The sequence below is a fragment of the Elgaria multicarinata genome, chromosome 2 (assembly GCF_023053635.1).
Source record: "Elgaria multicarinata webbii isolate HBS135686 ecotype San Diego chromosome 2, rElgMul1.1.pri, whole genome shotgun sequence".
Taxonomy (NCBI): domain Eukaryota; kingdom Metazoa; phylum Chordata; class Lepidosauria; order Squamata; family Anguidae; genus Elgaria; species Elgaria multicarinata.
The window spans coordinates 21,113,149-21,257,327 of NC_086172.1; the positions used below are offsets into that span (position 1 = coordinate 21,113,149).

Genomic DNA, 144,179 nt, shown 5'->3' on the forward strand with positions numbered 1-144,179 from the left:
CGTGGCTTCACTAGAGCCTGCAGCTCAACCCGGAAGTGTAGGCCTACAGTTCCTGGTTGAGCCGCGGGCTCTAGTGAAGCTGGCGGCGGGCCGGGACGGAAGCAGGTAAGCTTACCTGGCACCGCCCCCCTGCCGCTGTGGATCTCCAATTCGGAGCCGGAGCTCCGCAGCGGACCCTAGGCGGATCAAGGCGGGGCAGATCGGGAGCAGGGGGTCCATGCATCGCCCTAGCATTCAAGCTGTTCTTTCCAATTCTGCAGCCAGTAATACATTGTATTCAGTGTGAACCTTGACAACTATACGCCTGTCAAGTGTCTTCTCTAACACTAATGTCCTGTCCATCAGCACTCCCTGGGAGCATTACCACTGTGTAATGAAGGCTTGATATATATACAAGGCTACTTCTTACTCTAGAGCAGTCCGCAAATCATATCGTAGTTAATTGCTTATCTTCATCCATACTACGTTTGTCTTGGAGGTGAAAGCTGTTTCTAAAAGTTACCCAGATTAAAAGCACCGGACATTAAAAATAAAAAGAAACTTAAAATAAAAAATAACTACGCTAAACTGAACCTGCCTCTTAGATGACAATTTTACCTGGATCAAATATTGTTTCAAGGACTGCAAACACAATTTTGGCGACAGCAGCCAAGGGGATAGGAGGACAGCTGTAATATTAACAACAGCTTGATCCAGATTATATGCGGCAATGATCTCTGAATTATTGTGTTAGCATTTATTAGCAGCACTCATTGCAATCTTGGCTCTACAGGAGGTGTTTTTTTTAGTTGTTGACCTTCAGTTGAATCCAATACTGTCATTCCAGTACTTTCTACAGAACCTGGAAGGGGCAATTGCCGCCCCTCCCCCCCCCCCCCCCGATAACCCCCTCAAATAATCTGGAGCAGACTTTTGGGCAGTGCAGAGGGCTACAGTGGGGAAGAGAATGTCTCATGGAATTTGCGGTCTGGATCACAGAGGGCCAGGTATAGGGCAGTAGGAGCAAACAAGACAGAGCAGAAAGACTTGTGCCATATTCTAACACAAATTCCATGCCTGCCTGTTGCATATGAACTCTGCCTCACTCACTCCTGTTCTGTTCTAAGCAACCTTTCTTCATCTCTGGTTTCTTAAAGGCAGGCGCCTTTCCTTATATCCTGAGGAAGGTATTTCCCTTTCTTCATCAAGGATTGCAAATAGCAAGTCTGTGCAATGTTGGAGTGTTCGATTGGGGCAATTTAGGTTCACGTTTCCACTCTGCCATGAATCTCATTGGAAGACCTTGCTTCAGTTCCCAAGTCTCAGCCTGATTTACCTCACAGGATTGTTGAGAGGATAAAATTTGGGGCAGATATCTCATCCTGCACTGCTTGGAGGAAGGGCAAGCGAAGTCTACAAGAAAGCAAGTCCATGACTAATTGGTGCCTAGAATCCCCATGAAAATGGAGGCTGAATTTAGTGTATCTCTGTTCCTAGGCTGAACTACATTAACCAAGAAAGGAAGGGAAAGCAACTTGACACCTAGCTGGTTTGTAAAACTTTTTATTAAAAGAGTTGTCTCCCACAGTAGTAAAGCTTTGGCACTTACAGTATAAAAAATATTCACTGATCATAATTATACCAAATTCCTCTGTCAACGGTGTCTTCATTATATTTTCCTGTAGAAAAACACTGAGGCAGGGAGGAAGCAGGGAAGGAAGATCAATGTTGATAAATAACAGTACGAGATACAAACATACCGCTTGGGAAAGAGATTAGGATCATTTAGAAAGATTTAGGACTGTGCATACTTTAAATATCACAGTGACAGGGTATGCAGTTCCTATTGATAACTGCGCAATTTGGTGAAGTTAGAATTTTGGATTTTCATTCATTTTTTTTCCTGTGGTAGGGGGAGCTCTTTCTCCCATCCCATAATGGGCCCCCACGTATGTTTACTTATTGCTGAGCAGTTTGAGTTAGTATGAGTTGTCTTGAGGGGGTCGGGGAATATTGAATGGTATTGAAACACTCTGAGCAAAAAAACAAACAGACAATATACAGCTATCGGTTGTGAAGAGAAGTCTTGGGGCGCTCCAAGAGTGGGTCTCCTTTGGAGAAGCTGTGAAGTGAGCAGAAGCTGAGAAAGGGACTCTGGCAACCCTAAGACAGATCTGCTTTTTTTTCTAGCAGTATTCTAGCATGGATGGTCTTGGCAAGTAGACTCTTCTTGGCTGATATTAAATCTCGATGGGTGTTAATCTCCTCGTCGGGTTTGCGTGTCTGATTGTAGATGTAGAGGATAGAAGCACTCAATTGGACAATGGACATTCTGTTGGGAGGAACATTGAGGAGGAAAATTAGTGCTCCCAACTCTACAAGACAGCAAGTATCTTAATCAGCCAAATAACAGGCAGCTTGCATTTGTTCACAATTCACATCGAGGGCTCTTAATGGATGACCTAAGCATGGAAGAACTGGAGGTGGCAACAGCTATTCCAGCTAGGGATTATGACTCAATGCACTGAGTCTTCAACTGGATCAGTGCAGTTCTACTGCAGAGAACGGAAATTTCCCCATCTCATTCACCAAAGAGACAGTGCAGTCGGCTTACCTTGATGCTACTAAACTTGAAACTAGTTGAATACACATCCTCCCTCAACACAATCCTCGTTTGAACATCTGTCCTTCTCCACAACACTCCCAGACATCTCATGGGAGATTTGTGACAGCCAAGCCAAGAAGGCCTGAGGAGCCTACTCACAAAGCTTCACTTCCCAGAAGTCATTGTAGAAAGCTATAGCAGTCTGATTTAAAACTTCTTTAGGCTGGTCTGGAAGCATTAGAACAAGGCAGGCAAATCTCAAACTTGCGGGATATATTTTGTGTTTTACTAGAACTCCCAAGATCCACCAACTGGAACCGTAACTGTTCACCCACAAGCTTCATTTCAGGAGTCTAATTTTGTTGTTGCTATTGTTCAAACAACTGGAATTCAGAAATCCTCACAGATCAACTGCATCACCCAGGGATCTGCCAGTAGATCTCAAACTGCCTTCTACCTAATCCTGTACTACTTGATGAAGCTAAGCAGCTATGAAACCAATCAGATTCTTAGATGGGAGACCACTAGGAGCCCCATTTAAGAGCAGAACATAAATATGATAAACGGACTCAGTGGAATAAGCTGCCCAACTAGTGAAAAAATTGCATTCTTGGTAGTGTGTACAGTCATGTGTTGTCAGCTGGATCGATATGCTATACTTACAGTATTTATGCTTTCTCTCCGTTTCTCTGAGAACTCTGTATAGGTGTGACCAGGAGAACTTTCAGGTGAAGATGCTGCCCCAGGTCTGCGGCAATTGTCACATCGCCAGCCCTTTATAAAAACAACAACAGCGCACTACATGTCACACAGAAGCCACTAAACAGAAGATGTTGATGATATATTAGTTTAATTTCAACAAGTTTCTACCTGCCATAATGGTACTAAAAGCATACGGTGGGGGCAGCGTGTATCCTAAAGTAGAACAGTCTATTGAACAGAGACGTTGATAGGCTTGATATCACTATATGGTAAATGGCTTGCATGTGTTCTCTAGCCATTCATTATTTCTTCTGATTCAGAGTGGGTCCATGCATACAGGCAGAGTCTGGGCTGATTTAACTCAATGGGAATTGTGCCCAGGGTTGCAATATTATTAGGATACCATTTTAAGGTTGAGATCATTTGAAGTGTATTCAAATGTCGGCTTAAATGAGATGCATGGACAAGTGTGCACAGATCACATAGGACATCATATCATTTCAGGAACTATTTAAGCTGTCCACATGAAGGGCATGTTACTGCTTTTAAATTATTATTATTATTATTATTATTATTATTATTATTCTGCTTTTAAATTATATACTGTTTTTAACTTGATTAATGGTTTAATTTGTTTTTATATTGAATGATTTTATCTGTACGCTGTCCTGAGATCCTAGTGATATAGGGCAGGATACAAATGTTTTAAATAAACAAACAAATAAATAAATAGCTTCGGCTATTGGGTGGTATAAAAATGTAATAAATAAAATAAAATAAATAAATGGTAGGACACTTGGATTTTCGCAGCCAGGACTAACAGCATAATCCTTCAGCACAGTCTCAAAACTGTGGTTACTGTGGATAAATCAAAGGTTATGACCTGAACATGGCTGTAGAACAGGCTAAGAGTGCACAAATGCCACAGATTTTGCTCTTTTCTGACCTCCCCTGTTTAATTGTTTTATTTGACTTGCTGGTTGCCTTTCAGTTCCTTTTAAAATGAACTCTATGAATATAAAAACCACTAAAATCTACATCTTGCCTAAATTCTGTCAGGTTTCTGAAACCATGTTTTATTTTCTCCCCCCTCTCTCTCGGACTGTGCCTCCACCCATACCACCTATTGTACATCACAGCACAGGTATAAAAATGCCTACCTGCTGCCCTCCATAGCAAGTACAAGAGCAGATGGCCCCAAGGTATTCTTTCTGCCACTGCTCTCCTACTCGGTACATCTTGCCCTCATCATAACAAGTTGCTTCATCTGCAAAAAAAAAAAAAGGAAGAAAGAAATAATTGGAGGAACAAACAGTGTTTCGTTAAATGGCATATACTTGGTCATTGTAAGGGCAAGAGATCTCCAATATGAGCTCCACCTTAAAACATTGCCAAACTTGTCTAGCAAGTTCCTAAAAAAATTCCAGGGGTATTGCCAATGCAGTCATGATTTTCTTTAAGCCTCCTTCTACCTGCCACCCTGTGCACAAAAGGTGCAGAGAGAAGGAAAGGAAAACATAAGCCTAGTGCTGTTATCTTATAGCAAGGGTTGGGTAATCTGTGGCCTCCAGATGTTGTTGCTCCAACTCCCATCAGCCCCATCAGGGATGACAGAAGTTGTAGAGAGACAGGTACATGGAGGGGCAGAAGTTCTCTACCCGTGCTTCATGGTTTTCAGCACAGCCATCACTGTTGTATCCAATGTTAAGTCTACTTTAAGTCACATTCATTTCAGTAGGCCTAACATTGAATACAACCCAATGGGCCAATGGTATTATTCTGTAGAGAGAAACACCTGAACGGGGCCAGAAGCTCCATCCTGCTGGCAGCAACAGGTTTTTGTGCCCCTTGCATTTTTGGAGCACAAGCAATGAGCAGCCCTGTATGTACTACTATTCTTGTTCAGCAAAACCCGTGGTAGGGAAAAAAATGTTCTGCGGTTCACAAATCAGACCCCAACTTGTCATACGTATTTGAGACATTTTCAAATGTTTTGAATTCAACAAACAACAATACCGTCTTTCCACTTTAGAAAGTAGACCACCAAAGAAAGAGATCGTTGTGCACAATGAAAGAGAACAGGGTGCGTTTTTATACATCGAAAGGGGTACTATATCTATACGTACGAGGTTCACACTTGAATTCGCCTTTTCCGTTTCCAAGGCAAGTGCAGCTCATCACCTGTCCGTTCTCCCCCTGCCTGTCCCACTTTTCACCAATCTTGTAGTTCACACCGTTGTCATGACACCATTCTGGATGGAAAAAAGGAATGATGGATCAATAGAGGAAAGCTGAATCACCTGGAACTTCAGACACTCTTAAGCACTATTGTACAAGCATGTGATGACTAGTGGAGATCACCTAGAGAAGCCTGTTACCTCTTATTTATTTATTTATTTATTTATTACATTTTTATACCGCCCAATAGCCGAAGCTCTCTGGGCGGTTCACAAAAATTAAAACCACAGTAAAACACCCAACAGGTTAAAACACAATTATGAAATACAATATAAAAAGTGCTGCCAGGAGGTTGTAAATGTCTCCTTGAGAGAGGGAGTGGTGCCGGCCTCTTTAAAAGAGGCGGCAATTAGACCACTCCTGAAGAAGCCTAAACTGGACCCGGAAGATGTAAACAACTACAGGCCGGTAGGTAATATCCCTTTCCTGGGCAAGGTGCTTGAGCGGGTGGTTGCAGGACAACTCCAGGCACTCTTGAATGAAACGGATTATCTAGATCCATTTCAATCGGGTTTCAGGCCTGGTTTTGGAACGGAAACTGCCTTGGTCGCCCTGTGGGATGACCTCTGTCGGGAGAGAGACAGGGGGAGTGCGACCCTGTTGGTTCTCCTAGACCTCTCAGCGTACTTCGATACCATCGACCATGGTATCCTTCTGGATAGGTTGTCTGAGCTGGGAGTTGGAGGTACTGCGTTGCAGTGGTTCTGCTCCTACTTGGATGGCCGATTCCAGAAGGTGGTGCTGGGGGATTATTGCTCTGTGCCGTGGCACCTAAGCTACGGGGTTCCACAGGGCTCTATCTTATCCCCTATGCTGTTTAACATATACATGAAGCCGCTGGGGGAGGTTATCCGGAAATGTGGACTGAGGTGTCATCAATATGCGGATGATACCCAGCTCTACATTTCCTTTTCATCAAACCCAGGTGAGGCAGTGGATGCGCTTACCTCTGTAGATGTGGCTGTTATACAGACCAATATTTTACCAATGACAAAGCAAGAGCTCCTCTCCAGTAACCATGGAAGTGATAGCGAGATAAGGACTGGAGACCAAAAGAGGGCTTCACTACGCATTTGGTATCCAAAAGTTATTATTGCTCTGTTGGACAAGCAAGGATTCTAGTGTGTTTTAGCCACACTAGTATCTGGTTGGGTACCCTGACCTGTACCCAACCCTGAAGCGATTTACACAAACAAGTATCCCAGGGTGAGAGAGCATTTGAACTTGCCAAGGGTTCACTTCAGCCCCTGATTCAGCCATGGTAATGAGGTGACTTATTACCAGAGGATTGTTAACATTGTGTTACAAGCCCTAATAGACCAAATGTTGCTGGGATATATGGAGAGACGAGGTGGACAAGAAATGCAGGCTATAATTCATAGAAAGTTCCAAGAGGAGTTATTTATATTTAAGCCAATTTTCTCAGACTGTCTTCAAGTTATCTGCTTGCGGATTTGGCAGTCGTTGGGCCCATTCAGAAGACACCTTAAACCATGGCTTTAACCATGGTGGTTAAGCCAGAAAGCCGGGCTGTGTTCAGAAGACACCTTAAACCACAGCTTTAACCATAGTAAATAAGCCCTTTTGCTTTATTCACCATGGTTAAAGCCATGGTTTAAGGTGTCTTCTGAACACAGCCCGGCTTTCTGGCTTAACCACCATGGTTAAAGCCATGGTTTGGAGTGTCTTATCTGTCAACTGGAGTGTTTACCTCTAATGCTAAACCATGGTTCAGCACTACATTCATGAGCTGAAAAGAGCCGATAGGAAGATATGGCATTTCACCGCTCCCTTCCTCCCACGTTACTTGGAAGAGGGATAAATCAGAATTCAGTTTCACTTTAGCAGATCCTTGGCTTGTCATTATTTGATAAGCAGAAATTGTAGTTAATTGCTAAACAAGCCATCAACAAACCCTGGGTTGTTTTGACAGCTTGTTTAACAATGAAAGTTTATTTTAAACCACAATTCCTGGTTCTCATGGAATAAAAAAACAGGAATCTGCTAAAGCAAACCTTAATTCAGGCTTATCTTTCCTCCCAGTCACATGGGAGGAGGAGGAGGAGGAGGAGGAGGAGGAGGAGGAGGGGACAGGAAACAAACTAGGCTAGCACTTTCCATTCTGGCTTGTGCAGGTAGTGCTAGATTGTGGTTTAGCATTATGTATGATAGCTGCCAAACACACAGAAGGAGAAAAACACTAGAGGTATCTTATTTCATCTGACAAAAATATGAGAATACAAATCAGAATAATTTACTAAAGTATGAAGCCTTGCAGCAAATAAAACGTACTGATCTGTAAGCCAGAGTTAATGTGTGGGCATTACTTTATTTGGCTTATGCTGGGCTTAAGAATACTGTGCCTGAAATTTCAGAGAAGGAGCCAAATCGACACAGGAAACTACTCACTTGAAGAGTCACATCTGAAGTGTCCACTGCCAAGGCCTAAACACTGGCACCAGAGTTTAAATCCAGTTTCAGACATCCTTTCCCATTCATCCCCAACAGAGTAGAAAGAGCCAGTGAACGTATCATAACATGAGTCGTCTGCAGGTTGGTCCACTCTTTCAGAAACTAGAAAGCCAAGAGAATGAGAACGTGTGTGACAACATGCAGCACCTCTCAGAATACAACTGGTTTCACTCCAAATGTCACCACTAATAATGAAGCATCCTTATGCTAATAAATAGCTCTTTCTGTTACCATAATAACTTGAGATCAGGTTATGGTTTGGATACTTCACTTCCTGTCCCACCCAAGGTTTTTTTTTGAACACCTCCCCAAGTGCTGTTTCTTTCTCCTGATCAGTATTAGAACAAACACCCCCACTATGCCAATTCTAAACATGTTTACTTGGGTGTAAGAGCCAGTAATTTCAAGAAGAGTACAATCCTATATGCCTAATCTGATGCAAGTCCCATTGAGTTCAATGGAAGTTACTCCCAGACAAGTGTGTATAGGATTGCAGCTATTTCCCAAAAGTATGATTGGGGCTGTAGCCTAAGAAAAGAAAAATACATTCCATAGACTAATCTGGAGCCTTATTCTATCCACTGCTGGGAAAGGCTCCCATTGTGTGCAGGAGAAACAAGGAATTCCCTTTTTATGCTGAGCTTGGTGGACGCATACATGGAGTCACTCAACCAGAGCTTTAGGAGGGTAGAAAAGATAACAGGGGAAGGGCAAGAATGAAGGCCATGTGGAGCTCTGCTCCCTTTCAGAAGAAGACAGCCTACAACAAAAGAGGTTGTGTTGTACCCTGCCTCAATCCGGAGGGAGAGGCGGGTAACATATTATTATTATTATTATTATTATTATTATTATTATTATTATTATTATTATTATTATTTCTCAGCTGCTAACAGGCAGTGGAGGGTTGGTGAGGAAGTGATGGATTCCTTGTTTTTCATGCAGAATGTCCCAGGTTTAGCATCTCCAGGTAGGGCTACAAAGACTACTCTTAGCTGAAACCCTGGAGTTCTGCTGCCTGTCAGCGTATACTAAACTAGGCGGCACTTTCTACAAATGACGCTTCATGTATTTCTACTGGGATCATGGAGCTTGACGACAAGTTCCATGAGACCCAACAGGAATGTAAACTTGGAAGAAGTCATTCCCAGCCCCAGGGCCTCCCCTGGCTCACTCTCCTGTGCACTGCTGCCAGTCCCCCCTACCCCTCAGCTTTGATAGGTTGCGTTTTTTACTTGAGAAGGAGGGCTGGCAGGGAGGACAGGGAGAAGTATTGGTGGGGTGCAGGATGAGTTCCAGTTGGGAGCTTCTGGCATTTTGGACACTCTATGGGAATCCTGCGTACTGTACCATTTTGAACTGGGGGGTGGGGGAAGGGCTCATCTGATTTAATTCTTTTAATTCTTTCTCGTTGTAGATCACAAGCTGAATATGAGCCAACAGTGTGATGTGGCTGCAAGAAAGGCAAATGCTATTTTGGGCTGCATTAATAGAAGTATAGCTTCCAAATCACGTGAGGTACTGGTTCCTCTCTATTCGGCCCTGGTTAGGCCTCATCTAGAGTATTGCGTCCAGTTCTGGGCTCCACAATTCAAGAAGGATGCAGAAAAGCTGGAGCGTGTTCAGAGGAGGACAACCAGGATGATCAGGGGTCTGGAAACAAAGCGCTATAAGGAGAGACTGAAAGAACTGGGCATGTTTAGCCTGGAGAAGAGAAGATTGAGGGGAGACATGAGAGCACTCTTCAAATACTTAAAAGGTTGTCACACAGAGGAGGGCCAGGATCTCTTCTCAATCCTCCCAGAGTGCAGAACACGGAATAACGGGCTCAAGTTAAAGGAAGCCAGATTCCAGCTGGACATCAGGAAAAACTTCCTGACTGTTAGAGCAGTATGACAATGGAACCAGTTACCTAGGAGGGTTGTGGGCTCTCCCACACTAGAGGCCTTCAGGAGGCAGCTGGACAAGCATCTGTCAGGGATGCTTTAGGTTGGATTCCTGCATTGAGCAGGGGGTTGGACTCGATGGCCTTATAGGTCCCTTTCAACTCTACTATTCTATGATTCTATATAGAAAACTAACAAGTCAGGGAAATAGTTCCTAGTCTAGCCTTCTCCTGGACTTATTTTTTATGTGGAGAAAGTGTTTGTGTGTGGACAATATTCAGTCCTATGAGCAGTTGCTACCTGCAGTCTGAAGTGGTATGGCCCAGACACAGAATTTAACACCTCAGGCGGAGCAAGGCCGCAGCGATAGACCTAATGCCTGTCAGCAGGTCTAAGGCTGAGGTGGGTGCTGAACCCAGGTTGTTCTATCCAATGGGGACCACTCCATTCCTTATCTTATTTACTATTTTCAATTAAATGTTTTATTTAGTGTTTAGGTAATTATTACGCAGATTATGAAATTAATTAAGGACTGCCACAGCAGTGGAGGAGAGACAGGATTTCTGGGACACTGATGGGTAGGCACAAAAGGTCCGATACATCAGGAGAAGTGTAAGTCCCACAGCTCCTGATCCATTCAGAACAACCATTCAGCTTAATTCCAGTTCAAGATTTACTCTTGACAAACAGCACATAGGTAGTAATCATACATAGGAATGTGCTATGAATCACAGCTTAGGGAAGACAGATCTTTTCATCAATCTGGCTCACAGCCCTAGCCAGGATGAAGCAGAACTTATTGTGAAGATAAACGTGTGTGTGTGTATCTGAGAGAAAGAGAGAGAGGTCTGTGCTACCCAGAGCCCTGTGTAGAAATGGTGGGATTTAAATGTGACAACTAACCCAATAGCCAAACTATTCTCCAATGATTCTAAGATGAAGTTAATACATAAATGAAGAGTGGAGCCTTTCCCCCAGGGTCTCGTTTCCACTCACCAGAATTGCCTACTGTAACCATCCCTTCATGAACTTTATGCCTTCTTCGATTTTTAATTGCTTCTACTATGATGTTGTAGGTGGCACCTCTAGTAAGACCAGTGAGAGTCGCACTAGAAAATCTGCCAGGAACTTTCACCTGCAGATTGAGAAAATGCAAAGCATAAAACTTTCATCATTTGCTTTCTAAAAAAAAAAAAAAAGGAAACCTGTCTCTGAAATGGTTTTCGAGCAAGTAGAATCCCTAGAGCAGGGTTATATTTCTGTGCAATCCAACCTAGGGGTGGCTTCTCTTTATACAAATGAAGTCAAGATAGGAATGGTGTTGATCGGACATGATGAGAGTTTTAGTCCAAGACACTTGGAGAATGCCAGGCAGGGGAAGGCCAGCCAAGTTACTGCTGGGCCCACTTTATTTATTTATTTATTACATTTTTATACCGCCCAATAGCCGAAGCTCTCTGGGCGGTTCACAAAAATTAAAACTTTTAACTAGCTGATGCCCCTTCCTACCACTATTAACTTTTCATTCACTATAGTCTGATTTCATGCGCACCTTTGTTCACATTCATCCTGAAACGGGAGCTTTTCCATGTGGCCTTTGACTTTCCCCTTAGTCCTCATTCCCAACTGTAACTAAAATGCAACTTCAGTTAAATTTAACCATTACATTCACCACCCTCTTGTTTCCTTCAGTGTCTGTTCTTTAGACTGTAAGCTCCTTGAGGAATGGGCCTTTTCAGTTTGCCTATACAACTCTGTGAGTTGCCACTGGCAACGGTAGTGCTGTTTAAATGAAAGCAATAATAATACAAATAGTAACACACTGTTTCATCATTGTCAGTGCTTTTAGAAATGAACTAAAAGAAGTTACCTCTGTCGGTTCTTCTTCAGTGCCAATAGGTTGGCAAGAGATAATGTATTCCGAGCTCTCAGAATAGGGCGTCCATGAGATGGTTGTCTCAGACAGAGCTTCCTGGGGCGTTGTGTAATTATCCTTGGGCAGAAGTGTGTGAGGATAAGAAGGTCCATCCACTTCTGGGATTCGCACTGGTACACGCCATACCGGAGTCTCTGCAGTTGTGGGGGTATGAGACCCAAATACTTCCACAATGACTTGCTGGCCTGGGTTAGTCACTATAGGCTGCTGACCAGAAGTGCCTGGAAGTTGGATACCATTTCCATTGTCAAACGGGTTGCTTGTGAGATAAGGTGTCTGGTCCCCAATGTCCAGGTTCCCACCATGGCCAGGTCGTGGAATTGTAACCGGACGTGGAAGCTCAACTAGCCAAAGAGAGGTTAGAAGCAATAAAGCCAGGCTCTCAAGCTCCAGCAAGCGCCACATTCATTATAGAGTAAACCAAGCAGCTGTACTATAAAACACAGGCTTAATTCCAGCAATTAAACATTAACAGCATTCTCAAGGGTGCAACATACTCCTGAAGAACCTTAATGCCATTACTCTGCAGAGGCTACTTAACCGCACTTGAACTGGAAGGCGAAAGCATGTGGCAGTGCAGCTAAAGCAGAGACAAAGGGATGACAACCGTCGGGCCCTTTCAAGATCCAGCAAAGGCACCTGATTGCCATAAATGTTTATCTTCTGCTAAATTTAAAAATAAATAAATCTATGTTTAGACATCCTTACTGCTGTATTCTATTACTTTGATGCTTTTCAGCTAAAAGGGAGAAATATTATATATGGAATTATTTCTAGGGCCAAGATCAATTCCCTGGAGAAGATACCACCTGAATCTCTCACTACCTTGGCTTCACACTTTAAGGGTGAATCTAAAATTTGAACTTAACTGGGAGTTAGCAACTCATCCATGACTGAGGCTTCTGACTCTCTTTCTTTCCTTTCTGGTTAAGTAATCATATACACTATAAAAGAGTTGTTTTATTTGATGGATTGATTGGGCAGTTTCATAAAGATAGAGTAACCAGTGCATCATCCATGTAAGACGGGGTCTGAGAAAAACAACCTTTGAGTCTTGATCATGCGTAAGCCAGCCACTCAGACCTAAAATTCAGCATGTACCAACTATTATGGACCAGTCAACCCAGATTCCACTTTTTTAATCCATTGAAAACTAGAAGGGGTATGACCCTGATCAAATTTACATTTTTAGGTTCTATTCATTCAATGGAATCAAATTAAACAATGACACTATGGCCATGGCTAGACCAGACCAGACCTATATCCCAGGATTGTCCCGGGATCATCCCTGTGCATCCAGATGACACACAGGGGATCCCGGGAGCAGTCAGGGATGACTCCTCCATTTGCCTGGGATAATCCTTAGGTCTAGCTAAGGCCTATGATCCTATTTGCTTGGGAGTAAGCCCCATTGAACACAGTCAGGCTTCTGAGTAAACTTGCATAGGATTGAATTATAAAAGCATTAATTTGGTTTGGCTTATATTCATATGAAGTATATGAGACCAAAAATAGAAGGAACTTCTGTTAACCCCAGCCAAATGCAGTAAACTGTATCTGTATTTTGCATGTCAGGATCCTTTTATAACTTGCATAAACCAACTTATTTAAATGATGAGTGTGTATCCATTAATATATCTCAAATATACAATTGATAAAAGACAAAAGTAATGTTAAGCAGCGCAGTGCCATAACATTAGTTGTCTGGAAACAGCATTAACAGAAATCGAAAATATAGCTGCATTTGGCTTCTCTTTCATAAGAAACAGTACACATGTCTACTGAGAAGGAAGCCCGACTGAGTTGCAGATTTGCAACCTAAGACAATATTACCTGTTTTCTTCCTTCCGGTCAATGATTCACTCTTCTGATTATTCTTCACAGCAATGATGTGAACTATGTATTCTGTCCCTGGTTCCAGACCTGAAAGAAGATTGGGAAAAGTCCATTTTTTCAAAAGGCACAAGGCTCAACACAATATTCAGGATCAGCATAAATGCTTGTTCACCCTTCTCTCCCACCGCATCGATGTAAGATGTTTCTATTTAGACAGCCATTTAACATGGCAGGGTGGTTGAACTCCTTGTTTTTAGATAGCTTCTCTCTGCTGTAGCAGCCTGTTTTTGAAATTGTATTGTTTTTATGTTATCTAATATTGGTCACTGTCCTATTCTATTATTTTAGACGTATGTAAGCCACTTGAGCACTGTAGTCACAGTGAAAAGCTGGGATAAAAAAGTTTCTAAATAAAATTTTAAAGATGAGGCCTTTTATTTTGATATACTAAAATGCTCCATATTCTGGAACAGTCAAATCAGGCCGTTCCCTGGGACCTACTGCACTCTCCCATGATTAAGAACTGGTGCCAGGTGTGGTTATGCATGTAGGACCACCAGGATCAATTCTCAACAGGTCTTATTCAGGTCTATGGGGCAAGATATACTGGCTACAACGGATGAAATTTTTGGGTCAAATCCTGCTTTGTCCCTCTCAAAAACATACCAACAACCTTGGGGGTGATGGGGGTCAGAGGGCAGATTTATCTCAGCTCCCAGCAGCAACCCTTTACTTTCTCCCTTATTAGAGAAGAGTTATTACACCGCAGCCCTGCCAGTTCCATTTGACTGCTCTTCGGATCCTTCTCCAGAATACTTTGAAGCAAAACTGAGCGACAGAAATTTCTAGAATTTGTGTGGCTGAAAATTACTGTGGCTTCTGAAGGGAGGGACTGTAGCAGAGTGTCAGAGACCCTGGTTTGCGTGCAAAACGTCCCTGGTCCAATCGCTGGCATCTCCAGCTATAGATGGGAAAGTTCCCTGTCTGAAAACCTGGGGCATGGCTAGACGAGGGGGTTGGAGGGGGATAATCTCGCGATTTTATGATCACAAGATTGTCCCCTTGTCTACACGTGGCGCGTGACGTCCCAGGAGGAATAGGATGTTGCGTCCGCCATTTTGTGGGGTTTTTTTAATCAGAGAGGAGCGCTCCTGTGCAAAATGTAAGTGTTGTTTTTTTAAAAAAAGAAAATCTTCTGCTCCCCCCACCCCACCCCCGATGGGCACAGAGCTCCTGAGAAGCTCTGTGCCCTGTACCTGGCTCCTCGCGTTTACTCGCGAGGAGCCAGGACAAAACCGTGACGGCAGGCCACACCTCCCGCGGTCTCGGGATCATCCCGACACCGTGCGAAAAACCGGGATGGAAGGGTAGGGCGATATCCCAGGGAAAGGGAGGAATCATCCCTCCCTGCTCCTGGGATGCCCTGTGCGTCATGTGGAGCGCTGCCGCTAGTCAGAATAGATATTAGTTGTCTATGATCTGACATAAGGCATCTTCATCTGCTCGTATTCTACACACACTATTTAATGGTCTAATATTTACAGGAACACAGCAAAAAGCCTTTCATGTCCAACTGTGGGCCCATCTGGTTCTACATCCTGTTTCCATTATTGGGCACCCAGATACCTCTGGAAAGCCCACAAATCGGGCAAGTCAGTTATTTGTCTTTCCAAAAAGAGAAGCCTGCTGCCTCTAAACAGATTCCATTTGGCTATCAGGTCTGCTGGAACTTTTATAGACTCATAAGATCGCTGCAATACAATCCGTTAGACCAGTGGTTCCCAAACTTTTTCAGGTCACCTCCCCCTTGGTTCCACAAACTCATGCCCAGTGCCCCCCTACCCTACACTATAAAAATCATTATTCAGAATAGCGTTTTTCATTGACCCACTAAGGAAGATAATAACAATAAAATTCAAAACAGTAACAGTTAATTAAATATTTATTCAAAATCCAAAGCACCCGCCGCAGACTTGCCTAGGGAGGGAGGGAAAAGAGAGCGAATGCCTCTGTTTTGCAGCCGGCGTGGCAGGGCACACCAAGCAGTGTATGTCTCTTCATTAGCATTTTGGTGCTTTCGAAACATTGTAATTCACCATTAAAAGGACTCTTCTTAAACTGTATTAATACATGTGTGGATTCTTCCCCTATATGGCTTGGGACTAAACTACCTTCTCCCATAAAAATGTCCCTGGATTTTAAGACCTTCTGGAGAGGCACTTCTCCGAAAAGACCACCTCAAACGCCCCCCTGCCGCCCCTTTGGATCTTAGCCCCCCCCCCCCCCCCCCGCTGCCCCCTTGCCTCTTAACGCCCCCCTATGCAATCCCACCGCCCCCAAGGGGGCAGTACCGCCCACTTTGGGAACCAGTCCGTTAGACTTTAAGATGCCACAAAGTTAGATTTTTAAGATGTCAGTGTTTATTTCACATTAGCTAATTTACCAGAGGTACATACCTGTGATAGTGGCCTCAGTTGTGCCAGGATGGGGACGAGGAAGTAGCTCTCTAGACGGACCCCCAACTTCCTCGTATTTGATGATGTATCCAGTGATTCTGGCCCGAGGTGGCTGCCACGTGAGCAACAGAGAGTTGCTTGTAGTCATGAGGAAGCGTAGGTTGGAAGGCGCGTCAATGGCTAAAAGAGCACAGAAAACCACTTGGATGAATATCAGTCAATATGACATCACATCCCCAGAGGGGAAATTATACAGTTTCCATATATTTCAGCCACCATCTGCCAATGTTTTGCTTCGTTCCCAAAGTGTGAGTGTGTGTGTGTACGTGGGGTTAGGGAGAAATTATGGCTGTAGCATGCCACAAACGAACTACGCGATGAAAGGAAAGGAAACCATCATTTCACTTAATGTGACTTTTTATCAAGTGCCATTACCAGTGGAAGCATCTATCACTGCTGGAGAGCTGCGAGCATTGTCGTTCAGGGTATAGATGTAAATCTTGTAATCAGTGCCAGGTTGCAGGCCTGCAATTCAAAATGAAATATTAAAAAAACATTAGCCTTGCTCATACAAAGTTCTGTTCCGAAGAACCCTGAAGTCTGTAAAAATGTTTTAGTAAAAAAAACATTTAAGGAAATCAGCTCATAAGCCCTAAGGTAGTATCACCATTAATGGAAAAAACAGAGGTGTGTTAAGCTGCTTCTTGTAAGAGATTTCACAGAAATGTTGTAGCATAGGCATTTATATCCAAAATCCCTGCAGTATTCAATAATCATACTGAAAAACAGAGCCATGAGGAAATATTGAATAGTGGGAAGTATGGAATGAAAGAAAGGAAGAGCCAAGAAGATAGTGAAGGTTGGAAAACTCTTACAGGCTATGGAGGAAAGTGGTAATGAGCTCTTGACAGAATTGTAGCAGGCAGGCAGGAGTTCATCAGACACCCAAGCTTGGGAAATCACTGTAGGCTAGGGAGCCAAAGGAGCACAGTGCTATCCTGATGGCCCCTAACCATTTTCAAGTTGCACTGAAGGACAATTCCACCAGGAATGGATTCCCTCCTAACTATGAGAATATGGCGGGAAAAGTGTGCCCTAATAAAATTCTGCACTTAAACATTATCCCCTCCTTGTCTGGACTAAGCAACTCTCAAGGGGCGACAAGCCAAGAAGCAATGGCATGGAGGGGATAAACTGCACATACTGATCGTCTTACAATTTCTAAGCCAAAGCAGGACTTGCGATTTTGGTTATTCCTAAACTGGTCCGAATATGATCATATTTGTTCGTTTCTTTGGAAATTGCCCCTATGTGTTCATACCCTTCTTAGAACCTGATGATAAAAAATGGATGAAATAGTTATTAAGTTAAAGCCTAACCAGTCCTGCTAAGAATGCTACTATAGCTTCCTTGGTCTTGCATGGCGCACACAGAAGTGGTAGCCTTGTCTTCTTCCTTGCAAAGCATTTCAAATGTAGGATAGAACTTTCTAAGACACAACGGTGGTGGGAAGAACCTCTGGTCTGTTTTTTGGCTCATTGTTTTTAAAGTTGTTATAGTGCAGCCTTCCTCAACCTGGGGCGCTCCAGATGTGTTGGACTGCATCTCCTAGAATGCCCCAGCTGGCTGGGGCATTCTGGGAGTTGTAGTCCAACACATCTGGAGCGCCCCAGGTTGAGGAGGGCTGTTATAGTGGGTTTAAATGTATGTGTATTTTGCTTGTTTTTGATCTTCGTATATTGTTTTTAAGTGTTTTTATCTTATGTGAACTTCCCAGAGAGCTTCGGCTATGGGGTGGTATACAAATGCAAATAATAATAATAATAATAATAATAATAATAATAATAATAATAATAATAATAATTTACCAGTGATGGTGTATGTTCTGGCATCAGGGCCAATTGTCCTTTGAACTGGGTTCTGACCATTTGTTGGGACAGCATCAATCTGGAAACCAGTGATTGTCTCGGTCTTGGTACGCCAGGTAATTGTGATGGTTCTCTCTGTGACATCTGTGACACGTGACCTACGGGGAGGGCTGACATCTGAACAGAAAAACAAGGCAATGTCCACTGTTATTATGAAGGGCACATGCAACAATTTGGAAGAGTTCCAGTGTGATCCTAGGTCTCCTGCATGGTGTCTGCGGGACCATAGGATGCTTGGGGAATTCACTCTCCCACACGGTTGACTTTGTTTTCCCCCACCACAAGCTCCTCCCAGCTGTTATGTGAAGCTCCACAGTGACTCCCTTTCCTGAGGCGTGGATTGAGAGACCAGCTCTGGTGCTGATAAAAATGATTAAAATCTTTAATAATTCTTGTCTGTGTCTAGAATGCTCGTTTCAGATTAGAAATAATCCTTCTTCAGGAGCTACAATCAATCAGATTAACACAGTTTTAAAACTTATTTACAAAACCAGACTCACGTGGGATACAACACCCATGGTATTCTTAACATTTCAATAGCGATTTATTGCCTAAACAATCAAATTTATATATATATAGTAATTTAATTAATAGTTTTACAAGAAATTTTGAATTTTTAAAAAAAACATTCTCACAAAGTGCAGCAAATGATTTTTACTAGAGCATTAAACATGAACCACAGTCATTATCACACTAAAATTCTTGCAAAGCCTGCATTGTAAAACGTTTAAATTTCAAAACTTTTAACAGCTTTAACTGTCCTGGGCTGGCAATAGTATAGTAAACTATATGCCTAACACATATTGTACAATTCTTAAACACTGACCCGACGCTGAAAACCTTATTCTTATATTTTAAATATTTTCTGGAGCCTTTTTCCTTTCTGAGCGTTCTGCTGAACTGCCTCTAATCAAAGAGCTCTGGCTCGTAGCTGCAAGTCTGGATCGTGTGCTCTCTGATAAGGGTGATTAAATGGAATTCCTTAACTCTAATGGAGCATTTTTAAGAGATCCTGCTCCTACTTAGCCCGGACTAGAAGGCCAGATCTCAGATGCTTCAATCTAGCAGGCAGCAACCTGGGTTTACACCTTTAAAACGATGTACTGAATTCCTCTAATACAGCCTTCCTCAACCTGGGGCGCTCCAGATGTGTTGGACTACAACTCCCAGAATGCCCCAGCCAGGCTGGGGCATTCTGGGAGATGCAGTCCAACACATCTGGAGCGCCCCAGGTTGAAGAAGGCTGCTCTAATAGGTTATTTCAGACATGCTATATAATTACACCCTGAAACCCAATTTACATGTTTCTCATGGCTACTCTTATGTCCTCCTTATGGGGGTGCCTGGAAAAGTATTCCTAGAATCAGTGGACCAAAGCCTCTTTTCCAAGCACCTGCATACGATCATAGGAAGAGCCTTGCTGGATCACACCAAAGGCCTATGTAGTCCAGCATCCTGTTTCTCACAGTGGCCAAACAGATGCCCAACGGGAAGTCCTCAACAGGACAGGCGGGCAATAGCCCTCTCCCATTGTTGCTCCCTAACAACTACTATTGTGGGGAATATCACCTCTGAACCTGGAGGCAGCAAATAGGCATCAGGACTAGAAGCCTTTGAGAACCTCCACAAATTTGTCCAATCTCCTTTTCAAGCTACCCATGTTGGTGGAAGTCATTACATCTTGTGGTAGCAAATTCTAAGGCATAATTCTACACAAATTATGCCTTGTGTAAAAAGTTCATGTGTCTCCCCGTTTACAAGTAGAGTGGGATGCGAAGTCAAATTTTCATCCGTCCTGAATTTCCCACCATTCAGCTTAGTGGAAAGACCTGGGTTCTAGTATTATGAAAGAAGAAGAAAATGTTTCCCTATCCACTTCCTCCACACGTGCATCGTTTTATAAACCTCTATCATATCCCCCCACTCACCCTTTTATTAAACTAAAGCCCCAAATAATAATAATAATAACAATAATAATAATAATAATAATTTGTATCCTGCCTTTTCCCAACACTAGGACTCAAAGCGGCTTTACAAATTTGAAACATAAACAATTAAAACATATAAATATCCCATCTCTTGGCTCAGTGAATCTATGGTTATTTTGAAATAAAGGGTAGCTTACTCTCTAGTGTAGTGGCTACACCCTGGGCAGGTCTGCTGGTCAGGGAGTCCTTCAGGGCATAGATGCTGACTTCATATTTGGTTGCCACCTAAAAATAACACAGCCATGCATTGCTAAGAGATTTACATCCTTCAGAAACTAACACAAAGCTGACACACACAGTCACCTCAATACAATACACCTGTTAGTTGTTTATATTTTGTTTGCAGACATAATGTGAAGTATTTGGAACTCAGGGCCAAACTAGACATGACAGGAACAGTCACATATGTTCTTCATGGGTCTTCCCCATTTACTTATAGAGTGGAGTGGGGACTCGATTTTATTTTTTGAAAAACAAAAGGTACTCCACCTTATCTCCTCATGCTTCATTAACCCAGATATTTCCTCCCACCCTGGCTCTGATACCAGCAATGAGCTGGGCTGAGGGTAAAAGTGCTTTACGTTTTTACTTATTTAATACATGTTTATCCCACCTTTCTTCCAAGGAGCTCAGTAGCATACATATCTCCTGCCCTCACAGTTTATCCCCACAACAATTCTCTGCAGTAGATTAGGCAGAGAGATGGTGAATGGCTAAGAACACGTAATGAGCTTCATGGCTGAACCATCATTGTTCAACACTCTAACCACTACACCACAGTAGTGATGGAGCATGCGGAGGTAAGGTTTCAGTCCTTCCACTTGAGCAAACTTTTTGATATACTCACTCTCACCCACCTACTCCCATTTTGTATATGAACTGGATACAAATGTGAACAAAGAAATGGACAAACAGTTTTGTTTTGTTTTACTTAACAGTGAGAAAGAATAAAAGCCCAATTTCCCCCAATAGACTGGTGTAACATCCAGAAGAATAAGGCCTTGTGACAGTGTTGTCATGTGTAACTTGTATTTTAGATCTCCTTAAAAATGAATATAGAATATGCGATTTTCCAAAAAGTGCGGGGAAATGTTCCTAACCAAGAAAGACAGGCCACTGGGGAAAAAAATGTTCCTGCTTACTTTGTGTCAACTAAATATTAATCTTTTAGCCCAACGGATTCTCAAAACACTCAATGAAAGTGTTAATTAGATTCAAAAGAACTACATGGCATCCAGTAAAAAAGAAAGAATTACCATTAGTCCCGGGACAACAACAGATGTACTATCAGGAGAGACATTAATTTCTTTCATTGGCCCATTCTTTTCCTTGGGATTCACTCTGACTCGATATCCAGTGAGACGAACGTTAGGTGCAGTCCAGGTAACTGTCAGGCTGGTTGGAGTCACCTGAACAAACTTCAGATTTGTAGGAGGTGGGATTGCTGTTGAATTAGGATTAAAAATTGAAATCACTCTGGTCTCGGGTATGTTACACACTAGCATTGTTGTCAATTCACCATTTATTACAGGAATTGTTGTAGTGGGGGCGCATGTTTTGAATTCTGTACTTATGACAGAATGATGGTATCTTTTAAAAGTTTCTAGCTCTCGAACTTATTGTAAATAAACGCCAAAAGCAAAACAGAGCCACAAAAACAATCGCTTAAAAGAAGTTTTAAAATGCAAGTGCCCTTATCAAGCCAATGACAACTGAGACATAAGCTCAGCCTTCAACAGTGTTGACTAGGTAGTATTATATGCCAGTGTTAAAACACTAGTTATATAATGCATGATGTATACCACGGTTCGATCTAGGTGTACACACACACACACACACACCTGTATAGGTGCTGGCCTCTGATGTCTCTCATTATAGCTCAGGGGCAAGGATCTAAATGAATCACTGGGGGCAAGGATCTAAATGAATCACTGTGGGCAGGCAGCCTTCTGCTTTGCATACTCCAGAAAAGAGCCACGGATTCCGAACACCTTATTCTTTTCAAGCAACAGACCGAAGGCCGAGGGACGGCTGTTTGTTGTTGTTGTTTACTACAGTTTAGACAAGGGGTGGACGGCTTTTTAAAAATAAAAATAAAAATGGGCCTTGTTAGCTCTATAGAGCACTAAACAGGCAACATTTAGCTTCAAAACAAACTAAATTTGTCCTATTTAGCACTCCATAATGATAACGTGGCCATTTTTGGGTTACATTTCTTTTTCAGGTACTTCACAAAGCCCCACTGAGGCCATAGCTAGACCTAAGGTTTATCCCTGGATCATCCAGGGGCCAAACCTATTCATCTAGGTGACACACAAGGGATCCAGTGCTCAGGCAGGGGCGAACCCTTGATGATCCCAGGAATAAACCTTAGGTCTAGCTGTGGCCTGAGTGTTTCCTGTGGGAGAGGGGAAAAGGGCCCACCAGGTTACTCATCTCTGGCTTAGAGTAACCCTATGTCAGTAACAAGTTGTAGCGAATACCAAAGTTTATTGGCTAGGCTGGCAATGGGGATACTTCATACCCTAAGAGGGTTAATGGAATGTGAAACAAAAGGCTATGGGCACCTGGTGGGTTAGCAACAGGAGAAGCAGAAAGGCCAAATTCAAGTATCACGGGTTGAGAGACCTTTGTTGGCTTAAAAGAAATATAAGAGAGAGCTAAGCCCCTTTTTGTTTTGGTTCTTTTAATCGAAAGGCGATTTATTTATTTTTAGGGAAACAATCCCTACACAGGTCCCTTGATTATACAGTGTGTGGTTTAAGCACGAGAAATATGAAGAAACTGGATTTGTAAGGGGTTTACAATGGTCAAGACATTTGAAATACTAAAAAAAAAAAAAACCAAAAAAAGGAATTTAAAAGAGTGAAAGAGACCACGGCCAAAAAGGAGATTCTTAAGATCTGGCCCAGGGGTCTTGTGTATTCAGACAGGCAGTGTGGCCCAATGCATAGAGTAGGGCCTTGTACCTGGGATCTGTGGTCTCAAGTGACTGTTCTTTGGTCTCATACGAAGACTAGTAGCCTCCTGAAGAGCATTCTTATGAAATAGTAAAGAACTTCTCCCTCTTCTAGCATGGCGAGACTGGAAGTTAATAATGGCTCGGAAGCCCCAACCTCACCGCAATTCTGAGAAAGGTGCTCTTAAGGGCAAGGAGATTCTCGGGAATGATGTGTAGGATGCAGGGTGGAAGTTGCATTTGGAAAGGGGCATCCACTGAAGCTGGGGGAGGCACGGTTTGCACTGTCCGCTCCAAGTCCATATTCTGCCACTCTCGGCTCCAATGCCTTTGGGTTTGTGTGTGATTCATCATGCCTTCCATGGGTTACACAGTAACTTCCGATACCATTACTCTTTAACACAAAAGAAACCCACATTTCTGCGACACCAGCCCACAGCATCCCCTGAACTGCGTTCCTCACAGAGGAACCCCCAGCTCAAGCTGGACACCATTCTAGCCCTTCAGGCAAAGAGGGGATAGCTGCCATGGCCACCAGGGGGCATCACTCTGTGTGTACCTGTGGACTGGATCCCAATCAGAGGTAGGCTCTCCAAGTCATCGTGCAAGGCAACGATGTGGACAGTGTACTCAGAACCGGGCCTGAGGCCATACAGCTCCGCAGTGTCGTCTTCACCATCTGGAGCAGGGAATAGCTCGCGGATTCCATCCTCAGGGGTCGAGTAGGTCACCCTGTACTTGGTGACTTGCCCCTGGGGGCTTTCCCAAGCAATTTTGATGGAATCAACATCCACCTCAGTGAATGTCAGTCCTTTAGGGCGGTCAATGTCTGTTAGGCAAATTAATGGTGAAAGGTTAAGTGGAGGGGATGGGGGGGAAAGCAGATTGGGGTGGCACAAAGCATTTTGTTACAATCGTGCAAAGCAGTCTTCTATTTCTGAACATTCAGAAATAGAATTATCATTTTCTAACTGCCTGGGAAGCCTAATGAAGTCATTTACAGGAGCACAATGGTGATGTGGTAAGACTTCTACCATAAGCCCCACTCGTTCGTCATGCTGATGCGGAGCGCCACTGGGTGATGCACATTCTTCTTGGGAATGGAATAGCTGACACAGGCCTTTGCTAGACCTACCTGGTAATCCATGCGGGAGGAGGGCCGAGCCCTTGGTGCAGCTACCGCGGGCTGTTGCTCCAATCCACACATCAGACGCAACGGGCTAAAGGAAAACCCCATCGCGTCCGCCATTTTTTTTTCAGCCCGAGACCGCGGGAAATACTGGGCCAAAAGTGAGCCCAGGATCCCCTGTGCATCATTTGGATGCACAGGGGCTAACCCATGATCTAGCAAAGGCCAAAGTCACAGAAAGCCATCCCTGCAGCCCAGGAACTGGGACATGTCAAAGAAGTAAGGACCTGCGAGTCCAGAACTCAATCTCCTGACAGAGAACAGCCTTAGCTCAAATTAAAATAAATGGCGCTTTATTTGGCACAAATCCTATGCCTGTTGGGTTGCAGCCATTTTTGCTAGCCCAGAACCATAGTCTGAAGGGATGGTGCTTAATATAGCCTCCTTCCCAAAGAGGACGTCTCCGGCACCAGCATGGTCAGAAAATCAGGTTGATGATCATTTTGCAGAGCTGTAATTGACTGCAAAAAGCAAGAGAGCAGCAATTGCCTTTTAACAAATTAACACTGACATATCAATCATTTGATGAAAAACTAATTTTGCAAATTACAGAGTGTGCATAAGATGCTTACCTAGAAAAGAATATTACATATGCAAGCAAAAATTAAAGACAATCTTTTGCAAGCCACAATGTCACTTTTGATGTTACATTTCCAGCACATTAATGAGTCATGTCCATGCCCAGAAACACCCTCTCGGGAGGCTTTATATCAGCTATGGCACAGACATGAACTGGTTCAGGAGTCCTGCAGTTCATGCATCTTTGTCAATTCCTTCAAGAGGTTTGTGAACACAGAAGTGACTTCTATGAGCACTTCCATGGTAACATCAAAAGCAGCTCTTATGCAGTGGAGATCATCAGGAATTCATTTGAAAGATGTCCGCAGCGCTGCAATCCTATGCACACTTACTTGGGAGTAAGCCCCACAGGACAGAGTAGACCTTACTTCTGAGCACACGTGCATGTGATTGGGCTCTAAGCCAATTACCATGAGCCAAGCCAATGTTTTCAAAAAAAAAAGATTCAAAGGATTACTTATTTTTGCCATCACCATTTGCAAAGTGATTTAGTTGTGTGTTTTCTATGCCTTCCAGGTAGAAAAGGTGATTTGTTCTGTACAAGTTTGGTGCTCGAGTGTGTTGCCTTGTTTCCCTTTCAGTTCCTGCTCTTTTTCCTATGCTTTTCTGCTGCAATCCATCTCTGCATGGGCACAGCATCTGTGCATGGCGAGAACCCCCTGGGGTTCATCCGAACCCTGTTTTTCCACTCCCTCCCAAAGCAAGAACTGGAAGGTCTGTGTGCACTTCCCACGCCTTGTTTGTTTATTTATTTATTTATTTATTACATTTTTATACCGCCCAATAGCCGAAGCTCTCTGGGCGGTTCACAAAAAACCCAGTCTATGGGGTTTCCAGAGGCTTCAATCATTTTTGGAAGTGCTGGACCAGATGGACCTTGGACATGATCCAACAGAGCTCTTGTTCTATTCATATCCAGCCCACCTTTCTCTGCTTATGCAAGTAAAGGAGGGAAGGCTGGATGGGGATACGGGAAGTGCAGTTCTACCTTCCATTCTCCCCTGAATGTACCAAAGGAGAAGAGGACTCCCGAAGGGGATTCCACTGTGTACAGTGGCTACATTTGTACATGGAAGGAGCGCAGTGTTACTTTTTAAAATCACTGCAGAACATGCCCATATCAATTGGGAGAGCACAGAATCTATAGCTATGAACAACTCTCATCAGTCTTTGTGCCTTAGGCCCTTTCTACACCATACAGGTGCAGAGGGAGGGAGCCAGGGGCGATCCTGGACTTACCTCCTACTGGGATCGTCCCCCGTGTCCAAATGGCCAGTGCCATTTATCCCTGGGAAAACCAGTGCTCGTCACCCCCCTGCCCCCGGGAGTCCCTGTGCGTCAATTGGATGCACAGGGACTCGGCCGCGATCAGCCCGCATTTTCGGGCTGGTGTAGAAACGGCCTTCATGTGCATCGCTTCAGGATTGCAAATATTGCTGTGATTGTGCTATACAACTCCCACACAGACAGTTACTTCCCATCATTTTGTTTTCCACCAGAATTTGATATTCAGATTATAAACTTTGGATTTCTGCTTTCACATTTTGTTACTCCAATAAATCTCACCTTTATTGTTCCTCCCACAGGCTACGGAGAAGAATAAAGAGGGCTGATGTGCAGCCTCTGAGGAGCTGTATCCTCATTCTGAGATGTCAGATAGCATGTAAAGGGAGGGCACGTTCTCAAATCACCTTTACTATCTTACCATAGAAAAGAGGTACATTCAAAACACTAATTTACCAATTAAGATAATAGTTGAATTGGTCGTTTTTAGTTATACTAAAGGCACAGCTGGTGGAGGGTGAGGGGAGGGGGATGAATTTTGACAGCTTCTCCCAGTTGCATTGGTGTAACGATGCTGTTTTTGGAAATTTCCATAGAATTCTGGCAGTAAACATGCCCAGTGAACTCAGGCATTCGGAGACACCACATTCCTCCTGTGAAACTCAGAATATATAAAATACATACTTGTCACAGCCGTCTCAACCAGAGGCTGGCTTTCTCCATTTTGACCCTGGGCATAGACGCTAACCACGTATTCAATGGTAGGTTGCAATCCCTCAATTGTAGCTTCAGTTTGCTCTGTAACAAAAAGGCCAATAAAACACTAATCATGAATGAAGGTTCCTTATGGACGGCCTTGTTTTGTCTCACCTCTCCTACAAGCAGAAAGGCAATGTGCTCTAGATTAAGTTGATGTGGCAGGATTATTTATGCATACAATTTTTTTTCCAGATCAAAAGATGCTTTGTTAATGAATTCCACATTCACGAATGCCTTCAGAATGCCAAATACAGAAATTCTTTACAGTTTCAATGGTGTTTATTGTGCACTGGAGCTTTTTAAAATAGACTTGCAAGGGGGGAATGAAATGTTCTAATTAAATGTCAATAAAACATTTGCCATATTGGCAACTCTTAGGATGTGGCTTAATGATTTGTGCACCAGCATAACATCTCAAGACCATAATGCCTGCCCAGTGCTATAGGGAAGTTGTTCTGTCATTCTGAAACAGGTCAGCTGACCCAAAGTTTGGTTCTGTTTATATACACTGCCTGAAACATTCTCAAGTGACTATTAGGTGGCTGGTTGCCATGGCTGGTATCGAAAGCTTCAGGCATACTAATGAGGTTTTTTTTACTTTGGCGGGGTGGGGTGGGGGAGCAGATCCCCACACCATAACACAAATTGATTCTGAAAGCTTCCAAAGTTTCAGAAGAGGTTTGTTATGTATTTATTCACTATATTCTTAATCCACCTAATAATAATTTTACTCTGGGTGGATTACAAACAGCAAAAAGGTTAAAATGCAATGCAGTTAAAAAAATATCAATATAATGCAAATATTTAAAAGAATAAAATACAAAACAAAGCAACAAATATCACAGCTATAGATAAGGATATATAAAAACCAAAAGAAAACGATGTAGATACCAGGGAACTTCTTTGGGGAAGACATTGGATAAACAGGGTGCCACAACTAAGAAGGTCCTTTCTCTTGTAGCCCATTCCTAGAGGTGTCTGATCTGGCCACAGTGACACATGCCTTAGTTACATCCCAGTTGGATTACTGTAACACGCTCTACGTGGGGCTGCCTTTGAAGAGTGTTTGGAAACTTCAGCTGGTTCAAAGAGCTTCAGCCAGACTGCTGACCAGGGCTGGTTTCAGGAAGCATACAACTCCCCTGTTAAAACAGCTCCACTGGCTTCCGGTCTGATTATGACCTTTAAAGCCCTATAAGGAATCGTATATTCTGCCAGGTCTTTTTAAGAACAGTTTACTTTTTAATTTCAGTTCTTTGCATGCTGCTGGTCTTTGGCTTTTACAATACAGCTAAATTGATATTAGCTCTTTCTGACATTATAAAACCTAAAACAATTTCCCTGTAAGCCACTCTAAGGGCCTTACAGTGGCCTACACAATAAATATTTTGCAATTTTCACTTCGTTCTGAAAGCAGGCAAAAAGCAGGATCCTCTATATAGTAAGGAACATACACAGCTTTCTGCTCACAGGCTGGGAGCTGGCAAATGCAGGATTTTGCTGCAGCTAAGAATGCCAAAGCTGGTTATACAAGATGGTTCTTACTTTTAATTAACACTAAGATATCCTCCTTCAGCTGGGTTCCATAAATCCATTCACCACTTTGCCATTCCCTGCTCCGGTGAGCCCTCTGCCCCAATCCCACATGCCCAGCACAAAAAAGCCAGTGCAGATGAGAGTATAGAACCTCCTTTCCTCCATGGAGAGTTTGGAGGAGTCCTTTACCTTGCTTGGCTTTTGCAGAAGAAGCCACCTGAAAAAGCCCAGGACAAGGAAGAGAAACCAACCGTTGGGAAGTGGACAGTGGCAATTCCACATTTTTTCTTGCTAGGAAGCCGGACTGAAATTATGGACTCCTTTTCTGCAATTAATACTCTCTGATATTCCCAATCTCCCACCACCCCCACCGCTTCGCAAACTGCGCGCACATCTGAAGTCCTTACCTGCTGAGAGAACTATGGTTTTTGTGGGGCCGTGGCCATTCTTGGGGGCAGCAGTCACTCTGTAACCGGTAACCGGGGAAGAGGAAGGCTGCCACCTCACAGTGAGGCTGCTGTCCTGTACATCAGTTACTTGTAGCTGGGATGGTGTATCAATTTCTGTACATAAAGAATTAAAACCTGCATCAGAATGTCTGTCTCAGCCACTGGCTTCCACTCCCTTAGGTCTTAACGAAATCAATTTAGTATTACCTATTGTAATTATAGTTTTGCTTCTCTTCAGCCTATAAGGCTCCCAGGGTGACTTAAATATAATCAAATAAATGAGACAGTCCCTGCCTGCAGGCTTACAATCTAAAAAAAGAAAAACAAATCCTTCCTTCCTTCCATTTATTGGTCACCCAATAGCAAGAAGTCTCAGTGTGACCAAAAAAAGAAAACAGATTAAACATCACAATTCCAATAAAACAAGAATTAATACAGCAGCACTCTTAAGCTAAACTCCACCTTTGATGTGGATAAGAGGCAACTAAGGGGTTGGCTAGTTTGGATGGTTTCTAGGAGGATCTGCAATTGATTAGGTGTTTTAAATTTTCCCTGTGGTTTCCCCTTTTGAAAACAGAACAAAAGGAAGAGCCATACTGGATCAGACAGCCTAGAACAGCACTCTGTTCACACAGTGGCCGACCAGGAACACCCAAGCAGGATATAGGAGCAACAGCACCCTCCAACCCATGTTCCCCAGCAACTAGTGTATATAGGCTTACTGCCTCAGATAATGGAGGTAGCACATAGCCATCAGGGCTAGTAGCCAGCGATAGCCTTCCCCTTCAGGAATTTATCCAACTCCCTTTTAAAGCCATCCAAATTGGTGGCCATTAGGGATGTGCTCCGCTTCTAATCGGACCGGAGAAGCAGTAGTGGAGCGGGGGGCTTCGCCTGCCCTTAAGGCGGAGGCGAAGAGGATTGGGGGGCCGGCGGAGCGTGGCGAAGAGGATCGAGGCGAAGGCGGATCCTTCGCCTCGATCCAGAGCTCCGCCGGAAAGGTAAGTGGGGTTTACCGGGCCCTGCCGCTGTCGCTGTCGCCCATGCAGCGACAGCAGCAGGGCCCGGTAAGGCCCCCCGCCCTCCTCTCCCTTACCTGTCTCCGTCCGCGGTCCGTCAGCGTCTCCAATTGAGCCCGTGGTTCCAGCAGGAAGTCTGGGCCGCACTTGCGGCCCAGACTTCCTGGTGGAACCGCGGGCTCAATTGAAGACAGTGACAGACCGCGGATGGAGGCAGGTAAGGCCCCCCTCCCCCTTGGTCCCTTATCGGGCTCTGCCGCCGTCGCCGCATGGGCAGCGATGGCGGCAGGGCCCGGTAACCCCCCCTATGGGGGGGACCGGAGCTCCGATCCGGATCCGGAGCTCCGAGCGGAGCGGAGTGGGCACAGGCGGAGTGGGGGCGGGGCGGAGCGGGCCGATCCGAAAATGGCGGATCTTAAAGTGAAGCGGAGTGGGGGGGTCCGTGCACACCCCTAGTGGCCATTACTACGCCTTGTGGTAGTGAATTCCATAGTATGACTATGCGCTGTTTGAAGAAGTGCTTCCTTTGATCTATCCTGAATCTCCCACCAACCAACTTTCTGGGATGACCCTGGGTTCCAGTACTATGGGAGAGGGATAAAAAAAAAAAGTCTCCCTCTCCACATTCTCCACACCATGCATGATTTCGTACACCTCTATCATGTCTCCCCTTCGCCTCCTTTTTTCCAAGCTGAACTGTCCCAGCTATTGTAACCTTCCCTCATATGGGAGATACTCCATCCCCTTAATCATTTTAGTTGCCTGGGAGCCAGCTATTTGTCTAAACTGAGGCCTCCCTTCCCTAAGAAACACTTTTAGCGCGCTTTTGATTTCAAAATATGCCAATTGCAGTTCTGGGTGGATGTTATAACAAGGTGCCATTTGAATGCAGATTATGTATCGGGCCAACATCAAGTGGAAGACACTGTTCATTACATACTAATCTGCCTTCTGTACAGGCATCCAAGAGAGACGTTCTTGAAACCTGTACAGGGACCCAAGAAAGACGTTCTTGATTCTATATCAGTGTTAGGACAAATAAGCATAATGTTGATCTATTCTGTGTTTGAACGATGTGCTGGCAGATGTGTTTCCCTGGGTTTGGGGACACTTTTAGGGATCCTTCATAATGCTTGGGCCCAGGGCTGCTGAAGCCTCCAACACATGGGGGTCCTAGAAATTCCAGCCATTCTGTGAATCCACTCTTAATGTATTTTCCCCTTTACTCCACCCACCCAAAGTTCCTCTCACCTACTTCATTCCATGTGCATCTCCCCTATCAGCTATAATAGCTAAGTGAAACCTCCATGTTCAGAGGCAGCAGAACTTTGTATTACTAAATACCAGATGCTGGGGACAAACCACAAAGGAGCACTGTTGCCCTCATATTCCAGTTATAGATGTCCCATGCATCTGTCTGGACACTGTTGCTGGACAAGATGGAGATGAGTGTCAGTCTCACTCGCCTGCATCATTTGCAACACTTTTTTAATACAAAAAGTTAAAAGCATTGATGTGTTATCATCATGATGTAAATCAAAAAGCCGTAGGGACCAGCGCCATGTTTTTTGCTTAGTGTTCTAAACCATCTCAAACTCATAAAGAAATCCAGAGGCAGCCTAGGATTAAGGAATCCCCCTGCAAAACACTCGACATGTCCAATGGACAGAATCATTCTATGAGAGCAATGGGAGAATTATTTTGTCTGTTCTATCTAGTTAGAATAATAATAATAATAATAAATCCTACCCATTCTATAGTTGACAGTGACCGGTTTGCTGCTGGCAGGACTGTCTCCACGTCCAGTGACTGCAAACACGGTAATGGTGTAGTCAGCTCCAGGTTTAAGTCCAGGGATGGTTGCAGTAGATACATGTCCGGGCACTGTGAACTCTTGAACAGGACTATTGCCACCTACGAGGAATAGTGCAAGGCAATAAAAAATAATAATCACAGAATAATTTTTTGCATTATCATGATCATTATTCACATTTGTAAACTGCCTTTTACCCAAAACAGGGCTTTCAAGGGCTTTATTTCCAGAAAAATAAATTAAAAACATCAAAACAATAGTGTTATGATCCACCCACAATTGGTTTATGAGACTCAGCCTTCAGCCCAAGACAAGATAGATGCCTATTTCTAAGCAAGAATGGTGAGTTTATCATCTCCCTATACACCCGATGTGCTGACCTATCCTCAAACGTATTTGTAATGAATCTGCCTTCCAGTCATTTAAATCCTGATATTATCCTCAGTGGACATGATGAATAACTGTTGCCTTCTATTTTCTGACAACTAAGGGCCATTTCACACATCACACAGAGGAAAAAAATAGTTTTGCTACGGAGTGGGCATCCAACAGGGAGCAGAAGTCAATCCCTGACAAATGTACCTGTACAATATAAGCTTTGAGAAAAGTGCATTTCATAGAATCATAGAATAGAGTTGAAAGGGGCCTATAAGGCCATCGAGTCCAACCCCCTGCTCAATGCAGGAATCCACCCTAAAGCATATCTGACAGATGGCTGTCCAGCTGCTCTTGAATGCCTTTAGTGTGGGAGAGCCCACAACCTCCCTAGGTAACTGGTTCCATTGTCGTACTGCTCTAACAGTCAGGAAGTTTTTCCTGATGTCCAGCCGGAATCTGACTTCCTGTAACTTGAGCCCGTTATTCCGTGTCCTGCACTCTGGGAGGATCGAGAAGAGATCCTGGCCCTCCTCTGTGTGACAACCTTTCAAGTATTTGAAGAGTGCTATCATGTCTCCCCTCAATCTTCTCTTCTCCAGGCTAAACATGCCCAGTTCTTTCAGTCTCTCTTCATAGGGCTTTGTTTCCAGACCCCTGATCATCCTGGTTGCCCTCCTCTGAACATGCTCCAGCTTGTTGCATTTACACTGTATGTATCCCCATTTAGTATTTTGGGGCTGGGGCTGTGTCATAATCAAATTATGCAAACATGTACAAATATAATTGCACGAAGGTTTTCTGTGAATAATAATTGCAGCTTTAGTTTGCAATCAGCTCCATCGCGTTTGGATGACATCCATTTTGTTTTTAACTGAGCAGCTAGAGAGATGGAAGGAAATTCCTGAGATCCACAAGGAGTCAGAGACTATGGTGGCAGCAGGCGTGTGTGTGAACAAACAGGACCCTCTGTGTCCTGCACCTTCTAACTTACACTCAATTGCTAAGTAGCCTTACGCCATCATAGCAAACAGTAAATTTCTCACTGGGCCTGTTCAGATAACATTTCAGGCTCTGTGGTTAGCAAAACTGTGGTTCTCTGGGCTTAGCACTAACCACAAGTCTTGCTGTTGCACACAACACTTTAAGCCAAAGTTAAGAGCCGCTAACCCTGCTGCAGACGGCCCAACTGTAGTTAGTGAGTGACCAGGGTTTAGCAAAATGCATCCCACCTTAAACCCTGCTGCTTACCCAAAAGCCTTAACCAACAGGGTTTAAGGTGTCTTCTGAACAGGCCCACTCCTGAGATTAACCTCTCACAGCTGGGGTTAGTATCATAGAGTGCTAACCTGTTTCACCATACGTGATCCTGTAGTATCTAACTGTAACGGCAGGTGCTTCCCAGGAGATGACCAGGCTTGTGGGGCTAGTGGCAGTGACATGTAGATCTCTTGGAACGTCAGAAACTAGACAAAGCGGTTTAAAAACAAAATGTTAGGAATGTTCACAAAAATGTTCACATCCACTCAGTTAACAATTCACCCAACATATAAAACAGTGCAAGTACCAGCAAGGCATTCAGATCATTTCTGCAGACATCCTAACAGATCACATAGAAGTTTAGATCCATAGCCCACACTAGTCTCCCAGGGCAGATGACATTTCCTTATTCACCCTGATCACAAGATCCCTCTGAGATGGATCACTATCACTTCCATTATATTGATGTGGAAATTATTCTGAGGGCTAGCAACTTGTCTAAGGCCACCCAGTAATTCCATCACAAAGCTGGGATTTGAACCCACATCCAAATCCCTGTATATGCTATGATTCTATGATTGCACCAAGCATCTACAGAATTTGGTACTGGGCACAGTATTCAGCACCTTGAAGATCTAAGGCCAGAAGAACACAAGAAGGGGAACACCTGGTTGCCACTCAAAAGTGCTGCTTCCTTTCTCACCTAGTAATGCTGTCAAACAAAAATTTGAGTTGTGATACCAGTGTGTTGTGAGTTTCCCTGCCCCCATTTGGCTGCAACTTGTAGGGATGGGAAAACTGACAATAAGATGGTGTCCCATGTTTTATCACATGTTGGATAGAGAGAAGGAAGAGATATGAGAGGCGGATCCGAATCAGGTCGGGGGAGCTGCGGATCGAGGTGAAGCGGTTCACCTTCATCCGGAGCTCCAAACACAGGTAAGTGGGTGGGGGCTCACCTGGCACCGCAGGTGCCACAGTCCATGCAGCGACAGAGCCAGGTAAGGGGGCAGGGGGAGGGGGGCTTACCTGTGTCCGTCGCAGTCCAGCACTGGCTTCAACTGAGGCCCAGGCTTCAAAGTGGAAGCAGGCCACTTTGAGGCCTGGGCCTCAGTTGAAGCCAGCGCCAGACCATGATGGAGGCAGGTAATTGAGAGAGGGGAGGGGGTCTTACCTGGTTCCACCAACGCAGTCCGTGTGGCGACGTAGCCAGTTAAGGGGGAAGGGAGGCTTATTCGGCCTCCATTTTTTTCCCCCTTCCCCACTTACTTGCCTCCGCCATCAGCCATGGAGGCAAGTAAGTAGGGAAGGGGGGGCAAAATCTCAATCCACCCCTCCGGATCTCACTCCGTGGAGCGGGGGAGGGTCAGATCGACCCGAAGCAGCTCAGGCCCAATCCGAAAGTTCCGGACCGGGCCACGAAACGGTTCGGAGGGGGGGGGGTCCGTGCACAGCCCTATTCTCCACATTATTTAGTTGTGGGTTCTGCTTTCATTTTTTAAAGACAACAACAACCACCTTTAAGTGGATAGACAGGACAATCTTGTTCACAAGATAATCCCTACCAAATGTAACTTTTTCACATTTTCAAGTTTAGTCTTCTTTTGCTTTGCTTCCTTTTCCTCCCAGCTGCCTTCTCTATCCCATCTCCAATCCCAGTAGTTGGGGTTCCTGCTGTGATGCTTCTCATTTTGTGGGAGAGAAATTCTGGGAAATAATGCCTCGTACTCTTGTCTCCAAAAGAGCAAGAAATTAAACCTGTATTTTATTTTGCTGGGCCAGGCCTTACCTGTACTTTGATGTCCAATCAAGGGCAAGCTCTCCTCTTTGCCACTGATTACAGAAATGCTAACCACATACTCTGCTCCGGGAACCAAGTCAGTGAGAGTGATGGAATTGCGAGATGGGGCAATACGGACTTCTTTGGGTCGGCTTCCACCTTGTTCAAGGAAATGACGTATTTTGTAGCCACTGATGGCAGCGCGCGGGGCAATCCAATGGACAGTGAAAGAGTGGGCTGTTATTTCTGAGAAGTCCAGTCCAGTTGGGGAATCAAGCCCTGTTTTCACAAGAAAATGAACAATTAGGGAATGCCCTTTTGAAAAGAAAAAGCACGCCTGTAGATTACAATGGTTAGAAGATATCGGGACACTGCAAGGTCCCAGCCGCAGTGCAGCTTTTAATACGTAAGGCCATGCTTGGCCGTTGTGCAAACATTGAACTCCGCCTCCATCTGGGAAAAGAAAAACAATGTGTCTTGTGCGGAGATGGATGGGACTAGGAACGTGAAGTGACTCATGAAGGAATGAACTTGTGGTTGTGTTGAATGTGAATCAACACAACATAGGTAGTATGCCTATTTTAGACAGAGGTGAAATAATTTCGTAAAGCAAAATCTCTTGCCCCCATTTAGCTAACGTTAGTCATGATTAAGTGCTGTTGAAGCTAATGGGACAAGTTAGGAGGTATTTAAGTTGCAATACTTTCAACTGCATCAAGGTAGCAATTTTCGGGGGAATAAATCCCACCAAACTCAGAGAAACTCACTTCTGAGTAAGGATGCATAGGATCAGGATGCTAATCAGGATTAACTTTAGCTGGATCGGAGACAGTTTCCCAATTCAAACAAGAATGCCTGGGAAGTGAAAGGGTCATGGTCTTCAATATTATTTGACACTGAAATGGCAGAATGATCTTTAAAGGGATATGTATAATGAATGTTCCCATGCACAGCAATCTTGTTTCAAAGTAAAACTAAAAAGAAGGGGGAAATATTTTCAATACTTGCTAGGCTACAGACCTGTTTTCTGCTCTCCGCTCAGAGGTTTACTCTCATGTTGTTCATATACGCTGTAGACCCTGATCAAATACACAGTGCCAGGAAGGAGATCTGAAGGATTAAAACAGAAATGAGTTAAGAGGTCTCTGCTATAGAATTTTAGAAACGACTGCAAGTCTCAAGCTACTTAACTGGAGGAGTTTTTTCTACAGTTTACCATTTTTGCTTGACAAGTGTTTTTTAATCATGGATTTTTCAAACCATGAATTTGAAAATGCCTCTCTTTTTCTATTTCTTATCCCCCCCCCTTTTCAAACAAGGGGATGATTTGTGTGGCCTTTCCTTCCAGCCACTTATTCTTCACAAAGATTGTCCAGCTAAAAGAATCCCTCTATTATTTATTGAGAAACTCTGTTGTAACTTGTACATCTTCTGTACTTACCTCCATTAACAAAACTCTCAATTTTTGTACCGAGGTCTAAACCAATTGCATACTTCTCAAAAATGTGCATACCAGCTAAACTAGAAGAGGTATGATTGTTTTTCCAAACCCTGTAGAGCCAAAAGGTCAACAACCCTTTCATTTCGACCTTCATTTTGAATTCTACACTACAGGTCATTGACTGTTAAAATAGACACAGCAATCCAATACTTTTTCCTAATACCTAACCCAAGTTAAAATAATCTTTGACCAAGATCCAAAGAGCTACTTTAGGCTTGCCCAAGGGGAAGGTTTACTTTTTTGGAGGAACACCATGCCACCCCACACATTGCCATAACACAAACTGCTTTTGACATTCCTCCACATTTCCAAAGTGGTTTGTCATGTGGCCTAGGGGCCAGGGCTGTTCCAGAAACAGCATTTGAAAGCCTCCTGGGAATCATGGAACTAGCCATCCTGTTCTTTAGATTCTGGCTGAAGAGGTGCACTTTCTTAGCTGTGACTCCCTGTTTTCCACCCCAGACAATCACCTCTCTCTCTCTCTCTCTCTCTCTCTCTCTCTCTCTCTCTGTATTATTTTCTGAATCTGCCTTCCACACAGTGAAATCTGTTAAACCTTCACATAGATAGTCTTCGTATTTTAAACCACTGGCTAAACCACCACTCTACAGGCACAAATTAATATATTCCAATTTCCCCATGCTATTTCATCTATTACATACGCTGATAACAAAATCAGCAAATCACTGTTGTTCCATCAAGCCAAACGTTACAGAGCTAACATCGTAATGTGAGGTGAATGAACTCTATGCAAATAAAACATAAACGTTCACTATAGTGTGTATTTATAATGCAATGCATCATGTCTCATTCAATCTACTGCATGATGTTACAGATTTTTCTCAAGGAATATTTTTGTACAGACAATTGTGCTGCTTGCTCTAAAAAGTGGAATGAAATAGACGGGCACCATCAAAGTCAGACTTGGTGAAGAGTGGTGAATCCATTAACATGCACGTGAGAGGAAGAATGAGATGACTAGTTGAAATGACTTCAGTTTGCAAACTGGAAAAAATAACTCATAGACAGTTATACAATACAATTAGGCTCTCACTTGTTAAAACCACCGCATTGTCAGAAGGCGAGATAGACAGCTCTGCAACATCCTCCTCATTCTTCACAGGTGAGTAACGAATTAGGAAGCTGGTCAGTTCAATAGATGCTGGTGGAGTCCAGGTTACTCTTATCGAGTCAGGTCCCACATTGGTAAAACGTAGATCAGTGGGTGGAGGAACAGCTAAGTTTGAAGGAGAATGTTTTTAGTATATTTAATGGAAGCAGAATTTGCTTCAATAACGGTTCAATAATATACAAACAACCATGCAAAAAATAATAATCCACTACAGACTCAAACCCATGCAAACAAACCACTAAGCTATGTTTCATTCTACTAAAAGCCGCTTTAATTTTTCATTCCATTATAGGTAAAGCTGTTGCAAAGCATCTTTAACCTCTCAGCTTAGCCTTCATAAATATATTCCACATTACTTTTTTTTTAAAGCACAGATAGTGAGTTCCTGTACTTTGCACATAGATTTTGTAAACCAGAGAGGCTCAATTTACTCTACAGCAGCTCAAAGATGAAAGAACAAAGCTCTTCCATAACATTGACATGCATACAGATAGGAGGATGGTTTGATAGCTGTGCGGTCTCTTGGACCCTATAACTACTTGCATAATAAAAGGCTTTAATGCCTCCACTCAGCTAAGGCGAACATACTAGACTTCCATGCATAACAAATTCTCAGGTCATTTTCTGTACATGCACTACAGAGAATCTTCAGACGGACAGACAGACTGCCATGCCTGTCACTAGCATGTCTTGGAGGATGTATTCTTCCCCTCATTATTTTGAGTAATCACTTGGGCCCTTGGGGAAACAAAATACTTAAAATAAGGATAACGAACTTCAGGAATTGGCATTCATTGTCAGGTTATTCCATCTATCTCAGTTGTGATACAGCAGAGAGAGCCAATGCACAGCCCAATGGATATATTGTACTGAATTCTAAAATTATCCAGTACTGGATTTAAAACTCATTATCTGCATTATACAATCTATAATTGTGGACTGGATTGAAATCACATCTCACTGAGCTGAAGCCCAGCTCGGATATGGGCTGTTAAATGAGATCAACAATGATCTATCTCACTGGAATGCTGTGGGAATGAATGAAAAAAGGGAAATGTTTCTACCATCTAAACATTAGCAACGGAACTTCAAAAGCCAAATAAATTGGGACCTGCTCAGATGCAACGGAGACCGGCAACTGAGATGCAGGCTAAATAACCCAAAGGCAGATTATTGGAAAAACAAAAAGGATAAAGCTGCCTTTCTATTCCCAGCTAGCATCTAAAATAAAAACAGTCTCCTGGCACCCCACCCCAAACATAGCAAGTGGCCCACTTCTTCTTTGAGAAAGTCAAGAGTCATCCAAACATCTAGTGACAGCATGAAACAGTACTCTAGCACAGCAGGTCTTCAACCATATACCAGTTTGTTGAGTCAGCGTAGTAGGGACACTCTCTCCGCCATTAATGAGTGTGATTACGCTGATCTCATAATCAATGCCCGGCTCCAGGCCTGTAACCGTGTAGTATCCTACTGATGAGTCCACAAAATCTTCAAATATGGGGACACTTTCTCCTGCTGCAACTACTGTGATGCGGTAGCCAATAATGGTGGAGGCGTTTAGCGGGGTCCACCTCAGGCCGATGCTTGTATCGGTTATGTCAACAAAGCTTAAGTCAGTGAGTTGGGGAACTTCTATTGAGTTAGAGAGCAAAATTGGGAGGCAAGGACAAACAGTGGCAAAACACATCAACAACAACAACAAACAACAGGGAAGAGAAAAAAAAGCAATGATAATCAGATTACATGAATGAAAATTAGGAATTAAATGAATTAAATTAAAAATGAAGAGGATAGTAAAGCAATTAATGGTGATATGTAATATCTCCCTATCAATAATAAGTCCAGCATTTACAATGCAGAGCTGTTGGCTAGGATCAGCAACCTGGCTGGAGTGCATGAGACCCTATCAGCTGCTAACCCTTTTCGTTTCATGTTCTTAAATATTTATGAGCCTTGTGTGGCGCAGAGCGGTAAAGCAGCAGTTTCTGCAGCTGAAACTCTCCCCACGGCCTGAGTTCGATCCCAGCAGAAGCTGGCTTCAGGCGGCCGGCTCGGGTCGACTCAGCCTTCCATCCTCCCGAGGTCGGTAAAATGAGTACCCAGCTAGTTGGGGGAAAGGTAATAATGGCTGGGGAAGGCAATGGCAAACCACCCCGCTTTAAAGCCTGCCAAGAAAACGTCAGCGAAAGCTGGCGTCCCTCCAAGAGTCAGAAATTACTCAGTGCTTGCACGAGAGGTTCCTTTCCTTTCCTTTTTAAATATTTAATTCTTCAATTGCAGTAGCACATCTACTTGCCAAGTTTTCTTCATAAATACCATTAGCAGTTACTGACAGCATGCCTGAGTTATGCAATTTCCATATGGGACACACAGAATCGTCGGGTCCAGAATGTTTTGCCAGATACAACCACGGCTCAAAAGAATGGGCTTGCTTGGTCAAAAACTCTACTATATTCAAGCCTTTGAATTAGTAACCGCATCATCCATGTGTCTTGAAGTAGTTCCTGACTCATCGCACTAAAGTAAATGGCAGCTTCTATAGCCTATAGTACACAAGGAAGTGATGTTGCTGATACCAACATGTGTATGGATACGGGTGGGATATGTGGCCATTTAATCAGTACAACCACCAACGTAAAGCTGACATAAAGCTGTAAGATTTAGGAATACAGTCAAGCGCCGTAGCCAGTTGGTCACCATCCTTAGCCTTTCTCTTTTTAAAAATCAGCATAACAGAAACAAATATTGCTTTTTTTAAAAAAAAAATGCTTCTGTTTGGTTTACACCATTGACGTAAGTCCTGTGAAGTTCAGTATTCCAGCAAAGCCATTATTTCAAGGACTGCAGCCTTAAATAGCTCATCCCTACAAATTCCTCTTTGCTAAGGAGAATTATAATCATTTGCCTTTATGGCAAATCTGTCCCTCTTGCAAAACATTGTTTTAATAAAAAGGAACCCTTTTCGTTCTGTTATGGAAATCCAATCAGCTATAGTGTACAGAACTGTAGAACATACCTATTTCCCACCAAATAACCTCTTATATCCATGGAATGTACATACCATATCACCTGTAAAAAAGCACTAGAAGACATACAACAGACGCCTTTTTAGTACTTCTTTGCTTTAGAGAGTGGCATTGGATTAAGTCCTTGATTGTTTGAATTAACTCATACCAGTGTGTTAGTTACCCTTAAGAGCAAAGAGAGAGACTCCGTTCAAGCACAGAAATATCAAGCAGTGTTAACAGCAAGCATGTGTCAAACACAGAAGCTGCGAGCCATTTTGTGGTTTAGCAAAATCGCATAATGATAGGTTCTGGGTTTTACACTACTACAAACACAGGGCTAGACTGAGACATCCCAAACCATCTTCTTCTACAACACGAGAAGGGCATGGAATAGATTTTTCACTCTGACATATTTCTGTGCGTTCAAAAGCAGATGTCTGTTATTGGATCTCAGCTGCAATCATATGTACACTTATCTGGGAGCGAGGAGAAAACTCCACTGTTAAACACAGTAGGACTTACTTCTGAGTATGCATGGATATGATATGGTTGAGCATTTTACCATAAATCAATTGGATCACCTTGCTGATTTAATGTTTCATGAACTCTGGAATTTACATGGCAACAGCTCAAAATATCGGTGGTACGTCTGATGATTCTCCAGTGAATTTCTTCAACAGAAGTGAATCATTGGCCGTAGCTAGACCTAAGGTTTATCCCAGGATTGTCCTGGGGTCAAACCTGTTCATCTAAGTGCCACACAGGGCATCCAGCGCTCAGGCAGGGACAAACCCGGGATGATCCTGGGATAAACCTTAGATCTAGCTATGGCCATTGTGAATCTAACAGCTGAGGTCTTGTTCATATGTTACCTTGTGCAGGTTTCACCACATGGTTCCCACCTCTGCCTCTGCTGGAATCTTTCCAAACATCAGACATTGTTTATTTTCAATAGCAATAAATAACAGGAGATAAACCGCTAAGAACCCTTGTTTCAGGGTATTCTCCATGCCACTGGTCTTGACTGACTGGTGCCTGATTTGGCTGATTCCAGTCTGGAACTGATACATTGAAGCCCACACAAAATGTAAGATACAAACAAGCAGTAATGATTAACTATCCATTTCTATTGAATCAGAAGTGCCATCTAAGCATTCTGAATCAAGGCTAATCTATTCATCACTGTTTCATATCCATGCAAGATAAGTATAATTAACACTTATTCGTTTTGTCTTCAGTGTTCAGGGCGGAGATCCTCAGCATAGGATCAAAGAAACCTCTTCAATGAAGATCATACAATTCTCCTATGCACAGTGCTCCATGTGAAATTTGTTAGATCTGTTGCTCATTTTTTAATTTTACCTTGTGTAATGGTTTCAAAAACGGGCAAGCTCTCCTGGTCATCTTTGACTGTGTAAACACTGACATTATACTCGACACCAGGACTCAGATGTTCAAATATGCAGGATGTCTCTTCGGCTTGGACATCTTCCTCCAGAGTATGCCCTTGCTGCCCATTCGTAGGGACAGTAGTAATTCTGTATCCAGTAATATCTAAAACAAAGTGATAAAAATTAAGTTGACCCACGAACTATACTTTCCTAAAGTTTGAAATCAGCACAATTGTTTAAAGATATTAAACTATCAATAGAATCTGACAGCAAGAATTCTCTCTACCAAGCATGCCATAGAAGGTTGCGAATGCTGACGGACTGAAGATTAACCTAGACAAGTTCACTGAAAACATGGATCCCTCTACGTGTGTTAGGTAAGCAAGTGTTAGAATTGCATGTGTGCAAGTGTGCACAAGTATTTGCCCATATTGGAAAGCAAATGTAGCTTCATTCCAGGATACCGTACCTGTCCACATTTCTTAAAATATTTCTTTTGAGGCCCCTATTCTACTCAGCATTAAAGACATGAGATCAAGGGCCTTGCTAGACTACCTTTAAATCCTGGCGTGTGGAGGGACCAGCCCGCACTAGAAGCAGCGCGGGCTGTCGCTCTTGTCCACACGTGACACGCAACGGGGTAAAGGAAAGCCCCGTCGCGTCAGCCTTTTTTTTTTAGCTTAAAGGGGCCATGTGCGCAGGAGCACACAAACGAGAAGGTAGGGGCTTTTTTGGGGTTTTTTAAAGGGTTCCCCGCTCCCCCCTGCGCCCGATTTCCCCCCTGCCATGTCTGATGCCCCCCCTGCCCGCCCGCCATGCCCGATCCCCCCCATCGCCCCTGGGCCGCGATCCCCCCCAATGTCCCCTGGTTCCGCTCTTCCCCCCATCTCTCCCGCTGGGTCCGCTCTTCCCCCCATCTCTCCTACAAGGTCCGCTCTCCCCCCCAGCCCCCATCTCTCCCCTCCCATGATCCCCCCCCCGGCATGATGGGCACCGCTGAGGGGAGAGATGGGGGCTGGGGGGGAGAGCAGACCCGGCGGGAGAGATGGGGGGAAGAGCGGAGCCAGGGGACATTGGGGGGGGATCCTGTGGAGTGCTGTGCCCAGTGCCCGGCTTCTCCCGGCTACTTGTGAGTAAGCCGCGTAGCCGGGAAAAGCCGCGGAACCGGCTAGATCTTCCGCAGCCCCAGCCTCAGCCCGGGGCTGCGGAAATAACGGGCCACAACCGGTGCCGGTTATCCCGGGCCAAGGGAGGGTTTAGCCCGGGCTGACCCTGGAATCTCCTGTGCGCCATCTGGACACACAGGGGTAAGCCCGGGTATCAGCCCGGGCTAAACCCTCGTCTAACAACAGCCCAAGTTAGTGGACCATTGGTTATTAGGTTATTTTTGGATTTGAATCTGACAACTATTCTCACTGGCAAACACTAATTTATTTTTACCCCACCACAAATTCTGTTATTGTTTTTAATTTATTTTTGTTATAAATGCCTGAAACTCAAGGTCACTTCTAAAAGCCTATAAGACATCATTGTTTTCATGAACTGTAGAATATTAAGTATTCTGATGGTTCATTTGTCTTGGTGGAAATCATAGGAATATGTTTCAATATAATCCAAAAGACATGTACAGTAACTTTCAGGAGACACAGATCTATGCTAATTTTCCATTGTCCTGAACTCCGCCACCACCAAATAAAGTTTATGTAAGACAGAGATTTTTAAGCCATTTGAAGTCTTTATGTGTGGGAAGAAATTAAGGAGAATGGTTTAGGCAGCAATCACTTGTACCAGAGGAACCAAACATTCCATTCCATTTTGTAAATACTGGGTCAATTTTCACATCACAGTGACAAATTGTGAGTTAATTAACACACAATTTGCAGGGATGCATGGACTACATGAGCCATTTCTGGCTGAACAAACAACCAGAGCCAACCCATCAACAAACCATTGGTTAATTCTTGGTTGTTCAACCCATAAACAATCCAGACTGTCTGGGTTCAGACATCCCACTAACAACCAACGAAAAGGGCATTCATATGTTGTTTATTCAAACCAAAAATAGCTCCAATGTCCCTGCAAATCTTGGGTTAATTAACCCACAGTTTGCCAACCTCATGTGGGAACCCATGTCATAATGGTTCCCACATGAGGATTGTACTGTTTTGTTTCAAAACTGAGATGTCTACAAAGAGGTATATCCTCTGGTGAGGTAACTACCATACCACATTGCAACATATATCCAAAACGTTGTTAGCAACAACACCTGAAATGTCAACTAAGCAATGAGCAAGCAGAGGTACTGGGAACTGGAGTTCTGAACAGTCAAAAGAGTGATTCCTGATCATGTGTGAATACCTGGAGTTGTGCTTCTATCCCAAGAGACAGTGAGGATTCCCGTGTCAGGGTTAGAATCAAGATGCAAGTTGGTTGGTGGTGATAATGCTATAGGAAATAAAATCAATGGTTTAAGGTTTCTCTAGAAACACAATAGTAACTTTCTGTCTTTTAAAAATATAGGAAGGTTCAAAAGCTACTCCTGCAAGGTTTCCCTGTGTCAGTGACACAGTTAAATGAATCTGTCCTCCAAACTTGCTGCATGCTATATCCTTTGAGCTGCCTAAGCAATGCTCCCCTTCATCGGCACCTCATGACAGTCTGTTCCTTGTAGGCTGGTCCAGGGGATGCACCAGCCTGAGTCAGCAAGAAACATGGTCATGAGGTCACATGATTTGTCGGTGGCCAGAGAACACCTCACCCCCACTCCTCCTGGCTTAAATAAGGCATTTGCCTGACTTGTCTCACTAAGACATGTTACTCCCCAAAACATCCCCTTACTCCATTGGAGATGTACTCCGGGAATAAATGACGTTGGGGTCTTTGGTCTCAGAATATTATTGACCATAATATGATAGTTAAACAAGCCATACATGTAACTACTTTCTTGACAATAGGAGTGCCACTTTCTTGACCATCTGTGATGACTGTGATGCTGTAGATATATTCCACACCAGGGGTCAGGCCAGATATAACAATGCTCCCAGATTCAGAGATGACCTCCCTTGGAGCTTCTCCACCTTGGCTTGGACGCACACCCAACTATAGTAGGACAAAAAAGAAGATTGGTCACTGCTAGCTGTAACTTATAGAGGGTGTATCCAATGTTAATCTTACTTAGAGTAGATGCATTGTAATGAATGGGACCTAGGGTAGACTTATTCTGGATACAACACATTGGATACAACTGAGCGTACATACTCCTGAGAAGAACACTGCTGTAGCTTCCTGTAGCTAATGCTAGCAATCTAGAGTGATATTCCGCACAAGCACATGCAAAGCGAAGCTCAGCTTTCTGAGAAACTCAGACTTTTATTTGACAAAAGCAGATATTCTAATCCTATGACTGCAGAGGAAAGTTTGGAAATGTTCAAGGAATTAAAATCAACAGAGCTAGAGGTGAGACACACAAACAGAGAGGAAGGGGGAAATGTCCTGTGGCTTAAACAGTAGCTACTCCTAAATTAATGCAGCTACTCCTAAAACTGAAGCATTGAGTTGGGAGAAGCTGCCCCATTGAGACAGTGGCCTTAGCTAGACCTACTGTTTAGCCCAGAACAGAGGAGGGAAGATCCCACAATGTGTTTATTGCGAGATCCCTCCTCTGTCTACACATGACACGCAACGACCTCAGCAGAAGAGGCATCGCGTCCGCCATTTTAATTTTTTTTTTAAAGAGGTAGCAGCACACGAATGCTCGTGCGCACAAGGTAAGTGGTTTTTTTTTAATTTAACTTATTTTCCCCACTCCCCCACCCTACCTCTGATGGGTGGAGTGTTGCACCCCTTGCGCGGAGCTGGGTCAACCCATGGCACCTGGCCACATGTTCCGCGGTCTCGGGCTCAGCCCAGGACTGCGGAAAAACCGAGGCCAAAGGTGAGGGCTCTATCCCAGAGCAAGGGAGGGATGATCCCTCCTGGATCCAGGGATCCCCTGTGCATCATGTGGACACACAGGGACGATCCCAGGGTTCGCCCCGGGATAAACCCCTGTCTAGCTATGGCCACTATCTTACTAAACAGGGATGAAAAGTACCGATGCTACCTTTGGCTAAGTTGGAAATCCTCATATGGAGTTATGTGCTAAAAGGGGGACCAAAGGCTTAGATGGGGTTTCTCTGCGCTCTCATATTCTAAATTATTGCCTCTCCTGCCTTTCATTCCATATCTCCCTCACCTTCCTAACCACAGAAATACCGATCAGTATATTCCAAAGCCTGGGAAATACCAAGCATTGGATTTTTTTAATTATTTAGATGAAACAGTTTTATGCACTTTAAAAATTCTTCATTCTGTGCCCAAAATTAAAAGTTTTCTTGGAAAAGAGTCTGGGTCGTTCTCTCTCTCTCTCTCTCTTTTTGGCTCAAGGACAGCGAGGTCTACAAATGATTTAACAGCAGCACTAGGAACAAGAAGGAAATCTTAGGCATGCTGGAACGAAGTCCTCTCTCAGACACTGCACCAAATGCAACTGCAGGTTGCCAGACAAGCACGAACTAGGTAGCTGTGAAAAAGTGACACATGAAATGCTAGTGCAGCAATGAGGAGAGGCTCTTTCCCCACCTTAAAACCAATTCTCGGCGCAGGTGTCCAGGTAATAACAATAGATGTCTCTGTCACTTCAGTGTTATAGTGAGGAACGGAGCCTGTGGGTTGCACTGTGAAATGAAATGGTAAACAGAGCACCCATTTAACAATATCAAGACACTTAGCGATACCAGCTTATCACAGATTGCATTTTATATTTGAAGTCAGTCATAACAACAGAGTTTGTATCTAGTGTTTCTCTCTGCGGCTTTTACGTTAATATTTATTTTTATTGGGTATATAGAATTTTCTTGGAATCTCATGATGCTGTCCGACCCTCTTTCCTAGCTTCTTCCATTTTGAAATGAAAGCGAACTCACCCATTAGCATCAGGCTGACTCCCCTTCATCCTCATTCTACACCCCCCACAATTTATATTTCCACTGAAAAGTAAAATAAAGCAGCATGAGGTGAAATGTGAAAGTTCTGAAGTAGGGAGGCGTTCCAACCAGTCAACAAACCCTTTGAGCCAAATTCCCCTGCAGGGTTTTGCATCCTCCGGATGGTTTGGAGGATTATTATTGAGGCGGCATGCCCAGAAAATTTCAACAGAATGCAGCAGCATGGCAGCTTGCCTGAAGACAATCCTGTGGGCAGGATCCTGAACTCCTCTTTGACAAGCTTCCCCAGAAGCAGCAAGATTTCTCTTCCTTAGGCTTCCTTTCCCTGCTTCATTATGGTCACATTCTTCTGGTCTGCTCCCAACCTCCCTTCCTTCCCATGAGAACAAGAGTTCTTGTGGCAGCACAGAGAGGCATTCTGGCCATAGCTAGACCGAAGGTTTATCCCTGGATCGTCCAGGGGCCAAACCTGTTCATCTAGGTGACACGCAGGGGATCCAGTACTCAGGCAGGGGTGAACCCTGGATGATCCCAGGATAAACTTTAGGTCTAGCTGTGGCCTCTGTCACCATGGCCAGGTGGAACCCTCTGTTGCTAGGATAGGGGTGCTGACGCTCAGGATTTAGCTCCAACTCTTGCTTGCCAGAGCAGGTTCTTTCACTGCCATGGTAACTGGGCTACCCTTCTTTCTGCTGCCTTGCATCACTGGGTGGCTTCCTGGCCTTTGCAGTGGGCTAACCACGGCAGCTCATCCGTTCCAATGGAACATTTTTACGTGTATAAATTCATGAGAATCCCAAGCGAGCCCTTGAATGCAAAATTGGAAGTGGCCCAGTAACTCTCTCACTTTGTGGAAACAACAGGGCGGTGCCATTTTGTTTGCAAATTAGAGTGGATCTCATTATTTACTTAAACCTCAAAGAGACTTCAAAGCGCTAACCCACAGAGTGATCAACACCATCAGCAACCGAGTCAAGAATTGCCTGCCTCTTTAATCAAATAAAATGTTGCCAATTTGGGATTATTAAAATCCTTAATTAAGTGCCTCTAAAGGACTGTCTGCTTAGAACGCCTACCTGCTATGCACAGCAGCTGTAAGTAAACACCCAGATGCACCTAATGATATAAGCCCAAAAGTTTGGTGAGCGAGCTGAGAGACTAGAAAAATGTAGGTATTTGTTTACAACAACAAAAACCAATAACCCAGAAATCTATCCTTCTACACAGATGACAGTGACACTTCCTCATATAAAGATTTGACATGTCCCTGAAAGTTCAATACCACCTCTGAGTCACAGCCTGCCATCACTTCCACCAGAGCAGAATGACTCCATTGGGGGGAAAAACCCACTGAAAACAATGCTGGAATATTAATAGGTATGTTACTCGGATCCTAGTCATCAGTCACATTTGGCTTGGAGCAGATACAATCCCAGACACAGCCAGTAAAAAGCCAAGGCAAGCTTGCTATGAACCAGAGTGTTTCTAAGTCTGTGAACCAAATATGGCTCTTTTATGCAAGTGCTAATGCAGTTTTGGTCTCAGTCCAAAACAAGCACAGAAGAGGGCTTTGTCTATGCTGTGGATGAACAGTGTGCAGCTAACCAGCATTGTCTACTCAGGGTCTACATAACGTGTGGCCCACCAGCCAAGTATCATGGCAAGTCACACCGGAAACCCTTATCCTGTTGTGTTGTTTTTGCAATAACAGGAAAATAGGCAAATCAGATTTACTTAAGCCCTGGCAGCCCTTGTGGGCTACCACAAATGACCAGTGTGCTGTGTTCAGCTTGGTGGGTCATAGCATGTGAACCACTGTTGTTCAGATTGCACCACCTCAGAGATAATGACTTCTCTAAAAACAAAAACACACAAATTGTATAATGCATAGAGGAGAGAAATGCAACCTATCCTTGTACGTTAACCAACAAAACTACGATTGAGGAGATTGGCAGTAAGGCTCGGCGGACCTTAAAGAACAACAGAATCACAGCCAATCAGAACACCAGTTTCCCACTTTAAGATGGCTTTTGGATTAGTGGCCTTGTGCTAGAAATCTACATTTCAACATACAAGCTGGCAGCATGTATCTGGCAAGATCTTTCTTGCGGAGAATGTAGTCATTGGACTGCAAGGTATTCATGAAACCAAAACGTGAACCAGAGAGCTTTGGCTACAGGGTTTTATAGAAATGTAATAAATGAATAAAATAAATAAATAAATAGTTTTACCTGTCAGTTACTTCTCTTTAGAAAGCTAGGGCCAGGGGTGTCTAAAATTAAGGGAAGTTGGGGATAAAGTCTGTGGATTTCATTAAGGCCCCCCACAATTGGAGCACTGGAGGGGAACCAGAAACAGGTGGACATTTCTGTATTTGACTGTCGGCAGAAGAAGTTTGGCACTGGTACATATAAAGGGACTTTTAAAATATAGGATGGAAATGGCAGAAATTCCCACATTTTTTTTAACCAACTTCATTGATGGAAGCTTACTGCTCAGCACGTACAATCTCCAAACCTCTCTAGCTGAAACCTCATATAGCTTCATATTACAGTCCACGGTGATGATTTAAATAAGAACTCATCACAACCCTGACTTTTGAGAGAATGCAGAATCACGCAAAACAATAACCAAGGCTTTCTCATGCTTACAAGTTGTGAAGATTCCTGTTTCTGGGTTGCTCTGCTGGTTTCCCTTGACAGCCACTAGAGACACGGTGTACTCAGAGCCGGGCAGTAGGTTCCGCAGCAGGTACTTGGTGGCAGAAGGCCCCACAGTGTACTGTTTGGGTCCTCCTGTTGTGAGGCCCACAGTAAGGTAGTAACCTGTAATACGGGCACGAGGTGGCCTCCATGTCACCAGCACGGTTGAATCAGTCTCATTGACAAACCGCAAGTTGGATGGGCTATCAAGTCCTAGAAGAGAAAGCCAAACAACCCTTTTACAACTTTTTAGGAAACTTTCTTTCAGAATGTATGGACCAGGGGCTTCAGACCATTACTTCTGCTGTTACTACGACTACGACGACGACGACTTAGTGTTTATTTAGTATCAACAGCCTATTTGGAGCTATTATACAGACAAAGCGCAGGCCTTGCCTCAAGACCTGTAGATATGTGGCATCTTGCTGGCAAGTTATGCCAAGACTTAAGTACCCAAGTTCAACTGAAAATCATTTTCTGGTTGAGTCCAACTGGAGAAGTTGATACCATTTTCCTCAATGTCTTTTCAAGTTCCATAGTAGCTACTGAAATCTATAGGACTCGGAGGACACATAAAGACCAACCCTATCTATGTTTATGCAGCTATTTCAGCGGTTTACTCCATTGTAAGTGTGCATAGGATTCCAACTATAGATTTCATCTGTCTTCTTAGTAATGGGGTTGTAGATTTTGATACCAGTTACTGGGTGTGTGTTTTTAACTGCTACATTTTGAAACTTCAATGGGCTTCAGCAAAAACATTTGCATTCCCCATGGAATAACGGGCTCAAGTTACAGGAAGTCAGATTCCGTCTGGACATCAGGAAAAACTTCCTGACTGTTAGAGCAGTATGACAATGGAACCAGTTACCTAGGGAGGTTGTGGGCTCTCCCACACTAGAGGACTTCAAGAGGCAGCTGGACAACCATCTGTCAAGTATGTTGTAGGGTGGATTCCTGCACTGAGCAGGGGGTTGGACTCGATGGCCTTTTAGGCTCCTTCCAACTCTACTATTCTATGATTCTATGGTCTTTTCATGCAACCTGCTTCTTTATATTACCCTTGCCCCAAATGCTGGCACTGTGTAAGGTAGAACTGCCCGTCTTGCAACTGTTTCCTTAAGCCTGAGTCTAGGAAAGAGGCAAAAGAAGGGGATCACAAAACCACACTGGTTCTCAATCTGCGTCAGTCTGTATATTGCAGTTTCTCCACTTCTACTTCTAGTGTGGCAAAATTACACCTCTCAGAGAGGTGTAAACCTGTGCCTGGAGTATATCACTTCATACTACAGGCTGGGATTTATGATCAAATGTTTCTCAATACAAATAAATAAATAACAACCCCTGCACGCAGAAAACTGATATGTCCAGGAAAAAGACTAGCTCTCTCTCACTTCCTCTGACATGCTAGTTTTCTATGTGCATGGATATTTTCTTTTTGTTTGTGCATGTGTGTGTGTTGTTCTTACATTCATCTGATCTCCCACCTACAGTATGAAGTAGGACAGCCTATAGTTAGATGACTTTATATTGTTCACTTAACGCACAATGGACAATATCCAATACTGCCGCTGTGCCCATTCTGTTGCACCACAGTGATTCCGCTAGCACAGCAAGGAGTTAGCAGTTCCTAAAGCAACCCAAAAAAACTAGCAGAACCACTTATTTCTGGATCAGCTAAGGTCCCTTCTGCAAGCTCCACTGACCTGCCTAGTTCTGGAAATTAGCAGAAAGGCTTGTTTCCAATTTCTTTAAGAACCACTAAACCACACATACACACACACCCATTGCAGTAGCTGTGGATCCCACTGGCACACAGGCAGCAGTTAATACAACCTACTATCTTGACTCATCATAATTAAAAAACTCTTAAAATCTACAGATTTTTCATTCTATCACATAAAAGACACAATCCTTGTTTGTTTCTAAGACCACTAGTATTACTGAAAATAATCTGATTATATCTGTTTGTTTTGTAGGTAAATGGAAATATCTGTAGATTTCATAAGGAAGCTTTATCATTGTGGCTGAAGGATGCCTAAGGTCCCTTCCAATTCTTCAATTTTATGATGTTTTCTGCAGGCCAAAAATCTGAGCAAGGCTGCCACCGTGGGAAGAAAATTATTAAAGAATTGTTCTTTGAAAACTCTCGTCTAATCATTTCCCCCCAGAAATTTCAATTGCAGTACAGGATTTATGTGCGCGCTTCTCAAAATGTGGTTTAGAGAAAGCAATTATGGTCATGATCATAACGTATGGAAAGCACAGTTCCTGACATCTGTTACTAGTTCTAGCCAGGCATATGAAGAAGAACTATACTCAGCACTACATTTTTAAAGTAGATTTGGGATCTGATTCATCACTGCCTGGTGATTTGGCCATCAAGTATACAATTTAAAAATGGTACCGTACCGCAATGGTATACTCAGCACAGAGGACTGATAAAATGGCTTTACTCTTAAGCAGATCATGTTGGCATTCTGGATTAATGAGCATTTTACAAGTTTATAGATAGCAGCTGTGACCAGGAAACCTCCACTAAAGGGAATGCCAACACACACACACACACACAATTTGATTCAAAAGCCCAGTCTACTAAAGCAAGAAATTCAATGTATCTGAAATGAACATTCATTTTTAGTTGCTGTACAAAAGTCAGGAAATGCCCCAGCAAACAGGCATAAGTTGTCAGATGAAACTCTCCACGTTGGGACCCTGCCTAATCCCAATGTGGAGAGGAGGCCTCTCAGTGGATGCCACAGTGGAGAAGGCCCTTCTCTGCATTGCTGTCTGATGAACATTGGATAAAACGTGGTGTGGGTTTCTCCCACAGAACGTAAGACCTATGAGGAAGAGGTCTCTTAAATATCATAGAACCATAGAATAGCAGAGTTGGAAGGGGCCTACAAGGCCATCGAGTCCAACCCCCTGCTCAGTGCAGGAATCCACCCTAAATAACCAGGTCCTGAGCTGTTTAGGGCCTTAGAAACCAACAGTGCTACCTTGAATATGGCTTGAACTCTCGACTGAGCAATCTAGCCACTGTATAGTACACAAACTGCAGCTTCTGAACAAACCTCAAGGGCAGGCCACATACATTACAAAACAGTAGTCCAGAAACACTATTCTTCCAGGGACGTTGACATTTTCTAACTTCAGCTGGCTCAAAACTTCTAGTGCATCATATGAGAAGACAGAGCACATTGTTGTGGTTATTTTTTATTAGTATTATTGTATTATTATTATTGTTTATTATTGTAAACTGCGCAGAGAGCTTCGGCTATGGAGCAGTATATAAACGTAATAAAATAAATAAATAAATAAAATCTAATGATCCGAAAAAGCAATTTTAAGTTCAATAGGAGGCACTCCTGAACCCGAAAGAGAACAAATGCCTTACACAAGGTGCACAAATTCTTTCACTGGCTCATCTTACCCATTAACTTCCAATTTTCTATTTATAAATAAAATATATTTGTGAAATGATGGAATTACTGGCAGGGTGAATTTGGAGTAAAGGTCTAAACTGAGATCAAGGAGATATACTCACTGGTTGTTTGTTCTCCAGTCAATGGTTCACTCTCTGTGCCTTGTCCTAGGGCATAGATCTTGAAAAGATAGGTTGTTCCGGGCAAAAGATCCATGACCTCAGTAAAGGAATACCTAGTAACAGGCAACTTCTGCCCATGGTGTCCAGGGCGGTTAACTGGAATCACTTCTACGCGATAGCCGGTCACTGCGCTGTCTGGGGGCGTCCACATAACGGTGATTTTGACATCACTGACATCCAGAAACTGCAACTCACTGGGGGAAGGTACCTCACCTAACAAAAAAAATGTAGACAGCAAATTCCTTACTGAATTGCAACAGTGAATGCATAAACTGTGAGCTGAGCAAGGAAAAGGATAATCTCATCACCGTATTATCACAACTGTCCTCTTCTTAGGAACCATTTCAAAATTAGCTTCCAGATGGGAACAGTTAAAATGTAAGTTAAAAAAATATGCTATGTAAACCCAACACACATTACATAACACTATATCAAACAGAAATCCCAGTGTTCCCTTTTTTTTTTCAATGTTCCTGGAAACTCTGGAGATGAATTCTCTCATTGGAAACGAAATTGTGAAGGGTACAGTGAGGGCAAGGCTGAAGCTGTATCATTTTCATCATCTCTGCCCACCCCACCCTGAAACTAGTAGAGAAATGAAATGCTGATTCAGTGGCATATGGGTTCCGGGTCCCCAACGCTGCACTGTTTCACAAGAAGGGTAAAACACACACACACACACAATAGAAAAATAACTAGAAAACAAAAATCTTTCTTTTTCTGAAATGAGGCATATAAATCTATACAACCTCGAAAGGCAGCAGCTCGTTTTTAAAATATTTAACAAAAAGCCAAAACTCAAGAGTAGATGCATGCTCATAGTCCAGAATTAAGGGCATTAATCCATGCTCCCTCTGATGGATGGGCCATAAATATAATGACTAAATAATATGCTTATGAATACAATTTTGGGGCACATGCATGAAAAGGAAAAAACCAGTTAGCTTCAGTTGCCAAAATTACAGGAAACGTGGCCTAGAAACAATGCAGATAGACAGACAGACAGAGAGATAGATATGGGTCATACCTGCCCGTGGGACTCCTGTGGTCTGCTGCTGAATGAAGATGGGAGTGCTCTCCTGATTGTCTTCCACAGAATAAATGCTGATGTTGTATTTAACACCAGGCATCAACTCACTGAGCGTCACCGAGGTAGCAGACTCAGGTAGATTGAGTTCTGTACTGCTACCTTCTACAGATGGAGTATAGATAATTCGGTAACCTAGTACAGACAGAAATGCATAGTCAACCCAGGGCACAAACAATGGAACAGAATGGGAGATCTGTTCATCCCTGTCCCTATCATTATTCCCAACATCCTTATTTGGTTTTGCCTATGTTTTCAGAATGGAGGACCAATAAGCCTAAATCTAGTACAATTTAGGGGAGTGGGGAGGAACATGAATCAAACGCTACATAATCCTCAGCTTCAATTACACCGGCCACAAAATTAATCGTCACCTCCTCTTTTCTGGGAAATATACTTTTGTGTGTGGATAAAGTTTAGTCCTCAGCTCTTACAGATGTAAAATAAAAAACCTCACCAAAATTTTAAAATCAATACAGGCAAATGAGGCAGACCTGTAATTGGAGCTTCTGGTCTGTTCCAGCGCACAAGGATTGAAGTGTCATCAACGTTTTCTACAATGTGATCAGGAGGGGCATCAGGTGCTGTTCAAGGAAACGACAAATAAGAAAGTCAAATGAGAAACCAGGAAATGTTGAACTTTGAAGAGGGGGAACTGCAGCATGCAGTCTATCCTTGCCAATATTGTGTGATCAAGCATACCGGTTGTCTGTGAAGTTGACAGGATTAGATTTTCTCCACCCTCTTCTGAAATCTGATAGACTTTGATAATGTAGTTGCGGCCAGGGAGCAAGTCGGGGATGTTAATTGAATTGACGTTCTTTGGAAGTTCTTGAATAATAAGAAGAGAAAAATTAAAAAAGGGTTGTGATGTTCTTTGGAAGTACAAATCTCATTCACTTCATAAAGTGATTGTAATAGCAATCAGTAATTGTAGTAGTTGCAGTAGTTATAATAGTTGGAGTATTGTTAGAGATCATTCTGTTTACTTAACCAAAATCCAAATCAGATCTGAGTGGTAGTCATTTCTGCCAAACTATTCATTGGCTTCAGCTTATTTTTCTAATTTGGAGCAGGATTTTTTCTTGTCTGGATCATAGAATCATAGAATAGTAGAGTTGGAAGGGTCCTATAAGGCCATCAAGTCCAACCCCCTGCTCAATGCAAGAATTCACCCTAAAGCATAGTTGACAGATGGTTGTCCAGCTGCCTCTTGAATGTGGGAGAGCCCACAACCTCCCTAGGTAACTGGTTCCATTGTTGTACTACTCTAACAGTCAGGAAGTTTTTCCTGATGTCCAACCGGAATCTGGCTTCCTGTAACTTCAGCCCATTATTCCGTGTCTCACGTCAGTGGGTGACAAGGCTCTGTCACATCTCCACTGACATGTCGCCTGGATTTGTACCTGCTAACTTAGATTTGTGTGAACATTTGATGCACCCAACAAACATATTCGAACTAAACTCCGAATGCAAGCAACCAAGTCACTGGGATTCTGAGACGCTGATCTTATACACACTTACTTGAGTGTAAATCCCAATGACTTCAGCAGGAATTATTTCTGAGTAAACAGTCATATGATTCAACTGCACAATGCAATTCTCACCATTAGTCAGAACTCTGGAGTGAAATTGTTGCCTGGCAAAAAAAAACTAGTGGTCTACTTTGCCTGGTTGCAGCCAACAGACACAATTACGCTGCCCTGAGACCTTAGTGATATAGGGCGGGATATAAATATTTTAAATAAATAAATAATAAATAAATTATATGTAGGTTCATAATGCTCTGTATAATCCCACTATCTCTGCTGATGAGACCTGGATTTTGATTAGCAGTTGTTATGCAACTGAGGCTGTTGCTAGACGAGGAGTTAGCGCGGTGTGAGGCCTGGTCTCCCTCCTGTGCATCCAAATGACACACAGGGGATCCTGGGGTCAGGCCGGGCTAAGTCCTCCCTTGAACCGGGATAAGCGGATCCACTTATGTCCTGGCTTTTCCACAGCCCCGGCCTCAGGTCTAGCAGGGTCCGTGGCTTTTCCCGGCTGCTCGCTTACTCACGAGTAGCCAGGAGAAGCCACGGACTAGGCACAGCATTCCATAGGAGTGCTGTGCCCATCGGGCCGGGGGGGGAGCACGGGGGGGGGGGGAGATGGGGGCCGGGGGAAAGAACGGACCCGGCAGGAGAGATTGGGGGGGGGAAGAAGAACGGGGACAGCCATGGCAGACGGGGGCGGGGGAAGAAGAACGAGGACGGGGGACAGGGCCTGGTGGACAGGGGCGGAAGAAGGATGGGGACAGGTCTGGCGGACAGGGCCTGGCGGATGAGGGGGGGAAGAAGGACGGGGACAGGCATGGCGGACAGGGGGGAGAAGGACGGGGACAGGGCCTGGCGGATGGGGGGGGAAGAAGGACGGGGACAGGCATGGCGGACAGGGGGGAGAAGGACGGGGACACGGCCTGGTGGATGAGGGGGGGAAGAAGGACGGGGACAGGCATGGCGGACAGGGGGGAGAAGGACGGGGACAGGGCCTGGTGGATGAGGGGGGGAAGAAGGACGGGGACAGGCATGGCGGACAGGGGGGAGAAGGATGGGGACAGGGCCTGGCAGATGAGGGGGGGAAGAAGGACGGGGACAGGCATGGCGGACAGGGGGGAGAAGGACGGGGACAGGGCCTGGTGGATGGGGGGGAAGAAGGACGGGGACAGGCATGGAGGACAGGGGGGAGAAGGACGGGGACAGGGCCTGGTGGATGAGGGGGGGAAGAAGGACGGGGACAGGCATGGCAGACAGGGGGGAGAAGGACGGGGATAGGGCCTGGCAGATGAGGGGGGGAAGAAGGACGGGGACAGGCATGGCGGACAGGGGGCAGAAGGATGGGGACAGGGCCTGGCGGATGAGGGGGGGAAGGACGGGGACAGGCATGGCGGACAGGGGGGAGAAGGACGGGGACAGGGCCTGGTGGATGGGGGGGGAAGGACAGGGACAGGCATGGCGGACGGGGGGGACGAAGGACGGGGACAGGCATGGCGGACGGGTGAGCGAGTGGGCAGGGGGGGCATCCGACATTGGGGGGAAATCAGGGGCAGGGGGAGCGGGGAACCCTTTATTTTTTTAAAAAAAAGTCCTTACTTTTACATTGGTGCGCTCCTGCACACATGGCCCTTTAAGTTGGGAAAAACCGGAACACGCGACGGGGCTTTCCCTTGCCCCGTCGCGTGTTTTCGTATAGCTAGGGGCGACGGCGCGCACCAGCTGCAGCGCGGTGTCACCCCTACTCCTGACCAGATTATCTGGTAGGTCTAGCAAGGCCCTGAGTCATATTTGACAAGCTTTATAAGCTATAAGGGAATTAACTGTATTAACTGTATTTAACAAATTAACTGTATTTATACTGTTTGAGAATGTGGCTCACGAGATCAGGCCAGACACCTTACCCAGATGTTTGGGCTCATCACCATCTTCACTCAGTTCATATTCCACACGGAAGCCTGAGACTGTGTCTGAAGCAGAAACCCAGGAGACTACAAAGCTATTGGCTGTAATTTCTGTGACAGATTCAGAGATAGACACCACAGAAGGAAGTGCTGTTGTTTCACCTGTTTGAGGACGGGCTGCGAAGCAAAATAATCAAGGTATAAGACAAAGATATTTTCACAGAAGGAAAGCTGCCAGAAATCAAGAGCTAGTTCCTTAGAGTTACTTTCTGACTTTATTGTTTTAGCATCCATTTCTTAGATTTATTTTTGTAAATTAAATTATCCAGTTAAAAACTGATACCAAAAAAGAATGCATGTTCAGTAGATACAATTCAAAACACAAAAGTACTCAGGGGAAAACACAATCAATATCAAAAATAAATGATGGATGGATGGAGAGAAAAGGGCAGTAGCTATGTTTGAAGACAGGGCAAACCTTCTAGCTCTCAATCTTTTTTTTTTAAAGAATACGGTAGTATAAGGGTTATTCCTCGAAATCTACCAGAACAATTTTACTCATTTGTTTTAAACTTGAGCAGTAAAGACATGCAGAAAATGCTGAAAGTTCAAACAAATGTCAAAGCTCAAGATTTACTAGCCAAACAGTATTTTCCATGTCCTGGTTAGGAGCCTGAGGCAGTCAGAGAACTACAGCTCCCACATATCTCAGGTACATAAGGAGAAAAACACTTAGGCAGGGATGGAAGAAAGCCCTTGGGTTTTGCAAGAAGCCTGCTCTCGGAACAGCCATATTGGCAGCAGGGATGGTGGTGGAGGCAGTGGCAAAAGCTTTGAAGCTTCAGCAGAAGAAGAAAAGAAATGGCCCTAGGAAAAGCCAGGTGTTAAAATGTGAGGGAAGTTGGGGAGCTTGAGGCCTGAGGGGAAGAAGTGAACATCATTGACAGATGTGACGAAGTGAGGGCCAAGAGTCCTCAGTCGCATTGAAGGAAAGTAACCTCCATACAGCTTCTGAAGGACAGTTATAGTGGGAGTCAAGGAATAGTATGCTTTGCCCTCAGGCTACTGGCGCCCATGGCAACATGGGCTTTAGACTAGTCACATAATAGTTAAAATTTGCATGTATAGAGACAGATATATTCTTATATTAAATGCTTTTAATCTGCCATCAATACATTCAGACAAAAACTGGATTCTTCCAAGCAAGGCTTTTATTGTGCAATTGGACTGCCTCATTCACCAAAAATAAAAATAAAAATGGGCGGGGGGGATTTCAATTTGTAGCCTTCCCATGTTTTCACCACTATTTATTCATTATTATTATTATATTAGAAAAATTCCATTACGGAAGAAAAGCTGGTATAGCTGCTCAACACTTTTTGGCTGACAGTATTATCCCACCATGTGGAAACGCTCTTTGATTTTGGATGGTGCAAAATAAATAATATAACTCCTGCATAAGAAGCTTAATTATAGACTTATCCTTATCATGTGAATACATGCTAGCAACACAGCAATAACATAGCAACTACTAGAAGTTCTAAAATACGCCATATATCTGCTTCAGGGACCAGAACAGAAGCAGAATGAACACAAGTAAAAGGTGAAGGTCACAGAGGCCCACTACATTGTAGACTGAATTCCGCTTTCACAATAGTACTTACTTGAAATATCTGTAGTACTAGAGGTGGTAAATTCAAAACGGGTGACTTCTCTCTGGCCATAATGCTGTACGCTAATAAGCTGCCCCTCATAAAGTACACCAGGTTTGAGGCCTGAGATAGTATAGGAATTCAAATAGCCTGGGATGCTGGCCTCTTTCCACTTCACTCTAGAATTTTTCTAAAGGAAAAAAACCACAGTGGCTATCAGGACAGGAACAAACCAACAGCAGAAGTCTGCATTTATCCTTGACTTGGGACTTCAGAGCAGGTGAAGACTGAACCAGATTCCTGCTCCTGCTCAGGTTGGACTGTCCGCTTCTCCCCTGACATGGGGCCATTCAATACCAGCTGCCCTGTGGGGCAAGAAATCCAGCAGGGACAGGGTGGCAGGTGGAGAGAATACTAGCCATTTGCTCCTGTTCCAGCTGGGCTGGCTTGGGTTTGTTATTCTAAATGTATGGATTGCGAGTGGTCCTCTGCTGTTTATAAGTTTTGTTAGCTGCTTCCAGGAGTGTGGTTACAAATGTGCAACAGTTTTGCAGCGGTCTTCTAAATTCTACGACTGGGAAAATGTTGCTCTATGGAAGTCGGAACTACTTACTTGTCTCCATCGGAGTATGTAACTGGCAATGTGAGAGGATTCAGGTGCAACCCACTGGACGGGATGAGAATCAGGATGAATCGGGACATCTGTGATAATCACCTGGACTGGACCAGTAGAACCTAAAATATAAAATTTCCCCATTAGTTTACTTAGGACTTCTTTTATGATTTCTTTTCTATCCATTTTTTTCTAATACTGACTGTTGCACAGGGTACGATTTTTTGTCAGGACTACAGCTGAGGAGAGAAGGTTTAAACCTTCCATGCTGCAATCCAAAATAACCTCCCCCCACCCAAGTTACTATTAATTTTGTGGAAAATCCAGATTTAGCTGCTAGTTATACAATTAATATAATGTGTAGTTTGCCCTTACTGACTGGCTGAGGTCACCCATCAGCAGTCAAAAATCACTAAACTAGCAGCACTTGCTTTTAGTTTGATTGATGCAATGCTCTTTCTGACCTTCGTTTTCTTAAACATCTGTATAAATCTAGCTATTGAATGAGCCGAAGGTGCTTTCGGAGCAAGGCTAAAATTCCCACAGCACATCAGTGAACAACTGTCTGACTCTGTAGAAACCTCTGCTATTTCAGCAATTAAATTCTTCCTTTTTAAAAAGTTTCCTTTTGCAAACTTGTTTGGACAACTGTATAACATACATACCTGTGGAAACTTTAAAAAGCTTTCATTAGCGCAAAGTCCCTCCCCAAACTGAGACCATTTCAAAGGCAGCCCAACTCCCGAAGAGAGACTCAGGAACTCTGTTGTTTGATTTACTTACATATTTACCATCAGTCTTGTATCTAAGAGAGGTCTTGGCTATCACTCTGAAGGTACACATAGTTCACATAACTCCATGAGACGTTTGTTTTAACAGCCGGATAAGAGTCACAGGGGCTCAACACATTTCAAAAGCTAACCAAAGGAACCTGAGAGTTTGGCTCCCTTTCCACCAGAATGTGCTATTTCTTTTGGACTAATATTTTATACTTTAGAGCAGAGGAACTCATTACAGAGGATCCGGGGCAAAATTCCAGCTAACAAACCAACTGAGGCATCCCCTTGCTGTAGGTGAACCATCCCAAAAATAGCATTTACTATTTCTAGGGTGACCCTATGAAAAGGAGGACAGGGCTCCTGTATCTTTAACAGTTGTATTGAAAAGGGAATTTCAGCAGGTGTCGTTTGTATATATGGAGAACCTGGTGAAATTCCCTCTTCATCACAACAGTTAAAGCTGCCCTCTTTTAAATCTGGCCACTCTAGTATAGCTCCTGCAGCTTTAACTGTGGTGATGAAGAGGGAATTTCACCAGGTGCTGCAGGCATACAAATGACACCTGCTTAAATTCCCTTTTCTATGCAACTGTTAAAGATACAGGAGCCCTGTCCTCCTTTTCATATGGTCACCCTAACTATTTCCAAGTTCCTACCCCAGAGTTGTTAACCTGAGGTAATCCTCCTGCCTACGGAAGCAAAGAATCCCAGCGAGTTTTAGCACGATACCCTTGCCAACTCTCCAGGGTTATCAGTGTGCTTCTCTACTGAACTATGAACCTACCCACCAAGGACAACTATGCTAATGTTTACCTTAACTCCAAGAACACCTAGTTTAATAAAGCCAGCCTTCATTTGCCAGCACTGCTGCTTCCACTGAAAAACCGTTAGCTCAAAGCTAAAGTCATGGAAAGGGCCAAAACCTGCTCACCAGTGTCCCACCGAGAACCATGTTCCATGTGATTATTCTTATGCATTCTATGAGTTTAATCTGTGTAGGAACAGTGATGTGCAATGATGTTATTAGTTGTCCTCAGCATTAGCGTGACCATATGGAAAGAAGGACAGGACTCCTGTATCTTTAACAGTTGTCTAGAAAGGGGAATTTCAGCAGGTGTCATTCGTATGCATGCAGACCCTGGTGAAATCCCCTCTTCATCACAACAGTTAAAGCTTCAGGAGCCCTGCCCTCTTTTGTATCTGGTCACTCTAGCATAGACCAGTTACAAAAGAGGACAGGGCTCCTGCAGCTTTACCTGTTGCGATGAGGAGGGAATTTCACCAGGTGCTGCATGCATACAAATGATACCTTCTCTACACAACTGTTAAAAGATACAGGAGCCCTGCCCTCCATTTCATATGGTCACCCTATGTAGCATGCCAATGGAAAGTCCGGATATTAACCTTACAAATAAGGAAGTAAACTTATTGCAGTATATGTGGCAGCTTTAGGCTGTTTCTCCCTCTGCATTTTGTAGTCCCATATGAACATCTCCGTATATAAACACACACACACACACCTTGCATCAATTTAAAATGGTGCATGTGTGTTTAAATTCTCACTTTTCTCCTGTGAAATTCATAAGAATGAAACCCAGTCCTTGCTGATCACTACTTCCATGCACTTCACAACAAAAAGCTTACATTTATTTCTTTGTTTTATATTTTTATAGTGCCTTTCTGGAAAGTCATCAAGGCAATGTACAACAAATGAAACAAAACAAGAATAGCATAGAAACATAAAAAATCAACAAGAAAACCATATCAAAGCATTTAAACAACAACATTAAAACCATTAATAGCAATTTAAAAGCCAAACTGAAAAAGCACCAAAAAGGTGTTCATGGCATTCTGAGCTGATACAAGATATTAGGGCAAGACATGTCAAGAGCAGATAAGTCTCTAAAAATATACCACTTGATATTTTTACAGTTCCTGGAAGCAAAAATAAATTGAGAGGTTGGATACATGCAATCGAGAATAATCAGGACTTATAGTTGATCAAATTCTTAATTTTCCCCAAGATGGTACTGTTTGCTTAAAACAGAAAATGAAAGAGCCCAGTATCTACAAATTGCATTTAGAGAGTTATGCTTTCTAACCATGTCTAAAATATTCTTAAATGGAAGATACAGGCACTTTTAAGAAACCATACAAACTTTGTATGTGCAGGCTGAAATGAGGAGAGGATATCAAAACATATAAAAGTTTAAAAACACCAAAATAAACCAGCTCAGGAAAAGCCTGTGAAAGGATGTGTTTGCAGAGGCATTTAAGGGATGTTTATTTATTTATTTGCAATGGCTAGTAGTCAAATTCAATGGATGTTTGACTCATAGTTATCTACACCCAAGTACAAAACGCACAGAGAGAAGTAGCTCACTCCCACTCAGTTCATCCTCTTGAAATATGTTAATCCCCTCAGAATACATAAACAAATTAAAGGCTAAAATGAGATCAAGGGCTATTATGCTAGAAGAGCAGATATAAACCTAGCGTAAATCCCAATGGATTATTGGGCAGGAAGGCAAAGTGGTAAAGAGTCTGTAGACCTGGGAGCCCTGCCTCCACAACACCCGAGGCAGAAGCTTCACCACAGAAGAGGCAGCAAAGCGCAGAAGTCCGGAACGGCTCCAGGGTTTGCGTTATCTTGGTAGCACCCAAGGGACAGCAGGTACTGCCACAACATGACATTATGATACTCATTTATTTTATTTCATTCTAAGGCCATGGCTAGACCTACCCAGTCTAGCGCGATGGAGGGGGTATGATATGGTTATCGCGGGATCTCCCCCTCTGTCTACACACAGTGTGTGACATCCTAGGAGGAAGAGGACGTCACACCCGCCATTTTGTTTTTTGTTTTTAAAGGAGACAGTGCACATGAGCGCTCGTGTGCAAAAGCTCAGTTTTTTAAATTAAAAAAAAAATCCCCGCCCCTGCGATGGGCACGGAGCCCATGCCCGGTTACTCGCGAGGAGCCAGGACAAACCACGATGTCCACCCACAAGTTCTGCGGTCTCAGGATCATCCCGAGAGTGCGGAAAAAGTGGGATTAAAGGGTAGGCGGTCATCCCTCCCTGCTCCCAGGATGCCCTGTGAGTCATGTGGACGCACAGGGGCGATCCCAGGGCGATCCCCGGGATATCGCTCCTAGCTATGCCCTGAGAGTTGGATTGCTACATTTCATGTTGATGTTGGGAATTTGATCCAAGGCAGACAAGTGAGTGACCCAGTTCTTTTATTGTTTGGTCAATGGATTTTGCTTTCCCTTGGGGCATGGGATTTAGTTCCGTATCACTCAAGCAAGTGAGCCTTGGCAGACAACCTGGAGGAGCACAGATTGCTCATTCCTGCTGACTTTTACTTGTGGCTCTTTCTAGCTCTGGACTATATGGCCCAGCATGTAAAAAAAAACTGATAAACAGATTTGCCTTCCAATGGAGTGAATGGAATTAACTACCTTTCTGAACTTTCTGGCCACACAATACCCAGATTCACTAACAAAATTATTTACAGTAATCATTGATTCAATTGGTCTTTTATTGCATCATCTTAATTGCTGTAAGGATATGCAAGCATTTGAACCACACACAGATCTCCAGGCAAAGTTCAATTTAACCTCAAATCCTGCCTTATATCACATCAGCAAAAAGTTGTATGAAATGTTCACCCACCGCCTACCTAACCAAAAAAGCATTTGTTATTTCAGAGTGGCTATTTCAAAGTTGTTATCCTGAAGCAATAAGCCCATTTACTCATAACTCATTTATTTAGTGGAACCAATATCCCATGATCATTAAAGGTATGAGTATATGTGAAGCCTAAAACCTACAAATGCAGTTTCCACACACAAAGATTAACCCCATAGCTTTCCTATCAATGTATGTACCTCAGACCGAAACAGAACAACCACGCTCATATCAACCATGTCTATGAAGAGTTCCTGGAACTCAATCATCAAGACAGCTCAAACATTTTTCTTTAGAGATCAGATCATGTCAGGTACTATATACCAACAAGGTTAATAGCAATAATTCTAGGTTCAAGATTTGCAATGAAATTATGTATCATGCTTTAAGGTAGATTCCTGCACTGAGCAGGGGGTTGGACTTGATGGCCTTATAGACCCCTTCCAACTCTACTATTCTATGATTCTAATGAAACAGACTGAAAGCTAGTATATCACTGAGGTTAAAAGATAGAGCTATGAATTAGGAAGCCCTGGTTTGAATTTCCCAGTGGCTATTACCTTATTAGGTGGCCATAGGCAAGTCACTTTTCTCACTGGCTCAAGTTCTTCTCTGGAATATGAGAGTAATGCCAGTCTTTCTTACAGGACTTTTTGTATCAATTATAACAATTTATATGTAGCATTTTGAACACTCAAAAAGCCCTATTTAAATGGTAACTGCAAGAACAAAATTAATCCCCAGCAAACCAAATTCTTAAGTGAATACAAAACATTTCCATGGGGTTTCTGTAAAGGGTGTCCAAATGTACAGAACCGTGATCTGAAACTTCAATGATGCTTTAGGTGCCCATTAAACATAGTTTGCAGCACATTTAACTGAGCAAAGTAGTGACAGTCTAGTCAGCAGAACAGTCAACTTTTTGAGACTTTCACTGTTGTATGAAAGGAGAAATTCAGCAGGTGAAGTTTTATCCATCATTACCTGTCCATGCCAAAGTATCACCAGCTAAATTTTTCCTTGCCATGAAGCTTTAAAAAGCACAGGAACTCTGCCAGGGAAAAGGGTGAGCTATAATAACAACAAGAATAGCCATCACCATCACTCAAAGCAGAAACCTAAAAGAAAGCAACATGCAATTCACATTGTTTCTACCTAATTGTGCTTTTGGGTTCCCCGGTTTTGGTCATAGTGCTGTCCTTTCACACCAATGTTAGCGTTATCAATTTCCAGGGCAATTCTCAAGCTTTACCTGAGCTAGGGTGACCATGTGAAAAAGAGGACAGGGCTCCTGTGTCTTTAACAGTTGCATAGAAAAGTGTCATTCAGCAGGTGTCATTTGTATATATGGAGAACCTCTTGATCACCACAGTTAAAGCTGCAGGAGCTATACTAGAGTGACCAAATTTAAAAGAGGGCAGGGCACCTGCAGCTTTAACTGTGGTGAGGAAGAGGAAATTTCACCAGGTTCCCCATATATACAAATGACACCTGCTGAAATTTCCTTTTCAATACAACTGTTAAAGGTGAAGGAGTCCTGTCCTCCTTTTCACATGGTCACCCTAGCTCAGGTAAAGCTTGAGAATTGCCCTGGAAATTGATAACGCTAACATTGGTGTGAAAGGACAGCACTATGACCAAAACCGGGGAACCCAAAAGCACAATTAGGTAGAAACAATGTGAATTGCATGTAGGTTGATTCATGCAAAGGCTCTCATTGGACATGTGTTTACCTTTAAGTTTCTCCTTCTCTCTCGGGTTAAAATGTAATTAAAACTATAAGATAAGATTCTCAGGAAACAGGATTCTGTGCCAGAGACAAAGGTCTGTACGTAATTCTGCACACACAGAATCACAGAAAACAAGCACACCTGCTCACCAGATACGTGTCGGGTATTTTTTTAAAAAAGGATTCTTACTTGGGTATGTACTCAAAGGCTGGCAGTGCCATTCTCCAATCCCACGTCCATAACAGTAGCACTGATACCTGACACCATGAACGTGCTTCTCCCATGAATCCCCAATCTGGTAAAAGGTCTGGCTCTCTGAATCCTGGCACTGGTCTAAACACAGGAAAAGAAGAGAGAAGGGTGTGGTTATTTCAAGGTCATTTCAAGCATGGGATTCCTCAAGCTTGCAGACTAAACTAGCCCTCCTCCACATTTCCATGTAGCCCCTTGAAATTCCTGAATGAATTTGACCCCAACCTGCTTTTGACTCTATCTTAACCTGAGATGGATTTATTTATTTATTACATTTTTATACCGCCCAATAGCTGAAGCTCTCTGGGCGGTTCACAAAAATTAAAACCATGAAAAGCACAACAAAACAACCAACAGTCTAAAAACACAAACACAACATACAATATAATAAGCACAACCAGGATAAAACCACACAGCAGAAATTGATATAGGTTAAAATACAGAATTAAATTTAAATTTAAGTTAAAATTAAGTGTTAAAATACTGAGAGAATAAAAAGGTCTTCAGCTGGCGACGAAAGGAGTACAGTGTAGGCGCCAGGCGGACCTCTCTGGGGAGCTCATTCCACAACCGGGGTGCCACAGCGGAGAAAGCCCTCCTCCTAGTAGCCACCTGCCTCACTTCCTTTGGCAGGGGCTCATGGAAAAGGAGCCCTGTGGGTGATCTTAAGGTCCGGGCAGGTACATATGGGAGGAGGCTTTCCTTCAAATAACCTGGCCCCAAGCTGTTTAGGTAGGGTGACCATATGAAAAGGAGGACAGGGCTCCAGTATCTTTAACAGTTGTATTGAAAAGGGAATTTCTGCGGGTGTCATTTGTATATACGGAGAACCTGCTGAAATTCCCTCTTCATCACAACAGTTAAAGCTGCAGGTGCCCTGCCCTCTTTTAAATCTGGTCACTCTAGTAGAGCTCCTGCACTTTAACTGTTGTGATGAAGAGGAAATTTCACCAGGTTTTCCATATACACAAATGACACCTGCTGTTAAAGATACAGGAGCCCTGTCCTCCTTTTCATATGGTCACCCTACCACAGGGTAATGAGAAGGGCTCAGCTACACAACTGGACTCAAAGGCTTCTGGACGGGCACTTCTGTTGGGCTGCAGCCAATCAGAACCCACTTCTCACTTGGGAAGCTGGTTCAAGGTTGTACATCTGTGCGCTGCAGCCTGACTCTAGGTGAGAAGAGGAAAGGGCCACGCCCTGCTTTGTTTCACTTTGCCTACATAGAATAGAAAGTCTGTGTACATGTATGTTTAAGAGCTGGACTCCATATAAACCGCCCAGAGAGCTTTGGCTATGGGGCGGTATATAACTGTAAATCATCATCATCATCCAGCATAAACATGTGATATGCTATTAGATCTGTGCTGTGTCAGGCTGGAGGCAGAAGTCTCAATGGTTAAATGCTCCCCTGTTTAAATACTCCCTGCATCCAGAAAGCTGCCCAGCTAAGAGAAGCCTAGTTTTGTTTTGCTTTAATGTGCAAGAATGTTTTATATTTTTATTAACAGGGGTGGGAAATGCAAACAAGCATTTCCCTCACCCTTTCTCCGGCAGTGAGTAGTGCCCCCAAATGCTCCAAGGTGCAGTCCGACCTCTCCTGTACTCACTCCACCTCTTCCCGCCTATCCTATGTGTGCTCAAATTGTCCGGCATCCTTTGCGTTTAATTGAAAGTTTAAGAGAAAGTGACTTGTCTAAAGCCAGATAGCAAGTCTCTGGCAGAGAAAGCCTTCAAACACAAATCATTCCATGACTTTCTGTTAATTCCATTACGCAGATGGGAACTAAAACGGAGAGGAAAAGATACAGCTAAGGCCAGACAAATGAGTGGCTGTCTGACGCACTGTCAAAAAGGACACCTGCGTCGTAGTTTTAGTCAGAGCAGATTTACTTGTCGTAAGATAGGATTCATTTTTGTAAATGTGAATACGTCAAAATGTATCTCTAGGGAGATGCACAAAATACTTCCTTTACCACTAAGAGCATGTCTACACAGTGCCTTTTTACCGGGATTTGTCCCTGGATCGTCCCTGTGCATCCACACGATACACAGGGGATCCCGGGAGCAGGCAGGGATGATCTCTCCATTTCCCCAGGATTTCTGGGACCACCTTCCCCCCAGTTTTTCCTGCGATCCTGGGATGATCCTGAGGACCGTGGGCAGTGTTGGTGCCCATCTCAGCTTCTTTCCCTCCTCCCCGTGAGTAGTGGGGGTCAGGCCGGGGCCGGGGGGAGCCAGGCCCTGGCCCGTGAGGTCCCGTGAGTACCGTGAGCCGGGCTGGGGGGAGTCCAGGGACATGGGGGGGGTGAGCGGGGTCGGGGCTATATTCTTTCAGACGCCAGGTGAAGCCCTTTTTCTTCTCTCAGCATTTTAAGTCTATAACTTTATCATTTTAACTTTGCTTGTTTTAAATTTGTACTTTAATTTTGTATTTCTGCACTGCTGCTGATTTTATCCTGGTACAGATAGGAATGAACTTACCAATAGGATCGCATTTCCATCTTCCCCGACCTTCGCCAAAGCATGTGCAGTTCAGCATGTGTCCTTCTTCATGACGTTTGTGGAAGGTCTGGTTAACGTCATAGGTGATCCCATCAACTATGCATTGGTCTGTTTTGAGAGACAAACATAATATTTGTCCCATTGATTACTTTGAACAAATATTGGCCGCAAGAGAGCATGTTGTTTTTCCACTCAATTTAGCAATGCACAGGGGTTTTTTCAAAGTATGGCAAAGAGGCAGCAATTTCATGTATTCAACAAAAGAAGGCAGCAGTGTGAATGATCCAATACATATAGAGTGCCCAAGGCACACAACTATATAACACACCTACAGCGATGGACAGTAACAATTAGCCATCAACCTCATTTATTTACAAATATATATAAAATATAAAATAAACTGATGCATAACACTTGCACGGTCATCTGTGGCAAATTAATTGCCTAATAAACTGTGTGTGAAGAGTACTCCAAATACAACAATTCTTTTTTATAATAATTTTTTCAATGTATAATGTACATAGAACACAATCACAGTTTTTTGGCACAATTTAAACACAATTTCTTTGACACAGTGCTGGCTATGATATCAGCATGGAACCTAGACATATATTTACAATGGGAGGTTATATTTATCATTTTCTAGTTCTTATCATATTTATTATTTTCTCATTCTTGTCAGGGTTGTAGATTTTATTTATTGACAGGTCTCCGCGGTTTGTTTTCCTGTTTTCGCTAAGAGCTTCGTCGGAACAAACGTCATGACGAGTCGGCTGAAAACCGTAAATTATTGTATGGTCAACATCTGGGGTAAACACCTCCAAATGAAACAGCCGGTCTGCTTGTAGCCTGAAAAAAACGTGAATGGCAGCTGCGCATGATAAGAACTAAATGGGGTTGATGGTTAATTGTTACTGTCCATCGCTGTAGGTGTGTTATGTAGTTGTGTGCCTTGGGCACTCCATATGTATAGGAATTTCATGTAGACAGGCATTTTTCACTTCACTCAAGTGGTAATATCAGTAGTAACCCATCGGTGGCACAGTGGGCAAGCCCAGCGAGAGATCACTTTACAGCTACCTAACCTTGGGTAATGTGAACACACGGAGCTGGGCAGTTACTGAGCTAAATAAAATTCATGAGAAACATTGGAGGCTGCCTGTGCCAATAAATTATATTCAGATCCGCTAGCAGCGCTGGGGATTTTTCTCCATCCCCTACTTCTTCCAAATGTGGATCCACTGGTGTAAGCCAGATGGAGGATGATCAAATGCCTGCACTCTTCCCCTTTGAAGTTTTATTTACCTTTCATGCTGCTTAAGCACTTCTCTACCCACACTCGAGGAAGTTTTAATAGCGTGTTCTGCCTATTTCTCCTGCAGATTACGGATCCCTCTCTAGGCAGCCTTCAAAATGTCACTAAAAAAGCGCAACATAGCTACGTGATGCTCCACACTTGCTTTTCAGTTTATTAGAAGCCAACAAATGAGGCTTTCTCTATGTTACCAAAAGGATACAAACAAAGGAACTGCCCGGAGAGCTTCGGCTATTGGGCGGTATAAAAATGTAATAAATTAATAAAGGATCCTGCACTAAAGCATCCCAGATTATACGAATACAAATTAGCATGCATTTGCACATTTTATTCCACTTCACAGATTCAAAGGGAGCATATTCTATTTATTTACTGGGCCTCAGGCACCAAGAAATAAGTTGTTGTTTTCAAGAACAGAAGTGGCAGCAGAGAAAAATAGAAAGACAGGCCTGGAAACCAACATCTGAAGGCTATCTGAAGGAACGCCTCCTCCCGTATGTACCTGCCCGGACCATAAGGTCATCCTCATGTGTCCTTCTCCGTGAGCCCTGGCCAAAGGAAGTGAGGCAGGTGGCTACCAGGAGGAGGGCCTTCTCTGCTGTGGCACCCCGGCTGTGGAATGAGCTCCCTAAGGAGGTTCGCTTGGCACCTACATTATATGCTTTTAGACGCCAGGTGAAGACCTTTTTATTCTCCCAGCATTTTAACAGTCTATAAATAAATTTTAACTTGATGTTTTAAATTTGTAATTTTGCATTGCTGCTGTTTTTATCTGGTTGAGCTTTTATATTGTATTTTACATTATGGTTTTATCCTGTTGTTTTATACTTTGAATGTTTTTAATTTTTGTGAACCACCCAGAGAGCTCCGGCTATTGGGCGGTATAGAAATGTAATCAATCAATAAATAATAAATAAATAAACATCAGTCGCCATTCCAAGGGAGGAGGTGGAAGTGCAAAGCACACGTGAGAGGAAAGTCAGGAAAACAACCCGAGAGCTCAAATCGTTTATAGAATCATAGAATCATAGAATAGCAGAGCTGGAAGGGGCCTATAAGGCCATCGAGTCCAACCCCCTGCTCAATGCAGGAATCCACCCTAAAGCATCCCTGACTGATGGTTGTCCAGCTGCCTCTTGAATGCCTCTAGTGTGGGAGAGCCCACAACCTCCCTAGGTAGCTGATTCCACCGTCGCACTGCTCTAACAGTCAGGAAGTTTTTCCTGATGTCCAGCTGGAATCTGGCTTCTTTAACTTGAGCCCGTTATTCCGTGTTCTGCACTCTGGAGGATCGAGAAGAGATCCTGGCCCTCCTCTGTGTGACAACCTTTGAAGTATTTGAAGAGTGCTCTCATGTCTCCCCTCAATCTTCTCTTCTCCAGGCTAAACATGCCCAGTTCTTTCAGTCTCTCTTCATAGGGCTTTGTTTCTAGACCTCTGATCATCCTGGTTGCCCTCTTCTGAACACGCTCCAGCTTGTCTGCGTCCTTCTTGAATTGTGGAGCCCAGAACTGATAATGTCCCGTTTCCTACTCTTGTTTTGACAATGGGTGTAGGAAACAACCAGAACGTGGCTGCATGTTCACTGCAAGTCTTAGACTTGGTTCGCATGCTTGTGTGGCCACCCATGGGATTGATACCCTGCTAGGTATCTCACAGACACACCAGCTCTGGATCGGAAAGGTCAAGGCAGGACATGCACCTGCTGTGATTTTCACAGCCATAGCAGATTGGAAAAGTGACCACTGTCACAAAAATGGCAATGACTACATTCCCTGCCCGCCCCCCCACACCTCATACAGAGCCAAGATATGCAGACAGCGAATGAGAGTTTGAGACATTTCTGGGGGAGATTCTGCCTCAGAAGAGGATTCTCTGAGGTTTTCAAGAACTGCGATTCCCCACCAGATTCTATATTCTTCATGAAATTCTACCTATAGAGCTCCACAGAATATGAAAGGCCTTGGCTATTATTAGTCATACCTGTCCCCCTGGATTGTTGTAGAGATGCTGAGCATAACTGCTGAGCCTGAGGCCTTAGCTAGACCTACGTGGAAGTCCGGAGGGGAAAGGAGGGGAGAGCTCGCGTTGCGATTAACGTGAGATCTCGCCCTCGTTTACATGTAAGGCTTGACGACCTCAGAAAGAGAGGCGTTGTGCCCGCCATTTTCTTTTATTTTCTTAAAGTGACGGCAGCGCACGAATGGTCATGCGCAAAGGTAAGTGGGTTTTTTTTAAATTTTAACTACTTTCCCCGATCCCCCCACCCTACCCCCGATGGGCGCAGCGCTCCCAGCTCCCCGCGAGTAATCGCACGGAGCAGAGTAAACCTGCGGAAATGGGCCACACGCTCTGCGGACTTGGGCTCCCTGATCCCGGGACCCCCTGTGCGTCATCTGGACGCACAGGGACGATCCCGGGGTTCGCCCCGGGATATAGCCTGGTCTAGCTAAGGCCTGACTCATTTCCTTTTAATGCCAATTGGATAGTCCCACTTTACTAATTACACAATAAGACGACTTTATTATATTTGAAGACTGTCTGCTATAACTCCCTTCTCCATGCACCAGCTTGCATCCACACCGTATCTTGATTGGTTTATAGGGTAATCCTTACCACCATACAGACTACAATTGGTCGCATCGAATTGACCACAGAAGCAATATCAAATACCTCTCAGCTGGGAATAAGCAATGCAGGTCCATTCTCCACGACCATTTCCCATACAAGTACATCTCATCATATGGCCCATATCATGCTGCTTGTCCCATTGGTCTCCAACACGGTACATAACACCTTCATTGGTGGTGCAGATTTCCTCATGAGCTGTTCAAGGAACAAAAAGAGTGACGTTTATTTGTTGGGGCTTGTTTTTGTTTTTGCCAGGCTTTATGTTAAGCAAAATAACAAGGCAATTTCCCATGAATATTCATTCTGATTTTTCACCAGGGCTTCGATAGTGATGTGATTGCTGAAGCTGTAATCAACAGCTGTTTTCACCTAAGCATATCAAATGTCAATTTCCATTTATTTCAGGAAGAAAATTCAGTTTGGATTTGCAGCTACTTTGAGTCTTGGGCCACAGCTAGACCTAAGGTTTATCCTGGGATCATCCAGAGTTCACCTCTGCCTGAGCACTGGATGCCCTGTGTGTCACCTAGATGAACAGGTTTGACCCCAGGACGATCCAGGGATAAACCTTAGGTCTAGCTATGGACTTGCACTCTAAATCTGAATTATGGAAAAGCTGAAGGATTTGAATGAAACCTTGACTGACTGATTTAGGTTAATCTTTATAGACAGCACCTAACTTTACAGACAGCTGTTGAGTCTTAATTAATGTTCATACAAACCAAATACCACTTCATAACACACCCACCCCAAAATTAAAGAGCAACTAGCAAGCCAGATGGCTTTGCATATGACTCTCCCTAAAAACATATTCCACATACCTGCCATGGGACAAAATCCAAACTTCTGATCAGCATCATAATTTGGGGTGGTTCCACACCACTTCATGTTATCTCTCCGCCCCTCAGAAGTACAATCAGTGTAATTCCGGTTGTTGTAGAGGAAAGGAAAATAGCACAGGGCGCCATTGGAGTTACCACCACGCGTCTGAACTAAGACTGCAAGAAAGGAAAAACCATTCAAAGAAAGGGACTCTGGATGCCTATCAAAGCTGCTAATGACACAAATTCATCACATAACACCTTATCTGGGACAACAACACGTTGGATAATGAAGATATAGCTATTCCAATCCAAGACAGAGTGTTACTTTGAATGTTTTTAATTTTTGTGAACCGCCCAGAGAGCTCTGGCTATTGGGCGGTATAGAAATGTAACAAATAAATCTTGACGGGCCTGCTTTTGAATCCCAGCTAAGCAATGTTACTCAGCACAGTCCTATTATCTCAGGGCAACTTCATGCACACACATAGAACAAAGCACCTCCACTCACATGGCCACCTGGCTATGAAGGTGGTGCCGACGCAAGAGTTTTGGATTCTGGGACCCCGGGCTACGCTACTTGGAAGATGGACTGCTGGCAAGGGATGGGTTGCACCTCACAAGGGCTGGAAAGAATGTGTTTTGCCACAGCATGAAGAACTTGATCAAGAGAGCTTTATGCTCCTCATGATTTTAATTTTTGTGAACCGCCCAGAGAGGTACTGCTTCCCCTCTATTCGGCCCTGGTTAGGCCTCATCTGGAGTATTGCGTCCAGTTCTGTCACCACACTTCAAGAAGGATGCAGACAAGCTGGAGCGTGTTCAGAGGAGGGCAACCAGGATGATCAGGGGTCTGGAAACAAAGCCCTATGAAGAGAGACTGAAAGAACTGGGCATGTTTAGTCTTGAGAAGAGGAGATTGAGGGGAGACATGATGGCACTCTTCAAATACTTGAAAGGTTGTCACACAGAGGAGGGCCAGGATCTCTTCTTGATCATCCCAGAGTACAGGACACGGAATCATGGGCTCAAGTTAAAGGAAGCCAGATTCCAGCTGGACATCAGGAAAAACGTCCTGACTGTTAGAGCAGTACGACATTGGAATCAGTTACCTAGGGAGGTTGTGGGCTCTCCCACACTAGAGGCCTTCAAGAGGCAGCTGGACAGCTATCTATCATGGATGCTTTGAGGTGGATTCCTGCATTGAGCAGGGGGTTGGACTCGATGGCCTTATAGGCTCCTTCCAACTCTACTATTCTGTGGTTCTATGATTCAACACAGCTGGAGCTACCTCAGCCAAGCACATGCCCACAATTGTATGGAAACTATAACATGTGACTTGGTGCATCTCCATATAAAGTAACACACAACACAAATTACAACCATGATTTTATACGAGGTTAAAAACTGTCATTCAGGAGTGTTCCTGAAGGAGGATTGATTTCAAAACATGTTTGGCCTAAAAATAAACCTTTTCCAGTACACCTGGACATTTCCACCCTTCCCCTTCCTGAGAGTGGTGCCTTCCTGTTTGTTTTTCCTGCACCTCCAGATAAAGTGTTAGTTATCCTGCAGCTGCTTTTCAAATGTGCCATGCTCACAGGAATTGCTGCTGAAAGTTGTAATTCTATGGGACAGGTTGTACATTCTGTTCTCTGTATTACTGCATCCCCTGGGTTTTTCTGGGGTACACCACATGGAGCCATTTAAACCCACAGCTTCACAACAACTTAAACTATAGGGTTGTTGGGAGGAAACAGTGGAATAAGGTTGTAAAGAATTTTAGAAAAGTAACAAATAGGGTCTACACAGATAATGACTTGCAAAAACCAAAGCAATCCTCCATCTGTATGGTAAAGGCATGAAAGAAATTACTGGCAAATATGGAAAACCAAACTCTGCTTTTGAGTTTAAGCCATCCCGCTCATTCAAGTATTCGGAGTCAAATGGACATTCTTCGCCTCTAACTTTCTCTAACGTTCTAGAGATGCAGCTTCTTATCTTCAATCCAATAGGGAAGAGAAACCCATCTTTGATCTTATCTAAAGAATGGGTGCAAAACAGCTGGACCACTGCAAAACCAGGGCAGCAAATGTCTCTGTTCTTGATCACTTTTTTAAACAAGCAGAACACCAGTCTACTTCAGCTGGGAGGCAGTGCTAACCCCATTCCACATGACCCCTTTAAAGGGAGCACTTTGCTGACCGGTCGTATGTCTTCTTCAACGCAGTGCAAATGTAAATGAAGGGCAGGGCAGCAGCAAATTTACCCATATGCTTATAATTGATAGAAGTTAAATGAAAAATCAGTGGGGGTAGTGGGCAGACTGCCTGAGAACAGAAGTGCTCTGTTAGATTTTAAGTCAGCCTTCCTCAACCTGGGGCGCTCCAGATGTGTTGGACTACAACTCCCAGAATGCCCCAGCCAGCTGGCTGGGGCATTCTGGGAGATGCAGTCCAACACATCTGGAGCGCCCCAGGTTGAGGAAGGCCGCTTTAAGTCCTTAACTTACATCCCTAATTACAACCTAATGGTTTTAAATAGTCAGAAAGAATGAGACGTTTGCTTTTGTGGTTCTATTTAAAGGATTCCTTGGGCCTCCTTCATGAGGCCCTTTACATTGCAAGGTTATAATCAATGCCACTCCCCGCTGCTAAAGGAAGCGTATTCTTTAAAAAGATCAAAGTGGGATAAAAGCAGGTGCAGCATACAAGCAAGGGGCCTGGATCTTCACCTGAGGTGGCCGAAAGCAAAAGAAACGGGATCTTTAACAGAAGCAAAGTGAAAAACTACCGCACAGCAAGATCAGATAATTCAGAACTCGAAAATCGGAAGTGAAATTCACAAGCATCCCTGATTTGAGCCACCAGAGCACTGCTGGGTGTGTTCCTTTCATATAATTTATTTGTTTATTTTTATTTTATTTTATTACATTTTTATACCACCCAATAGCCGAAGCTCTCTGGGCGGTTCACAAAAATTAAAACCATGAAGAGCATAAAAACAACCAACAAATTTAAAACACAAATACAAAATTATCATTCAGGTGGGCAGTTTCTGCTTTGGTAAGGTATTAGGAGAGAACAGTTCCATTCCTTCTCAGACCATTTAGCTACACAGAGAGAGCCCTGTTTTAATGCAAATCTCTCTCCCCATCTCCAACGGAGACAAAATTCTTTGGGTGGAAAGGTCACACAAGTAGTAGGTTCTGATTGCTGCTATATATGGCAACCTGGCTGGAGATTCAGGATGTAGAGAGTGACATCAGAACATTGCACTGATCAGGCTCAGGAGGCATCTTTCCCAAGGCCTAATATGGACATTGGTCTTACTGGACTAAAAAGAAAAGAAAAAATCCCAGCCAGACACATTCAGAAAAAAAGTGCTCTGGATAATGATGCTTTGTCTGGGCTACCAACTCTTTTTCGAAGTAATCCCTCCCACCCACTCATCTACAACTCTACGAGAGGCACGCTAGATTTTTATTTCAGTTGGTAGCATTTTTCCACATGCATTTCCTAGGATCGTCTGACGAGACCCAGTAAAGAAACACGGAAGAAAAATTGGTGAGTAATGCCCTAGCTTTCCAATTCCTGATGAACAACGCATGTCTTTCCTATGGAACAATTGCAAAATCGGCCCCTGAAAGTGCTTTTTCCCCAGGGCTTTGGACCAATTTGGAACAAGCAGCAGCCAAGGAACAACATTTTTAGACTTTAAAATGGAGATAGGGGAGAAGGCTCACCGAGGCTGCGATCCTGTACACAGTTGCCTAGGGGTAAATGCTATTTAACTCAGTGGCACTTACTTCTAAGAAGACATGCATAGGATTGCACTGGTAGATTTATATCCTACCTTACTCATGGTCTGAGTACTGAGAAAGTGGCATCTTGTGTTACTGCCACTTTGTAAAAGCAGAACCTAGCATGTGGACTGAATAGCTTGCCCGTGGCTATCTGGTAAGGCTATGGCTGAGCTTAGATTGGACTAAACTGGCTCTCTGTTGGGGCTACCTACTCCTTCCATCATTGCCAGGCCTTCTGGGTATCTTTTATTTCTTACAGTTCATCCCCACCACACCCCACATAAGAAAAGTGTCAGCTACTGAGTTCAGTGCAGCAATGACAAATTGCAAGTAATATAGGGTGACCCTATGAAAAGAAGGACAGGGCTCCTGTATCTTTAACAGTTGCATAGAAAAGGGAATTTCAGCAGGTGTCATTTGTATGCATGCAGCCCCTGGTGAAATTTCTTCTTCATCACAACAGTTAAAGCTGCAGGAGCTATACTGCAGCTATACTGTGACCAGATTTAAAAGAGGGCAGGGCACCTGCAGCTTTAACTGTGGTGATGAAGAGGGAATTTTCCATATATACAAATGACACCTACTGAAATTCTCTTTTCTATGCAACTGTTAAAGATATAGGAGCCCTGTCCTCCTTTCCATAGGGTCACCCTAAGTAATAGTTCTGTGCCTCCATTGTCAGTAGTTTTTCCTAGCCTGCTTAAACCTTGCATCGTATTTCTCCCCCAAATAGGCATTAATTTTGAAAAGTTTACCATTTTGGTCTGTACAGAAGGAGTATCTCCGTTCCTGATCAAAGTTTGAGGTTGTGCTGCACCACAGCGTCCCATCGGTTCGGCCTTCAGAGGTACATGAGTAGAAAGTCCTGCCGTTGTAAGTGAATGGGAAGGCACAGGCTTCCCCATTGGCATTGCCACCATAGGTCTGGGTCACCGCTGCAAAACCAGAAAACAGAACGTTGTACCAAGATCCTGTCATCTCCTCACAAGTACAAGACAACATTTTCCTTATCACTACAGCTTTGAGCTACAGTAACCTCCTCCAGAGCAGAATTTAACGTGTGTGTGTGTGTGTGTATATATATATATAATTTATATAGCCCAGAATATTATATGCTGCCAGAGTGCTGGCTGTAGTACCTGGGCTGGCCTTGGAGGGATGAGAGAAGACTCAAGACCAGTCCCACCAAGACCTAGGCCATAGCTAGATGGAGCTTTATCTCGGGGCGAACCCCGGGATAGTCCCTGTGTGTCCACATGATGCACAGGGGATCGTGGAATCAGGGAGGGATGATCCCTGCCTTGCCCCAGGATATAGTCCTCCACTTTGGACCTGTTTTTTCCATGGTCTCGGGCTCCGCGGAATGCGTGGCCCGTTACCGCGGGTTGACCCGGCTCCGTGCGAGGGAGCCATGCATGGGGCGCAGCGCTCCTCAGGAGCGCTGCGCCCATCGGGGGTAGGGTGGGGGGAGCGGGGAAATTAATTTAATTTTAAAAGCCACTTAACTTTTGCGCTCAAGCGTTCATGCTCTCCCGTCGCTTTAAGAAAATTTTAAAAATGGTGGTCGTGACGCCTTTCCTCCTGAGGTCGTTGCGTGTAAACGGAGGAGGGTTCTCGCATTAAACACAACACGAGATCTTCCCTCCTCCGTCGTGTGATAAAAGGTAGGTCTAACTAAGGCCCTAATCTACACCAAGCAGGATATTCCACTATGAAAGTGGTATATAAAAGGCAGGAGCCACACTGCTGCTTTATAGCGGCACTGACAACTGTTGGGGCCCATGGACACCTACCATATACCGCTTTCATACCGCTCTATCCTGCTTGGTGTGGTTCCTGCCTTTTATATACCACTTTCATAGTGCAATATCCTGCTTGGTGTAGATGAGGCCCAAGCCACCTTCAACTCCACTGCATTGAGCTCAAGAGCACCAAAGCTCCAGGGAGGCAGGTACTGGCAGCAGCTTCACAGAAGGGTTCCTTGGGGTTCCCTATGCTGGGACAGGGAGCCTTTTCAGCTCCTCTAACATCTGGCCACATCAGAAGTTCTATTCCCACAGCAGTGTCACAAACGGCCTTTTAGATATTCAGTGAGCCTTATGGAGGCCAGATTGCCCATCTAGCTTAGCGTATTTTCCTTGTAGGGATGTCGTAGGAATCCGCAACGCAACCAATTGAGTTTGGATTTTTATGAACTCGACCAAAGGATCCTGTAGCAGACCAGCTTTCCCCCCTTGTCAGGCAGAGTCTGTGGACTTGCAGACCGTTTTCCTACCCTTCAGGAATTTTGAAGATTTCATCACACAAAAAATATGCAAAAATAAATAATCCTGGCCAAAAATGTGCCTCTAAATGGCTTAATACATTTGTAGCTGTGCAAATTATTTATGTTTCTATTGTTCTGGTTTCATCTGTACGCCGCCCTGAGATCCCAGTGATAATAGGGCAGGATACAAATGTTTTAATAAATAAATAAATAATTTCCCCCATAAGCTAAAGCATGAAAATGCACATTTGGGGGGGATTTGTGCATTGGGGAGGGGGGAATTTGCACAATCGTGCATGTGTGCAAATTCGGAAATGGGGGAAAAAATCCAATTCTGTCTATGGGTCCGTGACGGAACAAAAGGCATCTGACAACCTGCAAAACACAGACAGAATTGGACTTTTACACAGCCCGTACATCCCTATCTCCTCGACGCCAGCCGGGTCAGTTCTACTGCACTGTGGCAACGGGGCAAATGAAACGTGATGTGCCCTCCTGAGGTATATTTCCCCGATGGTCTTGAAAAACTATCTGTGAAGATCGACCTCAGTCAACTCTATGCCCGTCAAGTAATATGCTTGTACATACGTATGTACGTATGTTTAGCCCATGATCATATCTTTTCCTATCTGAGGATCTTTTATGTACCAAGGATCAAATGCCTCCTACCTGTTTCCTGGCAACTGACTCCATTGCCCAGACACGTACAAAGCATGTGCTGACTTCCCTGTGTCTTGAGCCACTGCATGCCCAGAGAATACACCATCCCATTGTCGGTAACACAGTGCCCATATGGAGGAGGCTGGGGCTGAGGTTTGTAGATGGCAGTCTGTACATCTGTGATGGTTCCAGATGCCGTTCCTGTAGCAGAAAACATGAGACCAATGACACGCTGCAGCAGTGAACGTGGAAATACTCTGGGCGTGAAGAGCTGTTAATCGTCCGCTCAGTGCGGTTTAATGAATCAATTCAATTTGCAAGATTGGTAATGAGAAAATAACATTCTAAAACTATTCCAAAAGCAAAGTATGCCAAACCATAGGCTACATTATCACGCAGCCAAATTACATTTCACTTAGTGGAATTCTACGGGCAGTTTCAGATGCCGGATTCTCTCCTCCGCCCTCCCTGCCCCATTACAATGACTGCCTACAGCAGGCTGAAAGAGGTTCATTTGGGGGAAGCTCTCGGCGGCCGAGTTCAAGTGGGAGGCGTGGCCAAAATGGGCGGGGCCAAAGTGGAAATGGGCGGGGCAAAAACACCAGCACATTGTAGCTTAAAAGTTCATTTTTCTAAGGGGTTGAAACACTTCTCCTCCAGCTTAACTTACTGGCAGTCAAGAATTTAAGCTACAATATGCTGGTGTTTGGGGGAGGGGGTGTATTTTGGCCCCACCCCCTTTCCCCTCGGCCCCACCCACCACTGGAATGCGCCACCCCCATTGCTTTTCTGAAGCTAAATTCAGCCCTCAGGCTGAAAGAGATTCTCCACCCCTGCCCTAAAAAGCATATTCCAATCAGACAAGAGCAAATACATTTTGGTGAATAGGAGCAGGAATCAGCTCTGGCCCTTCAGACCCAAAGTTAAGCTTCCATAACTCCAAGGGTGGAACTCTATGGCAAGCCAGGGAAGAGGCAGGGCGGAGGCAAAGACAACAAACCACTCAGCTGGAGCATCAAAGTGACGCCTTCCAATTCATGGTCACATCCGGGTGTATTGCCTACCTATGCCTCTGGTTTGCAGAGACGAATGCCTCTCGCATTTCCACTCCCCTCTGCCGTTCCCTGTGCAGAGGCACTGAAGCAGGTTCTCTCTGTTGTCTTTCTTACTCCAGGTGTCTCCAATTCTGTAGGATGTCTTGGTGTCCTGATCATTGCAACGGTCTGTAGAGGAAGCAGGGGGAGACCATAAAACAGGGGGACCAAACACAGGCGCTGGAGATGCGTTCATCTACTCAGACTGGTAGAAATACATCACCTTTCATACAGCCACTGATACAGGCCTTAGGTAGACCTACTTGTTAGCCCGCGACGGAGGAGGGAAGATCTCGCGCTGTGTTTAACGCGAGAGCCCTCCTCTGTTTACATGCGACACGCAACGACCTCAGAAGGAGAGGCGTCGCGCCCGCCATTTTTTTTATTAAAGGGCCAGCGGTGCACGAATGATCTTGCACATAAGGTAAGTGGTTTTTTAAATTTAAATTACTTTCCCCGCTCCCCGCCCCCCAGCCCCAATGGGCGCAGCGCTCCTGAGGAGTGCTGCGCCCCACTCGCGGCTCCTGGCGAGGAATCGTGCGGAGCTGGGTCAACCAGCCAAACATTCCGTGGTCTCAGGCTCAGCCCAGGACTGCGGAAAAAATGGGTCCAAAGGGGAGGGCTAGATCCCGGGGCAAGGGAGGGATCATCCCTCCCTGATCACAGGATCCCCTGTGTGTCATGTGGACGCACAGCGACGATCCCGGGGATCACCCTGGGATAAAGCCCCATCTAGCTATGGCCACAGTCTGGTCGAAATAAGTACCATTGGCCTGTTTAAGTTGTCAGAAATCAAACTGAATTTATTTCCCACCATTTGGGGTATGCCCTGTCTTTACTTGCATGCTTTCACAGCACCTGTGTGATACCATGGGCTATTCTGAGTTTTCAGATAGAGAATAAGACCTGTCAGATGAGTCAATTGTCCGATAGCAGAGATGGGATTTAGACTCCAGGTCTCCCAGCTGCACATGAGCTGCTGCAACACCCAACAGATATATGGGCAACACCACCACTAACAGCAAGCATACACAAATGAGGCTATTAAAATGTCTCCGTTGGCTTCTGGAATACATGCCAATTGATGAATTGATTATTTAGGTCTGGAGGCAGCATAATCGCAACATCTATCAAAAATTCAGAACCAACTAGATCAAGGCTGCAGTCATATGCATACGTTGGGTAGACCCAGCAACAACTGAATAGAAACATCCATCTGAGTTGGCATACGTACAACCACCAATCCAAAGTGCTTTCCCCTACTGTACAAAATGCTGCAGCTAGAAAGTTTACTAGTTGAAAGCTGAAACAACGCTCATGGGCCTCTACTCTCTCCACCTTGCAGGGAGCTCCTAGACCTCATGCACACATTATCACCACACCACCCTGTGCTTCTTCATGCAACCAGCCCCTGAGATCCCCCTACACCGTTCACACAGCCTTCCTGGAAAATGAAATAACATGACTAAAGTTCTTCCTGTCCTGTGCCAGACTGAGAAATAAGCCCACACTGAGACACAAAGTTGCATGGCGTGTCCTCTCCCCTAGAGATGTTGGACTTTGGGCATTTCTCTCATCTCTTCTCATAGGCTCTGGTAGAAGGCGACTTCTGAATCACTCGAAATGGTTACTCAGCTGTTGCACTTTGGCCACAAAAGCTAACATGTGGTAAATACTTGAGAAAGCCATGAGATCAAATTGATGGAATACTGTGGGTTTGCCAGGAAACTGGTCTGCGGCTTCGAACAGTGTGTGTGTGTGTGTGTGTGTGTGTGTGTGTGTGTGTGTGTCTGTGAATGGGCACGGTGAGAAAATACTTTTCAAAACATTCAAAGCTGGGAACCAGCTTACATGGGAATAAAACCTAGTGGCTTCTTCTTCTGACTAGCTAAAAGATGTGCCCATCCATACAAGGGGATCTCCATCCTTACGTGCCAGCAACCACACACTTTGTAAAAATGCTAGAAAAACTTAAATGGAACCACCCTGTTTTCTCAGATGTACGTGATACTGAACTTGGCAGGTCTTTCTCCCTCATAAGAGGGCTAAAGACTGCAGCCTTAATCAGAGGGAATTCTCAACTGTGGAAGAAAGAGTACAGAAGAACTGGATGGGAGGACTCCATGAGGTAGACCTAAAGGAATGCACAGGACCCAGGAAGGTTTCTAAGGGGGTGTGTTAAGTAAGTGTGCCCTCAATCAGCCTGAGGCATTGTGGGTGGTGGATCAACTCTGTAATAATGTAGACAAGATCTAGTACACAAATAAGGTGATGGGCATAGACAATCCACCCATGAGCAAATAAATGCCATCAGCAAGTGACTATCACCCCCAGGGAACAATATGTTTAAGTTAGTACTTCCCAGGGCAGTTGGAATAATTTATGGGGCAACACTATAAAACTTGTGCACTCTTAAAGAGCCACATCATTAATCATTACCCATTCTTTGGCTACATATAGACCTAAGGTTTATCCTGGGATCATCCAGGGTTCGCCCCTGCCTGAGCGCTGGATCCCCTGTGTGCCACCTAGATGAACAGGTTTAACCCCTGGACGATCCAGGGATAAAACTTAGGTCTAGCTATGGCCTTTATCTACCATTGGTTGTATTACATCCACAATTTTCATTTTAGATTCGCAGGATACAGTTCATTAACATTTAGGAAATTATGGGAATATCCGTCAGTTGACTTCTGAACCATGTGATGAAACACATGATCAGTATCAAATCTTCTCATCCTGCCCTTCCCCGAGCACTTGAAAACATTGTGAGTATATATCTCTCCCATTTGACGCTAATCTCTATTTTTCCACTACACGTTTCAGGTCAGAGTGAAATTATAAACAAAATGTTGCCTTTTTGGCTTTAAAGTTTAATTTCAAACCTACTTTGAGGGTTTAGGCTATATAAACCTATTGAGTATGTTACAAAAATAGCCAGCAACTTGGTATCTCAAGGCAGAAATATCAATTAAAAGCTAAAGAACTTGATTTCTACTGCTTTCTAAAGGTTTAAAATCTACTTAAAGGGTTAAAAGGCCAGATGTTTCTCAAGTCAGATAAAACAATTTTCAGCGATCTCACTTTTACGGTTAGGAAGCTTTTCCTGTAAGGTTTTGTTGGTTCAAATTCCAGAATAAAAATGCTTTATATCTACATACATGGTTCTGTTATCTATATCTGTGGTTCACTCCAACACACAAGAAGACTAGAAAGCAACAGTGAACATCTCAAATCAACATGGATGGAAAGTTTCATAGAATTGTAGAGTTGGAAGGGGGCTATAAGGCCATCAAGTCCAACCCCCTGCTCAATGCAGGAATCCACCCTAAAGCATACCTGACAGATGGTTTCCCATCCCCTCCACGTGCCCCTCTGCAGTCACCTGTGACCACTCCCCCAAAAGCCTCTCTGGACGGTCAAGGGGACCACCTGAGGGATGGAGCACAGGGCAACTCACCCAAAATTGGGTTTGGATCCTAGGATAATTAAACTTTAAGAAGGGAAGTATCCCCTCCCCTCCTCCCCACTGTAGCTCCCTGTGCTCTGTCCAAATTGTCTAGGGGGAGCTCCATGCCACCTGGAGAGTATTGGGGGGGGGGAGGGATTTGGTTCACAGGTAACCAACCCAGTGTCTTGAGAGTAAATTCCAATAAAGTCAAATCAATCAACTCTTTTACCACTATTGTTATGCAAGTGCTTTGTTTCTGTTTCTACGTAAAACCAATTTACGTAGCACTACCACTATGTAGCAGTTTACCTGGTGCCCTCCAAATATGTTGGACAACAACTCCCATCATATGGCCAGGGATGATAGAATTTGTAGTCAAACAAATTTGAAGGGCACCAGGTTGGGGAAGGTTGCACTGAATCATCTGCAGATGGTCCTGAGTGACCCCGGGAGCCAGCATTCAGCTGCTTCTGAAGTTCACAGATATATCTCCATCTTCTCAAAGAGAAAACGGCTAGTTACAGCCCGATCAAATGTGACCTTTTTCATATTCCTAGAATAGTTGCTAGAGAATATGGGACACCTGCTCCCAGCATGTAGCGCATGAAGCAGGACAAACCTAGGCCTTTGCTAGACCTACCCGAAAGTCCGGTCGGGAGCAGGGGGAAGCCCACGCTGCAACTAACGCGGGCTGTCGCTCCAGTCTACACGTCAGATGCGACGGACTAAAGAAAAGCCCCGTCACATCCGCCATTTTTTTCCTCCATTTTTAAAGGGCTGGGTGCGCAGGAGCGCACGATCGACAAAGGTGAGTGTTTTTTTTAAAAAAAGGTTTCCCCGCTCTCCCTGCCCCTGATCTCCCCCTTCCAGACATGATTTCTCCCCATGCCCTGTGCGCGGCTTCTCCCAGCTATACGCGAGTAAGCTGCGTAGCTGGGAAAAGCCGCAGAACTGACTAGACCTTCCCCAGTCCCAGGCTGAGCCCAGGACTGCGAAAATACCAGGCTACAAGTGGAGCCCATTACCCCGGGGCAAGTGAGGGTTGACCCCTGCCTAAACCCGGGATCCCCTGTGCATCATCTGGACGCACAGGGGCGATCCTGGGTATCAGCCCAGGCTAAACCCCTCGTCTAGCAAAGCCCCAAGAGACATGACCAAGGAAATAATTACAGCAAGAATGTGTCATAGAACAGCAACAACAACCAAACAATGATCACAAGAATAGGATACCTCAGAAGCATGCTGCAGTCCTATGCACATTAATTTCGGAGTAGGAACCACAGGACACACTCCCAAATAAACATGAACAGTTGGTATAGCACAATCTTTGACTGTTGGTATAGCATTTAGAAGCCCTTCCCAGCATGTTCAATATGGCTTACTCCCAAGTAAGTGTGTGCATAGAATTGCAGCCTTTGTGTGCCATGCTTCATCCTGGGGACAAGAACAGTGACAGAATGCATAATCCATGCATGTGCCAAGCTATTGCTCTGCCGTGATACTCACTTCTGGAGGTGCAGGTAATGCGTCCGCTGCCTTCTCCTAAGCAAGTGCAATCCACCATCATCCAGCCTTGATAGGGCTTCTCCCAGATCTCTCCAACCACATAGGAAGTCCCAGCAGTATTATCATAGCACCTCTCAGCTATAGCAAATTGATTTTGAAAGACAAGATAATCTTACTTTATTGACAGAATTGCATTACGGAAAGATGAAATGAGATTTTTTAATGGTGGGAAGGAAGGGAGGGAAGGAATCGCTTCCATAATTTCCTTTGCAAATGCACTAATAAATGAGATGGGTGAAAAAAAATCATGCGGAAGTCTGCTAGGCACATGTAGTCAGTTTTAAAATCAGTGAGTTTTGTTACTTGTTGATTTTATGGTCTTACTTCCTATTCTCTATCTGAATCGATTTTTTATGCGTACTTTTTGTAAGCCACCCAGAGAATGTTACATTATGGGGTGGCAAACCAATGTTGAAAATAAAAATAATAAAACACCAACGATCAGATCTAGTTCTTACTGAGGTAGTGAACTTGTTTCTGGAACGTACCACTTCAGACAACAAGTGTGGCAATCACATGACTGAATACTTCATACAAAAAGTTCTTGCCCTGAACAAGAAAACGAAATGGCAGGAAGAAGGCTTAGGGCCTTGCTAGACCTACCTGGTAATCCGGTGGGAAGTCGTGGGCCATCGCCCCTAGCTAGACGTAACATGCAACGGGGTAAGGGAAAGTCACGTTGGCCATTTTAAAAAAAATTAAAGGGGCCATGTGCGCAGGAGCACACCAACGAAAAAGTAAGGCTTTTAAAAAAATATTAAAGGAAAAAAAATATATTAAAGGGTTCCCCGCTCCCCCTTCCCCCAATTCCCCCCCACAATGTCTGATGCCCCCACTCCCCCCACTCGCTCGCCCCCCCGGCCCCCATCTCTCCCCCCCCGCAATTCCCTCGCCCCCAGCCCAATGGGCCCAGCTTCTCCCAGCTACTCGCGAGTAAGCTGTGTAGCTGGGAAAACCCACAAAACCTGCTAGACTTTCCGCAGCCCAGGGCTCAGCCAAAACCGGGCCAAAAGTGGATCCGGTTATCCCGGGTCAAGGGAGGGTTTAGCCCGGCCTGACCCTGGGATCCCCTGTGCGTCGTCTGTACGCACAGGGGTGAGCCCAGGTTTCAGCCCGGGCTAAACCCTCGTCTAGCAACAGCCTTAGTTAGAACTCTTGGTCATGCTAGTTTTTTGTTTGTTTTTAATGTGGATGGATTTGTTTCTTGTATGAAGGAGCATTCAGTCAAGTAAAACCGCACCTGTAGTTTTAAGGGGTACATTTCAGACACAGTTTGAGAACTAGACCTAACTGTTATGCCAGCTACTCTTTCCATATAGTTAAGCACATTAGAATCTACTCAAACTAGCAGTCTTCCCCCAAAAAGCAATACTACATATTTGTCTCTGTGTGTGTGTGTGTGTATGAGACTCCAGCGAACCACGTCACAAAGGATCAAAAGCCCAATGTTTACTCCAAGCCATTATCATAAAGAGCTCCATCAATTGAAAATGAACCGCCCAGCATTTCTGATCTCTCAGATACATGAAAGCCAAACCAATACATACCAACTGGCTTGCAAGTCCATTCGCCCTTTCCATTGCCAAGACACACACATTCTAACATGTAGCCACCCGTCTCATGAGGCCTGCGCCAGGTATCGCCAATCTTGTAGGACTGACCTCCTTCATGACAGCGGTCTGTGGAAAATGAACATAGGACACTGCTTTATACCCAGCTACACTATTGGCCCATCTAGCCTAGAATTGTCTATTCTGACTGGCATCAACAGGATTTAAGAAGGTTTTCTCCTGTCTCGCTGCCTGAGATCCTTCTAACAGCAAGCGATTGAATCTGAAGCATCTACATGAGAAGCACATGCTCTGCCTCTGAACTATGGCTGTTCTCCATGTAAAAGAGCATCAGATCAACAACCTCATAGACTCTTTTATCCAATTCAGGTGCCTTCAAGAACAGATACATCTTCACAATGTAAGTGGCTATCTAAAGCAGCCAATCCCTAAAGGACCCTACAAGAAGGTCCCTTCCCAGAGAGAATCTGAGCAGTTTTCACCATGGGCATTGAGAATAAGCATCACTTAATACAACATAACGTCTCATGGCCAAAATGTGGTTTTTTCCTGTAACTGCAGGAGTGCCCTTTGCTTACAACCTATGTCGGCATCAATTAATCTGGCACGCCTTTCATTTGTGGTAGAGTTCACCACAATTATTGCCAGTAAAACTTCTCTGCCTTTGTAGTTACTTTAAGTTTAGGGTTCAAATTCCACTGCATGGAAATGAAACTCAAGAGAAAAAATGCTTATGCACCTTCAGTGGAAAGAAGTCATTACCTCCTGCAGCAGGTGAATCCCTGAAAACAGAGGCTCTTCCACAAATTTAGTCTTCACTTTGAGTTGTTGAGATACACCTTTATGTATAAAATCTAAGTTATTAGAAAGTCCAGTTGCTTCTGTTCATATGGCTTGGGGCCAGGCTATCTGAAAGAACGCCTCCTCCCATATGTACCTGCCTGGATCTTAAGATCATCCACAGGGGTCCTTCTCCGTGAGCCCCTGCCAAAGGAAGTGAGGCAGGTGGCTACCAGGAGGAGGGCCTTCTCTGCTGTAGCACCCCGGCTGTGGAACGAGCTCCCTAAGGAGGTTCACCTGGCACCTACACTATATTCTTTTAGATGCCAGGTGAAGACCTTTTTATTCTCCCAGTATTTTAACAGTCTATAAATTAATTTGTTTTAAATTTGTATTTTAAATTTGTATTTTTGCATTGCTGCTGCTTTTATCTCGGTTGTGCTTTTATGTTGTATTTTACATTATGGCTTTATACTGTTGTTTTATACTTTGAACGGTCTTAATTTTGTGAACCGCTCAGAGAGCTTTGGCTATTGGGCGGTATAGAAATGCAATAAATAAATATAATTATAAATAACACTGTATGTTCAGATATTCTTGTGAAGAGTAAAACAAACGTTATCTACAGAGGCTATATTGTTGCTTCTCTTTAGGGCTCACATGTTCCTGGCTGAACTGTGAACTTTGCCCTTGACAAAATTCCTTATATCCTGTTGCCACCATTCTGTGACAGAAAACCATTGACTTGTGTAATAGGTAAATGGTGAAGCACAAGCATCAACTGTAGCCATTGAGCACCTCCTCTAAGCATCTCTGTAAAGCACTTCTCCAGTACATACTTGCAATAGTGCAGCTAATTCTACCACGGCCAGCTCCAATGCAAGTGCAGTCCCATATCATGGAGTCCTTCGGTCGCTCATACGTTTCCCCTACTCGGTAGTTAGCTCCAGTGTACTTGTCAAAGCAGGTTTCTTCCGCTGAGTGAGGAAGAAAGAGGGTGTCACCATAGTAGAATATGCCGTTTGTAGATTTTTCAATATCCCCATAAGTCATATTGTGATGCACTAACGGTGCCTATGGCAGTGATTGGCTAAACTAGAAGGAAAAGTGGGCAGAAGGATTTCTGGCCCAACACTGGTGTAGCTGCTCAGCTCCTAGAGCACGGACGATAGGAAGAGTAGAAGTATGGCAAAGGAAAGCAGAAGTGGGGAGGCTGAGAAGACAGCAGGCCAACGGAAGCAGGGAGCAGGGAGCAGGGCAAGGAAAACAGTCTGGAATTGTATAAAGGAGTGAAAAGAAGAGTGGAGAGTCTTGAGGAGGGAGGAAAACAGGAAAAATGGCAGACAGTAGAGCTGCATATGACCAAGCAATACAGAACTAAGGGTGAGGAAAGCTGAAGGTCACATATTTATTTGAATCAAATAGTAAGCCCCAGACCTCTCTTAGCATTAAACCAGATCATATTATGATCAGCTTCGAAATGCATTGAGACCAAGGGCTGCCTGCACCTGTACAAACCTGCCTGAGCGTTAGGTTCGGCATCTGAGGCCCTACTCTCTGGCCCAACAGTAACAGCCGTAAGATTGGCAAGGACCAGGGACAGGGCCTTTTCTGTGGTGGCCCAACATGTCTGAAACATTCTCCCCAGGAGGTGTATATGTTCTTTAGGAACATATACACCTGCTGCCCTTTAGGAAGATTTTAAAATACTTCTTTATTCCAGACTGAATTTAGTTAATTTTAGTATTCTGTGCTAGCTTTCTAAGTATGGGGCTATATGAAGAGGGTTTGAGAAAACTTGGAAGAGAAAGGAATAGGGAGGAAGGTAGAAGAAATTCATGGTTTGTATTGTACAATTTTTTAAAAAAAACCAACAAAAACCAATTAACCATTTTTCTTTAAAAAAATGAGGCTTTATTAGCAGTTCCTATCTGATTTTAATTATATACACACAGAATATTGTTTTATGGTTTATTTTGTATTTTAAAGTATGTTGTAATCTGCTTTATGAAGTTTTAATACTAAAAAGCAGGGTAGATGTCTACTTATTATTATTATTAATAATAATAATAAATCTAGTCATACTTTAAAAGTAACTTTTGCTAGGTATCTTGCAACAGCAGGAATTCATCCTTCGCATGCATTATTTGTACTGCCCTGTTTCTCTTAAAAATTGCAAAAGAGTTGATATATAACTTCCTTGTGCAACTTTTCTTTTCTATTTCCCAATCAAATGTATAGTTAGGAAGATCTCATGAATGATATCCAACCTATGCTGCAACCACTTACCTAAGAGTAAGTGGCTTACTTCAGAGTAGATCTGAATAGGATTACACTATAAGCCTGCAACCCTATACACACTTTGCCTGGCAGTAGGTCCCATTGAACTCAGTGGGGCTTACTTCTGAGTACACAAATATGGGATTGCACTGTTATAATCTGCTTTATGGCTGGAACCCAGTGTTGCTCATCATCCCTCTATGGCTCTAGGAGACATCCTCCTTCTTGACTGGTTTATTAACGTTATCTCCCCCGCCCCGCTCCACTCTTTTCTCCAAAATAAGCATGCCTGAGATGGTTTGCTTTTACTTTTTTGCCGTATATTCCATATTCTTTTAACACTGCACCACTTTCCCTAAAGTTCCTTCTAGCTTGTTTCTGTCCTTTTGGGGTCCTTCCATACATGGCCAAGGCTGGCTGGGAAAGTCCAACTCATGGGGGGGGCACCAGGTTATGGAAAGCTGAAATATTCGGCCCTGGTTAGGCCTCATCTAGAGTATTGTGTCCTGTTCTGGGCTCCACAATTCAAGAAGGACACAGACAAGCTGGAGCGTGTTCAGAGGAGGGCAACCAGGATGATCAGGGGTCTGGAAACAAAGCCCTATGAAGAGAGACTGAAAGAACTGGGCATGTTTAACCTGGAGAAGAGAAGATTGAGGGGAGACATGATAGCACTCTTCAAATACTTCAAAGGTTGTCACACAGAGGAGGGCCAGGATCTCTTCTCGATCATCCCAGAGTGCAGGACACGGAATCACGGGCTCAAGTTAAAGGAAGCCAGATTCCGGCTGGACATCCGGAAAAACTTCCTAACTGTTAGAGCAGTGCGACGGTGGAATCAGTTACCTAGGGAGGTTGTGGGCTCTCCCACACTAGAGGCCTTCAAGAGGCAGCTGGACAACCATCAGTCGGGGATGCTTTAGGGTGGATTCCTGCATTGAGCAGGGGGTTGGACTCGATGGCCTTGTAGGTCCCTTCCAACTCTGCTATTCTATGATTCTATGAGGGTGTGCTGCTTTTTCTGAGCCCTAGAAACAGGGTAGTACTATGCATCTAAATATCCAACTCACTTTTTTTCTGCCCAGTTGCCTCAGAAGCCAATAAAAAGACATCTTAAACTTACCCTCAGGCTTGCTTTCACAGTTGAAGCCTCTGCTGCCCCCGTAGCAGGTACAGACCAGAGTGTTCCCCAGGTAAATGCGTTCCCACTGCTGGTTGATCTGATAGTGCTGCCCATTGTCATAGCATCCCTCTGAGAAAGAAACAGGAGAGTTGAATTACATTCCTTCCTCTAGACCACAAGCAGCGGTTCTCCAAGCAAGGAAAAGTGGGGGGTGGGGTGGGGGGGAGGAACTGTTAGCTAAGGCATGCATGGAATATACATTAGCGCCACACCCTGCATTCCTTTTGCATCCTGAAATCTCCGTGAGAAAAGGGAGGTTTCAAGGTGCATGAAATTCCGGACTGGGCTTGAATTCAAAACAGTCCTGTCCGTCTCTTTTCCACCATGTTTTAAATGAACAGGGACTGAACCACTGGAGGTTTCAAATTCTAGAGCAACAAGTTAACAGATGGAAAAGATTGTTCAGCTGGGAGGCCTGATCCAAGGTTTAATGCAAGTCAATGGAAAAACTCCAAAGGATCCGAAAGAAAGAAAGACAGGCTGGCGCTCGCTCCTCGGCAGGCCTGTCCTTGCCAAGGAAGTCCTGAGAACGGATTCTCACTTCCAACTTTGGTTTTCCAAGCAAAGTCCTGCCACTTCCCAGTGTGGATGAAAATCAGTGATGTTTTATTAGAAATTAAAAATCAGTTTTAATCCGATTTAAATCAGATTGGTTATTTATCTTAATGTCACTTTTTTTCCCCAAATAACTTGGTATAAAATGAAATATGCATGCGATACAAACATTATAGCCTAACTATAACTTTCTCTTAAAACCTGATTCACGACCTTCTACCAAACACACTACTTTTCCACTCAAATTGAAAACACACACACACACTTGCCTCTGTAGTTATTATTGTGGCAAATTATGAACTTTTAGGACTATGAACAAAACAACATGGCCATAACTCTCCATTTCATGGAGAAATACTGTTTTGGCTGAATAAGTGCCTCCCTGCATGGAGCTGTAGGGCATTTTTCTGTCTAAGCAGGCATAGGATTGCGCCCTTAGTCACAATATGGTTTGTTTGTTATAGCAACCAATTCGTATGCACTGTTGTTCAGGAAATATACGAATTACAAAATGGAAGACGTGATTTAAATCTATGAAGGCCCAGAAGTGGGGCATTCCCAGGACTGGGGCAGCCTGGGAATGGGATTTAACACCCCTTCATTTCTCCAACCGACCCTTGGATCATGGCAGCCTGAAGTGATACAGGCATTTTTCCCTTCCGTTGATTTCAACAGGAGGAGAAATAACAAGATCTACCCAGAAATTAAAAAAAAACACCCATGAAAAAGCCTTTGCCTCCTCCTGCCCTGGCCAGAGCAAGACAGCAGGGCTTGGAACGCAGGCCTCCCCCTCTTCTAGGTAGGATAGCCTTGCCATCCTTAGAGGTAAACAGCATTCAATGAGATTTACACTCTAATAAGATTTCAGCCTTAAGCAGTCTGGCCTTAAGCAGGCCTAACCAGGAGACCGTCTGGAAACCCTATCTATTCCACCTTGAGCTCCATGGCAGATGTAACTGTAATAGATTAATAAGTACCCCCCCCATCACCCCACCCACGCCAGTGAGCAAATCATCAGTTAAATCAGCTCGCCCTATAACTTCCCCAGCGTTTCACACTTTAACGGAGTTGGGTGCTAGAAAAGGTTTCCGTCACTATCCATCTCTTCCACTCCAGCCTAAAGTTTTTCCTCCCACTTTAGAAGGTATTAACTAGAAGTTCTCTAGCAAATGTTCTCCACACAACTCCTTTGGGCAGAAGACAATCTCCCAGGGGATTCCTCGCCTTTAATTTTCCTCTTCCAAGTAAACCAGGACAAGTATTTAGAACTCTCCATATGTTAAGCAGCAAGAAAACAAAGCCATAGAAAAATATGGGGCAGGGGGAGTAGTTGGGCTACTTCTAAATCAATTCACACCTCAACCCAAGCAGCAACAGGGCTGCCAGATGTTCCTTCTTTTAAGGGACCATCCATTATTCCTGAAAATCCCAGCCACAAGCAATATCATAAGAGCTGATCAGAGCTCAATACAATATAAATGCATGTACCTTGCTTACAACACCAGAATTGAGAATTTCTTTAATCACCAAACACCCCCCCCCCCCATTAAAACTTCTTTGGCGGAGTCGGAAGAACAAGTTAAAGAAGACACACTTAGGCACGTTTAAGATATTCTTCTACACCGCTTAAACGTTTTAGGCAGAAATGTATTTAAACAGCGAGATACCGTCTTGAGGGGTGGGGTGGGGTCCCAACACGTTAGAATTCGCTCAAGTGGTTTGAGGATGTTTTTGCCCCGTTTTTTCTCATCTTTTGGACTTTCGATGCGGCCGTTGCGCGTGTTGTCTCCCTTGCAAAAGTTTGACTTCGTCGCGCGTCCATGTTCGGAGCTCCCCCCCACACCTCCATCCCTCCAGCGCCCCCCTCCTCCCCACTCCCACTCCCCTCTCCGGGCAAGCCCTTGTGGAGCCCGGCCCCACTCACGCTTACTCTGGCCGGCGGGCAAGGGGGGTTGAACCATCTGCTGGGCTTGTCTCCTGGTCTTTTCCGTCCGGCGTGGCGTGCCCCAGACCCCTGCCTCCAAGCAAAGGGTCAGCAGCAAGAGGAACAGCCGCCTCGACGGGCTGCTGCTGGGCATCTTTGGAAAGCTGCAGGGGGGAGGGAGGAAGACACGGGGCTTGCAGAAAGCGGCGCTGCGCTCTGCCAGCTCGTCGGGCTGCTCGCGCAAGGTCCGCTTGCCGCGCTTCTGCCTCGGCTGCTGCTCGGCGTGCGCAAACCTCACCGCCTGCGAGAAGGGCCGAGCGCCGGAGCCGAGGGGGCTTATATGGAGGCGCTGGCGCCACGGGACCCCCGCGCCGGCGGCCCAGGCGAAAGCGGAGGAATCGCAGGCGAGGGGAGGGGCTGCCCGGGGACACCCCTTTGGGCAGGGCCAGCGGCTCTCCTATTGGCCCGGGCGGGCCGCTGACGTCACGGGGAGTTGCATTCCACCGCGAACAAAAGATGCTGTTTGCGCGGGACGCGCTCCCCGCACTAGACCCAGCTGCGGGGCTGGCTGGCTGTCGCCTGGAAGAAGCAAAGCATCACAGAACCGCAGAGTTGGAAGGGGCCTACAAGGCCATCGAGTCCAACCCCCTGCTCAATGCAGGAACCCACCCTACAACATCCCTGACTGATGGTTGTTGTGATACCACTAGACCTTCCAGTGCGGTGCAGGGAATGGGGTCCCTTCAGGGACGGCAAGAAAGCTGCGAAGAAAGCTCAAGCTCAACACTTCCTAAAGACTTCATTTATTTATTTGCAACATTTATATACCGCTCCCCATTGAAAATTTTGGGAGCGGTGTACAAGAGAAAATAAAAAAAAGAATAAAAAAACACTTTAAAATAGGTTTTAAAAGAAGCGAAATGTACCGTGAAGCGTGGCTGGTGGTTAAGGAAAGGCTTCCTGGAATAATGATGTTTTCAGGAGGCGCTGAAAGGGATACAAAGTTGGCGCCTGCCTGAGCTCCAGAGGCAGGGAGTTCCATACCAGGGGGGGCTACCACCGTGAAGGCTGTTCCCTTGGTGGCCTCCAATCGGAGGAATCCACCAGGGGAACCACAATCCTGCCAAAGTTAGGCGCTGTTAAGCCCCAATGGGGAAAGAGTGACGTACATGATGAACTTCTCGTTGAGATCCATAGGATATGCAACAAACTCCTCTATACACGTTTACTTACTTGGAAGCCCCACTGCATTCACTAGGAGGTATTACCAAGGACCTTTGTATGGAATTGCAGTCTCAAATGTGCTTAATTGTGACTGGATACTGCTTGCAATGTCACACACACACACACCCCACCCAAGTGTTTATTTACTCCCGACTCACTTAAGGGCCATCTGGTGTCCCTTGTGTCAAGCCCACCCCTCACTGTTCCATATTCCTCTCTCACTCCGTTTCCTTTCCTCCTCCAATGTTTCTCTTTTGCTGGGAATATGGAAGTATGTGTGGTTGAATATAAAAGGTTCGCAAGACTACAGCGAAGTTTTTAAACAAGTTTGAAAAGTTTTAGGGCAGTGTTAAAGGGAAGGTTGGGATTTAAATGGGGATGGGAGAGAAACACATATAAAGCTGGTTTTATTGATCGGCCTATTGGGATTAATAATAATAAATAAAACATTTTAAAAAGCTCTGACAATTTTAGCAATGGGTATGTCAACAGTGGTGGCTCATCGATTAGAGAAATGCCAAAGTCCGAGAACAGATTTTGCTTTTTTCCACCTCCCAATCTGTTTCTGTAACTTTTTGCCTGATAAAGAGAAACGGGGATCTTGAAAACTTGCCCACAATTTGTGCATATTTGGTTGGTCCGAAATAAAGGAACCGACTAACGGTGGATTTTGGAACTGATAAAAAAGAGTTTTTAAAAATCAAAAGAGCAAAGAATCTTACGGCATCTTAAAGGCTATTACATTTATGTCATACTTTTTCGTATACCAGAGTCCACTTCATCAAATTGCATCACACAGTTGGCTGGGTGGGGTGAGGCAGGGCAGGGAAGAATTGTGAAATGAGAGGGAAATTAAACACAAAACTGTCACAATAGACACCCAAGCTCGGCAGGCACAAAATGTGACTCGGATTCCAGTGCTATTTGGGGATATACCCTTTTGAAATCAATTGTGTAAGCGTACAAAGGATCAGGCTGCCCATCATGTGTTATTCTGCATCCAATTCTAAATCTTCTAAATCAAGAAAAGTAGATTATTATTGTTGTTGTTGTTGTTGTTGTTATTATTATTATTATTATTATTATTATTATTATTATTTATTACATTTATATACCACCCCATAGCCGAAGCTCTCTGGGCGGTTTACAACAGTTAAAAATGGTGAACATTAAAAAGTATACAAAATTTAAAACCATCAAAAACATAAAAACAACTATAAAAACAACAGTATCCTTTTGCAGAATTATGATCTTTCCCCTTTGTGAGCATGTAATAAGAATACATTTCCGCCCTCAAAAATACATAATGAAAAAATGCTGCTCCAGGATTACTAGCCTTAACATAATTTTAATTTGGAACCTATGGTTTATGCAAATTACATTTTGACATAGATCTACACAACTTTCTTAATCTCAAATAAACCAACTGGGTTGGTCGGTTAATGTAGTATAAGAACATGATTAATATATATATTACTAGAAACCATGTGTCATTGTCATATACAGTGAAACCCAGTATCCACCAGGCTGTACAAGTTCCTAATTTTTTGTGCCAATTCATCTGGTATGTTATGTATGAACCAAATATAGTCCTTGATATGTGTACTGTCACTGACACCAGAGAAATCTAGTAAAAATACCATCATAATTTCAACATCTCCATGGGAATCCTTATCATGTTTATTTGTTTATTTGTTTATTACATTTTTATACCGCCCAATAGCCAAAGCTCTCTGGGCGGTTCACAAAAATTAAAACCTTAATAAAACAACCAACAGTCTAAAAACACAAATACAAAATACAGTATAAAAAGCACAACCACACAGCAGAAATTGATATAAGATTAAAATACAGAATTAGAGCAGAAAAAATTAAATTTAAGTTCAAATTAAGTGTTAAAATACTGAAAGAATAAAAAGGTCTTCAGCTGGCAACGAAAGGAGTACAGTGTAGGTGCCAGGCGGACCTCTCTGGGGAGCTTGTTACACAGCCGGGGTGCCACAGCGGAGAAAGCCCTCCTCCTGGTAGCCACCTGCCTCACTTCCTTTGGCAGGCTCGCGTTGTTCCTAATGGATAAAAATGAAATGTGTACAGTAGCTTTTAGTGGGCTAGCAGAGTTACACAGAATTCTTTAGCGGGTAGAATTTATTTTATTTGTATTTATTTAGTGTATTTTTATCCCGCACCTCAGCCAAAAGGCTCTCGGCGCAGTTTACAATATATCAGTAAAGAAGACAGTCCCTGCCCTCAGGCTTACATTCTAAAAAAGACATGACACACAAGGAAAAGGGGATGGGGAGGGAAGAGGGAGAAAATAAAAAGAAATTAAGGAGAGTGTTTAGGCTGGTGGGAATGCCAGAATGCCTGGCTTGCGCCACAAACCAAAAGAGGAACAAACATTTCTCTGATGTCATTGCATTCCCATAATAAATAACCTCAGAACTTAATAGCCTAGTTTTTTAAAAAAAAAAAAAATGTTGAAAAAACAACTGCCCAAGCTATTATAATTCATTGCTTTGGCTAACACCAACAGATAATAAGAATTTCTAGCATGCCATTTCTAATGTGCTATTCAATTTACAAACCACCTATTATTGCCCTCAATACAACCCATTATTATTCTCATTTTATAAGTAAGAGTACTGTGACTTTGATTTTCCCCAGGTCAGTGCAGTAAGTGATGACCTGGCGAGTGGATTATAAGATAATTGTCAAAATCTTTTCCAATATTTCATTTGTTCTAATAAAATTATTTCCACTTGTTTTTGCCAAAGACAGCCTCATTTGAAATATCTGCAAAAATAAACATGTAAAATCATTGTAAACTGAAAATATATGCAGCACTTTCTAATTCAAAATTAAATGTTGTTTTGAAAAATGAATCCTTGATACCTGCTTGTAGACAGAAGAGAGTTCACTTCAGTAAGAAGATGAATCAGTATTAAAAGTGTATCCATGGAAGGAAATGCTGCTTATGCAGCTTTTAAAAAAAGTTTTGCTTGATAATAATAATAATAATAATAATAATAATAATAATAATAATAATAATATTTATTTATTTATTTCCCGCCTCTCCCTTTGGATTGAGGCAGGGAACAACATTAGTACAGGAATCAACACATCTTAAAAATTATTGATTTTACATTGATCTGGGTAGGCCTGCCAGAAAAGGCTAGTCTTCAAAGCTGCCTTAAAATCACAGAGAGAGTTAATTTTATGAATCTCCTCCAGCAGGCCGTTCCACAGTTCGGGGGCGACAGAAGAAAAGGTCCTCTGGGAAACTGATGTCAGCTTTGTTTTGGCTGACTGAAGTGGGCAGACTGTATGGGAGAAGGCGATCCCGCAGGTAACTTGGACTCAAACCATTTAGGGCTTTAAAGGTAATGACCAAGACTTTGTACTTTGCCCAGAAACTAATTGGCAGCCAGTGGAGTGATTTTAATGTTGGGGTAATATGCTCAACCCTAGGTGTACCGGTGACCAACCTGGCTGCCATATTTTGAACTAGTTGAAGTTTCCGAACTAGGTACAATGGTAGCCCTATGTAGAGCGCATTGCAGAAGTCAAGCCTTGAGGTTACCAGCGCGTGCACTACTGTCTTTAGGTCTTCTGACTCTAAGAAGGGGCGCAGCTGGCGTATCAGCTGAAGCTGATAGTAGGCACGCCTGGCCGTCGCATCGATCTGGGCTGTCATTTGGAGCGACGGATCCAGGAGCACCCCCAAACTGCGAACACAGTCTTCCAGGGGGAGTGTAGCCCCATCCAGAACTGGTTGACACACCTCCAAACCTAGGTCAGAGCCCTTGACAGCAAGCATCTCTGTTTTGTCTGGATTCAGCTTCAGTTTGTTTTTCCTCATCCAGCCCATTACCGCCTCCAAGCATTCATTCAGAGGAGACACACTATCCTTAGCTGATGCTGTTATTGAAGGCATACAGAAATATATTTGGGTGTCATTGCAAACTGATAGCACCCCGCTCCATGCCTCCGAATGATCTCTCCCAGCGGTTTCACGTAGATGTTAAACAGCATTGGGGATAGGATGGCACCTTGTGGTACGCCATACAACACCAGCTCCTTTTTTGAGGAGCATCTATGAACCCTAAATAAAAACATCAAGAACCTCATTTTTCTATAACACATGGGAAGGCTACCAGATGATATGCCTGAATATGTAAGTCATAGCTGTAGAGGAAGTGGAGGTGTTGCAGTCTGCTCATGCAGGTATCTCGCCCGCAGAACAGCACTTGAAAAAAAATGTTCCAGGCTCCACTCATAAACATTTGTTTATGTATTGATTTGATTTAACTTGATTTGTATCCCACCTTTTTATCATGAAAATGGCATTCTAGGCGACTAAAGAGGCTAAAAAAGAAATCGTTACCTCAAAAGAAAGCAGAGAGGTTTATTTATTTATTTATTTATTACATTTCTATATCGCCCAATAGCCGGAGCTCTCTGGGCGGTTCACAAAAATTTAAAACATTCAACGTATAAAACAACAGTATAAAACCATAATATAAAATACAATATAAAAGCTCAACCAGATAAAAACAGCAGCAATGCAAAATTACAAATTTAAAACACCAAGTTAAAATTTATTTATAGACTGTTAAAATGCTGGGAGATTAAAAAGGTTATTAAAAGCATATAATGTAGGTGCCAAGCGAACCTCCTTAGGGAGCTCATTCCACAGCCAGGGTGCCACAGTAGAGAAGGCCCTCCTCCTGGTAGCCACCTGCCTCACTTCCTTTGGCAGGGGCTCGCGGAGAAGGACCCCTGAGGATGATCTTAGGGTCCAGGCAGGTACATATGGGAGGAGGCGTTCCTCCAGATAGCCTGCCCCCAAGCTGTTTAGGGCTTTAAATGTTAATACCAGCACTTTGAATTGGGCCCGGACCTGGACTGGCAGCCAATGAAGCTGGAAAAGGACTGGTGTGATGTGGTCTTGTCGGCCAGGTTAGCAAAGGTTGGTGCTTCATCCAGGAAAGGTGGATTTGCACATCTTTCAACTTCCCTGTGAGAGGAAGGCAAAGCCCTTGTTCAGCGCTTGCAACTTTTTGATCAGTACACAATCATGTGAGATGGATATTATGCAGTGAATCAAAAGCTGGGTCCAACCATAGGAGAACAAATTGAAATCCCTTCCTGCCCAGCAATTATGCTTTACTGGGTGAATTTTGGCAAATGCTTAAATCTCTTGCAGAGATTCATTGGGAATAAGAAATGGCTGAAGCTGGAATTGCGAAAGCCTTTCTAGAGTGAAAAGCAGTATAGATAGTCAATAACTTGATTCTTTCGTTATTTTTTCCACCTATCTTCAGACATGGGTTGAACACACAAGAATTCAACTTCGCTTTTTCTTGTAAAGTCACATCAGCGAGGTGGCTGTTGCATTATTTTACAAACATTGTAAAATTAGCTACATGCCGAACAATCCTCTGCATGTTTTCTCAGTAGTCTAGGACTGCAGCCTTATTGTATTCAAGTCAATATCATATGTAGATAGCCACAACCAGCTACTGTCCACACTGCTCAATCATGGCAGTAGTTTAGCCTGCTCCATCGAGAGCCACGTCTCCCAAATGTCTTGCATTAATCATTACACTGCACCAGAAGAGTGCTGTGTACTGTTAGACGCCGGCTTTTTCACCTCACTGTTTCAGGGAGTGCATGGTGTCTGCTTTGGATTTCTCCTGGGATTTAAATATGATCAGCCATATTCCTGAGCCAATTGGGGTTAAAAGTAGCAACCACCTGTACCTTGGCTAATGGGTAATGATTAACTTAAATATTTAACTACCTTTTAGTGGTATTTCCTGGCCCTTAATGCCCCCCCCTTTCATTTGGTTAGGAATTCTTAGGCTTCAGGCAGATGGTCAGACTCACTCTAAAAAACTTTCTCCTCACGCCTTTAGATTCCTTGTTTATTCTAGAAACCACCCCGGGCGTACTTGCGATGTTCTCCTGACTTGACTTGCCCAATAGGATTGTCTGCCAATAAAACCCTCACACAGTAGGATAAATCCTCCTCTCTTACTCACAGTGGACAGTCTTTATTTACTTGGGATGATACATGTGGGTGACTGGGGAGCACAATTTGTTCCATTGATTAAGCCAGTCAGGATTGCATCAATTCCAGGCAACATTTTGGGCAAATGGAGCATGAACTCCCACAGATGGTTTTCCTTCGGAGATAATATCTCTTGCTGCACTCAGGGAATCTACTTTGCTTCTGCTTCATCTGCTCGGTCTCTTTCCTTCCCCGTTGACAATAATTTCTCTCTTTCCTGCTCTGCATGTTGTTCCTTTTCCTTGAGTGTCATGTCTTTTTCAGATTGTAAGCCAGAGGGCAGGGACCGTCTTCTTTGCTAATTGATTTTAAGCCTCTCCGAGAGCCTTTTTTTGGCCAAGGAGTGGGTTAAAATATTACAGATAGGTAGATAGATAAATAAATAAATAAATAAATAAATAAATAAATAAATGGCTCTCCTTAGTGCAGCAAGGAAGGGAACACCATCACAATAGTTGACAGGAATGCTGATCTACCTATCAAAGTGGACAGAAAGGGTTATTGAGTGCCTCCAGAGCCAAACATCTAGTGATGATTCCCGTAATGCTGGTTCTCATGAAGTGCTTGGAATTAATGCCAAATCGTTCCGTAGTAACAGAATCAATTAATGCCAAATCGTTCCGTAGTAACAGAATCAAAATAAACTTGCCACTGTGTATTTTGATTTAAAAATGGTACAGACAGACGGATGGACACCCACACCACAATGTCACTGAGGCCATTACGACCCTTAGTAGCTAAATATTTCAAGGCAGGTTTCTAGCAGTAAAATCTTTGCCTATGTTATCTCCACCATCTAGACAAAGAAAGTCCAGATGGTGGAGATAACAGTCCATCCTCGGCAGGGAATGCAGCTTGGGCACTTGATGTCTAGGTTGCATGTATCACATTATTTATTTATTTATTTATTTATTACATTTTTATACCGCCCAATAGCTGAAGCTCTCTGGCGGTTCACAAAAATTAAAAACATTAGCAGGAAGCTTCCATGGCCACTTCAATTCCATTGAAGGCTGCTGGTAAGCCATGTCCCGTTCCCCATTCTCCTGGTCTTCACACCCAGGTGCCACATGGTGTTGAGGTGGTCAAAAGACTCCCCCATCAAAAGACCCCCTTTCTGGGGGAAAAGTGTACACCAAGCACTCAAGGCTCTACCACCAGACCCCTCCCTTCCCCTCTTTCATTAATAAAGAGTCATCAGAATGCAGTTGGCCGGTTGCTCAAGGTTGCTCTACACTTTCTACCCCTGCAGGGAATGCCCCTAACCTCCCTGGTCAAATGTAGCAGTTTCCAAAAACACAACTGCTAAGGCTTGGATCCCAGATCCAAGTTGCCATTATCCCAGACACTTTGGCGTACCGCTCCTTGTGATCACCCCAAACCCCTCAGTGGGTCAGCAAAGTCAGCTTCGCCCTATGGCCTCCCCACTGATCCCTCTGAGGAAACCCTGCCGGCACAACCGCTTCCTGCCAAGCCCCAGCTGCCTGCAGCTTCCCCTCCCTCTGTCAGCCTCACCCTCCCTTCCCCACGGCTGGCTGTTGCTCCAGTCTCTCCGGGAGCGTACAGCAGCCCCAGAATCGTTCCCTCCTGGCTCAGAGCCTTTCCTCTCCTCCTGTTTCTGCGGGAAGCAGCCCAGTGTTCCCCCAAACTCTGCTATGCTTCATACTTTTGGAACCACAGCAGATAGGACCCAGGCCGGATTTCTGTATCCTGTTCCCACCCCGCTTTTGCCTCTGCAAACCCGGCAAATACCACCTTCTGTCCTTCCGCAGCCTGGGCCCGTCTCTAACAGGGCAGCTCGCTACTGCTCCAGGATCAGCTTATCCCCTTCTAACCCATTTTTTTCCAGCCTATAAACCAGGGTGCCAGCACAAGTGCCCAAGCCCCAGGGCCCCCGGAAATTAATCTTAAATTGGCAGAACTCACAGGTCCCCTGGACCAAGCGCTAGTTTCGAGCACCTGGCTTTACCGGGAGAGTTGGAGGAAGGCGGGACGGAGGCTTCTTCTGCCGAGCTCTCCGCCCCGGGTGGCTCTTTCGCCGGCAGCAGGAGGCCGTCGGGGAGGTGGGCAGCGGCGGCAAGGACACTCTAGGCTCCAATGATGTCAATCACTCGGAGCCGTTCCTCCTCGCAAGGGGCGATGCGGGGCCGCCGCCGCCTCCTCCTCCTCCTCCTCCTCCTCCTCCATCTCTTCTGCAGGATCTACACAATCGTTTTGGGGGTGCACTGGAGGCGCACGCAAGCGCCTTCAGTACGACGTGTAGATCCGCTCTTGGTTGAGGTGCCTTGTGACAGTCAGACTTCCACCTTTTAGTTTGTGCATGATGCTTCTTGCACCACTGACAATCGCCTCTTGCTTACTCTGTGCAAAAAACAAACAAACTGGCTATTTCCAAAGTATGCAGCCTGAACTATTTCAAGCCCCAGCGCCCCCCCCCCCCGCCCCAGACCCGCTGGGCGGAGGGGGGGGGGAGTTGTATAACAGAACTGTTCTGATCTGTTCTCCTGCCTCAGCTATCATGAACGGAAGTCTCCTTTGCCAGTAACGGGACATCGTTAGCAAGCTCTACCAACAGAAACCAGATAGTCAGTTCAAAAAACTTGACGTCAAAACTAATAGCTCTGCAGATAAAGGAAACTCAGGGCCGGTGCCAGACTATTTTGCGCCCTAGGCAAGGTGAGCTACTTTCACCACCATCCCAAAAAATGCCAACTTTGATTTTTAAGAACATATGTTTCCTGGAAAAAATAAGAAGCACAAAACTTGAAACTGCTAAATTTATTTTAAAGTGCAAGAAATACGTCATGCCAATTAGAGCAAACAAATTGGAAAGGAACGTCTATGGGTCTAAAATGCATTATTTAATAGGAATATCACCTCCAAATCATCCCCCCCCCAACTCACACACTCAGTCAGCATCACTCACTGCAAACAAACACACGCATGAACACACGCATTCACTCAAAGACCCCATGCACCCCATTCACCCATACATTCTCTCTCTCTCTTCTGGGCGCGTTCTGGAAGTCTGAACATGGAGCCGCCCCACCCCCACCCCAGCGTCCCTGGCTTCGCTTTGGCTGGGCGGGCGCAGGGCGCCATTTTGCCCGCCCAGGCCCAGCTGAATCCTCAGGCCGGGCTGGCTCCCATAAGTGCTGTGCTGTGCCTGGTGCCCCTCTTAGCTTGGCGCTCTAGGCAGCCATCTGAGTGGCCTCTATGATAGCACCGGCCCTGAGAAAACTAAAAGAAGAAAAAGCAATAATCTGAAAAATAACCCCCCCCCCCAAAAAAAAGAACAGCAATAATTGTATTTGCAAATACTGAGAAACACACACCAACAAGCAAACTGGGACACTAGTTAAAGACAGTCAAATTATTGCTCTGAAATTGGTCCTTTTGTACCTCCCTCTTGAATATGCTGAAATGCAACAGATTGTTCAAAATCTAACTGTTACTATGATATGCTGGTGAAACTTATTTTTTTCCACTTTTACTTTGTTGAAGGTGTGGAAGTTCAGAAATATTTGAAGCCCTCCAGATTCGGACCGTGCCCCCACCCCAGGGAAAGCACGGGCTGTTCCCCTTTGAAACTCTGATGGGACAGCCCTGTCACCGGTACATCCCCAGTGCCCAGGAATGATTCACTCCCTCATGGGGTGTTGGGAGAGGGGGGCACTAATGGTATTCAGAATACTCCATTTCAGGTCAAAAGTGCATCCAAAGTCACCCGAGGGCCCTGCCTGACACCTGGAAGCTGAGTTTGCGAAGCAACACCTGGAACCGAAGTGGAAAAGCCCTCAACCAGGATGATCAGGGGTCTGGAAACAATGAGGAGAGACTGAAAGAACTGGGCATGTTTAGCCTGGAGAAGAGAAGATTGAGGGGAGACATGAGAGCACTCTTCAAATACTTGAAAGGTTGTCACACAGAGGAGGGCCAGGATCTCTTCTCGATCCTCCCAGAGTGCAGGACACGGAATAACAGGCTCAAGTTAAAGGAAGCCAGATTCCAGCTGGACATCAGGAAAAACCTCCTGACTGTTAGAGCAGTACGACAATGAAATCAGTTGCCTGGTGAAGTTGTGGACTCTCCCACACTAGAGGCCTTCAAGAGGCAGCTGGACAACCATCTGTCAGGGATGCTTTAGGGTGGATTCCTGCATTGAGCAGGGGGTTGGACTTGATGGCCTTGTAGGCCCCTTCCAACTCTGCTATTCTATGATTCTATGATTCATCAGGTCCTGGAATCGACCCATGGATTCACGCTATGAAGCAGCTCAGATGCTATGTGACAGCACCCCTGGAAATGGCGCCGTTCAGTAGCCAGACCAAGGAAGCTGCACCCCAGCATGCCAACGGATGACTCGGAAGTGAACTTGCAGCCCCACAGAGATCTTAGGCTATGGCTTCAAGAAACAAGCCAAGACCAAGCCGCTTGACAGCGTGACCTTCTGTGTGCTTCGAGCAGACGGCTGGTCTGCAAGTGACCTCTCCAAGCTTCGATCCATCCAGCTGTTTGTCTTTGTGATCCTGGGTTTTCCTTTGGTTTCTTCTGAGATTGGCAGCAGGCTTTCCAAACCACAGCCTGGTGCCCAAATGTCTCAGAAAACTGAGAGAGACAATGAACAAGGCTATTGGGCTTGCAGTCATATGCTAGCCCATGCTGACAGGGGCATTTCCACCGCCCCATTCCCACTGAACACTAGCCTGATGAATGCTTTAGACCCCAAGGACATGAAACTGGAATCCATCTGGGATGAGGCTTGCTGAGATGTCAACAAAGACGTCCAGCTGAGAGACATTTCTGTTGGGGTTGAAATGAGACTGATGTTTGGTGGGTCACAGTGAATGTGATATTAAGTATGTTCCCCAGGGGCAGGACCAGTGCTACCATAGAGGCCACTCAGGCGGCCGCCTAGAGCGCCAAGCTAAGAGGGGTGCCGGGTACAGCGCAGCACTCACGTGCGTTGGCTGTGAACCGGCCCGGCCCGAGGATTCAGCTGGGCCTGGGCGGGCAAGATGGCACCCCGTACCTGCCCAGCTGAAGCGAAGCCAGGGACGCTGGGGTGGGGGTGGGGCGGCTCCACGTTCGGACTTCCGGAACATGCCTGGAAGAGAGAGAGAGAGAATGTATGGGCGAATGGGGTGCATGGGGTCTTTGAGTGAATACATGTGTTCATGCGTGTGTTTGTTTGGAGTGAATGATGCTGAGTGTGCGTGTGCGTGTGCGAGTTGGGGGGGATGATTTGGAGGTGATATTCCTATTAAATAATGCATTTTAAACCCATAGACGTTCCTTTCCAATTTGTTTGCTAAAATTGGCATGACGTATTTCTTGCACTTTAAAATAAATTTAGCAGTTCCAAGTTTTGTGCTTCTTTTTTTTCTAGGAAACATCTGTTCTTAAAAATCAAAGTTGGCATTTTTGGGGTGTGGGGGGTGGGGTGAAAGTAGGTCACCTTGCCTAGGGCACAAAATAGTCTGGCCCTGGCCTTGCCCAGGGGCCATAACCTCAGTTGGGACATGGCTACCTGGGCTCCTCCTCTCCTTCTGAACACTATCGAATGTGGATGGAAGAAAGTATTTGCAAGAAGAAGTTCGCACACACCCCTCCGGCAAATAACCATTTCATCAGTGGTCCTTGAAAGACCAAACTACCAGAGCTTGCACAGGAAGCACAAGTGGTGGGCAGGGTGTTGTTTCTCATGTATGGGCTGGGGTGTGTGTGTGTGTGGAATCGGATCTGCTATGCTTCGCCTATAATCTGTAACTGAGACCTCTTGCAGAAGGAATGCTGTGTGTATATATTAGGGGTGTGCACGGACCCCCCGCTCCGCTTCACTTGCAGATCCGCCATTTTTCGGATCGGGCCGCTCCGCCCCGCCCCCGCTCCGCCCACTTCCGCTCCGCTCCGCCCGGAGCTCCGGATCCGGATCCGGAGCTCCGTTTCCCCCCCCCCATAGGCTTGCATTGAAAGCTAAAAAATTATACAACTTTTTTTCTGTTCAAGTTAGAAACCTCATGTTTGGCACCATGACACCTCATGGGGATATACACACGCACGCCAAGTTTCAAAGCAATCCCATCATCCCCTGATTTTTGGCGAATTTTTGAAAATCGGGCATCCCACACACAACATCCCTGCGAGGTGTGTTAAAAAACACGGGGAAAAGCCCGTTCAGATGAAGAAAGAGAAGTTTCCCAGAATCCCAAGTTACCTGTTTTGCCTATGCCCTCCTCCAACTTTGGGATCATCATGACCGGGAGCTGACTCTGCCCCTCAGCCCTTTGAAAAAGGTATTTTTCCCGCCGATTTTTAAAAAAATTCTAGCCCGCGACCCGTACGATGCAGAAAGTTGAGAGTGGTCTCAAAATGACCCCCATCCACGACTCTCTGTGCACAAGAATTTTCAGAATGATAGCTTAACCCCCCCCCCAGTTATCCCCGATTCTTTCCCTCAATGCAATCCTATGGGCGAAAAGCCGAAAACGCAGTTTGAGCCGCGCGGTTGACCCGATTTTCACAAAAATATAGCCCGCGACCCGTACGATGCAGAAAGTTGAGAGTGGTCTCAAAATGACCCCCATCCACGACTCTCTGTGCACAAGAATTTTCAGAATGATAGCTTAAACCCCCCCCCAGTTATCCCCGATTCTTTCCCTCAATGCAATCCTATGGGCGAAAAGCCGAAAACGCAGTTTGAGCCGCGCGGTTGACCCGATTTTCACAAAAATATAGCCCGTGACCCGTACGATGCAGAGAGGTGAGAGTGGTCTCAAAATGACCCCCATCCACGACTCTCTGTGCACAAGAATTTTCAGAATGATAGCTTCAAAAACAACGTAGTTATGCGCGATTATTTGCCGCAATGCAATCCTATGGCGAAATGTTTTCAAGATGGCGACCGGAGCGCTCCGCCTGAACTCGGAGCTCCGAAAAATGGCCGCTTCTCTTCGCCTTGCTTCTAGGGGGTCCGCGGTCCGCTCCTACTCCGCCTCTGGGTAAGGCGGAGCAGGCCAATCCGCTACTGCTTCTACGCTCCTAATCGGAGCGGAGCACATCCCTAGTATATATCTGATCGTTCCGACACGATCATGAAGGTTCAGAAATAGGGGAGGAGGACGACTGATCAATTTGATTGCTTGTGGATTTCTTGTCATAATTTTCTGAATTCTTTGTGTTTTATATTGCTATTGCTTTGATCATAACTATGTGCCAGCAGCTTCACCCACACCGCAGCCAAGGTTGATAATCAGCAGAAAGTCAGGCAAATGGTTTTGTACGAGTCAGAGAACCAGAAGTGGAATTGGAGAGAAATCCTGGAGCTGATGTCAAATGAAATAGTAACTTACAAGGGGGGAAACTTGGAGCATGTGTGGGTGTGTAGGCATAAAATAAAGAATTGTGCCTACAAATGGGGGAAATTTTAAGGTGGTCAAAAGACCCCACCACCAAAAGCCCCTTTCTGGGGGGGAAGTGTATACCAAGCACTCAGGGCTCTGCCACCAGACCCCCTCCTTACCCTCTTTCATTAATAAAGATAATCACCCACATGTTTAGTTTTTTAAAAACGTTTTTTAATGCTTTGTGTGTTTTGTTCTGTGTTTTAGAATTTTACATTTTGTATACTCGTTTTTATCTTAATTTTAGAATTTCTGTAAACCGCCCAGAGAGCCCTGGCTATGGGGGTGGTATATAAGTGCAATAAATAAATAAAATAAAATAAAATAAATAAAGAGTCATCAGAATGCAGTTGGCTGGTTGCTCGAGGTTGCTCTGTACTGTCTACCCCTGCAGGGAATGCCCCTAACCTCCCTGGTCAAATGTAGCAGTTTCCAAAAACACAACTGCTAAGGCTTGGATCTCAGATCCAAGTTGTCATTATCCCAGACATTTCGGCGCACCGCTCCTTGTAATCACTCCACCCCCCCACCCCACCCCAGTGGTCAGCAAAGTCAGCTTTGCCCGCTTATCTGGTCCAGTAAGTTACATAAACAGGGCATAGTTGTCACAATATTATGTATTGTTAGCTGTTAGAAATAGTTTCATTTATGGAAAATGTACAACTCTGCAATCCACAAGGCACTGACTGGCCTAGGCAGGGGCAAGCCATTATGAACACCACCGCCAGTTGCCGCTTCCTCCTCACCTCCTTCGCTTGTCTCCTCCTCCTCCTCTGCACCTACTTCTCTCCTCCTCTGTTGCTTCCCCACCACCACGGTTCTCCTCCTCTGCTGCGGCTTCTCTTCTGTGTTCCGTCACCAGTGCTGCTACTCTGCTGCCACTGCTGCCACTGCTGCTGCTGCTTCTTTCTTCTCCTTCTCCTCTTCCACTCCGTCGCCGCTGCTGCGCTTAGTCTCGCTGCTCCCTCGCCCGGCTGCCGTTCCTACCGTTCAGCTGCCACTCGCCCCCCTGCAACACTGGACTGGCGTGAAAATGCCCGCCTTCCTAGTTGTAGTAGAAATCTCGCGAGAGTTCCGGAAATCTCGCTGGAACTCTCGCGAAAGTTGGGACTTCCTGGGAAAGCACCCGGCCAGAACGACGCTTGACAACGATGCTTGAATGGGAGCCACCGGGGCGCCCGTTTCCCAGTAAATGGACCCTGAGCCCCGGTTGCTCCGGACTCGCATCATTTCAGAGGAGGTCTCCGTTTTTTTCCGGTTGCTCTGGTCACCCTATGTGACCAGCCTGAAAAGACGTTCCCAGTCAACAGAAGCATTAACCCGGAAATTTTGAGGTACCTCCAAAGCCATCTTGAATTTTTTTTCATGAAAAACAATTAAAAGCTGTGGCCGCCTCCCACAAAGTGAATTGGGAGACAGAGAAATCAGCTAAGAATGCTCTTAAAGCAGACTTAGACAAACAGAAAGCTGAGGTTGAAAAATTAAGGGGCATATTATGCAACAGTCTTGGCACCCCAGCTGTGAAAAAGGCAAAGCTTGAGGGATCCTCAGAAACGCTGAGGGCCCCTTCTCCTTCCTCCGGCTCTCCGGGGATTCCTGCTGTTAGTCTGTTTCCAAGTGTTCCAACTGACGTGCTGCAACCCCGGTCTGCCTCCCCCACCTTTTGATCTGCTGGATGACTGGCACCCCCCAGTCTGTCAACCCGCAGCACCTACGGCCGCCCCACTGATCCCTCCAAGGAAACCCTGCTGGCACAGCTGCCCTCTGCCAAGCCCCAGCTGCCAGCAGCTTCCCCTCCCTCTGTCAGCCTCACCCTCCCTTCCCCGCCACTGGCTGTCGCTCCAGTCTCTCCAGGAGCGTACAGCAGCCCCAGAATCGTTCCCTCCTGGGTCAGAGCCTTTCCTCTCCTCCTGTTTCTACGGGAAGCAGCCCAGTGCTCCCCCAAACTCTGTTATGCTTCATACTTTTGGAACTGCAGCAGATAGGACCCAGGCCGGATTTCTGTATCCTGTTCCCACCCCGCTTTTGCCTCGGCAAACCAGGCAAATACCACCTTCTGTCCTTCTGCAGCCTTCCCCCGTCTCTAACGGGGCAGCACGCTACTGCTCCAGGATCAGCTTGTCCCCATAGGGTGACCATATTTTGGAAACCAAAAAGGAGGACAACATGGTCGCCATGTTAAAATTATTTAATTTTTTTTTTAAAAAAAACCCTCAAACTTTTTAAAAAAATCCTAAAACTAAATGGATGGACAGATCTTTTTCAAACTTAGCATAGATAAAGTCCGTGTTAAGAGCAATCATGGTGCTGTTTCATCTCTTTATCTTTAAAAATAACATTTTTTAAAAAAAATCTAAATCCTCAAATTTAAAAAAAACTCCTAAAAATCAATGGATGAACAGATCTGTTTCAAATTTGGTATGGCTAAAGCTCTACCTAAAAGCTATCATGGTGCCAACTTTCAGCTCTTTATCTTTAAAAATGATGATTTTAAAAATAATAGTTTAAAACCTCAATTTTTAAAAAATTCCTAAAAAATCAATGGATGAACGGATCTATTTCAAATTTTGGTATAACTAAAGTCCTTCCTAAGAGCTACCACTGTGCCACGTTTCATTTCTTTATCTTTAAAAATGACAGAGTTATAAGCATTTTTGTTAATTCCCATTAGAGCTGTTCTTTGGAAAAATCCGGATTTCCCTCCCCTTCCCGGATTTGTCGTAAAAAACCCGGGCAAATCCGGTCATATGGTCACCCTACTTCTAACCCATTTTTTCCAGCCTATAAATCAGGGTGCCAGCACAAGTGCCCAAGCCCCGGAAATTAATCTTAAATTGGCAGAACTCACAGGTCCCCTCGACCAAGCGCTAGTTTCAGAGCACCTGGCTTTATTGGGAGAGTTGATTGAGGTGCCCTGTGACAGTCAGACTTCCACTTTTTAGTTTGTGCATGATGCTGCTTGCACCACTGACAATCACCTTTTGCTTACTCTGTGCAAAAAGAAAGAAAGAAAGTGAACCGGCTATTTCCAAGGTATACAGCCTGAACTATTTCAAGCCCCAGCGCCCTCTGCCCCAGACCCACTGGGTGGAGGGGGGGCAGCCCCCCCCAAAAAAGCAATAATTTGCAAATACTGAGAAACACATACCAACAAGAAAACTGGGACACTAGTTAAAGACACTCAAAATATTGCTCAGAGGGACGCCTCTGAAACTGGTCCTTTTGTACCTCCCTCTTGAATATGCTGAAATGCAACAGATTGTCTAAAATCTGTTACTGTGATATGCTGGTTAAACTTATTTTTTCCCCACTTTTACTTTGTTGAAGGTGTGGAAGTTCAGAGATTGTTAAAAAAAAATGAGAGAGAAAAAGGGACAAACAAATGAAGCCTTGGGTAATTTAGAGAGAAATACAGAAGGCAAAAGAAAATTTGGGAAATTATATTCTGCATTTGTCTGTAAATGAGGAATTGTAAATCTTGTGAAGCTTCCTGCTTTTGTCTATGCACCCTGAGCATATGTGGAGTGTAATTTGCCAGAGCAGTTGACAATCTTTATAATTTGCAAGATAAGAGTTAGTTTTCCTTACTCACTGTTCCATTTTAGCTGATAAAAGGTCGGTTTCTCTGTCCTAACTGCATTGTTAAAAACAATGGCCATACCATATAACCAGAGAAGCCCTGCATTGGTATCATCAGACAAGTATAAAACAAGTATATTTGCTTTCTAATTTGTTTTTAGCTCATCGTTTGAATACTAGGCAACAAACAGTTTTAAACCTGGGATTGGGGACAAGGCAATCCTATGTCTGAATTGAAAAAGCTACAGGAAATCATTGTGCAATGATTGTGCAATCAACATCGTATCTGGCATCTGGTTCATCTCTCATGTTAAAATCTCACTTTAAAAAAGGATTTCTTCCCATGACACAATGAGGCCTAGAAATGAGGCCTGTCCTGGCCTTATCAGATGTTTTGCAAGAGCTCCTGTTGTGAGCTGGAAGTAGTGACCACAAGAAGACCAGTAGCTGACACTGGTGCATTTGCTTGGACCTGGCAAAGGTGAACCGAACAGCTATGCAACTGCCTTATACTGATTGTACTGAGCCACCGGTCAATCTAGCCCAGTCTGACCTGCTCTCAAGCCTGGTGGTCCCAGTCTGGTCTACTCAAAGTCTCAGGCAAAGGGAAAAGGGGAAATAGGAATAAGTGTTTACTGAACTGAAATTCAGTAAATGCTTATTCCTGTTGCAGTTTGCATGTAATAGCAAATCAAAAGTGGATTAATTTGCTGTGCACTAGCAGTAGGGTGACCATATGAAAAGTAAGACAGGATTCCTGTATCTTTTACAGTTGCATAGAAAAAGGAATTTCAGCAGGTGTCATTTTTATATATGGAGAACCTGGTGAAATTCTCTCTTCACCACAACAGTTAAAGGTGCAGGAGCTGTACTAGAGCGACCAGATTTAAAAGAGGGCAGGGCACCTGCAGCTTTAACTGTTGTAATGAAGAGGGAATTTCATCAGATTCTCTATATATACAAATGACACCTGCTGAAATTCCCTTTTCTATGCAACTGTTAAAGATACAGGAGCCCAGTCCTCCTTTTCATATAGTCACCCTAGAAAAGGAGAACAGTGTCTTTAAAGAGACACGGCCATCTCATTAAGGGCAATGGGTGCCCCTCACATAGTTATGCATTTACCACTCCCTGGACCAACCTAGGCAACCCTCCTCCGATACTTTGTGGTTGGTACCATTGCAAGCATCGTATCAACAGGCCTCAAGAGCTAGAACTGATCCCAGGAACCTGGATAAAATGGTGCATTTAACACATCTCCAGGGCTTGCAATAATAGCAGCATTGAGATCTTTATGAAGACAGGCAATTTTATCCCTGAAGTGCCTTGTAAACTTGTCACAGGGCTCCATCACACCAGTGTTTTATCGCACTCTCGTCATGCCTGGTTTGCCGTTTTGCAGCGCAGTACTCACATGATGTCGTGCCTGTTCTGCAGTCACCTCGCCTCTTTCCGTCCATTTTCTGTGTTTTCCTAGAGCGGGGAAAGTCCAGTTTGTTTCTTCCATGTGGGATTAAAGCACCCTTCCACCCCCGTTTATTGCCGTTTTCGCGCTATGTCCTTTGTTGGGGGCATGTGCTTTGAAAGAAAGTCTTGCTGACGAAAGAGGTAATCTGAAAGACCATTTTCTCCCTTATGAGCCTGCCTGTGCTTTGAGATCTTTGAGAGAGCTTCGGCTGTGGGGCGGTATATAAATGTAATAAAATAAATAAATAAATAAATAAATCTTCTGGAGAAGCCCTTCTTTCAGTCCCACCATCTTCACAGGCATGCTTGGTGGGAACATGGGAGAGGGCCTTCTCGGTGGCTGCTCCAGTGCTCTGGAACTCTCTTCCCGGAGAAGCTAGGCTGGCTCCCTCCTTGATGTGCTTTCGGAAGCAGGCTAAAACTTTTTTGTTCCAGCAGGCCTTTGGAGAATAATCTGGTCCTTCCATCTACATTAAGGTCTTGTAAAATTGTTATGTGTTTTAAATGTTTAAAGTTTTAATATTGTAATTTTATTTATTTATTTATTTTTATTTTAAGCGGTTCACCTCGATCCGAAGCTCCAGACACAGGTAAGTGGGGGGGGGAGGGAGGCTTACCTGGCGCCGGCGCTGCAGTCCGTGCAGTGATGGTGGTGGAGCCAGGTAAGGGGGCAGGGGTGTTTCCGTCGCCGGCTTCCGTCACCGGCTTCAACTGAAGACATGCTCAAACCGGAAGAGCAGGCCGTGGCCTGGTCTTCTGGTTTGAGCCCGCAGCATCAGTTGAAGCTGACGACAGAGGCAGGTAAGGGGGGGCAGGGAGGCTTACCTGGCTCCGCTGCTGCCGTCCGTGCGGTGACGGTGGCGGATCCAGGTAATCCCCCTCCCCCCCACTTACCTGCCTCCATCGCCAGCTTCAACTGAGGCCCCGGCTTCAAGATGGAAGAGGCTGCGGCCTCCTTTTCTGGCTTGAAGCCAGGGCCTCAGTTTAAGCCGGTGACAGACGCAGGTAAGTGGGGGGGGATTACCTGGATCTGCTGCCACCGTTGCAGTCCATGCAGCGATGGTGGCAGAGCCAGGTAAGTGGGGGGGAGGGGGTTTACCTGGATCCACCGCCTGCTGCCACGACCCGTGTAAGGGGGGAGGGGGATTTGGCCCCCATTTTGTCCCCCCTTCCCCACTTACCTGCCTCCACCGTCCACCGCGGAGGCAAGTAAGTGGGGAAGGGGGGGGCAAAATCTCAATCCGCCCCTCCGGATCTCACTCCACGGAGTGGAGCGGGGGAGGGTCGGATCTACCCAAAGCAGTTCGGGCCCGATCCGGAATGCTGACAGCTGCAAGGCAATTAATAGCAAGTAACTGGAAAACAGCAAAGATGCCAACAGTAGCTATATGGAAAAGGGAAATTTGGGAAATAGCAATTAGTGAAAAATTGACACAGAAATTACAATTACAAAGAGGAATAAAACAAAAAGATAACTTTAAGAAAGATTGTCCAAAATATATAGAATATATGAAGAAAGAAATGAACAGAACAACTCTGGCAGAGGCCTATAGGATGCTCTGGGACTCCTGAAAAGAAGTAATGTGAGAAAATAACTATAAATAAAATAAAATAAAATAAAGGAAGAGATAAACAGAAATGATATAACATCCCAGAAAAAGAAATGGGACAATCTATGCGAAATGTATCAGGCTGGGCTGAGGGAATGGGGAGGGAACGGGATAAAAAGGATAAAAGATGAAACCTGAATGGAAAATAATTATGCTTATAACTTTGGGTGGTAAAAAAAGGTTCCTGTATAATGAACATTTGTGTGTGTGTGTGTGTGTGTGTGTGTGTGTGTGTGTGTGTGTATGAAAAATAAATAAATTAAATAAAGTTACATTTGGAGCAGCTTGAACTGCATTTGTTATTTGCTCTGGTGAGGATCATAAATAATTGAATTCCTCTGTGACAATTTTTTAAAAGCTGATAGATTGCAAGAAAAAATATTTGGTTACTGTAACTGAGCCCACTCTATCCCACAATTCAGCTGCAGTTATAGGGCTGCGTAGTCCTATTGTTCTCAGCGGAGCCTTAAATCAGGGGTCCTCAACCGTTTTGGAAGCATGAGTACATTTGGGAATGTGCTGTGGGCACCACCACAAAATGGTTCCCATGGAGGATGTAGGGGCCTGATTAGTCAAGAGGTACCGGGGTGGAGTGGAGAGTGGAGAAGTAGTGAGGCTAGAGACTGGGAGGGAGGGGAAAATGGAAAGAGTTGGTTCCTAGCCCGCCCAGTCTACTTCCGTCCACACGGACCTTTCCCCCTTTGCTCTCTCTCTCTCTCTTTCTCTCTCTCCACTCCCAGCCTTTAGACTCGCTAATTCTCTCCTCTAACCCAGTTCCTCACTATTTCTCTCCCCTTTCCTTTCCCTAGCTTTCTTCTTTCTCTCCTACTCATTGCTTTATCTTGCTGTTTTTCTCCACCCCTCAGCCTCTAGCCTCTTCTACTCCTTTGCCTTGCTTTCTTTTCCTGTCCCCTGGAGAGCTGACCAATAGCTGGTTGAGGAACAGGAAGGAGAGAACCTGGTGTCCTAACATTTTTCAATTTTTTATTACATTTTCATTTTATTTTTTTTAGGGGACAGGGAGTGAAGAACTTTGCAAGCGCTGCATTGAGGACTCCGGCCTTAAGTAATTTGTGGGTCAGTGGGTTGGGTGGAAGTTTAAGCTAAAACTGAGCTAGGGTTACAGCGCTACACCTTCAAAACCAATCTGTCAATTTCAACAGGAGTTGGCTTGCTTGCTAAAACATGTTAGGTTAAACACAATTGATGGAAATAATCGAAAAGAAGTGCACTGTCTCCAACAATGTTCAGCTTATTCACTGTCAGCTAATAATTTAGCCCCGTATCTCAAAACAACAACAGCCTTGCCCAGTGTCAAGAATGACCTTGACAAATATCAGTGCCAGTGATATTTTAGACCAGCTATTTTGGTGCTACTGTTAAGTTAAATCTTGGCAGTTCATCTGAACAAAATGATTTATATGTAAGTGTAGGCTTTTTCTTCAGCCCTTGAACATTTTGGGAGCTGAAACGGTCCAGGATGTTGTGTCAACTCTGCTGCCTGGTAATCTTGAGTCAGCTGCATTCCAGCCAAGTACTTCATCTTTATTAATTTGTACCACCATCTCTGGGGTTAGCAAAAGTGCCAATTTGTGCTATATCTGATGGCCTTTTTTTTAATATGTCTAATTTGCTTGATTCCCAACGAGCTTTGTGTACATACACATACATATGCTGAGGGGGCAACCCAAAGCAACTTTACATGGGTAAAAAAAAAAAAACTCCATTGAAGACATAAGGATTTTCTTTTGAGTGAATATGCATACGGTGGAAGTGTAAAATATGTATATATAAAGGTCTATGGCAGGAATATTCTATAGATCCTTGGCCACTAAAACCTTCTAGTTTTGGCAGGGTATAAACCATGTGTCCATTCCATTGTTTCCTTCTAGGCTTCTCTACAAACAACACTCCACCATGAAGAGGCCAAGGGCAGGAGCATTAGGGTGGTGCATCCTTCATCCTCTGCCTCCATTCACTTCTACCAGGGGTAGCTGTGCTTTTTGTTGTTTATTCATTCAGTCGCTTCCGACTCTTCATGACTCCATGGACCAGCCCACGCCAGAGTTTTCTGTCGGCCGTCGCCACCCCTAGCTCCCCCAAGGACGAGTCTGTCACCTCCAGAATATCATCCATCCATCTTGCCCTTGGTCGGCCCCTCTTCCTTTTGCCTTCCACTTTCCCTAGCATCAGCCTCTTCTCCAGGGTGTCCTGTCTTCTCATTATGTGGCCAAAGTACTTCAGTTTTGCCTTTAATACCATTCTAGTGCCGTGGACTGCAAGAAGCTCAAACCAGTCCATACTCCATGAAATAAAGCCAGACTGCTCACTTGAGGGAATGGTATTAAAGGCAAAACTGAAGTACATTGGCCACATAATGAGAAGACAGGACACCCTGAAGAAGAGGCTGATGCTAGGGAAAGTGGAAGGCAAAAGGAAGAGGGGCTGACCAAGGGCAAGATGGATGGATGATATTCTGGAGGTGACAGACTCGACCTTGGGGGAGCTAGGGGTGGCGACGGCTGACAGAAAGCTCTGGCGTGGGCTGGTCCATGAAGTCACGAAGAGTCGGAAGCGACTGAACGAATCAACAACAACAAACCATTCCCTCAAGTGAGCAGTCTGGCTTTATTTCCTGGAGTATGGACTGGTTTGGTCTTCTTGCAGTCCACGGCACTCTCAGAATTTTCCTCCAACACCACTGTTCAAAAGCTTCTATCTTTGCCGTGAAAACTAAGTCGATCAGTACAACCAGAAGTGTGCTATTCATCCACAATAAATAACTGTGTCTTCCCCTGAGGAAGATTTTTTTAACACAAGCCCCATGGTGCTTGCTCGGTGATTTGCACGTTTACTTCCAGACATTCCTTATTGAGAGTTGGAGTTTTCTTTTGTTGGCTTGAAAGTTGATAATTGCTTGCATATGCTCTGCGGGAATCGTGGCAACACTCCTTTGGATTGCTCTGCAGAACGTATTAACTCACTACTCATTTCTGCATTCACTTAACTAAATGTCTTGGCACATTGGAATGCCAGAAGTGGGCGCTATCAGTAAATTGGCATGTTTAGCTTTATGGGGGGTGCTTCTTGTATTTTAATTTTCTGTAGTTTAATATTTTATTTAGGACGAAATCCTATGCATGTTTAGACAGAAAAAGGGCCTACAACTCCCAGCATCCCCTAGCTGGCAAGGTTGGCTGTGCCATGCTGGAAGTTGGAGGACTTTTTTTCTGTCTAAACACACATGGGTTTGGGCCCTTAGTTATTTAAGCTGCAATCCAAAATACACTTCCCAAGATGTACATCCCATTGAACTCAATGGTAAACACATGGAGTAAACACGTGCTGTAAAAGGATAAAGGCAGGGCTTATTTCGTTTGCTTTGTCTTTTTGCAAAACTTGGCTGCTCTTTAAAATCGCATTCAGTGTTCTTCAGTTCAAACAAACATGAAAAGACACTTCTTATCTGTGGACATGGTCAAACCGAAGTTATGCCTTTGTAAATTCCATTGATCTGAATGGGAAAAACATGAGCACATGCTTAGTTTTCCTGTTCAGATGAATGAGGCAAAAGTGCTTAACTCCGGCTGGATTGTGTTTGCTTGCTCTAAGCAATTTCTTATTCTTTTTACTAGCATTTACCCCTTAGTAGGGGTGTGCACGGACCCCCCGCTCCGCTTCACTTCCAGATCCGCGATTTTCGGATCGGGCCGCTTCGCCCCGCCCCCGCTCCGCCCATTTCCGCTCCGCTCCGCTCGGAGCTCCGGATCCGGATCGGAGCTCCGTTTTCCCCCCCCATAGGGTTGCATTGAAAGCTAAAAAAGTAAACAACTTTTTTTTGGTTCAAGTTAGAAACCTCATGTTTGGCACCATGACACCTCATGGACGTATACACACGGATGCCAAGTTTCAAGGCAATCCCATCATCCCCTGATTTTTGGGGAATTTATGAAAATCGGGCACCCCATTCACACCCCTTGGGATAGCTCCGTCAATTTGCACGTTAGAAACCTCAAACTCGCCACCATGACAGCTTATCCATGTGTCCACATGGACGCCCAGACTCAAGGCAGTCCCATCATCCTCTGATTTTTGGCGGGGCTCTAACCTCTAACGCACCACCCATAACCCTAAGTCACACCCCTTTCGATAGCTCCGTCAATTTGCACGTTAGAAACCTCAAACTTGGCACCATGATAGCTTATCCACGTGTCCACATGGACGCCAAGTTTCAAGGCAATCCCATCATCCCCTGATTTTTGGGGAATTTTTGAAAATCGGGCACCCCATTCACACCCCTTTCGATAGCTCCGTCAATTTGCACGTTAGAAACCTCAAACTCACCACCATGACAGCTTATCCAGGGATACATACGCACGCCGAGACTCAAGGCAGTCCCATCATCCCCTGTTTTTTGGCGGCGCTTAAACCTGCAGACCTCTCAATGGGGCCATTTCAAAGGAAATCCCAACATGCCATGAATTGGGGAGTATGAATCTTCTTCCACACTTGAAAAATGGATTTGGAACTTCCAAAACTCCAAGTGAGCGCAGGAAGGACTTCTCCCCCCTGAGTCAAAGCCAGACACACACAACATCCCTGCAAGGCGGGCAGGGGAGGAGAGAGGGAAGGCAGGCAGGCAGTCAGCAGACATTTCTGGGGGCATAAGGAAGTGAGCCAAGAATAAGCCAGTAATGCATATAAAATGGAATAAATAAATAAATAAATAAACGAAGGAGGGGTGGAATTAAAAGCAGCGGTGTTGCTGAATAAACAACAAGAAGAGGTTGTTTAAAAGGTTATATCTGTCTTTTACCAGTAATAGGGGGACTTGCCCGGGGGAGGGGGAAGCAGCTGCCAATTTGACTGGTCCTAGTAGTGACCAGTCTTTTAAGAAGCAAGACTGTCCGTTCAACTCATGAAAGCCATTGCTCCACCGCTAAGAAGTGGAACTGTCACTTCAACTCATGATAGGCATCGCTCCACCACTAAGAGAAGTCGACCGCTCACTTCAACTCATGATAGGCATTGCTCCACCGGGTTACTCTCTTTGGAAGGCTCTGATGGCCTTCCAAGTACAGGAGAGAGTGGGGGCACGTCCACAATGAGATGCCCTAGGGGAGCTCATCCCCTTGCACCACATCTTTTCAGTTGTTCCCCAAAGTTAGGGTGGGTAGCAGTGCTGTGTTTCTATCTCTTATTATTGGCTTAGTATATGATTTCACAGGTTGTGTTTGTGCATTTGGTGGGGCTACTGTTTTAAAAAACACTGGGAAAAGTCCATTCAGACTAAGAAAGAGAAGTTTCCCAGAATCCCAAGTTACCCATTTTGCCTATCCCCTCCTCCAACTTTGGGATCATGTGATCATGACCGGGAGTTGACTCTGCCCCTCAGCAATCGAAAAGGTAATCTTTTTCCCGCCTTTACCCTACTTTTTTAAAAATTCTAGCGCGCGACCCGCACCACGCAGAGAGGTGAGAGTAGTCTCAAAATGACCCCCATCCACGACTGTCTAATCACAAGAATTTTCAGAACGATAGCTTAAAAATCAACCCAGTTATCCCCGATTCTTTTCCGCAATGCAATCCTATGGGCGAAAACCTCCGTTTGACCCGCGCTGTCCCTGTTTGTTGACCCGATTTTTTAAAAAATATAGCACACGACCCGCACGATGCAGAGAGGTGAGAGTAGTCTCAAAATGACCCCCATCCACGACTGTCTAAGCACAAGAATTTTCAGAACGATAGCTTCAAAAACAACCCAGTTATCTATGGGCGAAATGTTTCAAGATGGCGAACGGAGCAGTCCGCCTGAAAGAGGAGCTCCGAAAAATGGGCGCTTCTCTTCGCCTTGCTTCTAGGGCTCCGTGGTCTGCTTCTACTCCGCCTCTGGGCAAGGCGGAGCAGGCCAATTCGCTCCTGCTTCTGCGCTTCTAATAGGAGCGGAGCACATGCCTACCCCTTAGTGCTTTACCACACCAGCGTTATACTGTGCAATCACTGCGAATTGCATGCAAAGGACTCCAGCTTATAGTCTGCTTTTATCGTGAAGGACTCTGAAGTTTTCCTGTTTACAATCTGCTTTGACTGTGAAGTGCTCCCATGCATCCTGCTTCAATTGTGCTTCAAAGGCAAAAGACCCGACCTATTTTGGTACTACTTTTGGAGCGAATCATTTGTTGTTTTCCGAGCAGCCACTGGGGGCGTAGGAGCAGGATTTGATAGGTTTAAAGAAAAATTAAACAAATGCTTACATCTGCGTAAGTTTTAAAGATAAAGACATCAATATTGGCACAGTAATAAATATTAAGGAGAGCTTTGAGCATACCAAATTTGAAGCGGATTGGGTCATCCGTTGATTTTTTAATGATTTTTTACATTTCTACCCCTTAACCCCTTACTTGGAATGCAAAGGATCTTAAGAGCGCTGCTGCCTGGGGTGTGATTTAGCTAACAAGGACAGTTAAACACTGTAGGGGATAATTCGAGGGAAACAGGTACGTGGGATGAAGCTACATGTTACAAAAAGTTTACTGAGTGATAGTACTGCTAATTTACATTTGCAGTTGGATTTTGGGGATATCTACTTACAAGTAGATATGACTAGAGTCTGTGACATTACCATAAACCAATGTTAATGCAATGTCATTAGCACTTGCTCGCGCAAAAGGAGAAAGTGGCAGTGAAAGCGCTGAATTCCAGCAGCCAATTGCTGTTTTTCCCGGTTGGCCGTAGTATTGGTTTACACTAGCAACAGTGTGTGTGTGTGTGTGCGCGCGTGTGCATGCACATATCTGCATATTATGCTCAAAAAATTGTGAGGTTCTTTTTCCAATCAAAATCATGCTTCCTGCCAGTCCCAGCCCATTTGGAGAAATCAGCCAGAGACAGTTTTGTTCAGAAAAATGGCCCATGGGGAAAAGATTAAGCACGTCCCTATTGCTCCTCCAATCAAATGTGCAGCTCCCTTTGGAAGAGCCTTGTGTGGCGCAGAGTGGTAAGCGGCAGTTACTGTAGCCGAAACTCCCCACGGCGTGAGTTCGATCCCAGCAGAAGCTGGTTCTCAGGCAGCCGGCTCGGGTCGACTCAGCCTTCCATCCTTCTGAGGTCGGTAAAATGAGTACCCAGCTAGCTGGGGGAAAGGGAACCGCGACTGGGGAAGGCAAGGGCAAACCACCCCGCTACAAAGTCTGCTAAGAAAACGTCAGCAAAAGCAGGCGTCTCTCTAGGAGCCAGCAATGACTCAAGTGCTTTGCAGGAGAGGTTCCTTTCCTTTTTCCTTGGAACATTCAGGGAGGGGGGAAATGTTGGCAAGCTGTTCACGGGTCTCTCATGTGCCACATCTAGCTCTCAGAGTTTGTTATTTCAGGCTAGTTTTCTTAGAGCTGGTATCACCAATCAATAACTCCTGCTGCAGCAGCAACAAGGAAATTCTGGGTGCTTCTACCACAGTCCTTCACTACTTCTCTTAGATCATTATTTACAAGTTAATGTAAAAAGGGCTAACTTCACATTACTTTAAAGACATGGTTGGTAGCTACATCCCCCCCTCTTTTTTCTCTAAAATAATCACAGGGCCCCAATCCTGAATAGGACCCTACCTTTGGGGGGCAAGCGGGCTTTACTCCCCAGTGCAGTTCCAATCTGAAACACACACACACGCTGTACCTGTAATTTTACATTGGCAAAATTAAAACAAATAGATCATTTTTCACAATACAAAATTGATCTGAACTGGGGTCATAGCAGGGGGCAAAGCCTTTACCTTAATATGTGTTTAGCCCTAACTGCAAACTCTTAACCAGAAATAACAGGCCTACTTTGGATTAAATGATGAAGCCTTGCAAGATGGAAGAGAGGTGACTCAAGCGACCCTGATTATTTCAGGGTGTGTTGATGTAAGCCCTATAATAGCATTGAGCCTGCTCATGTTGGGGAGCATAAAAGTGGGAATGGGGCATGGGTGTGTACACAAGCCCCACTCCCAATGTTCCTGCCCTATTTCACTCAGTCCTCCATCATCCTTTGCTGAGGGAGCTCCACTGGCTTTCAAGTGAACATAAGTAAAATCTCCCTTCAGATACTGCTCAATGTGAGAAGGTCAAGGACTCTATGGTGACCAGATGACCTGGGAAACCCCAGAGACCTCCAGAAAAACAGGGCTCTCTGGGGCAACCGGGGCTGGGCCCCAATTTACCAGGGGAAAGGCCTGGAGGATGCGTTCCCAGACTTCCGGGAACATGTCCTCCAGCCCGCCCACCCACTCCAGTGCCGATCTGGCCTTCTCCTTGGCTGGCACAATCGCCGGGGGGGGGGGGCTGGAGGACGGGAAGTGGACTTTGGGGGCAGGGCTTGTTTGCATGCCCTCCCCAATTTTGGCCTTAGCTGATGGCCTGCAAAGGGCTTTTCTTTCCACCATTTTGAATCACTGATATGCCACTAATATCAGTTCTGGGTGGGATTTTTTAAAAATCACATACTGATCATATAGATGCAACAATGGGCTATTACTTAGAAAATGTGTAATAGACACCAGACGACAGTACTACCATGTAACAGAAAACCCAGGGTTTCCTGTCCAGTAACAACCTCTTGAAAAATGGACTCGCTCAGCCAAACAATATGTGAATACTAAGGTAAATGTCCCAGCCCTGTTACTCTGAAGAGAGTAACCCAACATACCCATGAAGGTCATTTGGTGGCCTTGGGCAAGTTACTATTCCTCAGCCTAAGCTATTGTGAGAGAAAAAAAATGAAAATAAAGTTTCAAGCAGCCCTGAATTCCTGGTTGAGGGTTATAAGAGTTGCATCCAACCCATTAGGGCTACACTAGTGCTTTTTATCAGTATTATAGTGCACTAATAACTCTTGGGACACATTACACATTCCGTATACCGCTTTTCTAGAGTTATTTCCCACTTTTATATTTCATATCATTCAAAATACCACAACAGATGTTGTTGCGTGTGCTACAAGGTATAAATACACAGGAGGGATCTAGCATTACCATGATGGGATCGTGTCCATATGACACAAGGTGGCCAGGGGTGTCAGCTTGGGGAATGCTGCTTTACGCAAACTCTCACCTGTTAAAGGCTTATTTCCACTTAGGCTCTTAACCACTATCTGGGCTATAACACTTAAATTTGTACATGGGGCTCACATGGTTGAACGTTCCACCATACAAAACAAAAATGTCTTGCACATAAATTATGTTAGCAAGAGGCGTTGGTTAGAGCTATTTTACTTGACATGTTGGTTTTCTCTGTGGAAATTGTTTGGATGCAGGACAATTCCGTCCTGTTAACCTCCTCCCTGTGCTCTGAAGTGTGAACCAGTTTTGTAGTGTACAAAACTGTCTTTCAGCAAATGCCACAATGTGTGAGTAACAGAAGACATTTTAAGCACACACATCACACAATAAAGACAACATTCTCCCAATGACTAATCTGCTGTTGCACTTTCATGAGAAGCCCTGAGTTAACAGTATTTCATTGTAAACACAGTACACAGTTTTCTATTGCCCAATAAGGCAATAAGAAAACAAGCCTTACCAAATACATCTTGTCTAATGCATTTGGCAATTCATCTGGCTAGATTATAGCTTAATCCCTTTTCACTGTCTGCTACATGTTTTAAAAATTTATAGAACTAGGTAAGAGCTTTGGAGCCTAGATATATACAATACTTCTGCTTTGAATTAAGATTTCGAAAATACATGACTTGCAAAGACAGCAAAACTTATACTTTTGTGTCCAAACTCACATTTTCCATCTAGTCTGTTACTGTACCGTAATATCATGGTCATATTATGTAAAAACAAAGTCCTGTTAACCGTGTCTCTTACATATCTCTTCCTTTGTGCATTAAAAGGTAGCCTGCTAAGCATGAAAAACAGTGAAATAAGTGAGTTAACTCGAATCTTAATTCCAGGAGAAAAAAGTTGCATCTCTTTTGCTGTTTTTGAAAAGGGAAGTTGAGAGGGGAAAGCACCTACCAATCCCATAATATAGCTGCAATCTTACACACTATTAGGCAGTTTAAATCCCATTAACTTCAATGGAATTTCAGCTGCCTAACCATGCACAAGATTTTATTTATTTATTTATTTATTTATTACACTTATATACCGCTCCCATAGCCAGGGCTCTCTGGGCAGTTTACAGAAATTCTAAAATTGAGATAAAAACAAGTATACAAAATTTAAAACTCTAAAACACAGAACATACACACATAAAGCATTAAAACCGATTAAAAACTAAAACATGTGGGTGATTAAGATGTGCCGCCATATGCCTGCGCAAAGAGGAAAGTCTTCACCTGGCGCCGGAAAGATAGCAGCGTTGGTGCCAGGCGAGCCTCGTCAGGGAGATCATTCCATAGTCTGGGGGCCACCACCAAAAAGGCCCTATCCCTCGTTGCCACACTCCGAGCCTCTCTCGGAGTAGGCACCCGGAGGAGGACCTTAGATGTTGAACGTAGTGACCGGGTATATTCACATCGGGAGAGGCGTTCCGTCAGGTATTGTGGTCCCAAGCTGTGTAAGGCTTTATAGGACAAACCAGCACCTTGAATTGGGCTCGGAAACATACAGGCAGCCAGTGCAAGCAGACCAGAGCAGGTGTTATATGGTCAAACCTTCTGGTTCCTGAAATCAATCTGGCCGCTGCATTTTGCACGAGCTGCAGCTTCCGAACCATCTTCAGAGGCAGCCCTACATAGAGTTCATTGCAGCAATCTAACTTGGAGGTTACCAGAGCATGGACAACTGAAGCCTGTATCGTATATTCATTAAACAAAAAACCCTATGGTTTACAAAACAACGTTAAGACTGTTCAGTTTTCAACTAAGCACCAAAAAGCAGGGAAATTGGGAGTTAAGGCTCACAAGACTTAATGCCACATCCTCCTTAAGGAGGCAGAAAGTGCCAGTGTCAGTTGTATGCATGCAGCACCTGGTAAAATTCCCTCTCCATCACAACAGTTAAAGCTGCAGGACCCCTGCTCTGTTTTGTATCTGGGCAGTTCCTGACAAATGTTTTTCTTTCAAACAGGTATCTGGAACTGCATCAAGGGGGTGTAGCCATTGGGGGGAGAATTGCAGTAGAAAAGCAGTTGCTAGGAATAAAATTAAAACACTCCTAGCTGCATCTTCACTACAGATTTCACTTCCTCAATCCCCTTTGACTATAAAAAGCAGTTATTGGGGGTAGAGGCTATTATAGAGGCTTCAGATGAGTGAGTTCATTTGCCTGGCTGAAAAGGTTACGATGTTGAAGCCAAGCGAAGACGTTGGGGAAGGCATTCCATAAACAGGGCTCCACATAGGCCCCTCTCCCTTGTATTGTATTTTGCTAACTTTCTAAAATAAAAAAAATAAATTTAAAAAATCAGGAACAGAATCTTCCCAGAAATTTGACGGGAAAAACAGGGCATCCTTAATTAACTAATATGGCAGATAAACTCAACATTAATTATGGTTCATCAAATGTAGCAAAGCAGGTTTTATTATTATTGGACTGAAAATTGCCCATTTAGAACTGTTTCATATAAATAGTTACGGCTCGAATTTGTGTTTGAAGTTGGTAGAAGGTTTAAGACGATATTTGCTATCCTGCTATGCCAAGAGCTGCAAAAAGCTCAGTGTCCAGCTATTTTATGACATCCAATTTTTGGTGTAAAGTAGCATAATTGTAATTGAATAGTACTGAAAAGGATCATAAGCAATATATTTATAACTGCTTGTCTGAGTACTGATGTCTCATACTGGAAAAATAGTTTTTTTTTAAACAAGCACCCATGTATTTCAACTTTAAGTTTGTTTAGCCATTTTAAATACCAATGCTAGTTATTTTCCAGTTGTTCTGAGCTGAACTGAAACATCTGCAAAGCTTCTTGTCACAGACCGACATCATCAAGACTAGAATACAGCAAGGTACAGAAGTGCTAGGCAAGGCCATAACCCTAAGTGTGCAGTTCTTGGAGAGGATACAATATGTAGGTAGATTCCAAAAACCCTGTTTAACTCCACGGGCACCCCGCAAGCAGAACGGTCTGTAAATCTGGGCTTTTTAATTATTTTGGATTCATAATTATTTGCCCGCTATGTTTTAAGTATTTGTTGTCCCCTTTCTTATCATATAATTATGTGGATGGTGTTGCTGATTTTGGCCATAGCTAGACCTAAGGTTTATCCCAGGATCATCCCGGGTTCGTCCCTGCCTGAGCACTGGATGCCCTGTGTGGCACTTAGATGAACAGGTTTGACCTCAGGACAATCCTGGGATAAACCTTAGGTCTAGCTACGGCCTTGGAAAGGTTACTAATTTATTAATTGATCGCCTTTGCTTGGCCTCTTTTGACTCTAGGCAGTCACAGAAGATCTCTGTTAAGAGATGTAAGAACAAACAATTTACCTTTAAATGTTTACTCAGTCTTGAGTTTTTTTTCTCAGTCCTTACAAAATATTGGATGTACTTATTTCTAGCTGGGACTTGGGAAATAAAGCTGCCACAGTATGTGTAGTGGAATCATTCCGTTTGACTCCGCGATTCCCCGGCCGGAGAAGGGGGTTCTGACTCAGCCAGCCCAGACACCCGCACCTACACTGCCGCTTGTTAACCCTTTGCAGTCTAGGTTCTCAAGGAAACACACCACACTCCAGAAATAGGGACCAAACACTTTTATTCTTTACACTACACACTCCCACAAGGGTCCACACGTTAAGGTAAACATGTAAGAGGTTTGGGGGGGAAACACAGACAAAGGAATGACACACTTAGGACAGCAGGGACTAATACCTTATCCTCCCCCTTTACACGCTCAAGCCTAATAGAATTCGCACACACTCCCCACTTTTACCACCCACCAGCCGTAACCATGGCAAGGTCCCTTGCCCACTTTTACCCAAACCTAAACTAAAACATAACAAACACATATAACTCTGCAACTCAACCTCGTGTTGCTCACTCCGACTTGGCTTCACGCCACTCAATTTAAGACTCCTTCCCTCAGCGGCTGCGTGGAGCCTCTGCCACCCAGTCAGCCCGGCCTGGATGCTCTGACTCACCACACACACGCTGGACTCCTGACACCCACAGGAAAGAGACTGGACCCTTAGGTGCCTAAGCCTTTTATCCCTTTCTGGGACCCCCTTGTCACCAGACCCACCCTGACCAATAGAAACCCTATAGCGCAACCCACACCTCTCCCAAAGGGAGGGGGGATGCTCCCAGACATTGCACAGCTGCAACTTGTTACTTCCCCCCCACCCAGCCTGGGGAGGCGTTATCAGATGCCAGGTGCTTCTCGCCCAGCGCGGCCTTGGCATTTCACTTGCTTCTCCCTTTTCAGACACAAAGAAACCCCACTCCCTCTCCCTGGGATGAAGCAAAAGATGTTCTTTTAAAGGAACCATGGGCTCAACCCATGACAGTATGAAGGTCTGGAAAGGGTACATGGCTAATTATACTTTATTTTAACACATTTCCAAGCTTTTCTTGACTGTGGTCACATGTTTGTTACAGAGACACGACTGGTTTATTTTGGCTGCCGCTTTTTATTTGGTCTGTTTCCAGTGTTTCTGCCTTCTTTTTTGGTGTATTTTCCTTCTTCTCTTCTTCTTAGTCATCTGTTGACATAATGCTGTATTGGCCGTGATTATGAGAAGATGACATGGACAGGTTCTGAGAAAGACTTTCCCTTAACCACACCATAAGTGTGTGCCAATGATCTTCTCGTCCTCCATGTTTCTTTCAAAGCCAAATGCATAAAGGCCCACATCCTCTGCTACAATAAAGAAATTTCTTAATCACTTAGAAAAAACAGAAGGAGGTAAGCATCCAAAGCAGGTCACAAAGGAGAGAAACATGTTATCAGGATGCAAATCGGTTTATTTAAAAGAAGCCTGATTCATTTTGACCATTTGAAGAAGGCCTCAGAATAATATTTTTTTTTAAAAAAAAACACCAGGCTGAATTGTATCAGGCTTCTTCTGAATAAATTGTTCTGCAAACCAAGAAAGCGTTTCTCTCCTTTGGAACCATTTTAATGACTTCAACCCTATAGCAGCAGAAACTTAGGCCCATTAAATCTCTGCAATCTAGATTGTAATGATACGTATTTATAGAAGAAATGTTCCACTCTCGTAGTCCAGACTCCAGAGGCCTGGGACAGTGTTTCTGATGCAGAGGAAACTCCTTTGGAGGTAGGTCAGCAGGCCTCTGCCTCAGAGTGACCTGAGGGCCAGTCTAAGAAAGAACCCTCTGTGGGCCATGCAGAAGAAATATGATTCAACATCTGACTGTACCCTGAGCCTCAATTGAGAAACCAGGAACCAGAGCTCCATCCCCTCTCCAATTGCCTAAGACCTCTCACTCCCCTGTAAGCATCCAGCTGAGTAGACAAGGGGGTGCAGTTAGAGGTCACCCGGTGACACCAAGCCACAGCTGATCTCAGACCTTTGCTGAAGCAACTTCTATTGCTTTTGGAAGTTTGCACTGGGAGCTGTCCCAGGTTCTGCCCTCCCCTAGCTGCCTAGAATCTGATGCCTGCTCCCTGGCTACATGCCACAAAGCCATCTCTCTGAGACCTTGTTTGACTCCTTGCGCACTTACAGCTTAGCCAGAATAGGACATACAGTATACTTGGAAAGGAAAAAGAGGAAAGCAGTAGGAGAAGAAGCATACCGAATGGACAGAAAGAGAATATGCATATATTATAAAGATTCAAATATTATAAAATGTAAAAACTCTAATAAGTAGTAATTTGTTCCAATTCCTTATCTATTTCCATGATCATGCAGTTAATCAGTAAACAACGGCTGTGTTTGGACAACACAATAACCAACAGTGGTTTAAGTAGTCAACCGTTAGTTGAATAGTCAACCGTTGGTTATTGTGTTGTCTGTTGGGCAAAAACCATGGTTGACTATTTCCCCAAAATAATCAACGGAGAAAAACAACACTCTGCAGAGTTGACTAGTCACACAACCATTGGTTAGTGTGTTGTCTGTCGGGCTCCATGGACTATTTCACCTCATTGAGTTGACTATTTCAGCTGCCTACAGAGTCACCTGGCAAGAGTGACCAAAGCAGTGGCTGCCATTCTAGTCCAGCCAGCAGAACTTGCAATGGCTGATGGGATACCAGCAGGAGGACTGGGGTGGAGAGAGGGTGGGGGATGTGTCAATCAAACATACAGTTGACTAATACTCAACTCAATGCTGGGTTTAAGCCACTCCATGGTTGATTATAATCATGTTGTGTGGGGAGCACCCCCTTGGTAATCAACTCTGGAGTTGACTATTAACCCGCCATTGACTATTGTGTTGTCCGAACACAGCCAACGTCTCCTGAGATTAAGGAAAAGCGCTTTTAAGATAATTAGGGGCTCTTGCTTCATAACTGCTTAACTTTTGAAATATGTTAATGTGTAAATTCCATGGGTATGTATTTGGGGTCAAGTTCAGCATTCCTCACAAATCGCACACTGCATGCAAAATGTGTGGTTAAAATACTTGGGAGATTCTCTTCAAGCATAAACAAGGGTTATTGATTTTATCATAGAAATCCTGAAAACAACATTATCAGCCAATGAAACAGACTTGATTGTCCCTGGTCATCTAAACAAGGCTTAAAGGATATTCTGGGAATACTAATAACATATGCAACTTTGAATGCAGCAGAAGGTCCATTTACAGCCAACGAAGCAAGGTGTGTTTATTCTATGGGACAATGAACATGTATATGAAATTTGTATGGCACTTAACAGACTTTTCTGGATGTAACCCTACAACTTTGGTATTAAATTTGTTTCAGGGATGTGTCCTCCCATATTACTGAAAGGGTCTCTAAGTTTCTTATGACCTCAATGCAAATTAGAAAAAAAAATGTTGCAATCCTTCTGAGAGAAGGAACTTCACAAAGCTGTATATTGTTTTTATGTCACTTTTTATCTAACTTCTGTATGTTTTATATTGATTTTGCTGGTCTGCGACCGTAATAAATAATTGATTGATGGATGGATTGCCTAGCGACAGACCAGTTATCTGAAGTTATCTGTCTCCTGAGCAATCCCCCCCATCTCTTAGTTGTCACAGGCAAGGAACATCTTTCTTGTCTATCAATAAAACTCTATTACAGTAAAACATCGCACTGTTATCATTCAAACAGGTAATAAATTCCCAAGGTGACATAGCTGTGATAAGAAAGTTCTTTTGGCTTACGTTCAGTTTGTTATCTTAATAAAATGCCTCCTGATTCATACATTATGGGAAGGCACTATCTCTGCACATGTTACTCACACACAGGGGCAATATGGATGCAGTAGGACCAGTCCCCACTGAGCCCTGTCACCAAGGTTTCATGGCCCTTCTTAGTCCCCTATATGTTGAGGAGTTACTTTGGCAGTGGAGAGCCTTCTCTATTGGTGGAGGCTCCCTGTATGAGGTTCTGAATCATGTGGGGAGATTACCCCAACGCAAAAAGCTCCCTGCTGTGGAGGTTCGCTCTCAACACATGAGGGGCCAGAAGAACTTTATGACTCAGTGCACAACTCTGCAGTCTTTTTGTATCCATGTTGACCCTTTGTGTGAGCAATGTGTGAATCACCGTGTTCTATTACACTTCTCTTATTTTTCCCTCCTTCTGTCTCCTCTAGTAGCTGAAAATCCTTAGCATTTTAATGCTTCGCTTCTTCACTGGTACACCTAGGGGTGATCACATTACACCAGTCTTAAAATCTCTTCACTGGCTGCCAATTAGTTTCCGGGCGAAGTATAAAGTGTTGGTTATTACATTTAAAGCCCTACATGGTTTGGGTCCAGGTTACCTGTGGGATCGCCTTCTCCCGTACAATCTGCCCCGCACACTCAGGTCCTCTGGGAAGAATCTATTTCAGTCAAAGTCTAGGCTGACAACCATTACCCAGAGGACCTTCTCTTCTGCTGCTCCCAGACTGTGGAATAGCCTGCCAGAGGAGACTTGTCAGCTCCACAGTCTTTTAGCATTCAAGGTTCCCACGTACCTGTTTCCTCGAATTATCCCTACAGCGCTAAGCTGTCGCCATTGTTGTTGCTACCGGACGGCTAGATCCATTGCATACCGGGAAATGGGTTTAAGGGGGGAAATGTAAAAAAAATCATAAAAAATCAACGGATGACCCAATCCGATTTAAATTTGGTATGCTTAAAGCTCTCCTTAATATCTATTACTGTGCCAATTTTGATGTCTTTATCTTTAAATCTTACGCAGATGTAAGCATTTGTTTAATTTTTCTTCAAATCCTGCTCCTGCACCCAGTGGCCGCTCGGATGATACGCTGGAAAACTAGTATCAAAATACGGCAAGGCTTTTGCCTTTGAAGCACATTTAAAGCAGGATGCATGGGAGTATTTCACAATAAAAGCAGATTATAAGCTGGAAAACTTCGGAGTCCTTTGCTGTGATTGCACAGTATAACGCTGGTGTGATAAAGCTCTTACATGCTCAGACCTTCTGGTTTCAGTTATCAATCTGGCCCCTGCATTTTGCACAAGCTGCAGCTTCCAAACCGTATTCAAAGGCAGCCCCATGAGAGCGCATTGCAGTAATCTAACTTGGAGGTTAACAGAGGATAGGCAACTGAAGCTAGGTTATCCCTGTCCAGAGAGGGGTGTTACTGGGCCACCAACCAAGGCTGGTAGAAGGCACTCTGTGCCATCGAGGCCACCTGAGCCTCAAGTGACAGAGATAGTTCTAGGAGAACCCCCAAGCTACGGACCTGCTCTTTCAGGGGGAGAGCAACCCCATAATCAATGACCTCATGCCCTTTTGTAAGTCTATGCCCTCCATGTACAACCTCTATGGGCAGTTATCCTAATTGAACCAAACCCCAACTATAATATTGTAAAACAAAATACACAGTGTAGATACATTCCAAAGGGATAGTTGTGTTATTTTTTTGCAGCAGACATAGCAGATGTGGAACCCAACACAGACTTAGATCTCCAAATTAGATTACTGCAATGCCCTCTACATGGGGCAGCCTTTGAAGACAGTTCGGAAGCTGCAGCTTGTGCAAAATGCAGCGGCCAGATTGATAACTGGAACCAGAAGGTACGAACATATAACACCGATTCTGGCCCGCTTGCATTGGCTGTCTATATGTTTCCGAGCCCAATTCAAGGTGCTGGTTTTAACCTATAAAGCCTTACAAGGTTTGGGACCACAATACCTGACGGAATGCCTCTCCCGACATGAACCTACCTGTACACTGCGCTCAACATCTAAGGTCCTCCTCCGAGTGCCTACTCCAAGGGAAGCTCAGAGGATGGCAACAAGTGAGAGGGCCTTTTCAGTGGTGGCCCCCCAATTATGGAATGATCTCCCCGATGAGGCTCACCTGGTGCCAACATTGTTATCTTTTCGGCGCCAGGTCAAGACCTTTCTCTTCTCCTAGGCATTTAACAGCATTTAACAACATATGCCAAGTGTGTTTTTTAATGGACCCCAGTTGTTTAAAATGGATACTGTATCCTGTTGTTTTTATATTTTTTGATGGTTTTAAATTTTTGTATAGTTTTGATGTCCACTGTTTTTTTAACTTTTGTAAACCGCCCAGAGAGCTTCAGCTATGGGGCGGTATATAAATTTAATAAATAAATAAATATAAATTATGTGGTTGTTTTTCCCAACTTTTTTTTAAAAAAACATTTTTTTTAAAACCCAACAAAGCAGATGTGTCTGGCTTCAGGTTGAATGGAAGACGGGTGGGTGGGGCACAGGGTCTTTCGATTTGACACATCTTGCTAGCTGTTTTTCTCATTCAAAATCACCTCTCCCTCCAGCTCCTTTTTTGCTCGTCTTGGAAAACTGGAGAGTGATTTCCTTGCCAGACAATTGGCTGGAAAGGAAAGGGTTAAACATCTCACTCCCACCTCCCATCCACCAATCTTCTACTCGACCTAAAGTTGTAGCCGCTGCTTTGCATTTTTTTTTTTAAAAAAAAAAGGTCATAAAAAACCAACAGTGGATCTACATAGGATCTGTAGCTTGACCTCACTTCAATCACTCAAAGCAAAGGCACTCTGTGCACTGACCAGGCCTCTTACACTACTGTTGCAATTTGCAACAGGCTGTTACAGCCTCCCTCTGCACCGTGAGAGGAAGGAATTGTTGTCGTCCCCCGCCCTGTGTGGGAGGGTTTTGTGTTAAGTTCTCCATTTCAAACTGCTGTTTCATTAAGTGAGGCCAAAAGGTCAAGCAATGCAAGAGATAGCAAAGAGGTGTGTGAGAAATTCACAGCTCTGTGCGGAGGAAATTAATATAGAATCCAACCAAATGAATGCAAGGTCCAGTCAACATTGGGGGGGGGGGGGCGATCCATGCCTGATGCACACACACTGCTGGTGAATAATAGGCATTGCAAAATGGAGTTTAAACGGAATAATGTGAAAGCAACAACATCCTGCCCACAGAGGGACAGTTGTTTTTTGTATGGGGCTAACCATTCTGGGACAGGGCCTTTTTGGTGGTGGCCCCCAGACTACGGAACAATCTCCCTGACGAGGCTCGCCTGGCACCAACACTGCTATCTTTCCGGCGCCAGGTTAAGACTTTCCTCTTTGCCCAGGCCTATGGCGGCACATCTTAAACACACACATGTTTAGGTTTTTTTAAACGGTTTTTAATGCTTTATGTGTGTATGTTCTGTGTTTTAACATTTTAAATTTTGTATACTTGTTTTTATCTAGAATTTTTTATTTAGAATTTCTGTAAACCGCCCAGAGAGCCCTGGCTATGGGGGCGGTATATAAACGTAATAAATAAATAAATAAAAATAAATAAACCATTCTGGGGATTCCGCAGGGTCAAATTTGTGAATGGATTCCAATTCATGATGTCATGAAATGGCAATTTGGTTTACATAAGGCTACTTCATTTCCCAGGCCTTTTGCTCCTCACTATCACCCTGAGATATTAGGGTTAAACTAAGACATCCCTGATCAGGGATCTCCCTCATTTTTCTTTTTTAAGTTCAAAGCAAATATGTGGGGATGGAGGTGGGGAGAGATCACATCAGCACTATGGTGCTGGGGAAGGAAAGGATTCATCCCCCAATCCCCACCCCCCAGTCTAAACCAGCCCCCAAAGCTGTTCTTTATCTTGAAGGGGGGAAGCTTTGCTCACACGCAAAGAAAGCTGCTTTGCAGGCTGCAGTAAGACTAGGAAGACGGCATGGAGAAAAAGGGTGAATCTCCCCCTCAAAGTACCATGGCCCTGACGTAATCCAGTCCTCCAAAGCTGCTTTTTTAACATTACAAAAAATGCATAGGATCACAGATCTAGTTACACCCTAACAATGCACCCCCCAAAATATGGCCCTGTTAAGAAGACACCTTAAACCATGGCTTTAACCACAGTGGTTAGGCCAGAAAGATGGGCTGTGTTCAGAAGACACCTTAAACCATGGCTTTAACCATGGTGAGCAAAGCAAAAAGCCTTATTCACCATGGTTAAAGCTGTGTCTTCTGAACACAGCCTGGCTTTCTGGCTTAAACACCACGGTTAAAGCCATGGTGTGGATCTACACTTCTGCTTATATCGGTTTTTTGAGCTGTTGTAACTTGTATCGCTACCTTGTACACCGTTGCTCAGTAGCGTTACTTACCTTTTCTTGTAACGTGGCTGCGGAGCACACTGATTGTTGCTCCGTTGTCTGTGTTGTTTCTTCTTCTCGTTTCTGTGATCCTTGCAATTCCCAGACTCCTTTCTCTGCGCCTCCCACTTCCTTGTTTTTGTATTTTCCGTGCCTCTATAGTTAACATTCCTTTACGCGCATGCTCTTAATTTCAAATCTTTGTGGCGGGAGTTCTTCAGAGAGAGTGGTTTGTGGATTGTCGGAGTTGTCTGTCTCTTGAGGAAAGCGTAGGGATGCCTGGTGGATGGAATGTGTTAAATCTTTCTCATTTTAAAAACATTATTTCCGTGGCATTACATGCAACCTACCTCGGGTAAAAACTTTAAAAAATATATATTAAAGGATGCGCATATGCGCATCCTTTAATATATATTTTTTAAAGTTTTTACCCGAGGTAGGTTGCATGTAATGCCACGGAAATAATGTTTAAAAAATGAGACAGATTTAACACATTCCGTTCACCAGTTCTAACAACAGTTACTGAAGGCGCGTAGAGGAAGTTACATCAGTCAGGAAGTCCGGTGAGGGATCATGTGACATTAGTTTCACAATGCGACACAGAAGACATCGTAACAACGGAGCACATTGAAAGAAGTCTAACGATGCAGAAGTGTTACAACGAAAGGTAAAATGGTACAAACCCTTTCTGTATAACGTTATGAGGAACACATCACGTGAGCACTGACGTCATCCGGAGCTTTCTATAACGTTACAGCTACAGTAACGTAGACGTGGCCATGGTTTAAGGTGTCTTCTGAATGGGCCCACAGAGGCCTTTCCTGGGGTTGTACACTGCAGGGTAAGATAGTGGTGGTGGGACAAGTTGTATTTCAGGCAAGCTTGTCTGTCAGCATTACTTCCAAGTATCTCCAGTGTTGCTGGTAACGTCTTTACTATAATCATAGAATCATAGAATAGCAGAGCTGGAAGGGGCCTACAAGGCCATCGAGTCGAACCCCCTGCTCAATGCAGGAATCCACCCTAAAGCATCCCTGACAGATGGTTGTCCAGGTGCCTCTTGAAGGCCTCTAGTGTGGGAGAGGCCATAACCTCACCAGGCAACTGATTCCATTGTCGTACTGCTCTAACAGTCAGGAATTTTTTCCTGATGTCCAGCTGGAATCTGGCTTCCTGTAACTTGAGCCCGTTATTCTGTGTCCTGCACTCTGGGAGGATTGAGAAGAGAACCTGGCCCTCCTCTGTGTGACAACCTTTGAAGTATTTGAAGAGTGCTCTCCTGTCTCCCCTCAATCTTCTCTTCTCCAGGCTAAACATGCCCAGTTCTTTCAGTCTGTCTTCATAGGGCTTTGTTTCCAGACCCCTGATCATCCTGGCTGCCATCCTCTGAACACGCTCCAGCTTGTCTTCATCCTTCTTGAATTGTGGAGCCCAGAACTGGACGCAATACTCTAGATGAGGCCTAACCAGGGCCGAATAGAATGGAACCAGTACTTCACGTGATTTGGAAGCTATACTTCTATTAATCAGCCTAACCTAAACCAAATCCCTAGTCAACAAACACATTAGTGAAATGCTTGATCTGAATGGTAATGAAGGTGGTAATTTAGTAATGGATAAGAAAGACTTTATAGACAAGACCTCTGGTGCAAAGAGTCAAAGGCTCCAGGGAGTCTGTCTATTGTCAAAGCTGGGGATTTGTAAATTATAACAAATGGCAGTTAAATGTGGTACACCTCTGACTTTCCGAAGGCAAACTTTTAATTTCCTTTGTAGTGTTTGACTGAAACAATACCAAAAAAGGAACAGCATGAAAGTTGGAGCCACATGAGAAATGATCTCTTGAAAAAACCATTTAATTCCACTTAGAGTGAGGTCAAATAACTAGAGTTAACAACTGCTGAGGTCATGCTCTGAGTTTCAGCTCTTTCTCGGGAGAAGATTTTGGGCATTTCTTTTTCTTCTTCTATTCTTTTCTTGCATTATTGTAGATAGCCAGATAAGGTGTCTTTTGAAGAAAGACGGGCAGAGCAGACTTAAGGATCCTTTGTCTGCTCAGTCAAGAGATAGGAGCCTTAAGTGTAAGCCACACAGTTGTCTCACCGTCTGGAATTCTCTTTATCCTGTAATAAAATATACAACACTTCATTCTTCCCGATTATTATTAACACCAAAAAGCAGACAAACACTTGAGAGCAATAATGTCTTTAGTGTAAAATTCTCAGATGCAAAAAAGCAAAGTATCTGATCTACCAAACAGAGTTAACTATAACTTTTTGTTTGTCCCCCTTTCCCATTTCACCTGGTGTGTTTATCCAGTTATGGCTTGTTCTCATGACACGATTAATATTCTCCCAACTCCAGTTTCTTGAGTCTACTGAGTATCTAAAACACCAAGATTCGATTTTCTAAAATGTATTATAAACCTCAGTACAAGACAAGTAAATATATTTATTTTAACAAAAAGGTTAAAGAGATCTTGTGGCTGTCTGCCATCCAATTCAAAGTTTTCTGGTCCACTTGGGGCTGGCAACACTATGATATAATCCTACGTTACTTCAGAGTTAGTTTTGCTATATTCATTTGGCAATCTGCTCTTGCGCTGTCACAGATGTGCGGAACATGCACAGATGTCCATATTCTTTTCCAGATTTTTTTTTCAGGCCAGATGGGGGAAAGTACCACTGAGATGCTCTGAGAAAGAGGAAGGTAATACATTAGACGGTGGTCCATAGCACTTCAGAGAATCCCAGCCTCCCACAAGGGTGTCTGTTACTAAGGGCTCATCTACACCAAGCAGGATATTGCACTATGAAAGCAGTATGAAAGTGGTATGCAAAAGGTAGGAGCTTTATAACGGTATTGAAGTGCACTGACAACTGTTGGGTCCCATTGACACATACCATATACCACTTTCATATCGCTTTCATAGTGCTATATCCTGCTTGGTGTAGATGTGTAATGGACCCCAACACATGTCAGTGCACTTCAGTACACTATAAGGAAGTAGCGTAGATCCTGAAGTGCACTTTAATATCGCTATAAAGCAGTAGTGTGACTCCTGCCTTTTATATACCACTTTCATACCACTTTCATAGTGGAATATCCTGCTGGTATAGAGCTTTATCACACCAGCGTTATACTGTGCAATCAGTGCAAATTGCATGCAAAGGACTCCGAAGTTTTCCAGCTGATAATCTGCTTTGATTGTGAAGTACTCCCATGCATCCTGCTTTAATTGCGCTTCTTAACCAAAAGAAGTGCAATATTTTGCTACTAGTTTTCGAGCGTATCATTTGTTGTTTTCCGAGCGGCCACTGGGGCGCAGGAGCAGGATTTGAAGAAAAATTAAACAAATGCTTACATCTGCGTAAGATTTAAAGATAAAGACATCAAAATTGGCACAGTAATAGATATTAAGGAGAGCTTTAAGCATACCAAATTTGAATCGGATTGAGTCATCCATACCTGCTTCCCTCGGATTATCCCCATAGCACTAAGCTTTCGCGGTTGTTGTTTTTGCTACTGGGCGACAGCGATCCTCTGCATACCAGGAAGTGAGTTTAAGGGGGGAAATGTAAAAAAATCATTAAAAAATCAACAGATGTCCCAATTCAATTCAAATTTGGTATGCTTAAAGCTCTCCCTAATATCTATTACTGTGCCAATTTTAGTGTCTTTATCTTTAAAGCTTATTTTATTTCTTTAAAATCCTGCTCCTGCGTCCCAGCGGCAGATCTGAAGACACGCTGAAAATGCAGGGGCTAAATACGGCAAATCTTTTTGCTTTATTGCACAATTAAGGCAGGATGCATGGGAGTACTTCACAATCAAAGCAGATTATAAGGTGGAAAACTTCAGAGTCCTTTGCATGCAATTCGCAGTGATTGCACAGTATAACGCTGGTGTGATAAAGCTCTTGGTGCCTAGCTCTCAACTTACTTGCAGCTAAGGTGAATTTTGCCACCAGATCAGTAATAAATACATTATTGCCAGCCAACAATATACAGATTTGCTCAAGGGAAGATCAACCAGAAAGATAACGAAGAATGTAATCAAGAATTTTTTGTCTAGGGGATGAACATATAGGGCATCTTATCTCAGCTCTTCCGTTTGTTTTAATTGTTTGTTTTAAAGTTTATTCTCCCTTTCCTCTCTGGTGGTGGAGCTGTTATTTCTGGTGTCTTAAACATCAGCACTCATTGCATTACTTGAGTCATCAATATTTTGAAACAGGAAATAAACAACTGAACAGGGAGGGCTATGATAGCCATAGAAATGTGCATGGCAGTCACTGGCAGGAACAACGATGGCCAGACAGATGCAAGCCAAACTCAAGCTGCTGTTTTAGCACGCAGTTCAGTGAGACTGGATGACTACAGATGGAGTGGCAAGCTACACCTCTCTCCGCTACACAACTATTAAAGGTGCAGGAGCCCTGTCCTCTTTTGCATCTGGCCACTACTCTACTTAGAGAAGGAACAATACACACTGTACGTTCTCCTGGAGGTTTACCCAAAATTGAGGGCAGGGGAGAGACAATGACACACATATCTAACAAAAAGCAAATCTGCTTCATCTACAAGGGCTCCTTTCTCCCTCGGCCATATTGCCATGCACATTCCAAGACAGAACGATGGGAGAAAGAGGGGAACTTGGAATTTTGTAGTTATAGAGCAAGGGAAAATATGGTTACTTATTTTTGCAATGGAGAAAATTGGAAGTCCATCTTAACTTTGTTTTTTTATTTTTTAAAAATACAAATGTATCTCTGTGCAGGAGCGCATATTCGACAGAGTTTCTATCCCCCCACGTATTGCTGCGTGTCTGTGCTTCTGTGCATCTGTCGCAAGTAATTTTAAAAAAAACCTGTGCCCTGTAGCCGTCTCCCTAGCCCCGCCCACTTCTACCGATACACATACAGAACTGCCGTAATGGGACACACGCACTCCTGCAATGACACTCCTGTAATTGTGGTACAGTTCAGTTGCGTGTGCCCCATGAGGGGCGATTGCAGAAGCCGGGAACCTTCGGTTGCAAAAGGGCTGCAGGTGTAGGTTCATCTCAGCATAGTGGGAGAGACTGTGACCTGGTGACCCACTGTGTGCCTGCAGTTCACGTGCTCGCTGTACCTGGACAGAACCCTTGCAGTGGTTCTTTAGCTTTAAACTGGACTTGCGCTGGACAGACCTTCAAAGAGTTTCAAATCAAGGATTTGACATAGGACACCTGTCCACCCTACAATCTGCCTTACAGAGTTGTGCTGAGGATAAAGTGTTTGTGGGAGCATCATATATGCCACCCTGAGCTCTGTGGAGGAAGGATAAAATATAGATAAAATAATATTATTTTGGGTTATGCTGCACTTATTTATTTATTTATTAAATTTATATATCACCCCATAGCCAATGCTCTCTGGGCGGTAAGTTAAAAACACTGAGCATTAAAAAGTATACAAAATTTTAAACCATCAAAAATATAAAAACAACAGTGTAAAACTACAGTATCCATTTAAACAACAACAGTTCTGGGATTCATTAAAAAACCACTTAGTATATGTCGTTAAATGCTGTTAAATGCCTGGGAGAAGAGAAAAGTTTTGACCTGGCGCCGGCGAGCCTCATCGAGGAGATCATTCCATAATTGGGGGGCCACCACTGAAAAGGCCCTCTCCCTTGTTGCCATCCTCCGAGCTTCCCTCGGAGGAGGCACTCGGAGGAGGACCTTAGATGTTGAGCGCAGTGTACGGGTAGGTTCATGTCGGGAGAGGCGTTCCATCAGGTATTGTGGTCCCAAGCCCCCCCCCCACTTAGTGGGGGAAGCGAGAAAGTGGGATGCTTAAGTAAGCTTAATTTATGCCCCCCTAAAAAGTGAGGTTATAGGTCCACCTGAAAAGAAGTGGAATAGTTTCCCTCCCCACTTTAACCACTCTGATGCTGCATATACAAGTCTATTCTCCAAGAATATGTAAAGCATTGCACACTCTCTCTGTCTCTGTCTCTGTCTCTGTCTCTGTCTCTGTGTCTGTCTCTCTCTCTCTCTCTCTCTCTCTCTCTCTCTCTCTCTCTCTCTCTCTCTCTCTCTCTCTCTCTCTCTCTCTCTCTCTCACACACACACACACACACACACACACACACACACACACACCTCCCAAAATTTGCTCTGGGAGAATGGAGGGAGCTGTCCAGAATAACAGCAGGCCTCTGTCCATGGATCTTAACAAGTGCATTAAAAAGCCACGTTACTGGCAAAGGCCATAACTCTTAATATTTTCCCCTGCAGTCCATGCGTTTCTCTGGAAATGAGCAAAACTAGCCTTGTGATACAAATGAATCACGAAGAGCAGGGAATCACGGTCCGCACTCGTGAGCATATAAAGCCACCCATTGCATATCGCTGGGAAGGTGAAAAGGACCGCAGGAATCACGAAGGACAGGATTGACATTCCCCACTCATTTCTGGGGGGAGATGGGCAGGGCAATGGATGCTTAGAGCCATGCCATTAGCCACCACAGGGCAAAAAAGGTCTGGCTTACAGAGGAAAAAGAAAGGGTCACCCAGGGAAGATCCCCCTTCACTCTGTTTCTTGGAAGGGTGATTTTGAACAAGAGCTTCATCCTATGTACCTGCTTCCCTCGGATTATCCCCATAGCGCTAAGCTTTCGCGATTGTTGTTGTTTTTGCTACCGGGCAATGGCGACCCTTTGCATACCAGTAAGTGAGTTTAAGGGGGGGAGAATGTAAAAAAAACATTAAAAAATCAACGGATGACCCAATTCAATTCAAATTTGGTATGCTTAAAGCTCTCCCTAATATCTATTACTGTGCCAATTTTGGTGTCTTTATCTTTAAAGCTTATGCAGATGTAAGCATTTCTTCAAAATCCTGCTCCTGCGCCCCAGCGGCGGCTCGGAAGATACGCTCAAAAAGTAGGGGCTAAATACTGCGAATCTTTTGGCTTTGACGCACAATCAAAGCAGATTATAAGGTGGAAAACTTCGGAGTCCTTTGCATGTGATTGCACAGTATAACGCTGGTGTGATAAAGCTCCAAAAAAAAAAAAAAAAGAGTAGGCAAAAGGCTTAAGCTGTTTCTGCCACTGTTGTGCTTGCACTCCAGATCGCAGCCTCCAAGGCTACTTTTGAGTCAAACTAGCGAAGCTGCTGTGACACACCTACTC

At 44.3% G+C, this 144,179-nt stretch overlaps 1 protein-coding gene across 4 annotated transcripts; it reads right to left on the minus strand.

Moving 5' to 3' along the window:
* Positions 1 to 1,526: 1,526 nt before the first annotated feature.
* On the minus strand, positions 1,527 to 95,288 carry FN1 (fibronectin 1). 4 transcript variants are annotated; one of them, XM_063116099.1, is made up of 46 exons: positions 95,014 to 95,288; positions 92,469 to 92,597; positions 89,905 to 90,042; positions 88,262 to 88,393; positions 86,655 to 86,792; positions 81,668 to 81,826; positions 80,613 to 80,804; positions 78,433 to 78,612; positions 73,873 to 74,049; positions 73,094 to 73,246; positions 69,085 to 69,213; positions 66,535 to 66,678; positions 60,146 to 60,267; positions 59,545 to 59,722; positions 57,881 to 58,057; positions 55,147 to 55,275; positions 54,939 to 55,028; positions 54,385 to 54,579; positions 53,298 to 53,570; positions 49,697 to 49,960; positions 46,681 to 46,775; positions 44,991 to 45,159; positions 44,419 to 44,505; positions 42,032 to 42,223; positions 39,021 to 39,293; positions 37,581 to 37,763; positions 36,046 to 36,135; positions 35,035 to 35,304; positions 33,335 to 33,451; positions 31,547 to 31,711; positions 28,737 to 28,892; positions 26,719 to 26,832; positions 23,542 to 23,811; positions 21,280 to 21,467; positions 20,161 to 20,248; positions 17,976 to 18,152; positions 16,543 to 16,632; positions 16,108 to 16,287; positions 13,649 to 13,738; positions 11,750 to 12,159; positions 10,876 to 11,014; positions 7,934 to 8,098; positions 5,413 to 5,538; positions 4,447 to 4,553; positions 3,248 to 3,358; positions 1,527 to 2,311 (listed from the first exon to the last, which is right to left on the minus strand). In XM_063116099.1, exons 1-46 carry the CDS (start codon positions 95,159 to 95,161, stop codon positions 2,237 to 2,239), a joined length of 7,374 nt encoding a protein of 2,457 aa, XP_062972169.1. In that variant the 5' UTR covers positions 95,162 to 95,288; the 3' UTR covers positions 1,527 to 2,236. The 4 variants fall into 4 exon arrangements, with proteins under 4 accessions (XP_062972169.1, XP_062972167.1, XP_062972166.1 ...); XM_063116097.1 differs by lacking the exon at positions 39,021 to 39,293 and having other exon boundaries at positions 11,750 to 12,036; positions 95,014 to 95,287; XM_063116096.1 differs by lacking the exon at positions 39,021 to 39,293 and having other exon boundaries at positions 95,014 to 95,287.
* Between the last annotated feature and the right edge of the window lie 48,891 nt (positions 95,289 to 144,179).

Bases quoted from the DNA above. Each gene is read 5' to 3' on its own strand.
- FN1 (XM_063116099.1), bottom strand. From the start codon at position 95,161: ATGCCCAGCAGCAGCCCGTCGAGGCGGCTGTTCCTCTTGCTGCTGACC. The intron at 92,598-95,013 runs GTAAGCGTGAGT...TTTCTTTCTCAG, and splicing joins CCCCTTGCCCGCCGGCCAGA to AGGGATGCTATGACAATGGG. The intron at 23,812-26,718 runs GTATGTATTTTA...TTTGCCTAACAG, and splicing joins GGTTGAGACGGCTGTGACAA to ACATTGACCGCCCTAAAGGA.